The sequence below is a fragment of the Lutjanus erythropterus genome, chromosome 18 (assembly GCF_056507025.1).
Source record: "Lutjanus erythropterus isolate fLutEry1 chromosome 18, fLutEry1.hap2, whole genome shotgun sequence".
Classification (NCBI taxonomy): Eukaryota; Metazoa; Chordata; class Actinopteri; order Lutjaniformes; family Lutjanidae; genus Lutjanus; species Lutjanus erythropterus.
The window spans coordinates 37,330,028-37,474,206 of NC_139334.1; the positions used below are offsets into that span (position 1 = coordinate 37,330,028).

At 40.0% G+C, this 144,179-nt stretch overlaps 4 protein-coding genes, 1 non-coding gene and 1 pseudogene across 10 annotated transcripts; 4 read left to right on the forward strand and 2 right to left on the reverse strand.

Annotated features, from left to right (window-relative positions):
* Positions 1-6,108: 6,108 nt before the first annotated feature.
* On the reverse strand, positions 6,109-46,886 carry setd3 (SET domain containing 3, actin histidine methyltransferase). Of its 2 annotated transcripts, none has more exons than XM_084742249.1 (13): positions 46,723-46,886; positions 42,115-42,233; positions 39,215-39,307; positions 38,895-39,043; positions 36,949-37,021; positions 36,277-36,533; positions 23,338-23,396; positions 20,581-20,695; positions 19,504-19,578; positions 18,886-19,052; positions 12,573-12,658; positions 7,279-7,439; positions 6,109-6,913 (listed from the first exon to the last, which is right to left on the reverse strand). In XM_084742249.1, exons 1-13 carry the CDS (start codon positions 46,884-46,886, stop codon positions 6,428-6,430), a joined length of 2,004 nt encoding a protein of 667 aa, XP_084598375.1. In that variant the 3' UTR covers positions 6,109-6,427. The 2 variants fall into 2 exon arrangements, with proteins under 2 accessions (XP_084598375.1, XP_084598374.1); XM_084742248.1 differs by having other exon boundaries at positions 42,115-42,238; positions 46,729-46,799.
* A 378-nt stretch (positions 46,887-47,264) lies between these two features.
* On the forward strand, positions 47,265-61,279 carry LOC146311418 (cyclin-K-like). 2 transcript variants are annotated; one of them, XM_084742700.1, is made up of 10 exons: positions 47,265-47,591; positions 50,556-50,637; positions 51,218-51,349; positions 53,788-53,893; positions 57,171-57,228; positions 57,700-57,869; positions 57,964-58,136; positions 58,235-58,265; positions 58,377-58,442; positions 60,013-61,279. In XM_084742700.1, the coding sequence occupies exons 2-10, from the start codon at positions 50,605-50,607 to the stop codon at positions 60,456-60,458; spliced, it is 1,215 nt and encodes a 404-aa protein (XP_084598826.1). In that variant the 5' UTR covers positions 47,265-47,591; positions 50,556-50,604; the 3' UTR covers positions 60,459-61,279. The 2 variants fall into 2 exon arrangements, with proteins under 2 accessions (XP_084598826.1, XP_084598825.1); XM_084742699.1 differs by lacking the exon at positions 58,377-58,442 and having other exon boundaries at positions 47,457-47,591.
* Positions 61,280-63,281: 2,002 nt separating this feature from the next.
* Positions 63,282-65,981, forward strand: LOC146311419 (general transcription factor II-I repeat domain-containing protein 2-like; annotated as a pseudogene).
* Positions 65,982-68,717: 2,736 nt separating this feature from the next.
* LOC146311420 (coiled-coil domain-containing protein 85C-A-like) lies at positions 68,718-120,537 on the reverse strand. 4 transcript variants are annotated; one of them, XR_014772336.1, is made up of 7 exons: positions 119,606-120,537; positions 80,917-80,996; positions 75,667-75,759; positions 73,589-73,681; positions 72,403-72,501; positions 70,342-70,432; positions 68,718-69,681 (listed from the first exon to the last, which is right to left on the reverse strand). XR_014772336.1 is itself a non-coding variant. In XM_084743285.1 (6 exons), exons 1-6 carry the CDS (start codon positions 120,276-120,278, stop codon positions 69,592-69,594), a joined length of 1,086 nt encoding a protein of 361 aa, XP_084599411.1. In that variant the 5' UTR covers positions 120,279-120,536; the 3' UTR covers positions 68,718-69,591. The 4 variants fall into 4 exon arrangements, 3 of the variants coding, with proteins under 3 accessions (XP_084599411.1, XP_084599410.1, XP_084599412.1); XM_084743285.1 differs by lacking the exon at positions 70,342-70,432 and having other exon boundaries at positions 80,959-80,996; positions 119,606-120,536; XM_084743284.1 differs by lacking the exon at positions 70,342-70,432 and having other exon boundaries at positions 119,606-120,535.
* Positions 120,538-122,314: 1,777 nt separating this feature from the next.
* On the forward strand, positions 122,315-137,725 carry hhipl1 (HHIP-like 1). Its single transcript, XM_084743283.1, has 9 exons — positions 122,315-122,745; positions 126,230-126,876; positions 127,025-127,168; positions 128,592-128,920; positions 132,354-132,480; positions 135,292-135,437; positions 135,549-135,630; positions 136,218-136,300; positions 136,427-137,725. Exons 1-9 carry the CDS (start codon positions 122,452-122,454, stop codon positions 136,993-136,995), a joined length of 2,421 nt encoding a protein of 806 aa, XP_084599409.1. The 5' UTR covers positions 122,315-122,451; the 3' UTR covers positions 136,996-137,725.
* Positions 137,726-138,101: 376 nt separating this feature from the next.
* Positions 138,102-138,174, forward strand: trnat-ugu (transfer RNA threonine (anticodon UGU)). Its single transcript has one exon. It is a non-coding gene; the product is annotated as a tRNA-Thr (tRNA).
* Positions 138,175-144,179: the final 6,005 nt, after the last annotated feature.

The following is a 144,179-nucleotide window of genomic DNA, read 5'->3' on the forward strand; positions in this document are numbered from 1 at the left end:
TGACAACATTCATTAATGTTCTGTAACCGCTTATTCCGTAAGGGTCGCGGGTTGCTGGAGCCTATCCCAGCTGACATTGGGCGGGAGGTGGGGTTCACCCTGGACAGGTCGCCAGTTCATCGCAGGGCTGATACATAGACAACCACTCACACTCACATTCAGGAAGCCGGAGAACCCGGAGAGAACCCACGCAGACATGAGGAGAACATGCAAACTCCACACAGAAAGGCCCTGCCCCAGCTGGGGAGCCAGGGGATCGAACTTAGGACCTTCTTGCTAACTTCTCTAACCACTGCACCACCGTGCCGCCCGATACTGACAACGACTAAGCAATTTGACTGTCTTATCCGTACACAATGACACAAGGACTTGTCACTGTGATGGCACTGACATGTTCATTGACACAGATATTTACTTTTGAGAGATGAACTAAGGATTCTGAGCAAGAGACTGGTTTTTGCAGGTAATCCATGGTGTTCTGCTATTTGTACGAATTGTTTTGAGAAATACACTTACTGTTTTGCAAACGTTGAGGATGATTCGAGAAATGTACCAAAGTGACTGAGAAAAACTGTAAAACATTTCCAAGTTTATAAATTAGGTCTCAAAATCATGAAAGAATTGTCAGTTTTCTCTGCTCTGAAATATTGGGGGGGGGGTGTCCACTCCACTGTCAAATACCACTATGACCTGAAAACCACTTGCAACATGGACACGCTGTCTGGCAGCTTTATTGGACATGTTCAGACATGTTTGAGTCACCAGAACCAGAAGATGGTAACAGGATGGTATTTTTTTTTCTTCTGTGTCAGGTTGTTGGAACTGAACTGAGCTGAAGTGAACTGCTGGGCTGACTTGGACTGAGAGAGTCGCTGAAGTTACATTTGTATGTCTCATGAAGAATGCTAAGACAACATGTTATGATGAAGAGGCTATAAGCACTGGTGATTCTGCAGTGAATTGAGCAGCTGGCAGAAAGTGTGAAAACAAGTCACTCGTCTGTCCATCACTTTCAGTTCCACGTTCCCTCTCCTAGAATGCTAATGTCTTGACTTTAACCTGACCCCCCCCCCCTCCTCCCACACAGCTGGCCTGGCACTACCAGCATCACCCCAGTAAACACTTGCATGACAATGGTGCCCTGGCCGGGCTGCTGCCATTCTATATTAATATGGAGGCATTTTATAATTCATGGGACAGGATTACTTGGGAGTGCTGGTCCCAGGTCTGCTCCCAGCACTGACACAGCGAGTACTAACAATAGTGGACATGCCTCGCTCTCTGCTGTCCACCCCAATGCCCATTACAATAATATATTCAAGGATTAAAGGGGTTTTATCTTAGACACCCATGAATTATGAATGAAGCATTTCAAAATTTAATTGCCCCGAATTAAATGATTCAAGATAATGTTTCTTTTATAAATTGGTAATAGGGCCAGGGGGCAGAGAAGGGAAGAGACATGAAATAAACCCTTTTTCCCCCCAACAAAAGGAGAGTAGAGAGGAATAATAGACGGATGGTGACCTCGTGTCTCTGCAGGAGGAAATGGTTTGATCCAAAGGTAGAGGGTTAAAAACAACAGTGAACAGAGGAGGTGAGAAATGAGATGAAGTTTAATCTCTGATAGCTTCAGGACAAGTTTCCTCATCAGCTCTACACTCCTGACAGAAACCCACATCTACTGCAGATGGTGACATGGTGAAGAGTGTACCCACAGTACCATCAGTGAACTTGTTGAGTCAATGAGTAAAGCTAGCAGATCACACACTCAAACACACTCACTCACACACACACAGGTACAGAGGTCTTTAGAAAAGCAGCAGACAGACTGAATGTTACCAATAAGGTTGGTAAAAATGTGTAAAAGTACATGATTGCATAAAAATACAGATTTGTGATGGAAAAGTGCTTGAGCCACAGAAAGACAAGTGACACATTGAACGTGATACAAAACAAGAGCATCATGTGGTACAAAGTGGTCATAAACATCTGACCAAAAGTCAACACAAAGCAGGTTTGGACAATTCAATGCAAACTGCTTGGAGAAGAAACCTTATAGCTGTGAGAATTCTCTGCTTTCCCTTCACACCACCATCAAGCCTCCATTAGCTGACTAAATGGAAAAGGTTTGCTAAATCTTCTGAACTCTGTACGTTAACTAGGAGCAATCCCAACTCACATTTAAATCACTGAGCCAAAGCCAAGATTCACTGACAGTCTCAGCAGGTGTTTAGAAGGAGCTTAAGTAGGTTTGTAAAATAAAAAATCTGATCAATCCTGTGGAGCTAATCACATATCTGAGACAACACTCATTTCTGGTAACAAGTACCAAGTAGGGGAGATCAGGGACAGCTGTGTCGAGCACAACTGCTACTGGTCATGTTGAGACTTTAAAGAAACACTTCAACATTTGGTCAATATGCTGATTTACCTTTTTACTGACAATCAGATGAGAAGATTGGTACCACTGTCATGTCTGTGCATTGGAACTGGGAGGTGATGAGCCTGGCTTAGCATGAAGTGTAGAGGTGAAGTGCAGATAGAAAAAGAGAAGAGACTGGCACTGAGACAACTGGTTGATTAAATGGCTGAATGCCATAAAATGAATCAGTTATACTAATAAGTGATTTACCGTTCATGCATTCTTGAATCAAACAAAAAGCCAAAAAACGTTCGCTTGTTTAAAGGGATAGTTCACACAAAAATGAAAATTCAGTCATTATCTACTCATCCTCATGCCAACAGAAGGTCAGTTCAGTGTTTGAGTCCACAAAACGCTGATGGAGTTTCACAGGAAAACAGTGTTGCATAATCTCTCAAACAGTGGAAGTGAATGGTGACCATTTTCAAATACAAAGAACAACAGAATAAAAACATAAAATGCCTCAATACTGCTCATCCGGTGTAATCCAAGTCTCCTAAAGCCCCAGCATGCTGTACATTTGCACACACACATACAGTTCAGAAGGTGAAGTAAAGTGAAGATTCAGGCTAAAAACATGATATAAATGATATCTTTCGAGTCAACTTGGCATGTTAGGACTTAAGGAGCCTTGGATTACACAAGACAAGACAAGACAAGTAGTGTGGAGGCCTTTCATGTTTGTTTGTTTTTTTTTTCTTTTTTGGTTGTTTTTCACGTTTTTCACCATTCACTTGTTCAAACTGTTTAAACTGAGATTCTGCAACAATGTTTTCCTGTGAAAATCCAGCTGTGTTTTGTGGACTAAAATACTAAACCTGATCTTCAATCAGCATGAGGGTTAGTAGATAATGAATGAATTTTCATTTTGGGTGAACTATCCCATAAACTTTCCTAAATATAAATATTTGCTGGCTTTCTTGAATATGAATGTCTTTTGGTTTTGGCTTGGAAAAAAGCAAAAACAAAACTGTAGTATAATAAGTATAATTGTCAAATTATTCAATGATGAAAATAATAATTAGATGCCACCCTAATACATATAGACTCAACAAACAAGTGACAGTGTGTTATTTAGAGAGCTTTATTGTTGCTAGGTCTGTTTCTGAACTTTGGACAGAGCAAAGCCAGCTGTGCCCTCTTCTTTCCTTCTTTATGCTAATATAAACTAGTTCTTACTGCACAGATATGAAATTCATATCAATCAACCTCCCTCAAAGCTAAATGCAACCAATCAATGTAATGTTCTCAAAGTGTTGAACTATTCCTTCAGATATGTCTTCAACTGTAATATTGTATGTAAATATTTCAATTACACATAAACAGTTTACAAAATATGTGTAATAGGAGCATATATACATTTTAAATTATAGCATTTGAACAAAGTGAGTCTCTGCCTCTCATCCTTCTGTTGCACCCTGACACCCTTTGATTGGAGTGTAACAGCAACAATTTTAAATTAAATTATTTCTCCATCTTAAACAAACAGTTTTTAAATTATAATTTTGCTGTAATTCAAGATACATTTAAATTGATTAAATTTGCTTAATCTGCTAAATATGCTTTATTCTTTCCCATTCAGTCTGTAAAGCACAGAAAAATTTACTTGGTAGTAAATATGAAAAGAAGCTGTCAATCATATTTTAAACCAACTCCTTTCACTATTTGATGGCAGCTGTAAACTACTGCGACAATCTAAGAGTATATGTATGCAGAGCTGGTTTCTGATTGGAGGAATACAACTGCCCCCTTTCTTTGGAGAGGCAGAGTTTTTGAACTGACTGTCAGCAGCTCAAGGCAACAACATAGAAACATTTTGAGTGAGATTATTACTTGAGAGGAAGTTTAAAATGACAAAGTGCAGGTGAGGTCAAACTGAATATGTGAGACAGGAGTCTAGTTTTAAACAAATTTCAAATCTGTGTTTATTCATTGCACCACCTTCTTCACACAATACAAAGAGTCCTTCCACTGAATATGATTGTGTTAATGGACAGCAGCAGTGCATGGTTCACTCTGTTCAACAAATCTGAAATGGTGTAGCAGACAGCAGAAGCTTTTATCTTAGAATGACCAAACTGTCAGAGCAAACGAGCAACAAGAACATTAAAGTTCAGTCTCGACTTTGGGAACAGAAGTCTGTCAAAATAAAAGAGCCATCAACCACATGTCACAGTCTTCTTCAGTAATGGTATGATACTTGGATCACATGATAACAGGTGTTTGTATATGAGTGGAGACAGTAACCCATAGATATGACGGATACAGTCCATCGTTATAAAAAGAGACGTGTGTCAAACTGTTGACGTACCACCATACTTCCACTGCTAAACTGCATGCGCAGCTTTATTATTCTTCACAATCTGTACAAGGGTCTATTCAGTGGGTCGCATACCATGGAAGTAAACCCAGACAGTAGAAAACTTTTTTGGTGTGTGCGCCAGGTGAGCAATTTTCATTGGACTGACTAAGCACCATCTTTGAGTCTGATATCCTTTTTAATACAACCAATCTCTGTCTCTGTTCAAGCTGTCATCCTTTATCTTTTGCTGGTCATCTACTGACTTTGACTCTGACTGGGCAGAGGACTGAGAAGGAGTCACAGTCATGGAGTCAGTGGATGTGAGGAGAGACAAGGAACATCTGATGCCAAAGGTGTTTGCATCTTCTCCCTCACATACAACTGGGACTGTACCTTAATCAGCTCATCATCATCATACTCGGACGAACCATGAAATGTGGTCGAAAACTCAAAAAAAGAAAAGTGTGTGGAACTTGACTTGAGATGATTTTGTCAAACTATCAATCATTGCCTCCTCATGATCTCATCCAGTACTGTAAACACTGGGTGAGATCATGAGGTGAGATACGAGATACAGGGGAGGTACACATTTTCTACAGTAAGGTCAAAAATTCCAAATAATAAGAATAATGGTCCAAATTGCAAATTTTTCCTCTACACTGCATCAACTGTCAGGGATTCAGTCAGTTTTGGCTCTTTGTTTCAGTGCACAGTCAGAGTTATTGGGGGCCACCCCCACAGTTAACACACACTGCTTCTGTGTTTTCATACAAAAAGTGTCGCATTGAAATCGCCTCATCTTAAGGCAGTCGAACAAAAATCTTCCAACAGGAGAACTCGCACAAGGCGTCGTCCTTCTGTGTCTCACCGAGTCCTCAGTGTTGTATATGGCTTTCTCAGGGACAATAACAGTGATCACTGGGTCACTCATCACTCCCTTCTGGTGACATCAGCAGACAATTACTGCAACGTAAACTGAGTACATTCATATAGGTACTTTTAAAATCACAAAATAAATCTAAAATCTTTGTTTCTTAACAAGGGCTATGACTAATAAGAAATGTATATTTTGATGGTGAAAGTAAAGTGTTTCATTGAGAAAACAAAAACCATCTTCCACTTTGGCCTGTCGTATTGAGCCGGAGCAATTACCAACAATGTTCTCAGAGGTTGATGAGAACATTGGATGTTTCCTTCACTTATTCTGCTTGAAATAATTTAAACCAGAGAAAAGGGGAATTGTGGGCAGTGATGGTCTTCACTCAGTAGCACACCACAAAATGCACTAGAGAATATGATTGTCAACTCAAAACATACTGGACACATATGGAGACAAACTGCAGTAATAAACCAACCAATTCACAAGATTAGAGAGATTTGCTGGAACCTGTTTGTGGTGTCCCCTCTGCTTTCTTCTAATGCTGTAGGCCTTGAAATGTTTCAATGTCAATCTATGTTTTAAACTTAAAAGCTAATTTTTAACAAATCCTGTTCTGCACAGGAGGCTGAGGGACACACTGGCAGCCATTTTTAAACAAGTTCAGCAGTGGACAACTAAGAAAAGCCACGCTGGATGAACGTACAGTCGGAAAAGTTCTGCAACTTTAAATTCAAATTTTCTGAGCTTCTATATTTCTGAGTCGTTTAAGAGACACAAAAATAAATAAATAGCATGGGCTGTGGCAGTGACTGTATTATACTTATTCACTGTTCTCTTTGGGATCATCCTCAGTTCGACTGGCACTTAGATCGGCCATTTCCCTTTGGCCCTTCTGGGTTGAACTTCCAATCAAGTTCAAACCTGAACTAACATCTTTCCTGACCTGAGTCTCTTCCTGCACCGGCTGTCCATTAGCCTCCATATCCATCTCATACAGACTCTTCTCCCCGTTCAGGAGGAGACTGTGCTCCTCTACTGGGATTTCCTGGACCTCTTCCACCTCCTCTAGCTTGCGCAGGATAATAGGAAGCTTTGCATCTGCATCTGTATTCTCCAGCAAAGCAATATCGCTTTCCTCATAGCGAGGCAACGGAGCGCCCTCCTCCAGCTTCTTCTGGAAGTGCAGACGTTTGGCCCGTCCACTAGCTGATGCCTTCTCCAGGATCTGCTTCTCAGCTAGGCGGAGCTGGATCACCACGCGAGAATGGAGAGACAGATCAGGTTTCTCAAGCATGGAGCGGTCCTCCTACCAGAGACCACCGAGAGTTAAAGGAAAAGAAAAAGGGGAAGAAGAGGGAAGGAAAAATGATTGAAGGTCATTTAGAAAAGGTAGAAAACATTCAACTTCATACATTGAATTTCAAAGTGCTCCTGGGATCATCCTGGGATTGTGAATATGAGAAAACTGCAACCAACAATCATTGTAACTTTCCAGAATCAACAATCATACAATCACACCTTCGACTATCACATTCAGGGGCTTAAGATTTGTTTGGAAGATCCTTTCATATGAACTGGCTTGTTTGAAGCATACTGAACCCTTGACACCTTCTGGAATCAGATGCCCCCAAATTACAACTTTCAACATGGCTTCAATTCCATCTGACTGACCTCTGATGTGGTCTTGTAGGTCTTGAGTAGCAGAGCGGCTCGGGTTTCGAGGAAAGTCCACAACTTTATCTCGTTCTCCCAGCTGACAGGGAACTCACTGTTGCCCAGGGTGAAGATCTTATTGATGGCACGATCTCCGAGCAGGTAGTCCTTCAATTCCTCTGAAATCCAACTAAATGTTAGCATCTCTTCAAAATAAACTAAATTCTAACTGCAGAGGACCATTTGTGAAATGTTGACTGTAAAAGGTAATGGGTTTGTAAGATGTGAACCTACAGGAAGCCAACTAATTTTGTCTTCATAGGTCCAGAGTTTTGGACCTGATCCCCCCAAAAAACATACACCAACTGTACATATTTACTTTTTTTTTTAACAAAAGAGACAAACACCTGAAAGTGAAAGTTCAGACAGAAAGTAGGGTTGTTCCGATACTGATACCAGTAACAGAAAATGCCTCTGATGTTGCCTAAAACGCTGGTATTGGTATCAGCAAGTATGAGAGTCTTTGCACTGATCAATACCACATAATTCATTAACCCCAAAAAGGGACCCTGCTACTTCAAAGCAGTGTCCCCCAGGCCATTTTTCCCTCAGGAAGGTGAAGTTATATTGTATGCTCGGTATCAGCTGCTATGCAAAGTTCAGGCACTAGAAATTGGTATCTAGAAGGAAAAAATGATATCGGAATGTGTCTGACAGAACGTTCTCTTGGATCCCCCTGAGAGCTGAGCAAACCATGTAGGTTTCTCATGAGATGATAAGATTATATTCACAACAGACTGACAGAGAGATCTGATACATGTCAAGTACAACATGCAATTTGGGAGTTGTTGGAAGAGTAATTTTTACATTTTGGCTGGTAGGGTATTAGTTTCTCCTTGCTTCCACTATTTGTGCAAGTTATGCTACACACATCTCAGTATTGTCTCTAGGGTTGGGAATTTATGGTTGGTTAAATTTTGGATCTGGTTCCACCAAGAACTGCTAAACTCTTTTAGCTGCAGTAGGTAGAAAGCCTAAAAACGGTTGATTTTTGAGTCTCATCTGAGTTAGGTTTCGTTTTCAGTGTCCTCAGCCCCTCCTATCTGATGAACAGCATGCCCCTCATGAGCACAAGCAACAGTGCACAGAGGCAATCGTGAGCAAGCACTGACAAACAGACATCAGCTGTCTGTAATGAAACAGACACCAAACAGTGAAAAACAGCAACAGCAGGGAGAAACTATGTTTAAAAACATAAAGATTCAGTGTAAAGATACAGAAATACTGCGAGCAGAACATAAAGACACTTTTAAAAAGTCTCTCTCTGCTCTCCTGCACACACACAAGCTCAGTATCACAACACTCGCTTGTTGGAGGGGGACAAAAAGGAGGCTCACCACCGTTGGACCACCATAAGTCGGCTTTTTCATCTCGAAAGTTTCAAAAACAAACGCTGAGCTCTCGTCTGGCTGGTGCGTGGCTCCATGATTTCTTCATTGTTGTTGCAGAACGTTGAAGCAAGAGTGAAAATAAATCCTCTTTTTAATCCCAAAAGTTTGAAACATACACTCTGGGGTCCTCTCCTGCCAGTAAAGTAGCCTGCATCACAGCAACCACAGTGTTTTTTTCCTCCAGGAGCACTAGTCTGCCACTGACCCTCTCCTGCAGAGCTCCCTGGCTCTGAGCAGCTATTTATCAGCTCTGTGTCTCAGCTCCACCCGGTCTTCTCAGCAGTCGACAAAGCTCCGTGATACACATGAATGAAAACAACTGAAGGTGAACTCAAAAGTAACCGAGTGAGCTGACAAACTTGTGTTGAGCATGTTGCTCATTAGGCTTTTTTCTATTTATTATAGTGCTGTCTCATAGTGACTTTTCCTGCAGTAGTTTCCCCTCATTAAGAGTCAGGATCTCACCGAAGGAACGTAGACGCACAGCTGCACTAGTAGAACAGCTCCCCAGGTGTGAAAAGGCCTGAGATTGGTTTAAGTCTATCATCACGGGCAAGACTCTCTAAATACTAAAAACAGAGCCATAGAGGAGGTGCAGAAATCTAGTTCTCTCTCAGAACACCTGATTTACAATATGCTGAAAGGTTTTTATGAAATCATTTCTCAATGATAGCAAAACAATGTTGCCTACCCTACCTTTAACTAACAAATCTCTTCTCAAACCGCTGCTCTCTCCTCACTCTTTTTCATCAGCAAAGAGCAATCTGGGAAACATTCAGGCAGCAGGCTTTACTGGTGGCTATTGTTTTCACTTCAAACATCAACAGCAGCAGATTAGATCAGCTCTAGCTACATGACATCAATTATGTAATGACTATAATGAAACATTTACCTGCTTTCTGGTTACTATTCTCTCTATTAGGCCATGTCTAACCACAATAAAGATTGTTTGAGGGAAAAGCAGCATTAGTCTATGAAGGTGAGAGTGATTACTTTTCTAAACTAGATAATCCAATCTCTACATTTTTTGAATTTCCCAGTTAAACATGTATGCAAACATGTTAAACATGCTTTCACCATCCCAGCAGCTTGTTTAATGCTCATGGCTTCCTTCAACCATTGTGTAGATTGTAGGATTCAGACGTGCTGCAGATACAATGCTAAGACACAGCCCTCATTTGCACATGCCCATGATGCACTGCTCAGAATTTAAGTTAACCATTTTATGTTCCAAAATACAAATGTTATGTTTTGTTGGTGTTTTTAATGTACAGTTCTGTTCTGTTAGTTTTTGTGACGTATTTTCTCACAAAATGGTGGTTAATGTTGGTCATTTTTGTGCTGGTTTAGAGACGTTTTAGTTGACACCATGAGTGAGGGCTCTTGTACATTTCATGACTTCAGCTGGAGTTTCCCATAAAGAGTTTGAAACTATTGTTCCCAGTACATACCATATGCTGTAAGAAATAAAGGTTGTGTTACATGTCATAAAAAATACACACATTTGAGTGATTTTAGTTGGTGCTCAAATCATAGTGATGCCCATGGATTTGTAATTTTGGAATCAGTTCTAAAGTAGAACTGGGTCTCAATGCCCACCCCTGTTCCAGGTGCTTCAACACACCAGAACCAGAGCTGGGTGAGCTAGCATGAGCCAGCCTTCTAGTGAACACAGACATACTGGGAACTCTAAGATCAGCCGAGGCCAGTTTGATGACAGGGAATACAGCACCAGGTGATTTATAGCAGCTCTGACCAGGACTCTGACACCACAGATGATGAAGTCATGGTAGGCGGGGACAGGAGAAGCATCAAGTTAGATAGGAGCGAATGTGTTGCGAGTCGGTGTGTAACTATTCATCATCCATCATGTTGAGAAGTCCATGAGTATTTGTTTTTGTGAGGATGGAAGTTATTTGTTCCCATGTCTTACACAACAAGTAAATAGAGATCAGAAGTTTTTGTTATTTCTAAATTTGATTTGATTTCTTAAAGGACTTTGATTTTACCGAGCAGATGTGTTGTCAGATTCAGATGTCATGAATGTTTCAGATTTAACAGAGCTAGCCTAAATTCAACCTTCACTAAGCCCCACCCTCCTCAGTTATTGTCACTAAGCCTGCCAAACTTTCCATTCTCACATGCAATTTACAGTGATAACGGTGGCAGATTTAACATTTAAATTGGGAGTAATTGTTGAGATACAGGGTCACTGTGATTCCTTAGAGACCTAAACAAAAGCAGATTCTCAATTTTAGCTGACAATGGTGGATTTTGTCAGCTAAAATGACTCACAAGCAGATTTCAGATTTCATAAGTGTTGCTGGTTGATGTAAGCTACTGCTAACTCCTTAAGTCTCCAGCTGACGTTTTAATGTTTTCATCTAACACATTTCAAAACAAGAACCCTGTGAAAGTGTGTTAGCTAGCAGCTGCATACATGATATAACATTAATGCTACCAGACTGAAGCTAAAGCTAGCTTACATCTCAGCAAACATTAGCTGGATGGTGAAATACATGACAGATGACAGCAATACACTCATTAACGTGGGAAAAAGAAGCACAGTGGACTCTGACCCAGCCAGACTGCGACTGCAGAAGACAGCCAGAATAAGAGCTAAGATAACCCGGCTTAGACCTGAGACAGCAAGCTAGAGAGAGAGATACATCGTCTTCAGCCCACTTTCTTACTTCTGCGTCATCCCACATCTTCCTCCTCAAATCCCCACAGAACAAATGCAGATGCAGTAATATCTAATAAGCTTCACTGGAGGTTAAGTTACTGCAGCTAGAGCAAGTTAAGCGGACATGCTAACATTCATAGCTTATGTTAGAGCAGATGAAGACAGAGTTTAATCCATTCCTCGCATGTGTGCTCTTGTGTTTCATGTATTTGAGAGGCAATAAAAAGACGCCACTGTCCAGACTCATGAAACACTTCACATGAAACACTTCAACAAGGAGAGAAATGGAAAGCTTGTCAGCTCTGGTTATGGTTTCTAACCTGTGATAGGACAGTTGACAGTGGGGCAACTCCTGAATCTGTAATCAAAGTTTGTGTCAAAGCTTTTGCTAAGACAGCTAGTCTGGACCTTCCAGCATAGTTATATCTTCAACATAATTTAGTTGAAGATCAACATTTAAATTTCTGTGTTGAAAACAGTCATATAGAGTCTTCCCTTCCCTCTGATCCTGCAGCCTTTAATCTGAGGACTTCAACATATCTTGGTTACATGGGAAGGTGAAAGAGGCAAACTGCAGTTTCCCAGCTGTGTGCACACACGATTCATGGCAGACACATACACACACACAAAAGAGATGATACCCCCCACACAGACACATCCAAAGACATTGGGGCTGGTTTAAAAATTAACATGCAGCAAAAATGTGAATAATATATCAAGAAGGGTCCTGAAGACAAGTCCTGTGACAGCGGAGGATGTGGCCTTGTGTGGTTGGGGATTTATGACACTGATGCCATTCTGCATACATGCCAATGAATATTGCAAACCCCCGGTGGATTGCTCGTTCCACACATCTGGTGGCCTGCCTTGATCAATTAACCAGCTCAGGAATGGACAGGTCCTGCTCTTCCTCTCTCTTTCTCCTCTCTGTCTCTTCTCTTCTTCCTTGCTGATGTGCGGAGGAAGCGGCCTCTTGACGATGGTCTCGGAGGGCCATGGAAAACTGTGGTGTGTTTTGTTTTAGAGCGTGCTACCAGGTTTGTGGCTTCGAGGTTCCACAGGGAATGTCCTGCTGCAGGTATTTCACTGTTTGTGTGTGTGTGTGTGTGTGTGTGTGTGTGTGTGTGTGTGTGTGTGTGTGTGTGTGTGTGTGTGTGTGTGTGTGTGTATCTTACCCTCAGTCATGCAGAAAACTCTGAGGAAGGCTAGGAGCTGAGCTGAGATGGGGGGTTCATTACAGTGCAGAGCAAAGATACAGGACCTGAAAACACAACATATTCACCAACATATTAACAACAAGCCAATAAACACCTGAGCATGTGCACAGTTTACATGTAAATTATGTCAAGGAGTATTGGAAGAGACTTCTCATACAGCACAATAAGGCTGTCAAAAACATTCTTAAGTGACAACACTCAACTACACACAGACCTTGAAGAACTATACTTCAACATTTAGGGAAATGTGCTACTTGCGTTCTTTTTGACTAGAAAAATGAGAGGACTGATAATAAACCCATGTCAGTGTTCAGTATAGAGCAGGGCTATTCAACATCAATACCAAGTGGGCCAAATAGGAAAATCACTGGGGGTTCGTGGGCCACACAGAATATTTGTCAACTAATGGCTAAAAATAACTCTTATGTTAGTAGATATATACATGAAATAAACTAGTGACACATATTCCTTTTCTTTCACTTTAATGCTTTTACATACGGAGCTTTCTAACCAAGGTCCCTAACCCTCTATAAATATAATGAGCCATGATTTGTTTTGTAGTGCCTCTTCACACTGTATTCTTTCATGACAGATATACATTTGTTGCACAGTAAACAGACCGGTTTATTACTTGTTGCAGCAGGTAAAGTAAATAAATATTTGTCCGTCCACTCGCTCTGGAACTGCCGTTTTTCAAAATCAACTTTCTGTCTCTTGGGTTTTGAGAGCGACATGTTGCAACACGACGTTAGCTTAGCTAACCAGACTTTACCTCTCTCATCTGCGAGCCCTGAGTGCAAGTGCAGAGCGAGCGTGGCAGCCAATTACAGCACACCCCTGTCCAGCATATAGGTGCATGGTGTGATGTAACATTGATGTAGAACTATCCAAGTCGGATCAGAACCGTTGAGCCTGAACAGCTCAGGTAAGATCAGAGATGTATGACACACATGTAATCGTGATTTACCGGCAGTCTTGCGGGCCATAGAAAAATTCAAAAGGGCAGTATCCAGCCCGGGGGCCGCTAGTTGAATAGGCCTGGTATAGAGCTTGGTAGTATTTAGTATTTCTCTAAAGAGCCAGACTGATACATGATACATATGGGGAAAAGACACTAAGAAGAGGTAATTAGAATTAAGTTTACTGTTACAGTGTTACATCGGATAATTATTTCATTATCATTATCAATTTTACGGACAGCTGCCAAATTATTATCCATTATTAGTGGAAGATGATGAGGACAACAAGTCTTGCTGATAATGACGGCACAACCAAGGAAAGAGGGTAAGCATCAGCAAATTCCTTGAACTCTATATCATGTTGGTTCTTTAGATGTTTGCTTGTGTTGAACGGCTATTATTCATGATATGGTATCAGGTGTAGGGTGTCAGAGTAGTTTTGTGAATAGGAGTATGAGTACATGAGCACTGTATCAGACTGATCCCTAATGCCTCGGTGCATACCTAATAATTAGTTAAACATTAAATTTTATTATTAATATTAGCATTAGCCACAATAAATATAACAATAAATTTTGAAAAGTAAGCTTAATTTAAACTCAAATAATCACATGTCCTTTTTATTGTAATTCCTGAAATTGAAGAAGCTGGAACCAGCAAATGTTTTTACTTGAATAATGATGGGAACAGTTCATCAATTATCAAAATATTGGCAACTAATTTTCTTTCAACTGATTAATCAAATAATATTTACTGCTCTAGTAATGACATTTTAAATTACATACAAATCCTGAGTCATCACAATCAATCAATCATCCTCATCCTCCTGTTTACTTGTTTTGATGAATTATGTTTTTTCTTTGCATATATTTCCTGGATGTTTTAAGGGGTTGTAAATGTTTGTCTGTGAAGAATAATATTTTGTTTTTATTTTGTTTTGATTTTTTAAATTTTATTATTCATAATTTAGTAGTTTTTCAACAGCTAACAAAAAAGAAAACATAAAAGGTCAAAAATGCACCCGATTAGATAATATGTTTCTGGTGTGCTCTATACAATTAATTAGAAATTTTTAAAAAAGACCATTATTTTGAGTATGTTACCTGATTTCTATCACATTTAATTCTTGTCTTTCTTGTGTCACTCTAAACATAATATAAATGTTGCAGTTTTGAGTATTTCCCAGTTTGTTGAAAGTTAGCAGCGTGACACAAAATATATGAAACAAGTATGATCAAGGACTCAGCAGAAACCATTCCACATCATAACATTACAAACTGAGGTAATTTGGGAGAGGACAATATTTCCCCCCTATTTCAGCAAAGTGATCGATGTGGCGATCTGTAGCACAGGGTCGACATTATTACACCACACAAACACATTATAGCCACCTCCACGCTCCTCCTATTAAATTACACCTCTGTCCACTGCTGCAGAAATACAGCATCCAGCTCAGGAAAGTTAACTCTTTGCACTTTCGTGCACTGTGTTTTAAGGTTTGGCAGCGTTGGAAAGACAAGCTAATTACAAACTTGTAAATTATTAGTCAAACATGCTCACTTAATTCCACTTATCAGACTGTTAGAGGGATAAAGTGGAAGAAAAAGGAGTGATTTCCACGTTGTACAAAAAGTGTGATGATAGCAGCCGCTCTACATCTCAGCGAGGCCCGACACTGAATCTGATGCTGTTTCCTTTGAAAATGATCTACGAGCATATCTGTCAGTTTAATAGAGCACTGCCGCAACAACGGGGATTGTTTCATTTAATTTCCACTGTTGAGATTTAGACTGTCATCAATAAGAGATTAAAAGGCGTCTGATTAAAAATGCCGAGCAGAGAATGCTGCATAAAATTAAGGGGCTAATGATAAAATGATTAAGCTTCTTGGTGATGAAAGTGTTGGAGCGCATGGTAAATTGATACTTGGTGGGGTGGGAGAGAAAAAAAAGAAAAGAAACCTGCTGCAACATTTATATTATGTGTTTCAATTATGCCAAAGGGGGGCCTAATTGAAATATCTACTGTTGGAAGACAAAAGCACACCACTGCTACATGAAAGGTGCGTGGAGTTAGTCAGGAGCCTGAAGCTCTCCTTGACCCATATTAAAAGCTTCAGAGTTAAATTCCTCAAGCCTAGTTTGCAGATTCAGATTCTTATGAGAGAAGACATTGGGTCTGATGTATGAAGATTTTCTTATTTTTCTTTTATATTTGTACTTATACAAAGCAGTACGAGGAAAATATGACATCCAACATGGGATTCATGTAACATGAGCTGACAGCCAAGTCTGTTCTTACTCATGAGAATGTTAATGACCTGCATTTGATAGTAAATTGTATGCATGGCCAGGTAAGAAACTCACGAATTAATCCATATAAGGGCGCACTGAAGTGCTATATGCACACCACAAAGCAACAAAACATGAAATAAAATGCAAGGGATAGACATCAAAAAACCTCTCTGGGGAACCATCACCTTATCATGGTGGAGAGGTTTGCATGTCCCTATGACCTGGGGAGCTGTGTGGTCTGGAGTCTAGTGCTCCTGGTAGGGACTCCCATGGCAAACTGGTCTCAGGCAAGGGTCCAGACCAAGAATGGTTCCTATGAAAAAACGAGGACGTAGTGCAGTGACCCTGCCCGAATCGAGCGTGGGGCCCCTGTCTGGAGCCAGGCCTGGAAGGGGGGCCCATCAGTGAGCTCTGTGGCGTGCCCCGCCAGGCACAGCCCGAATAAGCAACGTAGCAAACACTCCTCCATCCCGTGGACCCACCATCTCCAGGAGGAACCACTGGAGTTAGGTGTGCTGAACGATGGGTGGCAGTGAAGGTAGGGGGTCCCGACAGACCTAACTCGGGTGGCAGAGGCTGATTCTGGGGACATGGAACGTAACCTCTCTGATGGGGAAGAAGCTGGAGCTTATGTAGGAGGTGGAGCGCTATCCGTTAGATCTGGTGGGGCTTGCCTCTGTGCACAGCCTCTGCTCTGGAACCTTACTCCTGGACAGAGGATGGACTCTTTTCTTCTCCAGAGTTTCCCAGGGCACCAGGCAGGTGTGGAGACACTCACAAGCCTCTGTCTGAGTGCCTCTATGAGTTCACTCCAGTGGATGACAGGGTTGGTTCCCTACACCTAGGGGTTATGGAGGTGGGAACCTCTGACTGTTGTCCATGCTTATGCCTCAAATAGCAGTTCAGAGTATTCGGCCTTCTTAGAGACCCTGAATGGAGTCCTGCATGGGACTCTGTTAGGGGACTCTGTAGTCCTACTGGGTGACTTCAACGCACAGGAGGGGCTGAGATGTCAACTGATCACCATCTGGTGGTGAGTTGGGTCTGATGGTGGGGGAAGCCTCTGGACAGACCTGGCAAGCCCAAACGTGTAGTGCAGGTGAACTGGGAACATTTGGAGGAGGCCTCTGTCTGGGAGACTTTCAACTCCTACCTCCAGCGGAGCTCTCCTGTTCGGAGTGCAGAGAAGCCACGGAGAAGGACTTTCAGTTGGCACCAAAGTGTTTCTGGAAAACCATTTGGCACCTCAGTAGGAGGACATGGGGAACCAACCAAGCTATCTGTAGCAAGGATGGGGCGCTGTTGACTGCTGAATGTGGTGATAATCTGGCAATGGAAGAAGCATTTTGAGGAATTTCGGAACCCATCTAAACCACTCTCTATGGTAGAGGCAGAGCTGGACGATGATGGGGGATCAGCGTCAATTTCCCTTGAGGAAGTCATAGCGGTAGTCAAACAACTCAACAGTGGCAAAGCCCTGTTGATTGATGAAATCTGTCCAGAAATGCTGAAGGCTTTGGGTGTTGAGGGGCTGTCGTGGATGACAAATCTCTTCAACATTGTATGGAAGTCTGGGGCAGTGCCTAAGGAGTGGCAGACTGGGGGGTTGGTTCCCCTTTTCAAAAAGGGGGACCAAAGGGTGTGTGCCAATAATGAAGACATTTCATTACTCTCTGCTTTTTGCAGATGATGTGTTTCTGTTGGCATCATCGTTGTGACCTCCAGCACTCACTAGATTGGTTCACATTCGAATGTGAAGCAGCTGGTATGAGGATCAGTACCTTTAAATCAGAGGCCATGGTTCTCAGCAGGAAACCGGTGGATTGTCTACTCCGAGGAGGGGATGATTCCTTACCCCAAGTGAGGCAGTTCAGGTATCTCAGGGTCTTGTTCTCAAGTGAGGGGACAATAGAGCGTGAAATGGACTGGAGAATCAGTGCAGCAGGAGTGGTATTGTGTTCGCTTTATTGCACTGTGACGAAAAGGGAGCTTAGCCAGAGGGCAAAGCTCTCAATCTACTGGTCAATTTACTCTCACCTATAGTCAAGAAGGATGAGTCATGACCGAAATAATGAGACTGTGGATACAAGCAGCTGAAACGGGTTTTCTCAGAAGGGCGGCTGGAATCTCCCTTTGGAATAGGGTGAGACGCTCAGTCATCTGTGAGTCGCTGCTCCTTTTCATAGAAAGGAGCCAGTTGAGGTGGTTTGGGCATCTCATAAGGATGCCGCTTGGTAGGGAAGTGTTCCGGGCACTCCAGCTGGGAGGAGGCCACAAGTCAAACTGAGGACTAGGTGGAGGGATTATATCTCCACCCTGGCCTGGGAACGCCTCAGGATCCCCCAGTCAGAGCTGGCTAACATATCCAGGGAAAGGGATGTCTAGGGTCCCCTCCGGGAACTGCTACCTCCGCAACCTGATTTTGGATAAGCGGTTGAAGATGGATGGATGGATCACATGAAAAAACAGCAAAGACTTTGAACAGAGCAAAGGTTTCTCTGTCAGGGTGCTGACAGAGGAATAAAAAAAGAGGTTGACAGCGGTTAAATAGTGGACATAAGGGCGCCTGCATAGCTCAGTTGGTAGAGCTTGCACCCCATGTACGGAAGCTGTGAGTCTCCTGCAGCGGCCGTGGGTCTGACTCCCACCTATGGCCCTTTGCTGTGTGTCATTACCCCACTTGCATTTGTAGAATATCTTCCATAGTCCTTTCTTTATTTGGGAACCCATATAAAATCTCCTGGGACCCACCTGTGGGTCACAACCCAGTCTTTGGGAATGACTGGTCTGGGACACTCTTAAATTTCATCTTGCCTTAGAACAACTACAACTACTGATCAATGCCACAAAAGTTCTTAAATTGTTCAAACGCACAATTTAAATCTGTGTGTAACAAACCATTCATACATGAGACCCACTGTGTTTGAGAAGATCTGATCACCATCTGGTGGTGAGAAGTAGAGAGAAGTAGACTGGAAAATAAAAAAGCTTCTGAACACTGAGAAGAGTTGGACGTACGCTGGGATGCCGGCTCGTGCCAGCACTTCGGCCTTCATGGCATAGAGGCGTTCACTCTTACTGACACCCAGCTTGATCTTCACTCGGTCGTGGGCATTGTCTTGGAAGAAAAAGCCATTGTGGATGACAAACTCAGCATTGGATCTTGTGCCATAGAAGATGTAGATCTACAGAAAGAAGAAATAATCGGCATCAACACCACCATCATGACCTGTCTTGATGTATGCATTGAGCCTACCTGTCCAATTTCCTCTTTGACAAAGCTTATAGTTAGGCCTGGCTCAGGTGGGGGACTTCCCATGATGCACTAAACTCTGCTCTCTTCCTCTCCCTTTCTCTATACTTGTACTCTTATTAGATTTGTCAGCCCCAACTAACACTGACTCAAGTAATATCATATTCATCAGTCCTCACACTCTGAGTTGGAAAATATGTGGAGTTCCCCTTTAAATGAAAAGGTTTTCCAGAAGTGAGCCCTCGCCAAGTCCTGCTCCTCTCTCCAGTAGTCCAACACTGGACGCAGGATCACCTTAGCAGAAAGCGAGGCAGTCATGGTTTCTTTCACCTCCCTACTTTTACTGTTAGCTGCTGACCAAAGTATCAGTAGAACAAGTTCACCTGCTCATCCTTCTTGTAGTCCTGCAGTGCCACACACTCACAGCGATCGTCCTCCAAGTTGTAGCCGGTGGTTATCTGCAGACAACAACAACAACTTTTACTAAATCAACCTTTACAAAACCTCAAAAAGTATATTTTTAATCTTCATCAAAACAGCTTAGTTTGACATGCATTGTCATTCAGTGTAAGTGTGTATGTTTCCATCTATGAATATTTTCCCAGCTTTTCATTTTTATTCTTTTTAGTTTTATGAGCAGTGCAAAAAACTAAAACTAAAATACTGAATACATCAGTCAAGGCAAAACCAAAAGTAAAGCTTAGTTATGTTGCTTATAAACAGCAGAAAGAATACTGATTTTCTTTGGCCCCATTTCAGTCGAATGTATTATACATTTTTTTATATTTGTCTTTTTCTTTTGCATATATATGTCATATTTTTGCATATATTTTATCATAGTAGTGTCTGCAGAAAGTGTCTTAAGTTTTCAACTTGCATTCTTTAAGGCTTGTGTCAGAAGTCATAATTCTTAGTCAAACTTTCCTGACAAATACAATACAATATGTATATGTAATGTACGAATTAGAGATGCACAATATATCGTTTGATCATCGTCATCGCAATGTACGTGTGCGCAATAGTCATATTGCAGGTCCTGCGATGTAGGAGGCAAATGAACTAAACGTGTTCTCATCTAATTTCAAGGGTACCTGACACACACTGCGCGCAGCGATCCACCAATCACAATCGTTCTTAATCAGTTTGCCAAAGCAGACCACGCCCCTGCATATGGAGTGAGTTACAAGATCAGTGCAGGTTAATTGTCCATAAGATGGCAGCAGTGCAGCATAACATAAAGTGCTATTCAAGTCATCTGGTGAAAATTCCTGTATTTTTTCATAGCGCAATATATATCGCAGTGTTAAAAAAAATCGCAATGTCAGTTTTTTCCAATATTGTGCAGCCCTAGTACAAATGCATGTCCGTGTGTGTGTGTGTGTGTGTGTGTGTGTGTGTGTGTGTGTGTGTGTGTGTGTGTGTGTGTGTGTCTGTGTGTGTGTGTTAGATAAAGTATTTACCAATCCATTTGTGTGGTTACACATGTCCCAGAGGGGGATGAGGGCCAGAGTGACCCGGCTGCCATCCTCAGTAGGGATCTGATTCTGACGGGTCATCACTGAGGACACCGCCCACCTGTCACACACAATCAACCAATCCCTGTTTGTTTACTCCACTGACATCATGCACAGAAGCTGCTCCTGCTTCTTGAAGAGGAACAAAGTTCATGAGCTCTAACACTGGTGTTGCCAAAGAGAGAGAAGGCTTGCATCAGACAAGGATGGAGAGAGAAGGAGGGAAAATGGAGGGAGGGAGGTGGGGAGAAAAAGGCAGGGAGGAGCAGAGATTGGAGGAATTATTAATAACCAGCCCACTTTCTCTCATCCTTTACTATGCAATAATTTAGCTGAAAGTTATAGTTAGTAGTTGAAATCTGAAAACACTGAGTCACTGCTTCAATGTAGTCAGACCAAGAAACACGAGCAGTCAGGTTGTTAACAGTTATGTAAACTGGGCGTGAAAAGGTGACAGTGAAGATTCTCAGTTATCCAGGTCATGGTATTTGTAGAAAAGGTTGTTGTATGCAACTGGACTTGGTAGAGTTCTTGAAGACATTCCGCCTCTCAAACAAGAGGCTTCTTCAGTTCTGACTGACTGGTTGGGAGTTCAAGGTATCTCTGTGGGGTCATTAACACTTTGAGAGGCATATGAGTCATGTGCCCACCCGGGGTGTGAAAAACAATTCACTCAAGAGTCACAATTCTTAACTGAATCACACATTCCAAAATGTGAGTACTGTACATAATGAATAATTTTATGGTTCCTCTGCATTCTGTTGACTGAAAAAAGAGCACAGCGCAGCACCTGACAGTGTTTTGAAGATGACATATTAGGAAATACTACTACCAATACTAACTTAAACAAAGTGCAGTACCACACTGCACATTACAACATGAAAACTTCCAGCCAACTCTGAGTGTACAGCAGTGTGGATACTGATGGATCTCACTTCCACTAGTGTCGCAGCAGAGGGCTGCGGACACAGTGGGGATGGGTATCATTTAAAAAATGTTGATACTGGTTGCTTGTTCAATATAAAATGACATTACACATTACTGCATGATTTCACACTTCAGAAGAGGAAACTGGAAGACCTGCTGGAGAAACTGTTTTTACCTGCAAACTTTACTCAACCTGATAACTGAACTAAATGAAGACAGTGATTGAATATTTGTACAGTACTTGACTATAAAGATACAAATACATGTCCAAAGGAACATTTAGAATAAACAGTGGTCTGCCTGATCCAATGGTGAATAAGAAGGGTAGAAGTTTGTGATGTTTGTGATGCTGGGAAATAGTGGCAGAGGAAGACGTCTTACTTTCTCTATGCAAACAAGCAGCTAGCTCAGTCTGACAACCGTCCACCATGTTAACTCTCCTTTTACCTGACAGTCTGTAAACAACACCATGTTAGCTATCAGAAATGTTTTATGTCTTAGCTACATGTTATTCACACCCACAGCACTCAGCGCTCAAGAAAGCTCTGGCTCCACACATATACATTCTGCTATAGAGGAAAAAAATGCCCTGGCTTATTTGTATTTCTTTAAACCAATCACAAGTGTCTTGGGCAGAGCTAAGCCCTGGATACATGACAGTGCTACTACAAAATAGTAGTGAGGGAGAACTTGTTTTGGTGTGACATTTGCATGTTGGGACATGGGCTCTGGCATTAAAATGATTACATCACTGCAAAAGAAAAGTGTTTGTTTTGTTGGTTCTGGGCTACTACAGAAACATGGCAGAGCAGCATGGTGGATCCATGGAAGAGGAGCCACTGCTTCTGTACATATAGGGCTTGTTGTAAGGTACCAAATACGCAGTGCTTCTTATTTTCAGGTGATTATTGACCATTAATTTGAATTATTAACAATAAACAATTGTTAATAATATTTAATTTCTGTCATATTCTGACAATAGACCCTCCTAAATCTTACAGACTAGACCTTTAAGTGAAGAAAAGGTTGAGATCCCCGGATTTATTGTATCATGCACATAAATGTTCAGCCTACATGGTGACATGAACATAACCACTTCACTACAACATTACCTAAAACAACATAGTCTTCTGTCATAAGCTTGACTCATAAAATCTTACTCAAAAAGGCAGACTGAAGTCTTTCAGAATCATTAAACCAGAAGAACTTAATCCAGTGTCCAGTTATGGTTCATACTGAAATTCAGTGAACTAAAACCATGAGTAATTGGTGTAACACACAGAGCTCTGAAGTAAGAGCTAGAGGACAGTATGCCCCTTTCTGCTTCCTTATTGGCAATTTATTGTAAATAAAAATTTGTGAAGCTTCTTGTCTGTATTCAACCCTTATTTGGAGGTTAACCTACATGGTGCATTAAGTCAGTTATGGTCCCTCCTCATCACACAAACACAGTCAGTACAGCAGGTCACCACTGAACCAATAAGACAGAATGTAATTTGTTTAATTGACAGTTTGGGTAATAATTTTTACTGTCATCGAAGTCTGTTTACAACCTGTTTGATCATCTGCTCATGTTGCCATGTTCCCTGATATTATCATCCAGCCAAGTTGTAATAAACCAGAGTGCTCCCTTTGCATTTGCTCCAGTTTATGGGAACAACATACCCAAACAACTAGATGATGTGAACAATCTAAAACAGCCCATTTTGCATGCACACGCACACACACACACACACACACACACACACACACACACACACGCACACGCACACTGACCTGTAGTCATCAAATGTGAAGCTGTCCTTCAGGGGCAGTTTGCTGGCTGCTGGATGAGTCTGGGGATGGAGGGAAGGTGGGTGAGAGGAAAAAGAGAGAGAGAAGCAAAAACACAAATCAGAATGAGGAGTTTCATTATGCAGGTATGCTGGAGGGGGGCTGCCTGACAGGGACGCCTAACAAGAAGGACTGGGAGTAGGGGGCCACCACTGGGGCACGCCTGCATGTGTGTGAGTGTGTGTGTGGTCCGTTAGTGCAGTGTGACACTCGCCCCCCCACATACATCACTGTCAACTTAATTTGTTGTGGCCAGCAGCCGTCATAAATCTGCCTCATCAATTTGGGCCTGAAACAGGGTGTGTGTCTGTGTGCGTGTGTGCTGGAGAGAGTGGGTCCGTCGATGCCGTGATCTCCATAAAGCCACAGCAGTCACCTACCAGAGCCATTTACAGACGGTCCTGAGCTCAAGCTGGAGAGAGACAGAGAGGAGTTCAGTGGAATGCATAATGAAGAGAAGGAGGAGATGGAGGGAGATGAAATAGAAGGAGGGGGCAAAGAGTGAGAACTGAGTCAGGAGGGAGAAAAGTGAGAAAGGAAAAGAGGTAGCAGGGGATCTTCAGTCAGAAAAGAGTCTTTGAGGATGAGGAGAAGCTCTCATTCAACTGTAAGAACGTTAAAAGGACCTGACATTATCATTTATCATAGGACTGGGCAATATATATCAATATGATAGTGTATCATGATCTGAGACTATATATCGTGATAGATTTTGGATATCGTTGTAACAGGATATAGCAACATTTTCCTGGTTTTAAGACTGCATTACTGTAAAGTGATATACCTTTCTGAACTTAACAGACTGTTCTAGCTGTTTTATCACTTGCCTTTACCCACTTTGTCAGTATATCCACATTACTGATTATTATTAATCAAAAATTATCTTCGATTTAAAAGCACCAATAGTCATCCCTATAATACTGTCACATTATCTTTATTTGGTCAAAAATATTGTGATATTTACTCATTTTATCAAGTCAGCAGATTCCATCCCATGGAGTGCACAATATGTTGTCCATCACAACCTACATGATCAATAATTATCAGCTATAATACTTATCATTATAATTATCATTATCGTGAGCTGTATCACCCAAGCCTAACTTATAATTTATCAATTATTTTAATTTACTGATCTAACATGACCACACAGGTCCCTCTGCTTGTTAGAGCCACAGACAATATAACAAAAAGTGGATGCCTCTGTAAAGTCACCCGCAGGTTTCTGAAGAGCCACAGACCTTATTTACAGCAGACACTTTGACATGAAATAGTAGCGTAAACTAGCACTTTACTCGTGCCTAACAGTTGAGCCCGTTGAGCCCGTCAAGCCCCGATGCCAACAAAGTTCTGTCCAAAAACAAACCCAAACCCAAACCTCATTAGCATATTTCAGCCTGAACCCGATTACAGCCCGTCATTTTTCTTAACAAGCTTCCCTCTATGCACCAAACAATAGGAGTTTTTACTGACAGGGACAATACATGGGGCAAAATGGAACTGGCAATGACAAAATGAAAATAAATAAATACATAAATAAATATAGTCCAGTGAGAACCCACTGTGAGCCTGCGAGAAATAAGGCCTAACCCAACCCAAACATCGGGTCCCGTCAGGTTCAAGCACAGATTTTAAGCTCTAGAGTAAACACAGGTGTTATCAATGACACTAATTAAGGTTTAGTTCCATTCAGCTCACTGGACAGGCTCTGCTATACTAAATGGATGGCACCTTTATTAGCGTCGTTGGTAACACCCGTGTTTACTCAACTTTTTAGTATCAGTAGGGATGCTGTGAGAAAGTCTCAGCTCAGTGTGGTGGCTCCATTTTGGCAGTGCCCGACTCGGCTAACTTGTGGCTAATCAAAAACTAGGCAAAGAGATGGAGCGTGGGTGGAGCTGAGGCAGCCAAATGAAGTGGCTACCTAACAGTCAAACATCGGATTTTTAGAATAAACGAATAGTTTGATGTTTTGGAACAGGTACTTGCTAGTTTTCTTGCTGAGAGACAAAAGGCTGGGCATTACAATAAATTAATTAGCTTTTGCATGATGTAGATATGTCTAAAACAAAGTTATTACAATGCATACAAAGATTTATTTTCAGTTAAAGGGTAGCATAAATGGTAGCTGTCTTCACTCACAATGGGCCAGTAAGGGCCTGTTGTGACTCCTGGTGGCTTGCCAGCTCTGGAAATGAATTTGAAAAAGACTGTACACACTGTTCTGAGGTCTGGGTCTGTGTTTGTGGACAAGGTATGATCTGTTGTTATGAAAAAGGAAGCCACAGGAGTGGACTGAACAGTGCACATTCTACTTTGCTTGGGCTGCCACCCTAACAGGAGATCACACACACTAACAGCAGGAACAGATGAATCTGTGTGAGCACACTTAACTGTTATCCTGCTGAAACCTCTTACCTGCACTCTGCTTGGTACTTAATGTCCCGTAACCCAGATTTTTTTTTTTTTTTATATACTTGCAGGTGGTGCAGCTCTTTTGTTATTCTTGTTTGACATGAAGTCCTAAAAATATGTTTCAATCATGTTTTATTTTCCTGAATTTGGCAGAAAAAAATGAGGAAAAAATGCAAGTGATAGTGCTTTTATGTCAGTGTGTTTCATACAGAGTTGGAGTGAGGTCATGGTTAGCCTAGCTCAGCATAAAGTGAAAAAATACATCTACCGACATGTGTAAAGCGCAGTGTGGACATCTGTATACCCTCAGTCTCTTGTGACCATTACATATAGACGTGATCTACTGTGTGGAATGCATCCTCCAAGTTGACTCGAAAGAACAGTATAAGCACCTGTATGGGACTATAGTACAGCCTTAACCCGTACCCTAACCTTAACCTCTGACCCAAAAATCAGCCTTTTTGGGTGTCATTCCCACTTAGCTGGTCTTTAGTCTGAAATGTAAAAGTAAAAGTAGGCTAGGTCAGAAATACATACACACCAGCATTGTGTGTGTGTGTATGTGTGCGTGTGTGTGCCGAGCATCCGGCAGTTACACTGATTCATCCCTACAGATGAATGCGGAGGATCATACCCGTCAAGTGAAACAAAGTGACCAGGCTTCTATCTCACACACCTCACACAGAAATGATTCTCTTTGCTCTGTTTGACTCTCTCCTACTGAGGGTAGGGGGGTGGGTAGTGTTTGGAGGTTATCGAGGTCCAGGTCATGATTATCAGACTGGTAAACTGTTTCCTTCATCTCAATTATCATGGTGATTCCTGACCAGGCAGGAACATGAAATGCCATTAAGTTGACATCTACTTATTCATCGACAACAGAGAATGATTCTTACTGTATTTATACAGGAAAAAAAACACAAAGGCAGACAAGTCTATATACAATGACTGGAGCCTGCTGACTGGCCAATTTAAGCTCATTGCAGATTTATCGCCATCACTGTGCAGGTCAGCTGATAATGACAAGAAAGTGAAGCAGAGAAATGCCAAAGGTTCTGAAACAGTGACACCATTCTATAGAAAACTGTGGTCTTGGCAAGACTGAGGAGAAAATCAGACAAGCAGACATACTCAGTTACAGTTTCACTGAGGAGCCTGCAGGAGATGGACACATGGGTGTAAAAAACAGGTGAATGGACTACACACACACACACACACAGACACACACACACACACACAGACACACACACACACACACACACACACACACACACAGCATGCTGAGCTCTTGATGCATTACCATCCAAAGACAAGGGTCATCCATCATGTGCCACCACCGCCAGAGAGAGAGAGAGAGAGAGAGAGAGAGAGAGAGAGAGAGAGAGAGGGAGAGGGAGAGGGAGAGGGAGAGGGAGAGGGAGAGAGACAAAGAGACAAAGAGAAGGAGGGAGAGAGAGAGAGGAGAGAGAGAGAGAGAGAGAGAGAGAGAGAGAGAGAGAGAGAGAGAGAGAGAGAGAGAGAGAGAGAGAGAGAGTTGGAGGACACGGACATGTACACCAGTACAGATAAAGTCTTCTAAATCAATGAATGGACAAGACACCACATATTGTAAAAACTCATGGGTATTTTCCATCAGTGAAGACTGCTAATTGGCTGAGTGTGGGTGGCCAATCAAAGCCAAGATTAGAGACGCGACAAAGAAGAAATAAATGATTTCTGTGCTGTACCACTGTGGATGACCAAGAGATTAAAACAAGAGATGAGGGTACTTAGTGTGGTATTTATAGTTTATCGGAGTGCTATGGAGCAAAGTGCTCATGGGATGCACATACATATGATCACACCCACCAATGGAGTGCTGCAGGGATGACATCTTTTTGTAGGCCAAACCAGAAGTGAACATCTCTCTGGTTTCCCCTGCACAAGCCAAAGGGACTTTGGATTACTGCAGAAAAAAATCTCTGTGGTGAACAAAAGTTTTTTTTCAGTTTTTATTCAGCAAGATAATCTTCACCACTTTTACGATTTTTGAAGCAACATCTAGAAGTAAAAAACACAAGTCACCACTAGTGTTCGACTGTTGTGTCATTCAACAGCTTGTAAGCAACAAACACACATGAAATTCAAGTTAGGGATATTTACTGACATTCTATGTTGTAAAACATAAAAATCTCTTAAGCTTCCTGTTCACCACAGACCTTATTTCAGACATCAAACCAAAAGACCCATTCAGAAGCTCTGAAGCTTCACAACGTTCCACTGATGAATAGCTGGTAGCAGCAGTCATCAACAAAAATGTGCAAGGCAGCTGCTCCTTAGCAAACATGGAGGTAGAAAAAAACAGCATTTAAAATATATAAATCTTAAATATGAAAAATGCGTGCAAATATTTTATTAAGTAGGAAATGCATTCAAAATATTTGTGAGACTTTGAAGATTCACACAATGTCTTTAAGGTCAGAAAGATTGAATGGAAATGGAATGGAATTCACTCACTGGCCACTTCATTAGGTACACCTTGCTAGTACTGGGTTGGATCCCCTTTTGCCTTCAGAACTGCCTTACTTCTTGATGGCATAGATTCAACAAGGCATTGGAAACATTCCTCTGAGACTTTACTCCATATTGACATGACAGCATCACACAGTTCCTGCAGATTTGTCGGCTGCACATCCATGATGGGAATCTCCTGTTCCACAACATCCCAAAGGTGGAGTACAGTGAACTCATTGTCATGTTCAAAAAAACAGTTTGAGATGATTTGAGCTTTGTGACGTGGTGTGTTATGCTGCTGGAAGTAGCTGTCAGAAGAGGTACACTGTGGTCATAAAGGGATGAACATGGTCAGCAACAATACTCAGGCAAGCTGTGGTCTTTAAAGATGCTCAGTTACGGGCCCAAAGTGTACCAAGAAAATACTGCCCACACCATGACACCACCACCAGCAGCCTGAACCGTTGATACAAGGCAGGATGGATCCATGCTTTCATGTTGTTTACACCAAATTCTGTCCCTACCATCTGAATGTTGCAGTAGAAATCAAGATTAATCAGACAAGGCAACGTTTTTCCAATCTTCTATTGTGTGAATTGTAGTCTCAGTTTCCCGTTTTTTGGCTGACAGGAGTGACACCCGATGTGGTCTTCTGCTGCTGTAGACCATCTGCTTTAAGGTTCGACATGTGTGTTCAGAGATGGTCTCCTATACAACCTTGGTTGTAACGAGTGGTTATTTGAGTTACTGTTGCCTTTCTATCATCTCGAACCAGTTTGGCCGTTCTCCTCTGACCTCTGGCATCAACAAGGCATTTTTTTGCCCAGAGAACTGCTGCTCACTGGATATTTTCTCTTTTTCGGACTATGCTCCTCAGAACACCTTTAAGTTATTACTGCACTGAGCTGTGTTTGTCTTAACAGCTACTAAAAAATGTGTAACAAAATGGGTAGAATTAAGTTGGGGTGTGTTAAAAAAAAATAGATTCATCGATATGAATCAATTTTTCTTTTCATGGTCCAATATCGATTCATTAAATCTTAAAATTATTTTTTAATATACGTCTTTTCTCCTGTGGATCTTTGGTACAGCCTGCAGTTTTAACCCTCTTAGTCTTGTGTGACCAGCCTTCGGAGCGAGACCTGCTGCGGGATTTTGCTAATTTAAGTGTGTTGGTCAGATAATGTTTAATAAAAAGTACATGATTAATGTAACTGCTTTGGGCATATGCAAATCATATCAAATCAGGACCTTGTGACTTGAATCAGCTTGATTTGGGAAATCTTAACCGATACCCAGCCCTCTAATCAAGCAAAGCTTACAGTGTCCTGACCAGAGGGGTGTGAATAAAGGAAAAGCCTGGCTTATTTGATAAGTCTGGTTCATTTAAGTGAGACATCTGTTCCATGACTATGGCTTAAAGGAATCCCTGTTCAGCAACCATGGTAACTGATACCACTGAACTAGCCTGCTCCATGGTAGGTTGACTGTCAAGCTTAATTTAGCTGTATGTTAGTAACAGTCCTCTCAAGTCTTTTTGTGCTCACATCACTTCTGTCACTGCAGAAACACAAGTAAGTTCAGACCTTTTTCTATATGAATTTACATGTTGCTTTTTATAGTATAATTTATAGTATAAGAAAACGTGCCAAAGTTGTTTTGAAGTGAAGAAAAGAAGGAATGAGAGAAAGAGGACAACATGTAGGTCAGCCTTGGACTGGAATCGAACCTGCTGCTGAGGCCTCAGTACATGGAGCTGATGCTCTACCAAGTGAGCTATTACGACAAGGCAATGCCCACTGCAATCACACTATGGTGGCATTTACTCATTCATTTTGATGATTGTGTCAACAGAGGCCTTTTTTCATGATTAAACCTTTATATTCTTCATATAGTTTAACCTACAGAGTTTGTTTCATAGCTGAGAAGATAATCACTCGCATATCCTCTTCTTTTTGTTGCATCTTATCCTCTTTGACAATCAGCTGTTCTGGGCAGCTTCTGATCTCTATGCACACTCACAATGCAGCTTGTTTTAATCTGGCCTGAGTTAGAGTTAGTTAATTCAAACCAGGCTTTTTCCCTTAAGCACAGACTTATTTATCAACCTTGATGGAATACTCCTCTGCTCTCTACTAACACACAAACATGACATTTATATCAATCTTGTCATCTCACTCAAGGAAAAAAATCAAATAAACTTCCATTTTACCAAAATATTGAATGAACTGAAAAAAAGAGATAGACATACAGGTAACTGCTGTGATAAAGAAGCAAAGATACCAGACTGAGTGCCAAAGTGATGAAACCAAACATCTGAAATACAGATTATTACCAGTTTTTAACTTAAACGGTCACAAACATCTCCCGTGACTATCCCTGTGATAATAAATGGTTGGTAGACCAATCTGGACATGCTAGAGGCACATCTCTGTGTTTGGGAGAATGTCAGTAATGGCTGTACCTGTCTGTACACATCAGCATATATCAGTCTGTGTGGCTGATCATACATCCAACATATCGGAAAGACAGAAGAGGGGGAGGGGCTCAAAACGAGAGAGAGAGAGGAGTTTTGAGGAAGGTACATTCAGGTCAATTCAATTCAAAGCCAATGTGACAAGCTAATTTTCCAGCCCGGTCATCTGAGGAGGGAGGGGAGGGAGGAGGTGGGACAGAGTGAGGGCCAACACGACAAAGGAAGGCTGTAAGTGTAAGAGTGTGTGTGTGTGTGTGTGTGTGTGTGTGTGTGTGTGTGTGTGTGTGTGTGTGTGTGTGTGTGTGTGTCTGTGAAGAAAGGACATGTATCAAAGATGAGGGGATAGGACACACACACCCTCCTTTCTCAGCCTCCATCTCAAGCCAAGTGCAACACAGAGCTGTGTGTGTATGTGATGAGAAAATCTCCTCTCCTTATAGACAAAGTCAAACTCAGAGGATCATTATTAAATAAAGCACTCATCCATCCAAACCTCACAGTTCAACACTTGATGAGTTGACTGTAAATATATACATATAAGGGTGGAATGATTTTGCAATAATTTGGATTATTTTGACTGATACTGCAATTGTTACATGATTTGCAATATTAGAGGAATCTGTACCAAATGAAGATGCTTTGTTTTTTTAAAAGTCTGTAAAGTCTGATTTGTAGGACAGGACATCTCTGCCTCACCACATTCATTCATTCATTTAAATGTTTTTTTGATACATTTTGCCTTTAATAAATATTGCACCTCATGCAATTTGAAAATTGCAGAAAGCCACATTGCAATTTTGATAAAATTTCAATTAATTGTAAATCGCTAATACACATCTCATGCTATGTAACTATAACACAACAAAACTAGGTTCCGATCCCCCTCTATTACAAAAGACTGAGACACATTACAGGAGAATCATGTAGGATGGTATCGCATGAATTATCAATGATAGTGCAGTTCCCATATAGTTGAATTAACCATCTACAATCTAACCTACATAGCGCACAGAATAGTAACCTCAGGAGCACACACACTGAAAGTCACTTGTGTGATAAACTGTTTTTTTTTTACTATGGCAAAGAAGGCAGAATAACACAGAAGGATGGTCATATACCTTTATCACATCAGCCACAGTCACTACCAAAGTCCACTCCTTAACAGACCAAGTGGTGCAACAACAACTGGCATATCAGATGAATACAGGACAAATTTACACCTGAGCTCTTCTGTACTTAAAGGGATAGTTCACCAAAAAAAGTGGTCATTATCTAGTCACCCTTATGCCAACTGAAGGTTGGGTTTAGTTTTTTTTGTCCATAAAACACTGCTGTTGTTTCATAGAAAAACCAAACAGTGGAAGTGAACCAGTTTTCAAATGTGAAAAAAACAAAAAAGAAACATAAAATCCTCCATACTCTTTGTCTGGTGTAAATTCCTAAAGCCCTGACATGCCAAGTTGACTTGAAAAACATTATTTACACCATGTTTCTAGCCTGAATAAGGTGTATGTGTATGATGTGAGTAAGTGAACAGCATGTCAGGGCTTTAGGAGATGTGGATTACACCAGACGAGCAGTATGAAGGCATTTTATACTTTTATTTGGTCATTTTTTTTACATTTGGTCAGCATTCACTTCCATTGTTAGGGAGATTCTGTGATGCTGTTTTCCTGTGAAACTCAGTGTTTTGAAGACTAAAAACCTAAACCTGACCTTCAATCACCATAAGCATGAGTAGCTTAGCATTTTTGACTTTTCTTTTTTTCTTGTACACCTGCTTCAGGAAAGTCAACCTTTTTTAAATAGGCTGTTTGTACTGTAACTTATCATCTGTTTCTAGACACTTAATGACACACAGACACAATCATAGAACATCACTTAAACATTCTTCCATCAATACTTTCTTTGTTCTAACGTCACTTATAAAACACCATTAATCCTTGAAGCAGGATGTCAGCTGTATATGACACATTTACAACTAACATTCACTGTAACTCATTGGTGGGCTTGAAGAAGTGGAGGAATAACCAGTGCACTTCTCCTTATTTAGCCCTTGTTTTGATATAAAATAAACTATTACAAATGCAAAATAAAGTGAATCTAAATGAAAAAGGCAACAAACTAATCAAACACACCATCTAAGATATTCCGGCAAATTTGTGTCTGAAAGAAAATATTCAGCTAAATCCAGATATCAGGCCTGTTATCTTAACATGCACAACAAAAAACATTTATTCTGCTGCCTGTACATTATTCAATTCAAATAAACACTTGGTTGCTAACAAAAAAGAATGGATTCTTTGAAAAATATTTATTTCAGTGCTTCTTTGATATAGAAGAAATGTGTGACTTCAGAGAGAAGGACTGGTGAGTTGGGATCAAAGCTGAGCTGTCATTTCACCATGCTTCAGATTAATAATGGGACATTATCATATTTTCAGATTACTATCCCACTATCTGTTGTCTGGGCCTGTTAGCCAACATTTCATCATATACCATAATCACTGTCTCCGGATCTTTTAGGCAAATTACACTGGACTGAAAAAGTCTTGTGTGATCACACAAAGAAAAGTTCACAAAATGTAATCTTTTCTCTAATTGAAAAGGGGCACTGTTCATTTTGAGCATGTAAATTATTTTGTGATACATCAAATTATGATTAGAAGAAGTTTATATGCCAAAATCCAAAGAAGGTAAAGTGTCAGTGACCACAATCCTTAGTTCAACTGTAACAATAGATCAGACACTGGCTGCACTTCTGCTTCATACTTAAGGTGTTATTCTATATTCTGGCCCAATCTCTCCCCCTCCTGGTCAGGATGAAACATTTCAGGCTCAAAACTGAACTGCTGCTCACTACAGGAATGTTGGAGACTGAAGCCTCAGACTGAAGTTCGCAAACAGCTGCAAATGTCTGTTGGCCAGGCAGGAGGGAGGACTTTATATCCTTTTTATGGAATACTTTTTGGAGATTCTTTTATTTCTGCCTTTTAGCCTCCACTTGATAGGACAGCCCCAAGCAGCAACAGCACGCAGGCCAGAACCAAACCTATGGCCACTGCTGAAGACTCCCAGCCTCTGCACAAAAGACACGCGCGCCACCAACTGAGCCACCAGGGCACCTCATTTTGATGTGTGACAGTAGGAAAAGTACAGGTTTAAATAATAAAAGGAATGACGTTTGAGTTTCAGGGTTCTGTGTTGCTGCTGCTGACTGGTTTCATTGGGACACATGAATGGTACAGAGCCATCATTAATGCCATTTGTAACACCTGTGCTCTAAAAAAGTCTGTAAAAGAGAAAAAATAAATAAGGACGTCCCTCAATGGGATCACATTTTCTCTTCTTCTCTTGTTGAATATGTAACATTGAGATAACTAACCGTGTTAAAGTATGTTTAAAAAAAACAACTAAAGTTGTTTAATTTAAGTTTATTAAAAAATGTCACTTTTAGGCTCAGATCTCTTTACCTAGCAGAGTTCTGAGATCGTGCTGGTTTGAATTCAGCAAATTAAAAGAAGAAAAAATAGAGCGAACAGATAATATAGACTCGTTTGGAAGTCTTGTTTTAAAGTCTTAAGAGATTCTATAATTAGACTAACCATGTTTTGCATTTACTTGAGCTAAAGTACAAAATGCCGCTGAAATATTCCTAATTCCAAAGCCTACTTTAATAAAACTAACAAAGTATCAACAACTTCAGCAACTTCATGTTCTTCTGAGGCATGGTAGTGCTGATTTCATGGCCCTGTGAACCCACCAACCCAACTCCATCAACCAATAAGAATTATAAAGGTGTATCGTCTCTCATCCAAATAGGTGCACTGGAGCCAAACAGATCTCACACACACACACACACACACACACACACACACACACACACACACACACACACACACACACACACACACACACACACACACACACACAGGTCAGAAATGTATGGATGAACACTGGACCTCAAACAAGATCATTTTTGTATGCTTATCTTAAATTTCTCCTACTTTTTTTTTGTACAGTGGGTTCGTACCAACATGCCACGTCAGATTCGAAGAATGCTCCTAACTTCAGATAAATGTGTGAAAGATCCACCTGTGTGTATTTGAGTACACGTGCATGAGACTTGGAAATGAGCATAATTAATGCTCAAATAATACCATATATGGCCGCGCTTCCTGCTTCACATGTCAGGAAGTGTTCATTCATGGACATCAGAGAGAAAAAGAAGAACACACACTTCCAAACTTAGTTTGGAGTTTGACGTCCTGCTTTCAAAGATCCGTAAAGGAAAATCTGTCATTTAAACAGCATCAGCAGTGGAATTAAAAGACTAGCTAAAGCAAAGAAGTGGGAAAAAAAGGAATGCTATAATGCCATCCAACAGGATCACTGTCACTGAAATAAAGAAGAAATGTCTCAATATGAAAATGACTTCAAAGGAAAAAAAAAACGACTCGTCACAGCCATAGTAAGGGTCGATCAATAACTGCAGCAGGAGGAGAGGGTCAGAGGAAGTCAGCATCATGGAGACAAAGTACAGAATAAGTGATTCTCACTTTAACTTTGTTTAGCTTTCCTAAAGAGGCAAGCACCAGGCAGAAGTGGATAGAGTTGCTTTTTCCCGGCCAGCAAAAGAAAAATACCTCAGTGTTTGTCTGTCTATGGCACTTCACAGGGGACTGTTTTGTCAACACGGGCCAGTACAAAGCTGAATTAGCTGGTAGCCGGGCTCGGCAGCGCTCGCCAGCCTTTCGGAAGTCCTCGGGAGTGTGACCAATCACAGCGGAGTGGGCTCGGCGGGAGGCATACATGGAGGAGGGCCGGGGGGTGGAGTAAATTACACAGACCGTTTTCGCGGGATGCAGAAAATACAAGGAAGAGATTCAGCGAGAGGCACAGCGTCCTGAACATCTACAAAGCGTTCTGTGCGGGCGATGGTGTGTAGCCGCTCTATAGGAGTCCAAAATCAAATACAAAGGCCCGAAAATGAGTATAATAGGTCCCCTTTAAGTTCATTGCTGACGCCGTTGAAATGACAAATTTTCCTTTATGGATCTCTGCAAGCTGAATCAGACATGGCATGTTCATAAAAGCTCACCTTACAAAGAAAAGTGAGTGAAATTTAAGATAAGAATATGAAAATGTTTTTCGATGAGGCCCAATATTTGTAAGACTGCCCTGTTTGCAACATTAAGGTCCTCTGACAGTCACGGACTGTTTAAGTGGAGGATTTTGGAAGCAGTAACAGAAGTTTCATTCACATTTCAGGCCAATTTGAGTGGCCTACTACAAATCTTTCTACCTCTGTAGTACCAGTGTTATGTACAAAAAGAGGTAACATACAGACCTGCTAATTCACAACAAACATTTTTACCTGTCAGCAGGTGTAATGAATCACATTTAATAATGGCTTCATTCCATTTAGAACACCACTTGTCATGGCTAAATGTAAAAAATATCTCCAGTGTGTGTGTGTTTACAGAGTGTGTGCCTACCTGTACCAGTTTGTAGAAGTAAGCGTACTGGCGTGCAGTGTTTTTGTACTGGTTCATAACGTCCTGCATCGCCTGTGTGCCCAGCAGCAGCTGCACCTCGTCCTGCTGGTAGTACAGCGGTGTGTCATACTCCTGAGGAAGACTGCGGACGTACGGCTGCCAGAATGAAGCAGGGTTAGCCCGTTCACACAGCAGGTGGAAGGCCAGCGTCACGTTGCCCATGGCCTGTAGGATCCTGTCCTGGCTGTACAGAGGACCTGAGACATGGAGTATACAGTCAGTTACAGCAGAACAGAGAGCTACTTTATGCTGACTGAACCTCTTGTTTTATTGCTGTTGTATACACTGGAATTTAGACACAGTGAAAGTGAACAAATGTTCTACTAATCTGTGCTGGCAGAGACTGGACAAACAACAGCCCTCTGGGTACTGATTTGATGACTTGCAGTTTGTACATCTGGATGAGCAGGTTCAAACTTACAGCTACAGTATTTTTCCATATTAGGACAGTCTTCACATTGACATATTCATGTGAATGCTATTAACGGTCAATTCTTCACGTGAAGTTGAATCAAACATAGATGTTGTTTTTCCTGTTTGCTCCTGTAATGACACCGTATCCTCATGGAGTCCAGATAGTTTGATGTCCTACACTTCATGTGAAGTCCTTACCCAGTAAAGAGTTCTGAGCTGACTCCACTGTCATCAGCATCTTCCTGGGAATCCACAGGAACAGTTCTTCTGCCTGCACACATGCGCGCGCGCACACACACAGACACACAGACACACAGACACACACACACATACACACACACACACACACACACACACACACACACACACACACACACACACACACACACAGTCAGTGTAAGTATTATTTGACCCAGTTGTGACAGCTTTGTGTGTGTTTATTTTTATTTTGTTTAGTGATTTTATTATTATTATTTGTTATTAAGATCATTTTTTGGAGTGCCAGCCCGGTAAAAAACAAAAACTGTTCAGTCACACACATGCAAAATCAACCAACACAAGGGGATTGCATGTGAGCAGAAATCCTCATACAACCTTGACATAAATAAACATTTTCAGCAGAAGACTCAAACACACCACTTTGCTTTTCAAAAAGTAACAAATGCAGTAATCCAAGAACAGTGGCACTGATTTTCCAATAGATAAAACCATAAGAAGGTGAATTTAAGAGTCTATTACTCAGTCCTTCTTGAGAAAAATAAAATATATATAGTGAAAAAACCAATTTAGAAAAAGAAAAAGCCCACTGGTTGTGGGCTATAAACACCAAGGACAACTGTTGTTTCTAACTGCTCCAGACTGCACTGCAAGGAAGACGCCACGTGTGACGCTGTGTGACATCAGATTAATGTGATCCAGCAGCAGATACTGAGCCAAACGACACACGAAGAGGCTGGCTGAACAGCTCATCACTTTGGCAGCTTGGTACACAGTGCAGCTAACTTGCTCAGCCTCCGTCAAGTTACTACAAGTGGCGGGAGGGTACTGTGCTGTGTAGCCAAAACTCCCCTTCTTTAACAGTCACTAGAAACAAATTTATGGCCTCTTGTAAAAGTTTATGTGTGGCAGGTTAGCTGTGTTATAGCTGGGCAAACTGTTAGCGGCTCAGAGAGGCTGAGAGGCTCTCTGGTGCACGTGTCTGTGGCCATCTCTGATTCAAGGCAGTTAACATCCTTTTTTTAAATATAAATCTCATGATGTAGATAGTCCCAAACAGTCAACTCTATGTCAGCACTGGCCTTGCAAAGTTTAGGATGATTTAAATCAGTAGATGGTGTTTTGAGTCAAGAAATGTTAATATTAAAACCAGCACTGATGTCTTTCATCACACCAAAGTCATATAGTTTACAGCTCAAAAAACTCGTAACATTTTATGATTGATTTTGCATTGTGCAGTGATTAAGTGTTTGTCCTCTGCATTTAAAACTGCACCCTGTGTTTGGATTGTGTCGGGCAGCACTCGTGCAATACCTGGGGCACCAGCATGCCGCCTTGGTCAGTGGCAGTGACAGAAGTATTAAGCTCACATACATGTTTCTGATGGCAGGGGAAACTGCATATGCAAAATACATACAGAAAGGCCCTGACCCTGGACTATCCAGAGTTGAAGAAGAAATTAAATGTCCTGTCCTGGAAATCACTGAGGGTCCCAGCAGAATGCTCTTAGCACTCTTAGAGGGTCAACTAAGAAATTCTATATTACACACCAGCCTGCCCTTTCATATTGTGATTAACTATTTAGTTAAGAAATGCACTTTCTCATCAGTCTACATCCAGCTGTACGTTTACTGAAGCTTCATGTACTTGAACTCTCTATGATGCTGAACATGTCTAATCATGTATGCAAGCTGCATACATGGTAATTAACTGTATACTGTATACATATTTGTGTTGCTGTTTCAGCTACAAGTAAGATTTGAACATCCCAATAAAAAAAAAAAAAACATGAGAGAAGCAAGGCCCCAACCCTGACCCAGCCAGGACCCAAAGCCTGGTTCTTCTTGGTTTGCTAACCACTGAGCCACCGTGCTGCCTTGAGTCTATAAATTACGTAACAAGAGTGAGCACCTGTGGGTTGAGCTCACCTTGATGTCTCTGGTGGCCCGCAGGCCGTAGCCCTCCGATCCAAAGTTGGTCACTGTGAAGCCGTCACAGGACGCCCCGTTTTCCTGAGCCCAGGTCATCAGGTCTGGGAAGTAATCCTCTCTGCTTCCCTCAAACACTATCGACATACCTGTACACACACACACACACACATACAAAATAAAAACTGTAATAATGTCTGTGTCTTAAATTGATCATACTTTAATTGCATGAAAGTTAATACTTCTCATCACTTCATAATTCTTAAATCTTTAAATTTTTAATTCTTCTAAAAAATATTATGTCTATCCAAATTATTTACCCTTCTGTTTCTTGCGGATCTTCTCCACCAAACCTCTGATCTGGATGTACTCCTCCCACTCTTTACCAGCAGAGGGTGCTGCACTGCTGCATTCTGGGGAAACACATGTTGACCATAAACACCTCAACTCTATCACTGTGTAGATGAACCATACAGCCAAACACACCTTAACCACCAAAATTCAGCAAAACATAATGGTAAGTGGCTGCTTTTATGCTTTACCATTTTGCTTCACATCCAGGTGCTGCCCCGACCACCAGGAGCTATTTTGAGTTCAGTTTCTATCTTAAGGACTAGTGTAGTGACAACACTGACATTTCTAATTCTGACACAATGCGGTCTAACTTCTGTGATTTATACATCAATTCAGTGTCAGAGAGAAGAGAGAGCGAGGAAGTGCAGCTCATACTGAAGTATTAGCAAATTACAGATGTGGTTTGACTCAAACACTATCATTAAATTTGACAAAACCAAAATCATGTTGCTTGGAAAGTGAAAAATAAATACATTTCTTATGATAGATAATTTTATTATTGAAAGAATGTATGAAAATAAATTTTGTTGGTGTGATAATAGGCCACAGAATCTGATGGACACCACATATAACATGTACAAACAAAGCTGGTGAGGAGTGTTCTGAGCAAAGCCAGACACTTTTACTTGGCTGGGAATGAATAACTCCTCAAATGCGCTCTTATGGGAGCTGCAACAGCGGACAGGCCAGGTTGAGGAAAACATACCCAGGCTCAACACCCTTAACAGTTTCTGTTAGTTAAGGGGTCAGCAACATGCAGCTCTGGAACTGCAAGTGGCCCCTCTACAGAGGTTCCCTGTGGCTTCTAAAAAATATTAAATGAAAATGAAGAGTAGCTCTTATTTTAACATTTTCATCATCATCAGTCATCATTATTCTGGGCCTTAAGTGATTCTGACATTCTCCAACTGTAAAATGTGTAGACAATACACCAAATTAAAAAAAAAAAGTTTTAATATTCCTTACATTAAAATGTGCGTCATAGCCTACATCTGCGGTTCAGCGTCTTTTCCACTAAACTTAGCCAATGACTACTCTTGAGTCTCTCTAGCCCAGCTATGGATGCCAAATTTAAAAAAAATAAAGGTTTCCAAGGAAAATAGAGAATATTTGTGGCTCAAGACAAGTTCTTTTTTTTGGACAAAAATGGCTGTTTTGAGAGTAAAGATAGCTAACCCCTGTGTTAGTTCATTGGGATGGATGACAAAAAAAACGCTGCTTCATCCCTTTGAGCCAGATTTCACTTCCCTGAACATCAGATGTCACAATAGTCTTAAATCATGATCTCTTGTTACTTGTCCACAGAAATCTCAACATGCAGTCATTTTCTTCTGCCGTTTGTTGGTTCTCATACAGTCAGCTGTTACAGACTGTGTGTTTTTGTGGTGACTTGAATAGTTGCATTGCAGATTTGAGAGATTATGTTGATATACAAGACATTTATCAGAGAAATGTTCTCTATATCTTGGCAAGTTGGCCATCCAGTGCTAAATAGCACCATAACACTGTAAGCTGATTTGCCTATAACCCCTTTAATGCAGTTCATAAAGCACATATGGTATTGATGACAGACAACAGTACTAATATGTGCAGTAAAGAAAGCTTATAAAAAACATAGTCATTCAGTTAACTTTGTAAAAACAAATTTTCCCAGAACAACTGACAAATTGGTCTTTCCATTACTTTCCATATATATGCTAAATCTTCTGGGTCTCAACATATTAATACAAAAGACCATTCACTAAGCCCCTTCGTTACAGTTGCTAAGCCTGCCAAACTTTCAATTCCCACACTTCATTTATGCAGTTTATGGTGATAACCATGACAGACTTAACATTGAAATTGGGATAGTTGTTGAAACACAAGGTCTGTGACTCCTAAGAGACGTAAACAAAAGCAGCTTTTCATTTCTAGCTGACAATGGTGAATTTTGTCACCTAAAATAATGACTCACAAGCAGATTTTGTAAGTGTAGCTGGCTGATGTGAGCTAATACTAACTTGACTTGAGTCAGCTGAGAAGTCTCCAACTGATGTTTTAATGTTTCCATCTGACACATTTTGAAATAAGAACCATGTGAAAGTGTTTATGTAAAGTTACCTGACAGCTGTGTAGATTATATAATATTCATGCTAAAAAACTGAGGCTAAAGCTAGCTTACATCTCAGCACAACACTGGTTGGATGGTGAAATACAGCAGGTATATCTACATAAAAGATGACAGAAATACAGTCATTAACGTGGGAAAAGGAAACACAAGGACTCGATTAGTGCAGTGGATCCTGAGACAGGTCATGCAGCCAGGCCGTGAATGTAGAAAAGAGCCAGGATAAAAGCTAAGCTAACCTGGCTTAGACCTGAGACAGCGAGTCAGAAAGAGATGCATCGTCATCGACCCACTTTGATTCTGCATCAGTCTACATTCTCCTCCACAAACCCCAACAGAACAAATGCAGATGCAATGGGATCTGACAAGTTTGTCAGGCAGTAAAGTTACTGCAGCTAGTATGCTAGCATGAGTTAGCCTGTCATGCTAATGTTCACAGCTTATGTGAGAGCAGATGAAGACAGAATTTAATCCATTCACCACACGTGCTACTGTGTTTCATGGTTTTGAGAGACTATAAAAAAGATGCCACCATCCAGACTCATGCATCGCAGAGCATGGAGAGAGATGGAAAGCTTGACAGCCGTTTCATTGCTATCCTAGGATGGACAGTTGCTGTTTGGAGGCGGGGGCTTAGTGAAGGGTCAAGTATTGCATATCCCTTCATTTATGTGAGTTAGCATCCAGACAGCTATCTCACTACTCTGTTGTTGTTTGGCTCCAGGGTGGACTGGGTGTAGAAGTTGGAGGTAAACGTACTCTGCAGCAGTTCAGAGATGAGGTTCATCATCTCCTTAGGGGAAACCACAGCGCTGGCTCCTGAGCCCGACTTTTGAGTCTTCACTCGACTCTTCTTTCCCATGGTGGTGGATGGACAACTGGGCTGAGAAGACACACCATTTAAATATTAGCATTTCATATGAGGACTTACTGCACGCATATTGTATGAGGCTCTCTGAAATTCAACAAGTCACATTCAAAGGTAGATTTGACACTGTGTATTTCTCAATTTTTCTTAACAGAATTAAGATTGTGACAGCATTAATTTTTCACCATTTCCTGACAATTTATAGACCAAACAACTGAATGATTATTCAATAAAATAATTAACAGATTAATCTGCAATGACAATAAACCTTATGTCAACCTGACAAGAGTGAAGGAGTGGGCCAAAGACCTAAGAGAAACAACAAAGCAACTGTGTTGCGGAAAATGGGGATAAAAGCTGAGAAGAACTAAACATGTGCATGTGCACATGTACACTGTTCAAGCAGAATAAAGTAAGCAAGTAAATCCAGCATCTTTTGAACAGAATAAATTGACACTTCAATTATTGATTGGCACTCAATGCAGAGGACGTGTGCTGCTGTTAATGGCATTACAGATAAGGTGCGCCTCGAAAACGCTGACATTTATTGTCCGTTTATTGCTGTTAGTATGGACATTTCTCCAGTCAAATAATAACTGCATTCAATCCTTTATCTGCACAAATCTAGAAAGACATGACAACTTGTATAATTTTGCTCACAGTCAATCACAGCAAGCATTGTTGAATCGAATGCAACATGTGATCAGCCCACTGCTGCAGCAACTTCAACTCAGCACGAGCAGGCAGTTCACAGCTACCAAAAGATTTGAAAGAGTATACTGTTGCTTCTGACAAAAAATAAATGTGTTAAATGTAGAAGGTTCATTTCAAGAATTAGTTTATATTATGGGTATCACTGCATTTACTCAATAATGTTTTAGTATGTTTTTGGAGGGTTTCTTAAATTCAACTTAAGATTTAAGTTTATCTAAGTAAGAACATAGTACAAGTACATTATCTCAACAAAAAATTAGAAGTTGGTAAAACTTTCAAAACTTAAGAATCTGAGTTGGGCTCAGAACTCAAAAATCTATATGTTGCCTTGAAATTTTGATTTCTACAATGTTTTTCATTTGTACTGTGTACATCTACAACAATGAGACATAATAAATAACCGTTACTCATGTAGTAACCCTAAGCTGCAGGTTGCAGAACCCCAGCGCAAATGGACTTTGTGATGGGCAAACACATCGTTTGGTTGACTGAAAACTGTGCAGTGTGCACTGATAAAATCAAAGAGACTCAAATTCTACCAATGTACAGGTTATATGATAAAAGTTTTCCTATATTTTGAAACAGCCAAATGGTGAGAGAATTTACCTGATGTTTACTTACTAAAGCATGCATTCCAGGTCTATCTGGCTCCTGCAAGTGTTCTCAGGCCAAAGAAACATCAGTATCGCAGTAAAAAGTTTCATTTGAGAACACACATCTCTGCACCATTCAAGTGGCAGTCTGATATTTCATTATGAAGAACAAGCTGCAGTGTTAGGCCTGTGGCTTTCACGCCAGCAAAATAACACCTTTAAATAGACCAAGTGTCAATGTCCAGTTTACATGGACCAATTCAATTTCCTACAGGCCTTAGCACGACTAATATGAATTCCTCCTCCCTGTGCAGCTGCTCAGCCCTCTTGGCTCTCACTAACTCACACATACACAGACATTCACACACGCACACACCATTTTACAAGCCAGACAGTTTACCAAAGCAAAGGAAGTGGCTCAGGCCATTTTTGGTAGTTAGGGTCTTTTACTATGTAACAGAAAAGCCCATCCACCACACAGCCCATCTGTTTTGACTCCCTCCCTCACCAACACTCATGCACAAGACAGCTGCTCAGTGACATTCAGTAGCAGTTGTCTCTGTGGTCCAAAACCAATCTCTAAAAACAATTGTTTAAACTGTCTAATTGCCGATCTACATTCTACTCCCTGCTGCTGCCAGAAATGAAATGGATGAGAGCAGAGATTTGGGGCAAAACGACGAGCTACAACAGGTTCCACAAAGCTGAGGGGAACTGCCCTCAAATAACGAATCAATCAGTTAATGAGAGCCTTACTACACCCAGTTTCCATTTATCAATCAATCACAGAAAGAGACCAAAACCAAAACCTCCCTCTCCATTCGAAAATTGAACCTGGTCAGGAAGGCCACAACTAAAATATTGGGGAGGGTTGCAATGCAGACTTTTTCTCCTGTAACACGGAACTCACTAGCAATATGTGGCACTTGCGCTAATCACTATCCCAGACTGGGGAAGAAGGACCCAGCAAGAAATCCTGGGGGCTAGGAACATTGCCGAAATGAGCAACAGATCTGCAGCCAGGCAGGCTTCTAGTGAACAGACTAGGACAGAGCACAATCTCTGAGATGAACGCAGGCTATTTTGACGGCTGGGACTACAGTACTGGTGTGATTTACAGCTGCTCTGACCAGGACTCTGACTCCAGAGACAACAAGGACATGCTGGCAGGCAGGAGAGACATGAAGTCGAAGAGGAAATGTAGTATCATCATTCATCATGGTTATATGTCTGCGAGTATTTGTTCTTGTGAAAGTTTATTCCTGGTTTTTGAATGAAACTTGTTCAATCTTATACTGTTAGCATTGTTGTTAACAGCCAGTTTTTTAAAGGCTTAAAATTATATTTTTGTATTTCTCTGTAATGCAGCACAATGTTATGGTAAATAAACTCCATTTATAGAAATGGACTGCATTTATAGGGCACTTTTTCTAGTCTTTTTAGATCACTCAAAGCATTTTACAACATATGTCACATTCACCCATTCATACACTAAAGGGACAGTTCACCCAGAAATGAAATTTCAGTCATTATCTACACACCCTCATGCCAATTGAAAGTCGAGTTTCATTTGTTAGTTCATAAAACACTGCTGGAATTTCACAGGGATACAGTGTTGAAGAATCTCCCAGACAATGGAAGTGAATGTTGACCAGTTTTCAAATGTGAAAAAACAGCTGGAAAAAAAAACATAAAATACCACCATACTGCTTGTCTGGCACAAGTCAAGTCTCCTAAAGTCCCAACATGCTGTTCACACACCATCACACCACAGACACACAGTGTGCATGCACATGTCAATGTGTCTCTTAGCTAAGGATCTACAGTGATGATTCAAGCTAAAAACATGGTGTTAATAACTTGGCATGTTGGGGCTTTAGGAGTTTTGGATTGCATTGGATGAACAGTATAGGGGCATTTTATGTTTTTATTCTGTTGTTTTTAATGTTTGACCATTCACTTTTGTTGTCTGTGAGATTCTGCAACACTCAAGCAGTTTTTTTGGACTAAAAAACCTGACCTTCAATTGACATGAGGGTGAGGAGATAATGACTGAATTTTCCTTTTTGGCTGAACTATTCCTTAATGGTACTAACCATCAGCCCTTCCTTAATTCTGGAACTCTTTTTTTGATGTTCCAAAAATATATACTTTTCACTAATTAAATTAATATCATAAACATGAAGATCGGCTGATTAGAATAATCTCAGCCCTAATATATTAATGCAAGTTCTGTAGCTTTAATCTCTTTTCATGCATGTGGGCTGATGCTCTGTTTAAAAAATAACTTGAAAAACATGTAAATAGTCTGGTGGTCAGATGCACTTTAAAAGGATTGTAGGCTGGATCAGTGATGAGAATTAAATTACACCAACTTAACCTTGGAGCCAATTCTACTGTTGTGAACCCTGAAAAAAAGTGAGACATGTACAAAGTAGAGACACCATTTCTTAAAAATGCATGGATCTCTAATGAAGTCAAGCAGACAAAACTTTTAGGTTTCTGTCCAGTCCTAACTGAACACAATTCAATTCAAGTGAGATAGCTAAACCTGCAGGACTGACCAGGGCACTAAAATAAAACATTTTGCTGCTCCCACCCTCTAGGCTGATGACACAGCGGGGTTTGTCACGAATGCCCCCCTAATGCCAATTTCAGCTCCTGTCTGGCAGGTCCTCCGTGCAGCCGCATGTCAGCAAACTGAACAGTGAAATGACTCAGTTTGGACAGTGAACACTTCCTATGTTTTTAATCACACCAAGGCAGCCACGGGGCTTCATTAAAATAGTCCACAAGTGATGTATTAGCGCTGTTTTATCCTCCAACCAACTACAAGCTGACACCCCACGAACAGTAAGCCCCTAAGGTTATTTGTAGGCCACCAGCTAGTTTACTAGCACTGAGGAATCACGCCCATCCGCGCTGCGACGTAATTGGAGTGAACAGAGCTCATTCATGTCTACTGGCTGCAGCTACCAAGCTAGCTGTTAGCTGTTAGCTGCTAAGCTGTCAAGTGATAATGGATCAGCCTGAGTTTTAGAAGGGGCTAATCTGCAGGGTTGGCTGGCTAGCTAGCCCTGCCTGCTAAAATACAACTGCCTCTACATCACTTTCACACACTCATACAGAATAACAGTGAACACCAAGTCACAACTTTACTAAACCAAACTAGAAGCATTTTCTCCGATTTACTCATACCTTTTCCAAAGTGACAGCAGCAGTTCCTCTCTTCCTGCACTGAAACCAACCTTGACTGAGTGGCGCGTGTGATTGGGGTAGTCGTGAAAAACGCCCACAAAAAAAACACTGGATTCTGGCATTCTGATTGGTTGTTGGGAAGCACGCTCGCGGAACATGACAGCGACTTGTTACCCTACTGCTTAAACAATTCCCCTCCCACCGCGCTTTGCAATTGGACGCTTACTTTTAGATGGCTTAAATAACCATAAATGGTCACGTTTGAGCTACAATGGTTGGTTGAAGGACAAGTCAATTATGAATGTGTCTCCTGCGGTGTACGGTGCTCTTTGTTTGGATGGAGTGGCTCGCTTGCAAGTGGAGTAAACGGCTGCAATCACAGCAGATTCACAATATTTAACTCTTTCTACATCCCTAGCGGTCCTCTCGTAGATATTTCTCTTGTGTTAAAGGCCGTCCGTGCTGTGTGGGAGCGGCACTAGGCAGATTGAACACACAGTGACACGGTTTGGAGTACCTTAACTGTTCGTCTAGAACAGCAGCATCTCTGACTGGAACAGTCGCTCGCAGGTTAAATGCCGCTTTCTTCATCACAGCGGAACAAGGACATTCACCTCCAGCCTCCAGTCCTGCTGCTGGTGGGACAAACAACACCTGTCCACCCTGGACCTCATCAAACCCCTCTTACTGTGGGACAAGAAGGAACCGGCCGCCCTGGACCTCATCAAACCATGCTGGTACTGGGACAAAAAGGACCTGGCCCACACTCCATCCCAGTCAGAGGGACTGGACCCTGCCACTGAGGCCCGGTACCGCAGAGAGGGGGCCCGCTTCATCTTTGATGTGGGCACACGGCTCGGCCTGTATCCTTTTGTGGGAAACGTATGGCTAACCCACAAAGAACCTTGTAGCTATAGCATCTGTATGATTGATACTTAAATCCATAACCACCACCTTACACTGTGAGTAAGAGTGCTTGGATGGTTCATGTGTGTGGCTGCTGGATATTTTGTGCACATGGAGCCTTCAGTACCTACAGAAGAAGAAATTAACTCAAAGAATCAAATAATAAATCATTTGGGAAAACGGGACGAGGCAGTAACGTGTATTCAAGTTAAATATTGCAGCTTCCAATCATGAGCTGTAAATGCCTCATTTAAATTCTGACCAGAGACAAAAAGTATTAGGATAATCTTCCTATAAAGCCTACTAAATCCACTGATTTGTCCAGACATGTCCAAACATGTGAAAACATTCCACCTGCTTTCATTGGTTTTATTTCCTTTAATCAGGAAAATGATGTAGAACATTTTAGACTACTGAATTGTAAGAATATAATTAAGATACTACTAAATGTCTTCTATAGTATAATTGTTTGGCGACCCAAATTTCATGTGACCCACCTGTAGGTCCCAACCCAGTGTTTGGGAATGACTGAGCTAGACAGTGTTATATGTATAAACCATCATGACCCAATTCACAGCAGGTCTTCTCAATAAATCTTGGGAAGAGTTCATTTGTGCATAAATGAATGTTCCTGTCCATTTTTACTGCCACTTTCACATCATCTTATATTATTTGACACATGCATGGACATGTTAAATACTTTTGAGAAATTAATTGAGAATTGAGAAATAAATGAGTTTAGACTGAGTTGCCAGGACATCTCATTGTTTTTTCTCTCATCGAGAAAACAAACCTTTAAGAAAAAGAGACAACTCAAAATTTCAAGGCAACTCACTGAATAGATATTTGAGCTTTGAATCAAATTCAAACTCTTAAGCTTTGAAATTAACTTAAAAAAGTTTTGCCATCCTATAATCTTTAGTTGATATAATTTGTTTTTCTTCTTTAGATAAACTTGAATTATTTTCCCAAAAAAATGTATGTCAGAAATTGTTCACAGTGAGCTGTGAACCTGGTTTTTCATTATTTGGGTGTTGAAATGAAATGGTTTTAAATGAAAATCTTCAAATATTTAACCTTTCTTTATTTTCACTTTGAGTTTATTAAGTATTTTTTTAATGTAAGAGTTTGAATTGGACTGAAAACTCAAAAATATTTCAAAGTAAGTTACATTGAAATTTTGAGTTTGCAAACTTTTTTTTCATCTTACAGTGATGGATATTTTCACCAACTTAATAAATGAGACAAAATAAGATGTCCTGCAGATATAAATCTTAAATTTTTAGAATTTCTTTCAGTATTTTCTTTGATTGGTGACCCTAATAAAATCTTCTGTGCCACAGAATAACAGAATAGTAGTATAAACTACATTAAGAAATGTAAACTGTATGTGCTTATCATACTTTATGTCATTATATGCAGCTAGTACTGATCAGCATGTGGTCTATTTGCCAGCATGTTAAAACTCATGTTTTGATTTCCAAAGAAACAGTGGGCCTCATGCAAGAACCACTCGTACAAACAGATTTAAGTGATGCATATGAGTGATTTAAGAGAACTTGTCGCATTCACCAGTTTTCTCGTATTTTGAATTTTCTTTCAGATGCAAACACAGTTTACGACGTCCATACCTGTAACAGAATCATGTGCAGTCAGTGTGCTGGTATCCAAACCAAAGCATTTCACTAATGACTGTATATTTCTTTAGTTTGAAGACATTTTGACTTTGAAAACTGAATTATAAATTACTCCTCATAATTATGTTGACATTCAGTTTGACTGAATTTCAAATTATAATATAATTATAAATTTACATATAAGGCTTCTCATCCTTTATTCAATGATGTATTATAACCTGCTGTCAGGTGTATTGGTCATATATCTGTACATGAAGGTTCATGACGTGTCTGTCCTCATTTATTCTGTCCTCTGTCTCCGTGATGGAAACTTCAACTTTACTTCCTCCTGCTGCTGTAGTCATGATTACTGTGTTTTTACTGTGTTTTTTTTCTTAAATAATTTTCATATTGAGACATGCCCTCTTTTTTCAGTGACAGTCTGACCCTCTGGTAACAGGCATTAACAGTATTCACTTTTCCCGTTTCTTTGCTTCAGCAGCTCTTTTAGTTCCACTGCTGACGCTGTTAAAATGACAGATTTTCCTTTATAGATCTCTGAAAGCAGGACGTCAAACTCCAAACTTGTAAAGTTCTTCTTTTTTCTCTTTGATGCCATTTTCATGCATGAACACTTCCTGGCATGTGGAGCAGGAAGTGCAGCCATATATGGTGTTATTGGGGCATTAATTATGCTAATTTACAAGTCCTGCGCATGTGCACTCAAATACGCACAGATGGATCATTTACAGGGTTTTTTGAATTTTTGAACATTTGTTGAATCTGACGTGGTGTGTTCGTACAAGCCCTTTGTACACAAAAAAGTAAGAGAAATTTAAGATAAGAATACAAAAATATTCGTGCATTAGGCCCAATATCTCTAATTAAAGTAATATTTTAACATATGACTCATTGAAATGCTAATCTCTAAGACTTTGACTTAACAAAAACAGGAGTCAAAATACTCAAAAAATGTTTTTTTGAGGGTGTCAGATCACCAAAGCTTTTTTTCTCCAACTTCTTCTGGACCAGCAGGCTCACGTCACTCAATATCTATAAATCTGACTGGCTTACAAGAAATGCTGTATTTGACTTAACAAACAGTTTCATTTGAGGTAACATAACACAGCAAAAAGTGCTGCTTGATTCAGAAACTGCATGTGAGCTTTGACTGAAGAGTTGTGGTGCTTGCAGACTGTAATAATAAAGCATTAATCACTCACACTGTAGCAGGCTAACATGCTGTAGAGGAGTTTGAGGCTGTTGATGTCCCTCTGTCAGTTTTCTTAACCTCTGTGGGTTCAGACACTATGACACACTGGCTACTGGAATCGTTTACTTTCACCGCTTCTACATGTTTCACTCCTTTAAGCAGTTTCCCAGATATGTAAGTATGGAGGTCTTTATCCACATGAGTGCACAATGGTCCAGAACCCAAAGGGGGTCCTTAGAGTTACTGAGGGGCCTCCAAATTATCCCTCAATAAATTCCTTTTTAAAATACATATATGTTAAAAAATGTGAGAACATATTACCATGGATTCAACATATTGGTAGCAAAATTAATTGACAATGCTATCGATGCAATTATGTGATTGGCCAATTGGCCACATAGTGTACAAACACTCTTGTAAGCCACAATGGCTCATAACTTCACGAGGAGGAACCAGCACCCTCTGTGAAAGTGCAGAGGGTGATGCTAACAGTGTAAAATGTGTACTGTAGTGCGGGGTCCCCGTGCCATCTCACTATCAGCTAAGCTGACAGACATTGATGACCCCCTGCATTAGGACAAATAAGCGAATCAGAGCTACATACACTACGTCAAATGATTTCTCTAATCTGTTTCATGTTTATCAGTCTTCCTTAGCACCATTTATACATCTGTCAAATGGTGCAGCAACAGCAGACTTTCTGGTAGAATCTGAAGAGATTCGTTTTGTTCTAACCTGGTGCCTGTGTTTGTAGGTCACAGGAGGATGCTGCCTGTTCCTTGCGGGCAAAGTGGAGGAAACTCCAAAGAAGTGCAAAGACATCATCAAGACAGCTCGCAGCCTGCTCAATGACATTCAGTTTGCACAGTTTGGAGATGATCCCAAGGTCTGTAGCAAGAAATCCTTTGACCACAACATGAATAGGACTGTCTTGTCGGAAGTACTGGTGTGGCAAACTGAAACAGAAAAGTCAGAGAATAATGCATACATATGCTTACCTGAAATTTGTGTATCAACCGATATTAAGTAACCATCGATGCCAGTGTGGTAAATATTTATTCAGTGTGCCTGATGTGCAACGCACAAAGGCACACTATATATAATCCGCCATACTTATTCCTCTTTTTTATTATTTTTCATCCTCTTGATATTCAGTGTGTATGTAGTCCCGCATCGCTGGGAGCATGTATGCAAAAAGCACATCAGGACGTGCAGAAAATTCGGGACAAGTGTGCTATGACTTTTGTTAACAATTTGCTAAACTGTTTCCACAAAAATTGCAAAAAAACAAACAAGAACTTTCCCATTCAAAGAAAATTGACAAGGCTGATTGTGAATGGCTTAATCGAATGTCTAGCTCCAAGTCTAATATTCATGGCTGCCTACTGACATTTTTAATGTCAGCCATATTGTTCTTCTGTCCTGCTTACTCACACACCTTCTCATACACACACACACACACTCACACACAAACTGTTCTTTCTATCTGTAGGGGGACTTTTACTGACATACACTCTCATCTATATATATACAAACACGCATGATGGCGCATGCACATACAGAGACACACACACTCACAAACATACACACAATGATAGAGCTATTGCTAATTGTACTTACTTAGTAGTGGCATTATGGTGGGGATACTAGTTGGCAGCGAGCATCAGGCGCACTCAAAATTTGGTGCGAACCTTTCTTGTTAATGACACTGTCCATGGTGCTGGAAAACTTAAATTGGAGCAATTTGGTCATTTACTGCCTGCAGGACTGTTGACAAGTTTGGAATCACTTGTTATATTGCTGTTACTACTTTCCTTTAATAATTTAATGTAGATAAAGCAGTATAATTCATACACCAAATGTATATTAACTTGTATATTAACTATTGAAAAAGTTTTTGCCTCAAAAAAGTAACAATTAAATGATTGAAAGTTGTTTAATCCCAGTAGTGTTGCATGACTACAAGAATACTGTTTATAACCCAAATACCAGTCCAGAAAAGTGTAAGTGACCAGAGATCATTGTTGAATCACAACGGTGTAATCAGGCTTTAATTATTTTGAGAACCTATTTTTCTTTAGTCCTCTGCAGTCTACTCAGTTGTGAGACGGAATAGATTTAAACTGTGATTTGTTGAGGCTGATTTATAGTTGTACACAGGCTGTACGCAGAACTTGATGCCGTAGCTTACTCAAGTGGCCTACACAAAACAACAAGCATTTTATTTGCTTAAATGGTAATAAATGAAACCAGTAAAGCTATCCTCACATGTAGCAGCTCATCACTGATGCTGCTGTTGACACTTTTCATGAAGCAAACAACCCTGCACAAGACTTCTGTTGACAGCAAAACTCCACAAACAAACACAACATAAAAGGAAAAAAAACTTGTTCTCAATATTCAAGGGTACACTGACAAATAAGAGATAGAAAGTGGAGCACATGAACAAGTTATTGGGAAGTCTCTTCTCTTTTTCTGTTTTGTTTATTGAGCATTGGCAGGACCATTTGTAATCATGAAGTCAATAATTTAAGGATAATTCATTTACTCTGTTGGCTGCTTCTTCTAAAGATATTGTGGTTCATTAATCTACAAATGTTTCTAAAGGTTTCTTTAGGTTAAATTCTTTGTGAAAACAGGCAACCCTTCAGATGGAAGATCTGTATTGATGATCTTCTTACCTTAGCAGTGCTTTAGAAAAATTTGCGTTTCTGCAGACAGACAAACAATTAGCAGACTGTAACTTCATCTATCTATGACAGTGTTTCCCACCTTTTTTCTGGGGACCCACTTTTTAAAATGACAAAATATTGTGACCAGATTCAGAATAGGCCTTCATAAATCTTTGGAAGAAAATGAAATGAAGATTCTTGACCATGTTTACTATATTTCCACATCACTGTTAAATACTGTATAGTCAAGTAATCTGTCAATTATTTTCTCGATTAATTGATTATTAGTTGTTTGGTCCATGCACTCCACTCCACCTGCACTCCATATTGATCAGTGTTTCCCAAAGTCAAAGATGACATCTTTAAATGTCTTGTTTTGTCTACAACTCAAAGATATTCAGTCAACTGTCAGAGAGGAGCATGAATCCAGAAAATATACTTTATGAAAGGTGAACTGCAGATATAAGTCTTACATTTGCATAATTTCTTCAATAATCTTTTATTTATTTGGCGACCCAGATAAAAGCTCCTGTAGCCACCTGTAGTCAACCCATTGTTTGGGAATGACTGATCTATGGGTATCTAAAGGGTGCATCCAGTATCTGTAGTCTGACACTGTCACTGTTTACTAGAAGAATCCTTTTCCTAACAGGAGGAGGTGATGGTGTTGGAGCGCATCCTGTTGCAGACCATCAAGTTTGACCTGCAGGTGGAGCACCCCTACCAGTTCCTGCTCTGCTATGCCAAGCAACTCAAAGGTATCTCTGTCTGTGTCCAAAAATATTCTGTGGCAAATTCATTGTTGACGCACAATATTTTAATCTGAGACAGATGGTGAGTAAATAAATCAGGGTTCTTAAGGTTCTTGGAAATCCTTGAAAATGCTCGAATTTCAATGTAGTATTTTCAAGGTTTGGAACTGCTTGACATTGTAATCACATTACTTTCATAATAATATATTACTATCTGACTGAATAGTTTGCTTTTTAGATGAAGAAATTAAAAAAAAGTCAGAGCCTAACTGCTCTTGCGTTTCACACACAACAAAGAAGACTGTTTGAGCCCTGCTTGCCATTCTTAATGTGTCACATACAGTAGTGTGACCTGTCAGTCTTTATTGATGTGTCCCCTCTGATGGAACAGTGAGTGGCAGGCTAAGAGACAACAGCAGGCTGGGAAGTTGCTGTTTTAATGAGCGTTGGTTTGGAAACTAAAAAAAAAAAAAGGAAAGGGTTTGATTGGAACAATTTGTCCACTAATTGCTTGGCTGTTTTTTTTATATCAGCTCAGCCAAGTCTACTTACAGATCGGGGTGGCTGTTTAGCTCAGTTGGTAGAATGTCCGCCCCATGTATGGAGGCTGTCAGTCCTCTGCAGTGGCTGCTGGTTCAACTCCTGCCTATGGCCCTTTGCTGCATGTCATCCCCTCTCTCTACACCCCCCTTTCCTGTCTACTCTTCAGCTATCCTATCAAATAAAGGCAAGAAAACCAAAATACATAACTTAAAAAAAAGTCTACTTACAGATGGGTGACAGGTTTTGAAACATGGAACTTTGTAGTGCCTTTCTTTATTTTTTCACCTTTCTATCACGAAACATAATTTTTATTTATAGCACAAAAACAACTGATTTAATGTTATGAAGAAATGATATAAGGACTTAACATTTTGAGCATATAGAACATATAACATGTACAGTACTGTGCAAAAGTTTTAGGCAAGTGTGAAGAAATGCTGTAAGAATGCTTTCAGAAATATAAGATATAATTGTTTATTTTTATCAATTTACAAAATGCTAAGTGAGTGAACAGAAGAAAAATCTAAATCAAATCAATATTTGGTGTGACCACCCTTTTCCTTCAAAACAGCATCAGTTCTTCTTGGTGCACTTGCACAAAGTCAGGCATTTTGTAGGATCATAGTCAGGTGTTTGATTAACCACTTATACCAAACAGTTGTTAATGATCATCAATTTCATATGTAGGTTGAAACACAGTCATTAACTGAAACAGAAACAGCTGTGTAGGAGGCTTAAAACTGGGTGAGGAACAGACAAACTCTGCTACCAAGGTGAGGTTGTAGAAGACCGTTTCATATCACAGGTCAGACACTATGAGAAGACTGAGCACAGTAACAAGACACAAGGTAGTTCTACTGCATCAGCAAGGTCTGTCCCAGGCAAAGATTTCACAGCAGACTGGGGTTTCAAGATGTGCTGTTCAAGCTCTTCTGAAGAAGCACAAAGCACAGGCAATGTTGAGGACTATAGACACAGTGGTCAGCCAAGGAAACTTGCGTGCAGCAGATGAAAGACACATTATGCTTACTTCACTTCAAAATCGGAAGATGTCCAGCATTGCCAGAAGTAGCAGAAACCAGGAGGACCCAGGTACTCCCATCTACTGTTTGGAAAAGTCTGGCCTGAAGTGGCCTACATGGAAGAATTGTGGCCAAAAAGCCATAACGAGGCCAAGTGACTCAGCTATGCATGAAACAAAGGAACTGGGGTGCAAAAAATGGCAGCAGGTGCTCTGGACTGATGAGTCAAACTCTGAAATATTTGTCTGTAGCAGAAGGCAGTTTGTTCGCCGAAGGGCTGGAGAGCGGTACAATAATGAGTGTCTGCAGGCAACAGTGAAACATGGTGGAGGTTCCTTGCAAGTTTGGGGATGCATTTCTGCAAATGGAGTTGGGCATTTGGTCAAGATTAATGGTGTCCTCGATGCTGAGACATACAGGCAGATACTTATCCATCATGCAATACCATCAGGGTGGTGTCTGATAGGCCCCAAATTTATTCTGCAGCAGGACAACGACCCCAAACATGCAGCCAATGTCATCAAGAACTATCTTCAGTGTAAAGAAGAACAAGGAGTCCTGGAAGTGATGGACCCCCACTTAACATCAAGTCTGTCTGGGATTACATGAAGAGAGAGATGGATTTGAGGCAGCCTACATCCACAGGAGATCTGTGGTTAGTTCTCCAAGATGTTTGGAACAACCTACCTGCCGAGTTCCTTCAAAAACTGTGTGTAAGTGTACCTAGAAGAATTGATGCTGTTTTGAAGGCAAAGGGTGGTCGCACCAAATATTGATTTAGATTTTTCTTCTGTTCACTCACTCAATAAACAACTGCATTTTATATTTTTGAAAGCATTCTTACTTTACAGCATTTCTTCACACCTGCCTAAAACTTTTGCACAGTACTGTATAAGTATGTCACTGACCACAGCTGAAAGGTGCTGGAAAATACTGCTTGAAAAGTGCTTGAATTTGACTTTGGAAAAGGAGTAGGACCCTGATAAATATACATGAGACCTTGAATTGTGCTGGGATTAAAGGGATAGTTCACCCAAAACTGAAAATGTAATCATTATCTCCTCACTCTCATGCTGCTTGAAGGTCAGGTTTAGTTTTTTAGCCCACAAAACACTGCTGAAGTTTCACAAGAAAACAGCAGTGCAGAATCTCCCAAACAATGGAAGTGAATGGTGACGAGTTTTCAAATGAAAAGGAAAAAAAAAAAACAATAAAAACATAAAATGCCTCCATACTGCTCATCTGGTGTAATCCAAGTTTCCTGAAGCCCCAACATGACAAGTTGACTTTAAAAAAAAAGTTATTTCCAGAACGTTTTTAGAATCTAGATTTCATCTGAATCTTCATTATAGAGCCTTAGCTTGGAGCAGCGTTGACATGCACAGGCACACTGTCTGAACTGTGTGCGTGTAGTGTGACGATGTGCAAACGGCTTGTCAGGATTTTAGGAGACTTGGATTTTGCCAGATAAGCAGTATGAAGGCATTTTGTTTGTGTTTTTTTGTTTGTTTTTTTCCAGTTGTCTGTGTTTTGCAGACCATTCGACCTTCAGTCGGCATGAGGGTGAGTAGATAATGACTGAATTTTCAGTTTTGGGTGAACTATGCCTTAACTACTGAGCCTACATTTGTGTCAGGATCCCCCCAATTACATTTTATAGAAACATTAGTTCAGAACAAAGAATGCGGAGCTGATGGAGAAACTACTTTGATTTTCAGGTGACAAGAACAAGGTGCAGAAGCTGGTTCAGATGGCCTGGACCTTTGTGAATGACAGGTGAGCTTCAAAGGTGGGGGTCATTTATTCATAGTTTCAGTGTATCGATGTAGTGATGGGCGATACCAAACTTCAATACAGAAAATAATTTTTTTAAATAATTTAACAAAAATGTTAAATATGTCATTTTTAGAGGAAAAACACATACACATCCTGGAAACTAATGACAAATTTATTACAAAAGCAAATATGAGCAGTAATTAAACTGCTATTAAGTGTGTCATTGGTATCCACAGTCATGTGACACGTAAATAAACACCAGAGCTGTTCATTGGCACAAACATTAATTGGAAGAGATGCAGCCACCCTCATTTTGTGTTTGTATAAATGAAGTTTTTAAAGTAACTGACACCAAATCAGTAGCTTGGGAGAAATGATGCATCGATTGTGCAGAATTCACCTGCCCGTCCCCGTTTTGTTTTTAGATGTTAGCTAATTTAGAATAATACCATGCCTTGTGCTCCTGCTTAGCCTGTGCACCATGGTGGCCCTGCAGTGGGAGCCACAGATCATAGCGGTGGCTGTCATGTATCTGGCTGGACGTCTCTGTAAGTTCGACATCCAGGAATGGACCTCTAAGCAGTCGTCCCGGCGCTGGTGGGAGCAGTTTGTCCATGATGTGCCTGTGGAGGTGTTGGAAGGTAATGATAATACTGCCACACTAGTCATAGTTGATTTAGTATATAAACTATTCTAACTGTTTTCTTTGCTGCTCCTTCTCTCTCCATCACAAAGACATCTGCCACCAGATCCTGGACTTGTATTCTCAGGCTAAGCAGCAGATGCCTGATGGCGCAATAGGGACTGGGGAAAATCCCCCAACTCCTTCCATCCTGTCCCCTTCAGCCCCACCACCGACAAAGAAGGCCTCCCCTCAGAACAGCCCTAGACCACACAGACCAGCCCAGGTGAGAGGACTGTGTACATGTCCACCTGTACGAGCTTGTTTGATCCCATCTCGTGCCTTCAATTGATACCAGTTGTCTTTTTTTTTCTTTTTTTTTAGCCCTCTCCCAAAGATGACAACAAGGCTGCTAGTAAGTAAAAATCTCATTCGAAAGACTCATTCATTAATGTAGACTCGTTCATTAATTTTACGTAGTGTCTTTTTATCAGTGCTCCCTTTGTCTTGTGTTTTTGTTTTCCAGAGCTCACAGAACCCCCTCCACCTCCTCCTCCACCACCTCCTCCTCCTCCAGTCTCCATAAACCCAGGTCAGTCTTTTCTGTACTTGACTCCATCAGTTGTCCTCACACTGTTACTAAACTACCTTCAAACTGAAATTGAGTGAATAAAGAGATGGAATGCCAATATTCTATTTACTTTTCAAATATTTCATTGATAAAATAGCATGAAATAGCTCATTAACTTATAAAACATGACAACAACTCTAAATGCTTCACCTTTTCAGACTGACATGGATCACAGTCTGTGGGCAAATGACATCATTCACCAAGAGTATACATTAGCTGCCACACAGTGTGGCTAACTTTAGCAGTGCTAGCAGCAACCTGCTTCGCTTGCAGGTTAATGTCTGTCTGTGCTGAATGTGGTCACATTTTGCTCCAGTCAAGTGGTTTTCTATCAGTTTATTCTGTTGCAGCCTACATTCAACCGTATTTCCATTGTCTCTATTAAAACACTGCATTGGTTGCACAAGTTGTCATGCATGTCTTTCAGGGGCCATGGGGGGTATACCTGCTGGGTGAGAGTGGCTGCTGTCTGATGGGGCCACAGCCCCAACTAGTGGCGGGCAGCTGAATAACAACTTGGAGACAACAGTGAACTGGCATTGTGCTGAATAATATTTTGATAAATAGCGAGGGTGGTGACATTTAATTGTGTAGTCCCCTAATTGCGCACATCCCTAATAGACACTGAAATAATTTCACCAAGTTTTATAATGAAAACCTCTGTGATTTGAAATGGCATTCATTTGTCAAGGTGTTCATTGATGCAAAATAAATCTTGGTTATGTCTGTGTCTGGGAAACTTTTGCTGACTTTGGTTGATACTGGACGCTAGTGACATGAGTTTTGTCAAAGAATGGTAATGAAACGGTGATGAAAATAATAAAAATTTGAAATAATACTAATTGGCAGGAATTTTATCTCAGTTTATCATGAAACCTGATTATGCCACTATTCTTTTGATAACATTTCCATTTTTTCACACTAATGAAATGAGCAGTTTGATTTCTATTCCACAACATCTGTTAAAGGCATAATATGCAGCATTTTACTTAAATAATAATAAAGACTCACATTAACATAATCCCTTCAATCATCACTTCTGACTCATTGTCAGTGTGTGGTGTCTGCTGGCTGGATTGGCAGTGGATCATCTCTGGCAGCAGCAACAGAGCTGAAGCCTGATGCAGCTACATCCACTAGATATAAGGTGTCAGATAAGAAATGAATGCCAGCCATGTTTATCTAAATTTCTTAATAATAAAGGCAGTATTTCACATGCCAGGAAAAATTGCCAAGTCAACTCACAGCCTTTGCAACAATGCCCTTCTTTTTCAAGACAAAATGCAAGCCCCCAGAACATGGATCATTCATTTTTAGGGTGAAAACTTGGTTTAAAGTTAGTGTGTGATTGCGCAGCAGATTATCTCAAGTCTAAAATCATTCTTGTATTTTCAGACATGCTGATCTCTAACCTCCACTGTCTCACTGTAGCACTTTGGTTCCTTCTTGTTTTTCTTCTTACTGGAGCGTCACAGGGAACGTCTCTCCACACTGTGGATAAACATTTTCTGCACTTTCTTTTCTCCCACAGAACACAAACCCCCTTCCTCCTACCCACCAGCCCCAGATCTCCCTTCTAAACCACCCCCACCACCTTTACCCCACTGCCCACCTCCACCACCTCCTCTGCCCAAGGACCTTCCCAGCTCTAGCTCCCTGGTGTCCAGCGAAGGCTACCAGAAGCTGCAGTCCATGATGAAGACAGAAGGCTCCTGTTACACCACTGTACCCCCAGCCTGCACCCCACTGGGCTACCACCACCACTACCCCACAGGCACTGCTTCGTACCACACGCCCCCTCTCTCAGCCTATAGCTACCTGCTTGCACCTCCACCTCCCTCAGTCATGGGCCTGGCACCTAGTTTGGGTGGTGGGTACCCACAACCATCAACTGGTGGACACAATCAGTTACCCCCGCCACTGCCCCCTGGGATGCCCCCAGTCAGTGGGCTTAGTCGGGGTACATGGATGAGATGAGTAGCAAGAAGCCAGCACAAAATTCAGAAATGTTCAGGTGAAAGCTTTTTAAATAGTTCCAACTGATGTCAGATCACTGCATGTACAGTACGAAACTTTAATGGGTCTGACCATTTTCACCTTTGAACAGAAAGGAAGAAACTTCAGTGTTCACAGGTCTTCAGAAAGTCTTACCTAATGATGTGGAACAAATAATGAAAATGCAGCTACTTTGTGCCAATTTCTGCACTTGTTCCAATTCTGAAAACATGTACTTTACACAAATCTGAAAAGTTGATAGAAGTTTTACTTGACAAAAGAGACAAGGTGTTTGTTGAATGACTGTCTTTTTGTACAATATACTGTCATACTTTCCACAGTATTCACATATATTGTATTATCTATGTGGGAAACTTTTGTGTTATGTCCTATTTAAGTATTGATGGGAAGACTGTTTCGTTGTTTTGCCCTGTGGGTGCATTGGACCCTCTCATGTCATTTGATTTATAATGAGACATTTTTAGGTGTGTAGGCACATGAAGTTTCATACTGTATTAATTGGGTTATTAAAGAAAACACAGCAGAGTAAAAGGCAGCTTTTTCTCTATTTTTACATTGTTCAGGCTGTTATGTTTTTTCATTAGACAGAAACAGAAACATGTTTCCTTTGTTCACTTTCATTTAACTGGTTTCAGATGGCATTTTAAATATGTCTGTTTTTATTTGCAAAATAAGCCCTTTCAGGAACTTTGGCTGGTGCCAACCAAAGTCAGTCCCCTCGAAATGCTTTGGATGTTTACTTTTTTTTACTGTCAGAATGTAATAAACCACCAAGAATAAAAGTGTGAGTGGTCAAATTATTTCAATAATAATAAAATAATAAGATCTATGGGGATCTGTATCTGTATCCAAAATATGGAAGAAAAGGAAAATAAATATTCATATGTTTTCATTAGTGTATGATCACCTGAAAACGGAAAATAGAATCGTGTTTTTTTTATCGACAGAGGAAGCGGGTCATCTTCCGCAGAGGCTGTCATTTTGAACTGCCATATTTGTACAGTAGTATTGTGTCATTTGTAAATGTTTTGTTTGAAGAACAGAACCTTTAGGTGAATACACTGATATGGGTCACTTAGTGAAACATGTTCAGCTGAGCTTTCAGTCAGTCACAAGCAAACGTGCAGGGAATGACTCACTGCACTAAGATGAGTTCTGTCATTATAGTAGGCTCTTATCACACTGTTTTAAATGCTCATTTTGCTCATCAGTTTGGTTTTAATCACTTATTTGATTCTACAAAAAGCAACTTTCATGACATGATTGACAGCTAAGTTCTTAGACAGCTGGCAGTGATTTTCCTTTCACATGCTTACTCTTCCATGGAGGTACTGAGTGTGCCATGTGTTTGCCACTTATGTTTTTTTCAATGCTGTTTATAAGATTATCGTTTTAATATTTATTTATTCATTTTATTTCAGAGAGAGGAAGCAGATCTCTCCATGAAGGCAAGGGGCCTCTATCCATCATATCTCGAGAACCGCTCCTCTGATCTACTCCAGGTTTGACAAGTGTGACACTGGGGACCCAAGTAAATGCAGTGTTGAATTTCTTTTGCTTCTGCAGATGCTTGATAATGAGCTGATCATTTGTGGTATGGACAGACCACAAAAACCTCTCCTACATCCATACAGCTAAACAATTGAACTCCCAACAAGCCAGGTGGGCTCTGTATTTTGGCAGATTCACCTTCACCTTAATTATCCCCCAGGTACCCGTAACATCAAGCCTGATGCTCTGTCTCACCAGTTCTCTGCAGAAGAGATTAGTTCTGACCCTGAATCCATCCTGCCACCCACCTCCGTCGCAGCAGTCACCTGGGAGATTGAATCGCTGGTCAGACAGACCCAGAGCCAACAGGCAGACCCAGGTAATGGCCCCACTAATCATCTGTTTGTCCCCGACTCTGTCCACTCTCAGGTCCTCCAGTGGGCCCACTCCTCCCAACTCACCTGTCATCCTGGACTTAACCGGACTCTGGCCTTATGTTGGCAGTTTTGGTGGCCAACCATGGAGGCTGATACTCATTCATTCGTCTCTGCCTGTCCCGTGTGTGCCCAGAGTAAGACATCCACCAAACCCAGTTCTGGTCTCCTGCATCCCTTATCAGTACCAAGTTGCCATGGTCATATTGTCATATTGCTGTGGATTTCGTGATAGGTATTCCCCCACTCTAACAGTAAAACTGCCATTCTTACCATCAGGCCGTTTTTCTAAATCAGCTCACTCTCTCGCCTTACCCAAACTTCCCTCAACAAACATACCGTTCAAAAAAAGAAAAAACATGCACACCTATAAGTTGATTATCCTGCATATGCCATGGTCATCTGCCAACAATGTGGCATAAAAACATTCACATTGGTGAAAGTTTTGCACTTCAAAAGTTATGAAGCAAGAGCTTACTGTTGTCATGACAGGGACTAATTTTATTCCCTTTTACAACCAAGCAGGTAGTCACAGTATAAATTACACAAAGGTTCTGCCTCCTTCACAATAATTTGTTTCAAAGTATTAAAATTAACCTTGATTTTGAGTCAACACAGTCTCACAGAATGTTTGCTGTGATGGTTATTGTGCAGAGACGACTGACAGGTTACCAGGCAATGACAAAATTGCTGAGCCATGTTGCCAAGCTGTATGTAATTGAGTAGCAGTTCTACTTCATTGCTAAATGGATTCAGCTAAACAGCAACACACCAAACAGGTGCTCATTCATTGGTGAGTTAGTTTGATTACCATTTACATTGGTTCATTTTTATTTCAATTAACCTATAGCAGTCTGAACAACAGTGGTATGTCTGATATGCCAGGAAACTGTTGCAGTTTTTAAAGAGTACAACATCAGCCGTCACTTTGCAACGAAGCATGCTAACTATCCTAGCCAGCAGTCGGCGCAAGAGCGGGAGACTACTGCAGAGAGGTTGCTGGCGAATTTACAGACTCAGCAAATTTTTTTTCACTGACAAACCGTGATTCAAGAGTCCAATACCAAGGCAAGTTTTTTGCTGGCATTCAAACTGGCAACGGCTAGCAAGCCTTTCTCAGAAGGCGAGTTTTTGAAAGACCGCATGATGGACACAGCAGGTCTCTTATGTCCGGAGAGCAAAGGCAAGTTTGAAAAGATCAGTTTATCACAAAGGACAGTGACTCGCCGTGTGGAACTGATTGATGAAAATATTGCCAGTGAGTTAAACAAAAAGGCAGAGTCCTTTACATTATATTCATTAGCACTGGATGAAAGTAGCGACATAAAAGACACTGCCCAGCTCCTAATTTTTATCCGGGGGATTAACAAAGGTTTTGAGATAATGGAGGAGTTTTTCACCATGGAGTCCCTGAAAGGAAAGACACGGGGAGAGGACGTGTATGACAGGGTGTCTGCTGTCATCGAGAGAATGAAGCTACCTTGGAGTAAACCTGTCAATATCACCACGGATGGATCGCCAAATTTAACTGGAAAAAACATCGGGCTGCTGAAAAGAATCCAGGATAAAGTGAAAGAGGGAAACCCTGACCAGGATGTTGTTTTCCTTCACTGCATTATTCATCAGGAATCTCTGTATAAGTCTATACTGCAGCTTAATCATGTGGTGAATCCAGTGGTAAAACTTATGAACTTTATATGAGCAAGGGGACTACAGCACAGTTCATTGCGTTCCTAGAGGAAACCGATGCAGATCACCAGGACTTGCTTAACCACTAAGTTTAAGTTTGGGAAAAGTTTTTCAAAGAGTGTGGGAGCTCAAAGAGGAGATTTGCACGTTTTTTGGAGTTAGTGGGGAAATCCGACGAACTTCCTGAGTTGAGTGACAAGAACTGGCTTTGTGACTTTGCATTTGCTGTGGACATATTTTCCCACATGAATGAGCTGAACGTGAAGCTACAGGGAAAAGATCAGTTTGTGCACGACATGTACACAAATGTGAGAGCCTTCAAAACCAAGCTGACTTTATTCTCCAGACAAATTTCAACAAATCTTTCTCTCATTTTCCCACACTAGCCACGCAGAAAGAGGCCACCCGAAACACAAAGAAGTACAGCAAATCACTGGATGACCTGCACAGAGAATTCTGCCGTCGGTTCTCTGATTTTGAAAGAATCGATAAGTCACTTCAGCTGGTGTCCTGTCCCCTGTCACAGGACCCTGAAACAGCACCACAGGACCTGCAATTGGAACTGATCGATCTTCAGTCTGACTCCACCTTAAGGAAGAAGTTTAACTCTCTTAAACTGAATGACTTTTATGCTTCACTCAACAAAGCCACATTTCCAAACCTCCGGAGAATGGCACAGAAGATGCTGGTGTTCTTTGGCTCGACCTACTTGTGTGAACAGACATTCAGCGTCATGAACAAAAACAAATCCTGTCACAGATCCAAGTTAACTGACCAGCACCTCAGATCTATCCTGAGAATCGCCACAACAAAACTAACCCCAGACTTTGATGCACTGGCAAAAATGGGAGACCAGCAGCACTGTTCCCACTGAATTGTACGTGAGTAAATCTACTGTTATTAAATAAATGCAGTTGTAAAATAATTTTTACAATAAGCCTTGCATATGTATGCTTTGCTGCCTGTTAAAGGCCAAAACCTTTTATATAATGGTTTTACATGTCATTTACATTAGTACAAATAAACACTCCATCCATCTGCTCCTCAACTGGCCTGCCTGTCAAATTTTAGAACTCTGTCTGGCCCACCAGCCAAAAAGTTTGCCCACCCCTGCTATAGCAGATATCAAAATAGTCAATATTAACAATTTACAAGAGGTCTAGCCTCCAACCATCAAAAATAAAGTCGGCTACATTTATATTTTCTTGCCATGAAGCCATAAATGAGCCTATTATTAACAATTAACAGTTCTTAACAGGCTTCAACCATTGAAAATTTAACTTGATGTTTCCATTAATGGAGCAATTTGTCAGTGAGACAGGCAAGTCTGGCTTGCTGGACTGATGATGGGCATCATTGCTTGTTGCAGCTGGGCAAGACAAGATCTGGCTCCATGTCTGCCTCCCCAATACGGTTGAAACTCAGTATGATTTTTCAACCTGGGCTCTATTTCCACGTGTATGTGTGTGTGATTAATGGGGACACCTCATTTTGAAGTTTGTCTGGTACTGAGGGAGACTGATGCAGCCAAGAAATGAGCTGTAACATGATTTTGGGGGGCAAATGCGCTTCATCTAAGTTTATCCACTTTAAGTGCTTGTTTTTGCCACTGACAGACTCAGATTGACAGTGTAAATCTCTGGCAATAGCATGAAAAGCACCTCTCCTACACTTCACTTGTTCCAGGCTGTGTATAACCAAATCTCATTTAATGCAAAGCGTTGCAGGATACTACGTGTTGCAAAAAGACAACAGAGGAGATGTGAGTGTGAGCGATCAGGAGCAGAGTGAGTTAAGTCAGAGCACTGAAACATAATTTAGTGTTATTAAATCAATAAAAGCTCTGCAAAATTGTAAATAAAAATGAACTGGAAACAAAAATTAGATGAACTCTTGACTGACAAAGCGGCAGGGGCACTTAGATTTACCAGTCTGACTTACTATGAGATGGGAAACAGGCCAAGCAAACTGTTGGAATTCCAGTTTTGCAAAACACAATCAAGTCGGATTGTCCCAAATATTAAGCATCCAATTACAAATTCAGTGTTCAAACACAAGAAATGTTTGCTGTAGTGTTACATATATGCCACTTGGAGGCAGTCTACTCAAATATAAACTAAAGTATATGTAGCTTTTACATTCACTTTCACACCTCCACAAACATCCTGCATTGCAGACATTTCCACATCATGTCTAACTCAGTATGGCTGAACTCTCCTGCTGCTCTGTCTGTAGTTGTTGTTAATCATTTATGAAATGAATCACATTCTAGTGATCATCAGTCATTCTAAGGTGAACTCAGTATATAGATATGAAATATAAAAAATGAACTAAAATGCCTAGCAAACATTTAGCACCACTGTTGTTTTATCAGTAATGTAATTCTGTAATTCAGAACCAGTTTGTGTTAAACATATTGAGCCATAAGCCAAACAATGAAGCTCCAACTTTTCACACATTCTGCATTAAATGCCACAAATCCACTGACAACACACATTGACAATGAATATGTACTTCATTTTTATTTCAAAATCATCTAAAAGTGGCATTTTCATTTTTTCATATTATCATGTAGTCCTAAAATACATTTTCAGCTATATTCATTTAGTTAAAAAATATAAAGGCATGCTACTCCATGGTAACCTATGGGGGGGAAGTATTTATTACAGCACTGGTCTTTCTCTAAAATATGCTGTCATAGAGGAATATTTCATCACTAGGTCTAATGACAAAATAAGCTGTGTATTTGAATTTAAGAAAATATTTTGCTTTTTAAGATACTGTTAACTTTGTGCTCTTCACAAATAAAAAAAAGTCAGCAGTTTGGTGTACGAGGGAGGAACAATTCTCAAGAAAGGTCACTTTGCACTCTAATGATTCTATTGACTGATGTATTTTCTCTGGACCTGATAAAAAAAAATGAATATATAACAGAAATAGCTTCAATAGAAATATCCTGACATAAAACATTGTTTTGTATGAATTTACAGTAGACAGATTAAAGTTTTGATGTTGAGCTCTGCCTAAGTCATTGACTCAATCAAAGGAAATATCAAAGCAGAGAAAAAACTCTCAGCTTTGTCTTTTTCATCAGAAACAGAGGCTCCTGACACGGCTGACTGCTGACTGTGGACACACCATTGTTGGAGCACACACCTTTAAAGGGTTAGTTCACCCAAAAATGAAAATCCAGTCATTGTCTTTGGATGTTGTAGGGCTGTCTTGCTTGACACGCCTCTGCAATGTCGCGTGGCAGTTGGGGACAGTGCCTCTGGACTGGCAGACCAGGTGGTGGTCCCTCTATTTAAGAAGGGGGACCGGAGGGTGTGCTCCAACTATAGGGGGATCACACTCCTCAGCCTCCCTGGTAAAGTCTATTCCAGGGTACTAGAGAGGAGAATTCGGCCGATAGTCGAACCTCAGATCCAGGAGGAACAATGCGGTTTTCGTCCTGGTCGTGGAACACTGGACCAGCTCTATACCCTCCGCAGGGTGCTTGAGGGTTCATGGGAGTTTGTCCAACCAGTCCACATATGTTTTGTGGACTTGGAGAAGGCATTCGACCATGTCCCTCGTGGCATTCTGTGGGAGGTGCTTCGGGAGTATGGAGTTCGGGGCCCTCTGCTAAGGGCTGTACGGTCTCTGTATGACCGGAGCAGGAGCTTGGTTTGCATTGCCGGCAGTAAGTCAGACCTGTTCCTGGTGCATGTTGGACTCAGGCAGGGCTGCCCTTTGTCACCGGTTCTGTTCATTATTTTTATGGACAGAATTTCTAGGCGCAGCCAGGGGCCAGAGGGAGTCCGGTTCGGGGACCACAGGATTTCATCTCTGCTTTTTTCAGATGATGTTGTTCTGTTGGCTCCTTCGAACCAAGACCTTCAGCTTGTACTGGGGCGGTTTGCAGCCGAGTGCGAAGTGGCTGGGATGAGAATCAGCACCTCCAAGTCCGAGGCCATGGTTCTCGACCGGAAAAAGGTAGCTTGTTCCCTCCGGATCGGAGGAGAGTCCCTGCCTCAAGTGAAGGAGTTTAAGTATCTTGGGGTCTTGTTTACGATTGAGGGGAGGATGGAGCACGAGATTGACAGATGGACTGGTGCGGCGGCAGCAGTAATGCAGTCTTTGTGCCGGTCTGTTGTGGGAAAGAATCTACGTTCCTACCCTCACCTATGGTCATGAACTTTGGGTCATGACTGAAAGAACAAGATCTCGGATACAAGCAGCTGAAATGAGTTTCCTCTGCAGGGTGGCGGGGCGCTCCCTTAGGGATAGGGTGAGGAGCTCTGTCACCCGGGAGGAGCTCGGAGTAGAGACGCTGCTCCTCCACGTCGAGAGGAGTCAGCTGAGGTGGCTTGGGCATCTATATAGGATGCCTCCTGGGCGCCTCCCTGGGGAGGTGTTCCGGGCATGCCCCACTGGGAGGAGGCCCCGGGGAAGACCCAGGACACGCTGGAGTGACTATGTCACTCAGCTGGCCTGGGAACGCCTTGGGCTCCCTCCGGAACACCTGGAGGAAGTGTCCAGGGAGAGGGAAGTCTGGGTGTCCCTGCTCAGACTGCTGCCCCCGCGACCCAGCCCCGGATAAGCGAAAGATAATGGATGGATGGAGTCATTGTCTACTCACCCTCATGCTGATTGATGGTTGGGTTTATTTTTTTAGCCCACAAAACACTGCTGGAGTTTCACAGGAAAACAGTGTTGCACAATCTCCCAAAACAATGGAAGTGAATGGTGACCAGTTTTCAACCAAAAAAAAAAACAAAAAAAAAGATAAAATACCTTCACACCGCCCGTCAGGTGTAATCTATGTCTCCTAAACCCGACCTTCAATCAGAATGAAGTTGAGTAGATAATGACTGAATTTTCATTTTTGGGTGAACTATCCCTTTAAGACAATGCACTGCTGTCCTCTGTCCCCAAAGTGGCATAGCTGAGTGGAGAACTGATGCAGAAGTGTTGAGCTACAATTCTTCTAACAACCCCCTAAACATATTCAACTGAACAGAATATGGAAAGCCTCCAACATCTCTCTTCAAGCACAATATCAACACAAATGTATATTTACAAGTTGCATTCCTTAGGAGTGTGTGTAGTAACAGATATTAGGGCCTATAGTGAGTGTTTCTGCTTGTGTTTGTTTGATCACATTAAGCCGGGGTGACTGCTGCTTGTGTTGGAGCTCCAGGCTTCAGTCATTCTCACATGTGGATTTTCCATTTCCACACCCAAATCCAGCCGTTAAATACTTCCATACAGTCTGAGTCTGTGACCCAGATTATTGCCTGTTGTGTGTCTGTTTGTACCAGAGCTGTGACTGCCAGAGTCCTCCAGTGTTGGCATGTCAGTACATCCATTATCACTCAGTTTAGTTCAGGCTGGGGAGGCTGCAGTGTGACAGCCACAGAGAGCTGACATTGTGCTGAAAAGCGTCCAATCCAAACTAGTTGTGTAAGTTTACCACTATAGACCACTGGTGGTTCCATCTATAAAGGCCCTTTAAACTGGTTCCCTGAAAGCTGCTGTCGGACGGAAGGCTTAGAGTTGGCTGCATCACCCAGCTTCCTCCAAACCACCTGAGAGGAAGAAAGAGTGCAGTGTCAGACAACAACATCAGAGGAAAACAAAGTGTCAGAATCCTCAGAAAGTCTGCTGATATTCTATGTTGCATGCCAGATTAGTCTTAAAACTTTAAGTTTATTTGTCCTCTCTTGTCAATGTGAAGATAAATGTGAGACGAAAACGACATGAAAATGTGTGTGTGTGTGTGTGTGTGAGAGAGAGAGAGAGAGAGAGAGAGAGAGAGAGAGAGAGAGAGAGAGAGAGAGAGAGAGAGAGAGAAAGAGAAAGAGAAAAAGAGAGAGAGAGAGGTCAGGGTGTCTGTGTTATGATTAGTCTTTTATTTCTCACTTCATTAGGGTAGAATGCACTAGACCATCACAAGTGGAGACCCCAAGGCCACAACATACACACACACACACACACACACACACACACACACACACACACATTTTATAATGTTTTGCAGATGATAATTGTATCATTTTATATTACTCTATATCTATATTCATATCAACTGCCAATTTATCAAGCATAAATACAGTATTAATAATAAAAAATGAAAACTACTTCTAATTCTGTGGGAAAACTTTGTTCAGATCCAGAGAACTTCATTCTAATATCTTGTTGAAGGGATAGTTAACGCAAAAATGAAAATTCAGTCATTATCTACTCACCCTCATGCTGATTGAAGGGTGGGTTTAGTTCTATAGTCCACAAAACACTGCTGGAGTTTCACAGGAAAACAGCATTGCAGAATCTCCCAAACTACAGAAGTGAATGGTGACCAGTTTTCACACAAAACAAAACAAAACAAAACAACAAGAAAATAACAACATAATAGCCTCCACAGTGCTCGTAGAGTGTAAGTCAAGTCTCTTCAAGCCCCAACAGTTTCACAGGAAAACAGTGTTGTAGAATCTCCCAAACAATGGAAGTGAATGGTGACCAGTTTTCAAATGGGGGGGAAAAAAAAACAACTGGAGAAAACATAAAATGCCTCCATACTGCTCATCTTGTGTAATCCAGAGGGGTGTACTACGAAGCGAGATTAATGGGTTAGCAAGCTATGTTGAGTCTAAAGCCAGGATTTTCAGTGTCACAAAGGTGGCTCTCTTTTAACCTGGCTAGATCACCATGGTAACTTATGCTAAACTCATAACCTGGTCGGGAGCAGGTTATGTTCAGAGTTTATGATTAAATCGTCTGTAAAACGCGCCGTTCTTTAACTAATTATTGTCCTAACAAGGTTGTTTATGAGTGATATAACTTTTAAACTGAGGGAGGAGGTTAACAATGAAAAGTTGTTGAGCTGTATGTTCGTAATATCACCGAACAAATCCATATAATGTAAAAATGTAACAGCAGCACAAACGGTATACATCGCGCTGTCATGATGGTAACCTTCGTTTGGTGATGCAGAGTCATTTTCCCCGTTTGCTCCAGATCATATTAACACTTTAAATTTTCATTGTATATAATCCACACAGTAAAATAATGATGAAGCAACTACAGACACTTTGAATACTTCTTACTGTTATCTGTTTTGTCTTTGTGATATTGCAGCTCAGATCACTGATTAGAAAATTCATCATCATTTATCACGGACAATCTTTAATCATTTACACTCATTTTACGTTGGTTTGGTCAAAAACTTAAGTGATCTCCACGTCTCTGTCATCATAGGACAGTGTCAGACAGACTTCATCATGTTTAAATCTGCTGTATGGAGTTTTATTGTTTAATGTGCAGTTTTCATGTTAGAATAAACAGCAGCATTAAGACCACATTTAGTCCAGCAGTCATTTTCTGACATCATTCTTCTTCTCCTGCTTTATTTGCAACAGCAATGTTGCTTTTTGCCATAATGTATTTTGTATATTTTCCACAGCTCATAATTATAACAACTTGATGATTTTGACTTAAGTGGCTCGCGATCGCTTCATTTCATGCGGAAGAAGAGTCAAATGATGCAACAAACGCCCCTTTTATGTGAGCGCGCACAGAGTCTGAAGACGAAAGCCTGGATTAACAAAATGAGTTGATAACCACCATCGTGATACCCGTTATCTCTGACTGAGGTTTTAGGATTTGTCGATCCAGATCATGCAAAGAACGCCTGGCTGTGTTGAGCTTGCTTCGTAGTATACCCCTCAAGTCTCCTAAAGCCCCAACACACCAAATTGACTTGAAAGGCGTCATTTCCACCAGCCAGAATCTTTGCTGTACATCCTTAGCTTGGAGTCACTTTCACGTGTGCATGCACACTGGCTGAACTGAGTGTGTGTGGTGTGATGGTGTGTACACACAAGTGACTGGCATGTCAGGACTTTAGGAGCTTTGGATTACACCAGAAGAGCAGTATGGAGGCATTTTATTTATTTATTTATTTTTTCAATTGTTTTTTCCCTCTTTGTAAACTGGTCACCATTCACTTCTATTGTTTGGGAGATTCTGCAATGCTGTTTTCCTGTGAAACTCCAGCAGCCTTTTGTGGACTGAATTTTCAGGTTAACTATCCTTTTAAATTACAAATTTTCTAAAGGTCTCAACAACATCAGGCTGAGATTTTGGAAAAGTGATATGTGATTATAGTATTTCCATTTGCTTTAATAGTACAGCCGCAAACAAACATCTTAGGTTTGAATATTTCATTAAATATAATTATACTTCATCTACTGATTTATAGATTGTTATTTTATTCTGACAGAGAGAAAGAAAGAAAGGAATAAACCTACGTTGCACATCTCTCTGACGATGGCCTTCTCTTTCTCACTAAGATCTTCATCATATTCCTGTGAACTCTGCCTGTCTAGCTTCTCATGGACCTCCAGCACCTACACACACAAATACACACATATTCACAGAGCAAAACAATATTATAATGACCAACACAAATATATGTCAGTATATTCACAAGCTCAGGCTTCTCAATAAAGCCTTTATGCTGTGCCGTTTGCATATACTGTTGCATCAGTCCTCTCTAAGCATCTCAATCAAAACTGCAATTAAACCCAGAATGGACTATGTTAACTGACTGAGGAGGAAGAATAATAATTTTATGTCAATGACAGCAGAAAACAATTGAAGCGATGTTTATTTACCCATAATTAGCCTCAGCATATACCTGGTTTTCTTTTGCACAAGTACATATTTTTCCTCTAGCCTGCAGCACCATTAATCCATCCATGTTTTGGTGTGAACTGCTGAGGTCTGGAGATATCTGCTGTAGAGATTCTGCTTTTTCTCAACCTTATTGTGAGCAGTTTCATGTGAGAGCTACATTCTTTCTATGGTAGTATTAAAATAGTTCCTACATGAAAAGGCTCATCACACCAGTGAAAAAAGACACTGCCATTGAGTTCTTAAAATTTTTCTTTTCGTCACAAGAGAAGCCAGTATCTACCAAACTCTGCAACTCACACCAAAACTAGCCATTTCCAAACTTACAAATGCCATGACCCAATATGAAAATTGAAAATCCTCTGAGGCCCACCCAAGCCTTTAAACACAACTCATGAGACAAATTGTACCAATGACAAGATTTGAGGTACTTTCAGGTGTTAATGTGACAAGTCACCAAATACAGTTAAATTAGGTCAGATAAATGAAGAAAAACAGCTACTTTAAATACCATGGATGTGATTAATTCGTTGTGATTATTATTTTAATACCATGTATTTTGTACAAAGTTGAAACTTAAAATGTTATTTTCAATGTATTTTTCATGATCTCTTAAGGCCCACCTGCAGGGCCTTCATGGCCCACCAGTGGGCCACCACCCATACTTTGGAAATCACTGATCTAGATGCATAAATAGCACTGCAGGTAAGGTACGTAGTTTTGATTTTAATTTAACTGTCCCTTTAACTAGCAAACTCTACATGCGCTTAGACTGTTCCCACAGGCTGGCTTTTGGCCTACCTTCATTGCGTGGACTACAGCTTCTGGTTTCTGCCCTTGGGGGAGGTAGAGCCCTGTTGGGGAGGGTTCATTGCTAGGGGTTTGAGCAGCACCCTGGGGAAGCAGGTAGCACCCTCTGATCACAATCATTGTAAACAACAAGTGACCAGACAGCAAAAAATGTAGAGGTATACAGCAGAAATAGCCAGCAGTGACAGAAAAGAAAAAAAAAGAGAAAAGTAACTCTGGAGAAAAGAAGAAGAGGAGCAGCCAGCAGCACTCCTGAGGTGGTGTGTGAGCGTTCCCATGGCGACAGGAGGCGCAGTAGACCTGCTGTGTTTACAGTAAAATAGGAGAGGATAACTCAGACTTATCAATAGGTGAGGTAGGATGTCCTGCATCTGCTACAGGGAGAGACAGTCAGCAGTGATACAGAATCCACCTCTCTGCCACAGTCCTCTCTTTTATAATCATTTCAATGATGCAACCAAATGATCTGCGTTGACACAAGATATTTTTTCTTCCTACGACTCATTAACCGTTTCCACAAGCATTTACACATAAATTCAATGATCTGATTAGATGTCCTGTTTATGTGAGCCACTGTGAGGAAGCACAAAGAATCACTGACACTATTATTGAATCAGTGCTGTGGTGTCCACTGAAGCAACAGTTTAATTAGAGGGTGGCTTAACACGGCTCAGAAAAAGTCAGCATCATTTAAAGGATAAGAAATTTAGATAAGAAAATGAATAACTCAGTAACTCACTTTATTCAGTAGTCAGTTAGCGTAGTTTAGCATAAAGACTAAAAAACCAGGGGAGACAACTAGAATGACCTATCAGTCCCTCTAAAGCTCACTGATTAACACGTTAAATCTGGTTTGTTTAATCTGTACAGAAACTTGAAGAGATAGTTCGTGCAAAAATGAAAATTCAGTCATTATCTACTCACCGTCATGCTGATTGAGGGTCGGGTTTATTTTGTTAGTCCGCAAAACACTGCTGAAGTTTCACAAGAAAGCAGCATTGCAGAATCTCCCAAACTACAGAAATTAATGGTGACAGTTTTCAAACGAAAAGAAAAAACAAACAAACAAGAAAATAACAACATAAACACCTCTATACTGCTCATAGAGTGTAAGTCAAGTCTCCTAAAGCCCCAACATGCCAAGTTGACTAAAAAATATTATTTTAACCATGTCTTTAACCTGAATCTTCACTGTAGATCCTTAGCTTGGAGCCACGTTCACATGCACATGCACACTGTCTGAACTGGGTGTGTGTGGTGTGATGGTGTGCAAACGGCATGTCAGGACTTAAGGAGACTTGAATTACTCCAAACAAGCAGTATGGAGGCTTTTTTTTTTCAGTTGTTTTTTATGTTTGAAAACTGGCCATCCTTTACTTCTATTGTTTGGGAATTGTTTCTGGACTGCATTTGATTTTTAATGAATTATACAAAGGAAAGATTAAAAGAATTTTTAAAATATCACTTTTTTTTTTTTTTTTTTTACAGAATTTTCATTTATTTTAGAAAAACTCCTGTAAAATCAGGCATTTAGGCTGCAACAATTCCCCAAAATGATGTGAAATGAAATTGATTTGACAGAGGTGGTTATATGAGGTTATGAGTGACACACAGCCTTTGTGTAAACACAGCTACTGTAGATGGCAACAATCTGACCTGGAGGCGCGTTAATAAACGCCTGAAATAAACAATAACAATGAACAACAATTTTCAAATTCCCTCTTTATACAAGCAGAGGCCATATTTCATTTTAGCTGGGACTAGTAAGATTGTCATTACTCAGGGGAATGAGAGCAATATTAAATCTGTTCTCATCAGATTATTGTCACTGTTTTGCAGGAGACATAATTCCTCTGTGCTGGTGTTATTCAAATGAAGCACAAACTGAATCCAACTGAAGTTAATCAAAGTGAAAGATAGAGGGAGTGCAGGAGGAAAAGAGAGTAAAGTAAAGCTAGATAAACAAGAGCAGATATGAACTCTTAATATTCTGAGACTGACCTCTTATTGCTTCTATGTTATTGGTATGAGTCACCCACACACACACACACACACAATAGTGGACATACGTTGTACATGCTGTCCTGGTACTGTGAGAGCTGAGTCTCTGAATGATAAAGAGCCAAACCCGTCCTCAGTGTCTTTACGGCCTCTCCATTTGTCTGGTAGAAAGACAAAAACAGACAGAGAGAGACAGGCTATTAAAACATGATGGAAAAACGATCATTCCAATAAACAGAAGTCATCTTCGATTTACTGCAGATAAATATGATAATGAATGATGAAAATTCTTTTAAAAAAAATGGGTCATGCAACTAAGAGTTATTTTCATCATCAATTAATCAGTTGATTATTTTCTTCACATCAGAAAATGGAAAAAAATGTTGATCAAAGTCCAAGATAACATCCTCAAATGTCTTGTTTTGTCCACAACGATATTATAGTTGTCTGTTTTTCACACTTACCTGTCCTGCTAATGAGCTTATTATCGGTGGAGACATGAATCTTGTTTTGGAGTCAAAAGATCGATCATCCACTATTCCCCAAATTCTAACTCAAGCAGCTAAAGTATTAATGAAAGAAATGGTAGACTTCAAGCTTGTGGAGGTCTGGAGGGAAAGACATAAACTACTACGTGAGTACTCTTTCTACTCACATGCTCATAAAAGCTATTCCAGGATAAATATGTTTCTTGCTCATGCTGTAAAGATCCACCTATCACCGATGACCCACTCAGATCATGCTCCTCTCATGCTTGTGCTAACTCTGAAGAACATTGGAAGTACTGACAGACTATGGTGATTTCCACTACATCTGCTAAATGATGCAAATTATATTAAACTTATCAATAACAACATAAACAGTTTCCTAAGCATAAATAAAGGGACTGCCTCATCATCCATGGTCTAGGAATCCTTAAAAGCTTATTTGAGAGGGGAGACCATAAGTTATGCCTCATGGAAAAAAAGCAGCACCAGTTAAAAATCAAAACACTTGAATTAGAGATTTGGAATCTCAAAAAAGAACATTTTCGAATACAAAAGGAAACTACTTTTGACTTGTTAAACAATAAAAGACTTGAATGCGACATGCTAACCACTATGACGGTTGAGAATGCCATGGCTATGGCCATGGCCATGGCTGCCATGGGAATAAAAGTGGTAAATTACTCGCGTGGCAGATCCGAAAGGAGGACAGCTTGAAATGTATCCCTTCAGTCAAGGCCAGAGATTGTACCGCTGTAGTCCATGATCCTAAACTCATAAAAGACGCTTTTAAGAACTTTTATCAGAATTAGTGATGGGAATTCCGGCTCTTTTTAGCGAGCTGGTTCTTTTGGCTCGGCTCCCTAAAAAGAGCCGGCTCTTTCAGCTCCCAAGTGGCTCCTCAGATTTTTGGTTGCTCAAATTAATTTATTACCCAAAATAATGTAAAATGAATTACTAATGTAAAAAACATACATTATATCAAATGTTTATTATTTATATGGCTTTATTTATACACTCAACATACTCAACATGGAGGAGAGTACTACAATATTAAGCAGAGTGCTTAATTTTGACAACAAACACCACATATTATATTAATTACTAATTTTCTGTGTAATTGTAATATTTGACACTGGATATATCAGTCTTCTGTTGTGCAATGAAGTTTTAAACTGTCAACAAGCAGATATTTTGTCTGATAATAATAAAGATTATATATATGACTTATATATGACTTGGTTTTACAAGGCAGATAAAAGAACAGATGTTACATGTATCAGAAGGGGGTTCTCTTCTATTTTAACCTCAATCAGCGATCAAGAACGCACTTTATTTCTTCAGCTGTGATCATGGTATGCAGACTACAGGTAACCTACAGGTGGTCTCTTCTTCTATTCTCTCTTAACTCTGTTGAAAACTGTCCAACTTGACTGTATTTTCGTCTCCACTTCCTGCTGCGGCCGCCTGATCTCGTCTACTTTCCAGGCGAGGCACAGTTCATCTCAAACGAGTGTATTTTCTCACCTTTCAAGCGTGTTGTCTCTGTCTGTAGCGCATGTTCTCTCTCGTCTCCCTCCCACTTGCTTATGTGCTTACTGTATTGTGTGTCTATAACCCCTCCCCTCCCCCTTCTACTCAGTGTGGACACACACACACGGCACCAATCATGTGCAACTTTAACAGAAAAAAAGAGGAGAAAAAAACAAATCGGCTCCCAATCAATAGCCGGTTCCCGTCATTCACTTCAAAGAGCCGGCTCTAAGATCCGGATCGTTCGCGACCGACACATCACTAACCAGAATCTATACTGCTCACAGGATGTAGACACTCATAACATGAATGACTTCCTGGGGGGTCTTGCCATTCCGGGGGTGGCGCAGGAGACACGGGACAATCTGGAGGCTGATATCACCAAGAAAAAAGTTCTAATGCCATAGGAAAGCTTACAGGAGGAAAATCACCAGGGCCAGATGGGTTCCCCATGGACTTTTATAAAGTTTTTGCATCTAGTTTGATTACACTGTTAATGGATATGTTTAAGTATGCAATTGGAGTAAATCAGTTACCTAACACTTTGGAACAGGCTCTGATTACAGTTCTACTAAAGCCAGGTAAAGATCCAAATCTCTGTGGGTCCTATAGGTCCATTGCCCTCCTCTCAACAGAATACAAATTGTTTACCAAGGTAATAGCTACGAGATTACAGAATATGATTCCTAGCCTCATAAATAAAGATCAGACTGGCTTCATCCAAAACTGCTTTTCCTCCGATAATATTCGAAGATTCCTGAATATAATTCACTGTGCCAAGAAATTTGATTCCCCTGTAATTGCCCTTTTGCTTCATACTGAAAAAGCATTTGATCGCTTAGAATGGCCCTTTCTTTTTGCAGTTCTGCAAAAAATGAATTTTGGTCCAAATTTGATACAATTGATACGGGTACTATATCTAAACCCATCAGCTATGATTCGAATAAATGCTAATATCTCTTTTTTCTTTCCCCCTGCATCGTGGCACACGCCAGGGTTGTCCCTTGTTTCCGTTTCTCTTTTCAGTGGCAGTTGAACCTCTTACAATTGCAATAAGAGAACACTGTGTTATAGAGGGCATAACAGTGGGTCAGGAAAAGCATGTCATTTCGCTATATGCTGATGACATTACGTTATACTTAACCAAAGTGGGGTCATCACTCCCAGCCCTTTTCACTTTATTAAATGATTATAACTGCATCTCTAGGTACAAAATAAACATGCATAAAAGTGTGACAATGCCTCTAAATTCAGCTGCCCAAGAATTATCAAGGGAAAACATTCCCTTTCATTGGAAACCTTATAAGCTCTTTTATCTTGGTTTGCAAATACCGAACCAATTATACCAAAATTTCTCCCTCAACGATGACCTCCCATTTAAAAAAGTGAAAACTGATTTGGAATGATGGAAGTCTCTACCAATATCCCTAATTGGAAGAATAAACTGTATAAAAATGAATATCCTACCCAAATTCCTCTATCTTTTCCAAGCGCTCCCAACACCACTCCCCAAAGCCGTTTTTAAAAACATGGATAGACAGTTCTCCAGATTCCTGTGGAATGACAAAGTTCCTAGAGTCAAGCTCAGAACTCTTTGCGGATTGACTGAACAGGGAGGGCTTAACCTACCCGATTTTCAGTTATACTATTTGGCTGCTCAATCAAAAGCTATCTGGACATGGATTAAAGACTTAGAACATACTCCGGCATGGAAACAGATTGAACAGTCTCATACAGCAGAGGCCTTATCAACTGTTCCGTTTATTTACTCCTACCACTGCCAGAAAGACATAGCTCAAAACCCAATGATAAAACACACATCTAAAATATGGCAAGAGATTAGAGGAAAATTTCAAAGCGTCAAGAAAATATATAGATCCACCCCATTTCATTTTAATCCTGTTTTACCTGGGGCATTGAGGGATGGTATCACACAAGATTGGTATGACAGAGGTGTACATACATTTGGACATTTATATGAACACAACAATTTGAAAACCTTTCAACAATTGAGATCCTCCTTTGGGCTTCAAGTGACACATTGCTTTAAGTATCTACAGGTTAGAGATTATATCAGAGTACAACAGGGTGGGAAACTTACTCCACTAGAGGACTTCCAAATAGATATTATGATGCAAGAAAAACATAACCCTAAAGGCTTTTTATCCTATACCTACAACAAACTCATGAAGCTTACAGAAAGTAGAGTTCTCAATGCAAAGGTTAAATGGGAAGTGGACACTGGTCATACATTTGAGGACTCTGATCAGAAGTTGATCTGTGATAGCTCTCAGTCATTCTCCAGTCGACACAGAATCTTACAGTTTAACCTAATACACAGGGTTTACTTTACGCCATATCACCTCCACAAAATAAGTAGTAGCTATACAGAGTATACTGTCCTAGATGTAAGACTGAAATAGGGACTCTTGTACACATGTTCTGGACATGTAGATGTCTGAAACAGTACTGGAGATCTATCTGGGATATTATAAAGAGTATTGTCGGGGTGGAGATCTCAACCAACCCAAGATTGACATTACTGGGGGACATATCTGTTTTGCCAGTTATATGAGAGGCAATATCCGCTTTGTCAGACTAGCCCTAATTGCATCTAACAAATGTATTGCCATCCACTGGAGGAGTGAGGAGCCCCCCCAGTGCACTATAAACAACCAAAATTGTGTTGTGATGGAATTCTATAGAAGGGAGACAAATTAAAGGAAAACAAAGTTTCATCTTTCAAAATGTGTCACCTGTCTGCAGTAGTTTTTTTTAAGAAAAAGATTTAAAAATTCTCTGATTTCAGCTTCTTAAATATGAATCATTTTTGGTTTCCTTACTCCTCTCTGACAGTGAACTGAATATCTTCGGGTTGTGGACAAATCAAGACAACATTTGAGGACAACATTTTGTTCTTTGGAAAACGCTGATTGATATTTTTCAACATTTTTTATGGACCAAAAACTCATTGAGAAAACTCATAATTGTTACAGGAAAGACTTGATTTTTTCAAGTGACAAGATTGTGACAGGATTAACTGATTTGATTTTGAGTCCAAAAAGTCCAGGGAGTTTCAAACACTTTGTCCAAATTCCAAACACTTTTCATATCTTGAAAACACTACATTTAAATTCAAGCAATTTCCAGGCTTTACCAGCACCTATAAGAACCCTGACACAGTTAAATGACCATATCCATGTTATAGCTTTTTCCAACACATGACATAGAGATGTGTTGCTCCACTTCTTTGCTGTGTGAAGTCATATGAGAGCATCAGCTGATCATGGCAGTAGTTACCTGTGATAGCAGCTGCTTGTTTTCATCTTCCAGCATCCTCACCTTGTTCTCCAGCTGTCTGATGTAGCTGGCTGATGCATCTGAATGAGAAAAGTAAAACCAAAGCATAAATGTGACTTCTGAACCAACACCTAACAATAATCAGATCCAAGCACAACTTCAGTAGTACTAGTAGTAGTAGTAAATATGATTAAAGAAAAGTATCTCTGTTTCCTGGTTGGCTGTGCTTCTGCTCTCACCCTCATGTGCTCAGTTTTGATATACACTCACCACCCACTTTATGATGCACACCTGTTCAATTGCTCGTTAACACAAATATATAATCAACCAATCACATGGCAGCAACTCAGTGCATTTAGGCATGTAGACATGGTCAAGACGATCTGCTGAAGTTCAAACTGAGCATCAGAATGTAGAAGAAAGGTGATTTAAGTGACTTTAAATGTGGCATAGTTGTTGGTGCCAGACAGGCTGGTCTGAGTATTTCAGAAACTGCTGATCTACTGGGATTTTCACTCACAACCATCTCTAAGGTTTACAGAGAACGGTCTGCAAGAGAGAAAATATCCAGTGAGTAGCAGTTCACTGGGCAAAAAGGGCTTGTTGATCCCAGAGGTCAGAGGAGAATGGTGAGAGTGATTCAGGATGATAGAGAGGCAACAGTAACTTAAATAACCACTCGTTATAACCAAGATATGCAGAAGACCATCTCTGAACACACAACACATCAAATCTTAAAGCAGATGGTCTACAGCAGCAGAAGACCACACTGGGTGTCACTCCTGTCAGCTAAAAACAGGAAACTGAGGCTACAGTTCACACAGACTCACCAAAACTGGACAACACAAGATTGGAAAAATGTTGTCTGGTCTGATGAGTCTTGATTTCTACTGCAACATTCAGATGGTAGGGACAGAATTTGGTGTAAACAACATGAAAGCATGGATCCATCCTGCCTTGTATCAACAGTTCAGTCAGTGGTGGTTTTCTTGGCATACTTTGGGCCCCTTAGTACCAAATGAGCATCACAGCCTACCTGAGTATTGTTGCTGACCATGTCCATCCCTTTATGACCACAGTGTACCCATCCTCTGATGACTACTTCCCGCAGGATAATGTGACATGTCACAAAGCTCAAATCATCTCAAACTAGTTTCTTGAACATGACAGTGAGTTCACTGTACTCCAGTCACAAGATCCCAAGCCAATATAGCAACTTCAGGATTCATGAACAAGAGATTCACATCATGCATCTGCCAAATTTGCAGAAACTCTGATGCTATCATGTCAATAAAGACCTAAATCTCTGAGGAATGTTTCCAGCACCTTGTTGCATCTATGCCATGAAAAATTAAGGCAGTTAACAGTTAACACACACAGTTAATGTGCTAACACAGTTAGCACATTAACTGTTAAACTGCACAGTGTGTGAAACATGTTCAACATGGACATCAACAGTATCTGATGCTGCTGTAAAGTGAAACCTGCACTGTGTGTCATGCATTGTGTTTTTGGCATGTTTTTCACACCTTTAGCTGCCCCCTTGATCTTAATCTCCACATACAGCATACATACAACTTTGATTTTTCTAGTCAAGATGAATCCTAAAATGGCACGTTGTAGTCATTCATTCCCAGACAGATGTGTGAATGTACCAGTTACTTTTTGGGGCAACTACAGAGAAGTATCAGCAGTGTTGGGTAGTTACTCAAAAAATGTAATTAGTTACTAGTTACTCATTACTTCTGTAAATGTAATGAGATTACTTTACTAGTTACTGCATTTGAAAAGTGAAAAAAAACTTCACTACTTATTACTTTACTTTCCCGTTTCTTAATTTATCGTGTAGATACATGAACAAACATCATAGCCATGTCATATAAGTTTGGTACTGCCATGCTGTGCTGACAAATGCTTAGACACGTTGCTCATTGACTTGGCACCACTTAAACAGATCAGAACTTTACACACAGGCAAACACGGCTTGGGTAATGCAGGAAAGTGCGTTCCTATAGCCTGGTAAAGTAGTTTCGTTACCGATATTTTAAGTGTAATGCGTTGCTTTACTTCGTTACCCGTTACTGTAATCCATTTCCGTTTTGTAACTCGTTACCCCCAACAGTGAGTATCAGGCACATTAAAGGGCTTGAATTTGTCTCTGGATAAAGCCACACCCCTTCTGGTGTGCCCCAGGGACCTAAATTCAGAAAAAATATGAACAATGGTTGATGGCGAGAGACAAATTATTTTTTGATTTGATTTGAACTGTGCCACAAATTACACATATGTTGTTTGTCAATGTGAAGCAGTATTTTAAAAGTCAAGAAAGTCCCACTTTGAGGTAGTTTTGTTGTAATTTAGTTTAGTTTAGTGTGAAACTGTTCAATGAACTACATCTCGCGTCTTGCACAATATACATCATCACACCAATCTCACTGCCTCTTGTAAAGTAGTTTTATCTGAAGTGTTTTATCCAACCACTCCTGGTGCTTTTATCAGCTGTGAAGCCAAAAGCTGCAAAAGGATTCCCACACACAGCCTAACTTGCAATATAACATTTACATAACATTTTTGCAATGTTTCAGTACTAGACCATCAGGCAAACCATGAAGCAAAAGTTTTGGGGGTTTTTTTTCCTTTTTTAATTTTTCTCCCCAGTTAGTCTTTGCCAATTCAAACTACATCCCGGTATGAAAATACACTGGCATCATAGCTTCAGCGGGTAAAGTTAGCTTTTGGAGGGAGAAAGTCATAATGTAATTTAGGCGACTTCTGGGTGTGTAGTCCTTTTTATATGTATCTTCACAGTCTGATACTTCAACAGTTGTATGACTGTGACTGTCTTGAAAAAAATATCTTTAAAATTGACATCATATGTGTGATTTCTGGCACAATTCAAACAGGATCAAAGAATAATTTGTCTCTCGCCGTTGACTACAGTTGATATTTTTTCTGTAGTTAGGTCCCATGGTGGGACATTGGAAGGGGCATGTCTTTGGCACTCTATACAGACTTGGTGTGGAATTAAAATAAGTAAACAAGCACACTTGTAAGAATTAAGTTCTACGTGTTGTACACACTTTATTGTTACTCATATAACACCTATTCTATTCTCCACCCTCAACTCCTAGTGTAACGTGAGCTTCACCAGCAGAATGACAAAACCACTGCTGCAGTATTGAAGTGTTTACAGACAGAGTCTAACAGGCTGCACAACATGCACTCAGTATATAGAAAAGATGCTGGTGTACCAGGGTCTAGCACTGAGAAGATACATAAATTGTCACCAGGCACATCTGAAACAGACTTTGGTTACCTCCAGATGAATCCCTAGGATGTGGCCAACACATGTGACTTACAGGCTGCACATTTCTATGATATGTAGCAGCTGCTGCCTCATGCAACCTTCAGTCAGCAATAAAGCCAAGGAGGCAGAGAAAACCAGGAAAAGATCTCCATTAGTAGCTTACTAAACAAAGCCTTATATTTCATGAAAAGAAAATATCTCAAGGTAGGAGATTACCCCAGAAATCATTAAATATTTGAAAATGCTTCAGCATAAAAATTCAAATTTTTTAAATATTCTTAATTAATTGTCTGACACGAAATATTTAAGTTTTACAGCAGTGTCAAAAAATTTGATCAATCAAATTCAGTCCATCATTAAACAATGATGCTGCTGCCCATCTGTTATCATTCTATAGTGGGCAAACAAAATTCAGAAGATTAAACATAATAATTCTGCAAAATCTTACAGGCACTACTGTAGGACACAGGTAATATAATTAGCTAATAACCTACAATTTTATTTAAATATGAGCATATTCAGGCGTCATAACTGTAACACCCCTGACTCAATTCCTGCTGGGTGACCTGTCCGACCCCTCTGTCTCTGCTATGTCTTGTGCATGTGTCTACGTGGTCAACTATCACATACACACAAAAATATCAAAAAAGCAAATCTTTCAGACTGTGCACGTATTATATATGCTCTGTTTGTTCTCTGTAACTCAGCAGGGGCCGCATGGAGCTTGGACATGTTGCAGTTTGGTTGAACTCAAACCTCCAACACATTATCAAACTGAGTTGTTGTACAATTATCATATGGGAAAGCATGGTGCAGTTATCTAACTGTATGCAAATCTGGCAAAGTCCAGTATACAGATACTGTCCTGACAACTTGCAAACTGTGGGTGATACTGTAAACTATTAATGCCTCTCTATTTCAGAATGCCTGCCATTTTCTAAAAAGAGATTTCGTCTTTAAAATTATAAGTGGTCCAACTGATGCTTTGCCAAGCCCCTCCTTCCAACAATTACTGTCCAATCCTAGATTAGCAACTGTAACTAGGCACTGCAGACCTGTAAAGCTTTGCATTTCACTTCATGTTGAAGTGGTCTGCATGGAGCTCTAAGAAGAGCATGACTCTGTGTCTCATGAGTTTGGACAGTGGTGCCTTTTTTGTGGTTTCTAAAAACCAAAAACACGTGAACATGTGAGGAATGGATTAAACTTTGCCTTCATCTGCTCTAACATTAGCTGCAGATGTTAGCATGTACTAGCTAACTAGCTTACTACTATTAGATACCACTGCATTTTACAAACCATTCTACTTCCTTTTCCCACATTCATCGGTGTTGTCTATTATATCTGTGTCATATTTCACTGTTCACCCAATGTTTGCTGGGATGTAAGCTAGCTTAAGCCTCAGTCTGTTAGCATTAACCTTATATCATGTATGCAGCTGTTACACTTTTACAAGGTTCTCGTTTTAAAATGTTTCAGATGGAGACAGTCAGCTGGAGACAGACTTCTTAGCTGACTCAAGGAGTTTAGCATTGGCATTAGCTTACATCAGCTAGCTACACCTATGAAATCTGCTAGCAGTCAAAATGTCTGTATCAGACAAAATCCACCGTCATCAGCCAGACACAAAGTTCTGCCAATTTAAATCTTAACTCTGTATTTGTGCAGCGCAAGAATGGAAAGCTTGACAGACCTAGTCAGTAAGGAGGGTGGGGCTTAGTCAACAGTAAATTACTTTTTCTCAGAGCTAGCGTAACATTGTTTTTTTCTTGTTTGATAATTATGTTTATTAGAAATTGGCAAAACAGTCAACAGAAATAATTGCCTCTCTCTGTTTTTCCCCCTTTTCCTTCCTATACAAAAGTAACTCCACCAAAAAATTCATTATGATAATAATAATAAATACACTCAATTCACTTATTTTTGACTGTGGTATATGGGAGGACAAAATAAAACAAGGGGTTTAAAAAAACACACACAAAAAAACAAAAAAAAATCAAAACAAATAAATCAAATTACAATGGAAGGACATGAGTTCACCAGTCACCACATTAGCTTAACTGTCAGTGACTAGTGACAGCGCTGTGACTGCAGCATTTCCAACTCTACTGATATGAAGTAAATAATCTTGAGACAAGGTGCTACTGTAGCTCAGTTGGTAGAACATGCGCCCATGTCTTGAGGCTGTCAGTCCTTTGCAGCAGCCACCGGTTTGACTTCCACTTGCACCCATTTACTGTGGGTCATTCCCTTTCTCTGCCCCCTTTCCTGTCATATCTTCAGCTGCCCCCCCCCCCCCCCAGGATTAGGATTCATTGACTTGACCTTGAGAAAGATGAAAGATGAAGATATTTAGATAACTGACCCTCTCTTTCCTCTTACAGTGCTTCATGAGCACATGCTCTGGCTCACAGCCATGTATCAAGCCAGTCCTCCAACAGGAAAGCCCAGGAATGATTTCAATTACACTGAACACACACACACACACACACACACACAGACGTTTTTTGCTCATTTTGCTGATGCTGAGCTGCAGAAGGTTAGTGGAGCTGCTAAAGCAAACAGAGGACACATTATTCCACACCCGTCCCCACTCTCTCAGTCTGTCATTGTGGAGTAATTTGAAGCTCCCACGCTGATTCTTGCTGTATGAACAGTTATTCTGTGTTTTTAGACTTGCATGAGAGGATCAAAGAGTGAAACAAAGTGATGAATGAGGAGAAGACGCATTGGAATCCAGCCACTGCACTCTTGTATACAACATCCAGAATATAATGCAGTATTTAACCAGACAACTAGATTAATAGTACTCACACTTAGTTACATTACAGTATTTAGATTAAAGTGCAATACAATACTGTTGTAGTACTCAGGGTTGGGAGGGTTATTTTAAAAATGAACTGATTACCTGGTACAATATGTAGTCAGTAACCAAGTATCACAATATTAAAGTATCGTAACTTTCCATTACTTTTGTGAAGTAAAAAGTGACTTCACCTCTTGCTACCAATTACAATATTTAAACTCAGATACAAGGTACACAGTTCATTTATTTATCATTCTACAACACAGGGTTCTACAGTGAAATACAACTTGTAGTCCCAAAATATAATAACAAAAAGTATACAAATGGATGAATAAATAATACGTCATAAATATAAATGATTATTTATAGAGGAGTGCTGAGGAGTGCTTCTGCTACTTCTGTATCTCTTGCCAGTTGGCAGCAGGGTGAACAGGCACCTCACCTCACCAGTGCACTTGTGATTTTACTTTGTCAGTTCTACTTTGTCCAGGAGTGAAACTGATAGTCAGTGATCTGCTGGTATAAAAACACTTTTCCAGAGAGGTGGCAGACCATTATCATATTCTGATATGATCCTGTGAACACAGCCATGGCAAAGGTCACCATGGTGATGCAGACCAGAGTGGGGTGTATGAGCTGCCTCTAGGGGTGTACAAGAGGGCAGTTGTAATGGTGGTGTAGTGATGTAATTTTGATACTGTTATTATTTCTACAAAATTGTTGAGTCATCTCATGTTTTTGTCTCTATCTCTCCATCTCTTCTGTTATTTTTTCAGGAATATGTGTGACAGTGATGATGGCAAAAAAAAAACCCATTAAAACAGAAATGTAGTGATGTTTGAAAAGAGATACAAGGCACAGAATGATAAATTGTTTGTTTGTTTTTTTTTTTTTTTTTTTTTTGAAGGTGTGGGGGATTGGAGTTGCATCAACCAGGTGGGGTTTGTAGATGGGGGCATGGCCTAAAAAGTTTGGGAACTATTGCTGTAGCGTTATTACAGCAGCCATAAGGTAATAATATGGTTGATGCCGTTTAAGTCAATGGTACAGACAGTGCTGACCTCAGGACTCTCTCTCTATCTATCTAGCTATCTAGCACACACACACTCACAAGATGAGAAAAAATCAAAGCAGAGGACACAGGACATTCTTGAATTACAGTGGGTCAGCATGCATCCAGGACTTCCTCTTTGTGTCCTTCCATCTACAAGTTCAGGAAGGAATCACCTAGAGCTTATTAGGCATCATTTTATCATTTTAACTTGGTTTACGTGGAGGAATTTGATCAATATCAGCAACAGCCTACTGCAGCCACAGCCTTGTGCTGTTCATCTCTAAGAAGCCCCACTAAGGTACACCTTGAAACTAGTTATTGAGGGGGGGCAGAATTGAGGGAGGGGCTGTAGCTGAACTTTCCTTCCTCACATTTTTCCAGCTGCTCCTGGGACTCCAGCCAACAGCGCTTTGATTACAGGCCAGTTTTTAACCTCTACATGACCAAGTTTCCTCAAGTCTGTTACTCATTATTCAAAATGTGCCATTATGCTCAGATTTTTTCCAATCTATCTCAATACAATACTCAAATACTTTATGCAGATTGACTTTTTATGGGTCACAATAGTCAGTCGACCTGCCCCTCATTTGCTGCAGTCTAGTTGCTCTATGCAGCTGCCAGTTTGAAAAGGAGAAAAGATTACAGTGGCCAATAATTCTTTCAATATCAATGTGAGTACCGTATTGGGACAGACATGAAAAATTATATTAAACCTTACTTAAATTTAGTGAGAACAACTGGAACAGCCAAAGTTAGGCCAAACCTACAAAATTCAAGAGTCAACATAAAAACAAAGTGGAAATAGGCTAAACTGTACCATATGCTGTGACTCTGAATCACTTGAAACTTAAAAAATGATTAATGCTATTTAACAAGACAAAGGTCTACAGACATGCTAGCAGCCCTGTGAGGCTACTTTGGCACTGTGTTACTTTGGGCTAAAAGCTAACATCAGCATGCCAGCATACTCACAATGACAATGCTAACATGCTGATGTTTAGCAGATATAATGTTTACCAAATTCCCCATATTAGTTCAGCATGTTAGCATGTTTACATTTGCAGTGGGCCAACACATGATGGTAATGTGATTACTTTGCAGGTATTTGGTCATAAAGCAAAGTACAAGCTGAAGCTATTTAAAATTAAACTGTTTAAAGCTATTTAAAACTTTGAAAATTAATTCTGGTGCATATATTAAAATAGAAAAAAACTGAGTCAATGACTACATTAAAGTAACTGATAGTAGAAACCCTGAATTTTATCATGACACTGACAGAGAAACATGTCACATCTGGTCAATACCTAATCCTCTTAATAAAGACATACCACAGCCTCCCTTATCCTAAGTAGTTTATTCTGATGGGACATCAGGCTCTACACAAATAATATTTCCTCAATCTTCAATCATTCTGAAACATGCCTTTCTGTACCCCAAAGCAACATTCATAATATAAGAAAAAGTGGTTCTGATTTGCCAACTTACAGTAAACAAGGAAGAAGAAGAACAGCAACAACAAGTATTTTCGTCTGATAATTTTAAACATACCCACAACAATACTAGTGTTTTTTAAATCTTTAAAGATTTCCTAACAGAAGACTTGTGCCCACTACTGACTAGTTCTGTTTTGTTACTCGTTCATGACAGGTCACCTACCCCACACGGGGGAGACATGAGCAAGAAGAATAGATTTATTCCAACCAGAGAAAAACAATCAGAAAAGGTGTTTACATGGTTATATTTTTCTTTTGAACAAAATAGTAAAGGTTTGCACCAGTCCTTAACATTCTGATCCAGCTGGCTCAGATCAGTCTCTTCTGATTGAGTGTTTACATGAGGTATTTTTATTCTGAATGGGTTCTTATTCTGATTATTTGTATAATATTAAAGTCCCTGTAAATACAATGTTTAGGAATCCAGTGTTTGTTGAGGCAATGGTGATATTTCACAGACAAATATGTCAACCTGCTGGGGTGCTAGAAGAGAAGTCAGAACATCACCAAAGTCATTACGATTCATACTTGTGGGAACATTAATCTCTGTACAAAATTTCATGGTATCTGACTCTTATTTGAGTTTGGACCAAATACTGCCATCCCCAGAGCCATGCCACTAAACCAGCCAAAACTGAATCCTAGCCCCCAAAGAGCAACAGTGGACAACCAAACTATGAAGCCTATGTAGACATAAACTGACAGCTGTTTCAGACTAATTTCATAATAAGAAGTCACATAAAAAGGTACAGTCAACTGTTAACTATGTCCACAGCAGTCAGTGTAGCAGTCAGTCTATGTAAAGCATGAGTTCTCTGTCTGGAAACCTGGATCAGATGCTGGCTGATGACTGTTTGGCTTGGAGCCCAGTTAACTTCACCCTGGCATCTGGCTGGAGTAGAGCACCAAGTAATGTTTCTGCTCTGTTGCTGGTTTGAATTGTGGTCAGTGGAACTGGTGATGCTTAAGGTTTGTTCATGTGAACCCAGCTCCACAGACCATTCCTCCACTACATCTGGAGGTATTAGGGAGTTCCAGAGGTTGCCTGTGTGGGGGAAAGTGAAATATGTGCTTCAATAAAGTCATTGCAGCAGGGGGTAAACACGTATTACATGAGGGATATGAGAAAACGTCAGATTAGTTTGACCAGAGGGGAGGTTTCTGTATTTCCTCTGAACTTTGGCCACATTATGTTTGCCTTTGGTGGGTTAGCCTCATAGAATGATCATTTATATTCTGTTGGGTAAGAAATGGAGCAGGCTTTTTAAAAATGCCACAGATGTGAGCTATTTGTCTGCCAATGGAAAAGTACCAGGGTTCAAAGCTTGTGGGGAGGGCAAAAACGTTAAGTAGAAATGCAGATGTGTGGACAAAAAGTTCTTTATTGTCATACGAGCATCAGTTAGACTGGAGCAGTCATTGGTAATAAAATTCTTAGATCTCAGGCTCCTTCCATCAGCCCTATCTCATAGATATGTAGAAAAAATATGTATGTACAGTACCGTGCCAGTAGTTTACGTATGGCAGTGGTATAAAGTAGCATAAAGTGTATAGTGACATCTATTAGGGGTGGGGGAAATATTCAATTCTTACCTGCATTGCAATGTGAACATGAGATTCTGAATCAATTCAGAAAAGTCAAAAAGTGATTTTCTAAATGTTAATTAACATGATGTTGACGGCATGAAATAGGTGGAATTTAGTTGTGAGGGCACTGCTGTACCCGCACCATCTACAGCGTGCACTGGTGAGAGTTATCAGCAGTTAACAGGGAGATGTATTTCATCTTCTTAATGGGCACCGGATGCAATCATGTTTTGATTTAGTGTCTAAATAATTGTGGTTGCGAGATGGACATGAAGTGTATTGTGAAACTTTTTGCCATCGCCCAGAGACATTAAGACAAGAGGAGCAGGGCAGCAATCAGCTGTAACAAACAAGAGCAGCTGAGTGATGCACACTGCAGCATTACACAACTTAAAACACTGCTGTGGTGAAGAAAAACACTCTTTGCTCAGTCTGTTCACCTCTAAAACTCTGTGCCAAAAGCGAGTACAGTAGAGTCGAGTTGAGCCATACTATGTAGTCGAAATGCAGCTATAATGACAAGCTCAAGAGTTCAACAGTCTTATTTACTGTGGGATGAAGCTGTTTCTGAGCCTGGTGGCACAGAACGGATGCTTTGGTACTGTCTGCCAAATGGCATAGGCATAACAGTTTGTGTCCACAGTCTTCCTGCACCACTGGGTGACGTGCTGAGCAGTTTTCACTATGCTCTGTAGAGCCTTATTGTTCAGGGCGTAGTCCCATTCCTCCAGAGTCCCAGTGATGATGATGGCGGCGTGTCCTTCTTCCTTTCACTTCCTGTAGTCCACAAACAGCTGAGGTTATGATGTTGAGGTTATGGCACCAACATGTCATGGCTCTGACCTCCTCTCTGTAGGCCGACTCATCGTCAGATGACGGTTGTGTCATCAGCAAACTTCATGGTGGTGTTGGAGCTGTGGCCATGCAGTCGCTTGACTGAGGGATGGTATTGTTGAGAATCAGGGTGGGGGATGTGGTGATGCCTTTCTACACGGCCTGCCCATCATGAAGTTCAGGACCCAGCTACACAGCTCAGTGATGAGTCCCAGATCCGGGCTTCATGAGCTTGGAGGGCACAATTGTGCTCAATGCTGAACTATAGTCAGTCTCGCATATAGTATGTCACAAAAGTGAGTACACCCCTCACGTTTCAGCAACCATTTTATTATACCTTCTCAAGGGACAATACTATAGAAATGAAACCTAGATATACTTTAGAGTAGTCAGTGTACAGCTTATATAGCAGTATAGATTTTCTATCCACTGAAAATTACTCAACACACAGCCATAATTGTCTAAATAGCTGGCAACAGAAGTGAGTACACCCTTAGTGATACCTGTACATGTCGTTCAAACATGCAAAGCCACCTGTCCTATTCATCATGTTCATGTTTTTGCCTGCTCAACTGAACCATACAAAATTTGTGTGTCATGTCTGTATATGCCTCTGGTCCCGGTGGGAGTGTGAGGGGAGTGTGGAGGGCAAGGGCAATGACATCATCTGTTCTACAAATGAGCAGAGAGTCAGGAAGAGAGCAGGTGATGAAGGTTCTGACAAACCACTCAAAGCGTGTTATGGTAGAGGTGAGGGCTGCTGGGTCTCTTTTCAATTGTTGTTCCAAATATATCCAAAAGATATATCTGATGTGTCATCTACACAACTGTGCAGAGTTTTGGAGATATCAGCCATAGCAATGTCTACCTTCTCTCCAACATAATGAGACTAAATGGCACTTGGGTTGTGGTGCTCAAAACACCAGAAAAATACATTAAAAAAATTCAAAACCAATGTGTCTTTCCAAAAGTCATGACCTGGTTACTCAAGATAATCTACACACCTTGTTGTGAGCAGTTTAGTACACATGTTGACATTTTTTTAACCAATATATTTATTGGGTTTCAACTTTTACAAAAAATGAAATAGAATATAAATACACCTGGTCAACAAGTCAGGGATATTGATATTAAATGTATTGAGTTTTTCTGGTGTAATATACATTAGCCTCATTGTATTGCAGAAGTTTGAAACATGTATTACCTGGCTACTCTACATGCACTACTCCACTATTCCAGTGTTATTTCCTCCTGTAAATCAGTTTTGCTTGCATTAAGTTTAGAAACAGAGGATTCCGAGGAAAATGCTATCAATAAATTGTATACTTTTTCTGAAGGGTTTTTTGGTAAATATTTTCTCCAATGGAGAAGCCATTGTGGATTGCCCTCAGTAAGCTCCGATAAAGCTTCTGAACTGTACATAAAAAAAAAAAAAAAAAAAAAAAAAAGTGTTTGCAAGGGATATTATATCTAATGATCAGCTCCTCAAATGTTAGAAGATTCTCATCATTTCCAAAAATATCTTTCATCTGACTTGCCCCTCTATCAGCCCATATTTTAAACCCCTGCTTTACCTGGTACAAAGTACTTATTGCCCCAAATTGGGCTAAGGCAAGAAGGAAAGAAGTTTCTTTCTGATATTTTTTAACTTCATACCAAACCTGAATCATATTTTTGGCTATAGGCGTAGATGTAATCTTTTTGCGGTTTGGGTTTTTTTTCTGAGTAAATATAGATGGGTAGAGAGAGCTTAAAAGAATATGACTCAATAGCCCTCCATGCTGGAGCTTTGTCTGTGATGAAGTAAAACATCAATGCTCTTAATTGAGCTGCCCAGTAATACCACAACATGTTGGGACACTGTAACCCTCCCCCATCATAAGGCGGATATAAAAGCAACAGTCAGAGCCTGGGGCATCTGTTATTCCAAAGAAAATCCTGGAATTTCTTTATTCTTGCAAAGAAATCTGGCGGAGGTGGTAGAGGGATATTCTGGAATATATATAGTAGCCTGGGAAGAATATTCATTTTGAGTACGTTGATTCTGCCAATGGGTCTTCATAAATCAGATTATTCATGGAATGATCTGAGATCAAAATGCTGTCATAATTACATTTTCTAACATATTAGGCTTTTGGAGACTAGAAAGTAATCAGTTCGGGAAAGTAATCAGTTCGGGAGTATGAATTATGCATGTGTCTTTGTGTCAGTGGAATGAGCCCTATAGAAGACCTATTTATAACAAAGTTTGTCCTTATGAAAGTAAAAGTACAAATGAATCATAATGATACATAAATCTACATTTATAATTATACACTTCTACAAAAGTATTATCAAGAGTCCCATAAAAAGAGTTCAATTCCAGCTAACTATGCTCATGCCCTATTTGGCCGTATTGTCCGACTTTCAGAATGACCCGGACCTGGAAACATAAGCAAACTCTAGCACCAATTGCATCATGGGATATTTAGTCTCGGGTAGTAACCCAACATAAATCCGTCTTTTTACTAACTTAATACTATTCTATTTATTCAAACATTTATAAAATGAATAACAATTGCGTAAGCCTTTGCCTTAAGAACAGTAATCAACTCTGCCTGAGTAGTACCAATTTATGCCAGGGAGAGATAACAAAGCAAAATAAGTATTGACTAAATTAGCTGCCAGTTAAAGGAATCCCTCAAACTGGGAGTTCTGCTGGTCTCATTTCCCAACCAAGAAAGTTCTTGTCATGCACATTTAGAGTCATAGGCTTATGGAATAGTGTGTCTATCAAATATGGCAAACCTTGCACACCTGTACCCCAAACATAAATTCAAATACAAGAATATGCCAGCTGGCCGTAGCTCAGTTCAGTGAAGCCCCATCTACTAATGGTAACTTAGCTGTTAGGCTGCCAGCTAACCAGTTTATCAGTCTCATATCGCTGCTCATCCGGACTTGTCCTTCTCTCTAATCTGCCTGGAGAAAGCCTTTACGTCTGCTGATTTATCAAAAGTTTGTGTTTTATCCTTGTAGGTCACCAACAGCCTGGCAGGAAGAAGTATGCCATAATGAATCTCCATGTTATGGAGCTGCTGTCTCACAGAGTCGAATTCTTGTTTCTTGTGTACCTGTGCCACCAGATCAGAGTAGAACTGCACCGGCTTGTGCTTGTAGAATATTCGCTTTTTGGCTCTGATAGCTTTCAACACCATCATCTTGTCCCTGTCGTTCAAAATTTTCACACACGTCCACCTCACGGGCCACCATACCAGTTTAGATGGGCTAAGTTATCCATCAACCTAATCTCCTCAGAAGGGGGGATCTGTATTCAAATATCAATGTAGGCCCACAAAGCCTCAAAGGCACTCTTTCAATCTATACAGGTGGGAAACTAAATAATTCATCTTTATTCATGAATCTGTAAATCTTCATACTTGACAATGTTATTGTATTCCAAGATCTCAGTAATTTTCGAGGCAAGGCAAGGCAATTTTATTTATTTAGCTCCATTCATACACAAGGCAATTCAAGGTGCTTTACAGAACTTGAAAATGCATTAAAATAGAAACATTAAAAGAACATTAAAATTGCATTTTAGATAATTAAAAACAAAAGCTAAAAGCAGGACAATAAATAGTTTAAAATATTACAGAAAATGCATTTACAGAAAGAAGCAAACATAAAACAAAAGCAACAGCAGACAAATATAAAAACAATAGCTACAGATTATCCTAAAAATATGTAACATATCCACTTCACTGGTAAACTGCAGTAAACAGTAATGTTTTAAGCCCTGATTTAAATGAGCCGACAGTTTCAGCTGACCTCAGGTATTCTGGAAGTTTGTGTAACATTCTGGTCATGTCATTTCCTGTTTTATTTTGTAACTCTACCTCTTGTGTCTTTTCAGTTTCCTGTGTTTTCCCGCCTCTCATCAACCACACCTGAGGCCACTTACTCACCTGCCCCTGATTACCCTCCTTGCCTTCCCTGTGTATTTATACCCATAGACATATATACATAGACGCCGCATTGAGCGCTGAATCATACGTCGACGTCGCCGCCATATTGGATGTGGCAAGAGCGAACTGAGAAGATGCCTCATTCATTCATGCAGAGTGGCAACAGATGGGAAAAGCTGTGCAATACCATTCTTTTCCAAGGTTTTTAGCTTACAAACACACACACACACACACACACACACACACACACACACACACACACAGAGAGACTGTAGTTGTATAGTTGTATAGATATATGTATGTATATATGTTAGGGGTGCAACGGATCAAAAAACTCACGGTTCAGATCGTATCACAGTTTGAGTCACGGATCGGATCATTTTTCGGATCAGCAAAAAAGAAAAAAGTGGTAGGATTAGAGTTAAATTATTTTAAAAATGCACTTGTCTTTGATCTTTGTCTGTCTGTAATTATCACCATAGTTATGTGATGTAATAATAATGATAATAGTAATGATAATGGTAATAATATTAAAAACTTCAAACTTATACAGTGCTGTACTATGTATATACTATACATATATTAGATCATTATACACTGTATAGTATAATACACAACTACGCTCTGTAGTCTGGCTCAATGTCCCGCCTTCAGCAGCACATCTGATTGGTCAGAAGTCATGATCAATCAGCAGACACACTGTGTCACAGACAGGGTGACACAGAGCTGCACCAGTGAGCAGAGAGGAGCTGTGTAGAAGTTAAGACAGCTGATATCACCAAAGTTTCAATGAACATCACAGTTTTATGATCTGTTTCTTTGGTGATAGCATAGTTACATCAGTGAAAAAAGTTAAGGTCTGGATTTCACTCAAGTCGATGTGACGGCTTTTAAATCAGTCACTCTTCACAGAGATGCGCTGCACACAGCAGCATCTGTCCTGTCTGTTCACTGCAACTCTGCATTGAGATTTCAGGTTTTATAACTTATACAAAAGTAGCAGTGACAGTAAAACTATGATGCTCACATGTAGTCCGTGGATCACATGCGTGCCGAACCGTAGAGGGCAATCCGTACGGGACACGGGTCAACTGCGATCCGTTGCAGCCCCCCCCCCCCCACAGATATATGTATGTATATATGTTCATCAATCGCTGAATATTAAAATGATTAATCAAAATCAGTTAAATGTAAACATTCGTGCTCTTTATTCAGAAAATCTACCTGTCACATCTACGTTTCAGGATCTGATTATTATAAACACAGATGTTTAATATTAATATTTCAATATTTATCATCACAATAACATTGTTACATACATTGATAGCTGTAAAAACTCATAAAAACATTAGAAAAATACATATGTTGGTTTGGTGCTTACCTATGTCCTAAACATATAAGGAGTAAACATTTGTAATCATCACATTAAAAGTTACATACGTTGTTTTTGATGCCTATTTGTTTCCCAGATATATTAGTGTGTGTGTGAATGGGTGAATAAAGGGCATTAATTTAAATCACTTTGTAGAAAGGCGCTTTATGAAGTTCGGTCCTTTTCCTTGCATTAGTTCACGAGGCAGTTTTGCCACATCCAGTATGTCGGACGCGCTGATGTATCGCAGCAACGGGCCAACCCGCTCTATGCGGCGTCTATGTATATATGTCTATGTTTATACCCCCACCAGCTCCACATGTCTTTGCCAGATTGTCTTTGTTGTCAGTGGTGCTGCTTCTTGCTTTGCTGTGTTTGGCTCCATGACTTTGTTCAGATTTCGCCTATTTATGGGATTTTTGTTTTGTGCCTTTTTTCCTGTCTGTTTTGGTTTGCCTTTTGGACTCTAGTAAAGACAGTGATTTTTATTTGAACCTCATTCTGCCTCCTGTGTGTTCTCTGCACCTAAGTCTCATGCTTCCAGAGTTGTTACAGTTTGTTCCACAGGTGGGGAGCAGAGAAACTAAAGGCTGCTTCATCTTGTTTGGTTCTGATCCTGGGAACACTGAGTAAACCTGTTCCACATGATCTGAGGGGTCATGGTGCTTCATAACGTATAAGCAAATCAGAGATATATTTAGGCCCGAAACCATTTAGTGCTTTGTAGACAAGTAACAAGATTTTAAAGTCTATCCTTTGACACACAGGAAGCCAGTGCAGTGATTTAAGCACTGGTGTAATGTGCTCCACTCTCTTGGTGTTGGTGACTCTGGCAGCAGCGTTGTGGACGAGCTGCAGTTGTCTTATTTATTTTTTACTCAGACCTGTGAAGACACCGTTACAATAGTCCAGCCTGCTGAAAATGAAAGCATGAACAAGTTTTTCTGTATCTTTTCTGTTGCCCCACTCACTATCAGGAAACCTAAATACAAATCCCAACCCTGGCTCAACAATGTCACCTGCTCTCTTAGGAAACTATGCAGGAAAGCTGAGAGGAAATGGAAAAAAGACAGGCTTCAAGTCTCGTATGACATAATGAGAAGCTCTCTTTGCAAATACCAAAAATCTATTAAAGCAGCTAGGGAAAAATATTTTTCTGACATAAAGTACTTTTTGACACAATTAATACAGTCCTTAACCATGCTGCTACTGCCTGCGCTAACCACAGTTACTTGTGACGAATTTCTAAATTTTTTCACTAGTAAAATTGGTAACATTCGTTCTGCCATTTCAGCTCCTGCCTACGAACCTTCTGTCCCCCCTCTGTGCTCTGCTATCCTGAACAACTTTGCACCCGTTTGTTTTGGTTATATTAAAGACATCGTCTTGCACACCAAGTCCACCACCTGTCCCCTAGACATTATTCCTACAAGCCTGTTGAAAGAAGTGCTTGACATTGTTGGTCCCACGATTTCTCTCATTTTCACAGTAGTCTTGCCAATGGATCTGTTCCCTCCTATTTCAAACATGCAGTAGTAGACCCTATTATTAAAAAAAACAATCTTGATGTAACTGTTTTAAATAACTACCAGCCCATTTCCAAGCTGCCTTTCTTATTAAAAGTCATGGAAAAAATATATATATATTTTCAGCTCTTATCCTTTCTGGAGACTAACAATATTATGGACAAATTCCAGTCAGGTTTCAGGGCACATCATAGCACTGAATCAGCTCTTCTTAAAGTCTCAAATGACCTACTGATATCCCTTGATTCTGGTAAATGTGCCTTACTTATTTTACTTGACCCCTGTTCTGCTTTTGACACAGTTGACCATGCTATTCTTCTCGACCGTCTCGAGAACCAAGTTGGTATCCGAGGTTGTGCCCTCCAGTGGTTTGCCTCCTACTTGACAGACAGGTCTTTTTCTGTGAAGATTGGAAAACAGTTTTCCTCGTCTGCTCCCATCACCTGTGGTGTCCCCCAAGGTTCTGTCTTAGGCCCCATATTATTTGCCCTCTACTTGCTCCCGTTGGGTTCAATATTTCAAAAATACAATATCTCATACCATTGCTACGCAGATGATACACAGCTATACCTTCCATTAGAACCTTGTAATAACAATAACAACACACTTAGGTCCCTCCTTGATTGCCTCCAGGACATCAAACAATGGATGGATAAAAAATAGCCTTCAGTTAAATGACAGTAAGACAAAAGTGGTCCTACTTGGTCCTCCCAACTCCACCAGGGGGATAGCTGACCACTTAGGACCTCTGGTTCCCAATCTCCATCCTCATGCCAGGAATCTTGGTTTCATTTTTGATTCGGCTTTAAAATCTGACAAACAGATAAACTCTGTTGTGAAGGGTTCTTTTTTCCAGCTCTGAAATATTGCCAAAATCAAGCCATTTCTCTCCTTCAATAAACTCACGATAGTCACAAATTCCTTAATTTTGTCTCGACTGGACTACTGTAACTCCCTCTACTTGGGAATCAACCAGTCTTCTCTGGCTCGCCTACAACTGGTGCAGAATGCCACCGCCAGATTGCTGACTGGTACCAAGAAAAATGACAGTATTACACCGGTTCTAGCATCCTTGCACTGGCTTCCTGTAAAATACAGAATAGATTATAAGGTTCTCCTATTTGTGTTTAGAGCTCTGCACGATCTGGCACCCCTTTACTTGTCCAACCTCCTCTGCCCTCTTTCCAACCCCAGATCACTCAGATCCTCGGACCAGCTGCTTCTAGCTGTCCCACATTCTAGACTGAAGGAGAAAGGTGATCGGGCTTTTGCTGTAGCTGCCCCTAAGCTCTGGAACAGCCTACCCTTTTCAATAAAGTGTTCCCCCTCTGTTGATATTTTCAAAGCAAAACTTAAGACTCATATGTTCTCTCAGGCTTTTGAGTGTCCTTAGAGTTGTACTCTTCTTTTATTTATGCATTTTTATTTTTATTTTTTATTATTTCTATTTATTATTATTATTATTATTTTCTGTTTTATTTGTGTTCATATTTTATCTGTTCCTCTATTTATCTACCTGTGTCTGGAGTGGCATTTTTATGTCAATTCTGCTGCTCGTTTTTACCTTTTTGTATTTCTTATGTTCCTTATTTCATTGTACAGCACATTGGTCAGCCTCAGTTGTTTTTAATGTGCTTTATAAATAAACTTGACTTGACTTGACTTGACTTGATTTGACTTCTCCAGACAGAAATCCTTTAATTCTTGCTATGTTTTTCGAGAGGGGAGTTCATGTCAAAACTGATGGCAATGGCAATCAAAAATAAGAGTCTGTTTGAAATAAATCTGAATTATTGTTTAAAAGTTGGGGGCTATTATGAAAAGGTTAGCCTAGTATTAAAGCCTTTGTAAAATAAGCCTAAACAATTTAAATTCAAGTGTAATCCATTAGGTCTACACAAACTTCCATCAAATTTAATTTTTTTTCCCATGCTTTCATCCCCAAACATGGTGTAAATTGTATCAGCTATGGCTGTCAAGTGAACAAAGCAGTGAGTCCAGCTCTACAGAGCTGCATGAGATATGGCCACTATAAAATCAAAGGATAGATGGAGGTAGATGCCCTTTAGCCCTGACTGGTCCCAGTCAGGGCTAAAGGGAATGGGATAGGACGCTCCCATTCTGCACACTTGCACACTGAATCTTTGAAGACTCTGCACCCCATTGTCAGGCAGACAATACTGTTGGACAGATGGTCAGGGCAAGGAGAGCTGAGGCTGTAAACATAAGGAACTGGTGCATGATGCTGATGTTGTGGCATTTAAAACCTCAGAGTCAATCCCTCAGGATTTCACGGGCTGTTTTTGGGATTGTTGCAGCCCAAAATGCCTGATTTCACTGTACCTTTTCTAAAAAAAATTGCTATGCATGTTGCAATGCTTTTAGCCTTTTTCTGCAGTGAAATTGCTGGAGAAAGTGAAAATTGCAAAAGAAAGTTAGTTAGTTTTATAGAATTCATTACAAACAAAGGCAACTTGTCCGAGAGAGAGAACAAAGCCACACTCTGAGTGTTCTAAGTAACATCACCAATAAGGCTCAGAATTAGCTTCCCAAAAGTGAACAAATGAAACATTCATTTGCTTTTTGGATTATCTTTCAGTTTTGGACTATATGTATCACCACAGGCTCTGACAAACCGTGATTCAGTTTTTTCCACTATTCTTATATTTCATAGGTCAAATCAACAATGTTTTAATTAATAAAATAATCATCATAATTTTAATTAAGAAAGAGAAAAATATTAGCAAGCTAATTCAAGGAATCACTCAGCCTATGTATTCTCATGTTATTGTTGTCATGCCCCACTCCAGGCTGTGCTATGCTTTGTGTTTGTTGGTAGTGATGAGTTCACGCTCAGAGCTTAAACACCAAATATCAACACTCTACATATTCTATATTTCCCTAATGCTATTTTCCTTTTGAGAAGAGTGAAATGAAAATAATCTGTAGTTGTAACAGTTTCAACTCTTTGTAACTATAAATCATTCAGGGCGGTGTTTGCCAGTTTTGAAATTCTTAAGCATTCAGTGAAGGTTTCTAAGGTATACCTTAGCAAAGGAACTTCTTTTCCTGTGATTATTTTCCAAACTGTCCCTTAGCAGGTGCCCTTAAGGAAGAGCTGTTAAGGTACATTGTAAGCTGAAGATGTCTTTCACATATAAATTGATCATTTGTAAAGGTTGCCAAAATTATTTTACTTCAATCTAATATTACAACAAAGGAAGCTATGACTACTAACAATCATCTGCTTAATCTAGAGTCCAGACATAAATACAAAGCCTATAGCTTAATATAAAACAGAGTATAAATGGAGACATATAAGACACAGTCTAGGATTTCTTGAAAGACCAGAGTAAATCATATACCTAAATGGGTGAATGATTTTGTTCTCATCAAAACAAAAGGTCTAATACAAATTGTCCTCCTCTGCTGGCAGTGTTCAACACTCAGGGTGGGGTTCGGGCTACTACAGCCTAATCACACAGTCAGAAAAGCTATATTTCCAGTGATTACATAAAAAAATATAATAAAATTCCACAATTTTTCACAAATTGGATTAGTGTTATGGATAGCTTCTATATTTTATCTGGCTACCATCATGATAAGAATACCCAGGTGAAATGACAACATTCTCATGTTATGTTCTGCACAGAAATGTTGTTTTCATAATTAATTTTCATGTAATTTGCTTAGGTAGCCTTGATGAACTATACTGCAACTGTCCATTTGACAGCAAGTTCAAACTGTGACTGGATGAACAGAGCACATCACTAAAGGACAGCTTACGAGTGGGTCAGACTGCCGCTCTTCTAAAGGTAAACCTTTCAGAAGGTATACCTTAGCTGAGGAGACTCTGGGAAACAGCTTGTAAGCTTAAGGGAGACCTTTAGGTACACTTACGATGCACATAGCACTAAGGAGGCTCTGGGAACTGAGGCCGAGTGTGTTTTGGCTGTTGGATTGCATTTGAGTGCCTGTATAGAACAGTGTCAGCATTTCTGTCGTTGAATTGCAGCAAGATAAATACCCACGATGTTGTTTGATTTCATGTGATGTAAAAGACGTAAAGCCAGAGAGAGTGTGCTGCTGAGCTGTGGTGTGACTGCAGTCCGTCATATCAAACCTTTCGCATGCTCTTTGTAAGTGTGTGCTGCACTGTGAGAACCAAAGACAAAGCTCAGGAAACTGAACAGGCAGGACAAACAGCACAGCTGGCAGCAGAGAGAAAACACTTGGCCTCAGCACAAACACTTTCTCACTCACATATGTGCAAACCATAGCTTGTATAACATAAACACACTCACACACAATGATTTATTTGTTCTTTATTCTGAAGCTGCAGTAAGATGCTTCATTCTGGTTTAAGCATTCCCTCACTGAAGCCGTCCCAGCAGGTGACAAGGGCTCTTCCAGTGACGGACAAAACAATACACTATTATTGTTTCCCCAACACGCCTTTTTTTTCCCACAGTAGTTTGAGTCCATTATTTGTGCTGGAATGTGGGAATTCCAGTCCATGCAGCTTTTCTCAACAAATCCCTGTGATGTCAGGTCATGGCTAATTTTACAGCTAAAGTGACCTCATTCTCTTTAACAGGAGTGATGCTTTTATTTGGGTGCTCGCCTGATGCTTTGTAATATATGTAAATCACTGCAGCCATATTCCACTAGGACAGATTTCATTTAAACCTAATTTCATATTAAGGAAGCGACATCAGCATCATCAGTGATACTTACATTAAATCCAGAAGATAAAATGTTATTACTTTCAGCAAGTGGCAAATCAAACCTTTATAGTTATGACTTACTGAAGGAATATTTGAATAGTTTTTCAGATTTGTTAAAGTCTGTCTTGGTACAAAACATGCTGTACATTGTATGTTAAAAGTTATTAAAGATATCCCACTTCTTCTCTCATGCAGTGCCTTCATAGTCTGATGACACTGTAAGAAATGGGGACAGACTACATTGTCCATTGTTCTACAAACAAAGTTGCATTTTACTGTTTAATGGATTTTTTTTTTATCTTGTATGCATGAATTAAATCTATTAAATCTGCATCTAGTTTTGTTGCTTTACAAATGTATAAACACCTGCATGTGTGCAACTGCCACAACAAAGACACTCGATATCACTTAACCTGACTGTTAATGAAGCTAACTCATGATGTTAAATCCTCATACTGGCTTCAGCTGAACTAAAAATTGTCTCTGTCTTACAGTTTAGTCACTGTACAAAAGTACTGCTTCACCGCGAGGATGTCTGGTCACAGTAACCAAGAAGTCTTTCAGCCACCATCCTTGAGACCCCCAAAAAACTATAGCAAGATTTGAAAATGAAAAATCTGAGTTTCATAAATGTTTTTCCTGCATTTTGGAGATTTTTAAAGAAACAACAAACTTGCAAATAGATGCCTGCAGATGACTTATTAGTGATAATTATTAGCTAGAAAACACAACAGCATTTTACCTTACATAATAGCCTCATTTTGAATTTGATTACAATAATCAGGGGTGGAAGTAACTACTTACAAATACTCAAATTACTGTAATCAAGTAGTTTTTTGGGTACTTGTACTTTTATGAGCATAGTGGTGGCCCAAAGTTTAGAGAAGCGAGCTTGTGACTGGAAGGTTGCCAGTTCAATCCCCCGACTGGCAGGATAAAATCTGTGTAGGGAAAGTGAAAGGCAGCACTTGCCCCTCCCTCATTACCACCACTGAGGTGCCCTTGAGCAAGGCTCTTAATCCCAACAGCTCCAGTGGAGCTTCTCAGTGGCAGATAAGACTGTGGTTGTACTGGGAAGCTTCCGGGTGTGATTGAGTAACTGTGTGAATGTGATCAGGGCGTTTCTGCAAAAGAGAGCATAACTCTCAGTGTACCTGCCCTGAATAAATAAAGGTTAAAAAAACGAGTAGATTCTCAAGTCTGTACTTTTACTCATACTTATGTATTATGTATGCATTGCAATATGTAATCTACTTAGTTACTTTTAAAATCATGGTTGAGTACTGAGTACAATTTGATTTAATATCCAAACCTTTCATCTGCATTTTAGTAGCCAATCAGGTGATCTGATCACAATCAGACCAATGAAAACAATGATATACACAAGTTTAACTAATGAAAAAAGTATTCATGGATATTTAATCAGTCATCATGGCAGTAATTGTTCCTCATTTGACATTGTTTTGTCTGATGGAGTCAGAATTAAAATTACAAAAAGAAAAGACCAGAGAAATTGAAAATGAGGAAATCTAACAGGTAAAAGTAACTAATACTCTTTTAGTTAAGTATATTTCTAACACCAGTACTTTTATTTATAATTGAGTAATATTTTAGCAATGTAACAGTACTTGAACTTGAGTACAACTTTTCAGTCACTCAGTTCACTTTTCAGGGTATATTAATTAGACTGTTCTTAGAAAAACGTGCACATTTCTGTTTAAAATTTCTGTTAAAAAGCCTTCCCTGAAGAGACTTCCCTGGAGTCTCCCGGGAAAATCGAGGGGATTGGCAAGTACACTTGATATGATATGTGAATACTGATAAAAAAGGAATAGTTAAAAATTTGGGGAAATATGTTTATTCACTTACAGTTAGATAACAAGACTGACACCACACCACCTCTAACTTTGTACTTTCTACAGACGTGAGAGTGGTATGATTCTCCTCCTCTAACTCTTGGACAGATGATATTAAAATGTATTTCTTGAACCAAACTTATCTTTAAATATAAAAGAGGGTTAATACAAAGAGAGAAAAAAGTGAACAATAATAATAATAATAATAATAATAATAATAATAATAATAATAATAATAATAATAATAATACAGGAAGCTGAAGAGGGGATATTTTGGGTATATGGGTAATATAACAGAATTCCCTAGAAACACTGACACAGTCAGTCAGATTCATGCATTAATGGCCACACAGTTCTTTGCTCTGCCTTTGCAGCAGCAGACCTAACCCTAACCCTAACCCTGCTGTATAGAAACAGGCTCATTCTCCCATGGTGTGTTCAAACCTTTTCATAGCTCCACACACAGAGACAAAAACCTTCTCAAGCTACCTCATTATCATAACAACAGTCTCTCTCTCCATCACACACTGTAAATCTGTCACACACACACACACACACACACACACACACACACACACACACACACACACACACAATCTCTCTCTCTCAAAGAGATGCCCTGCACAGATACAACCAAGAGACACTCCTGTCTTTCTAACCAGGGGAGAAAAAGTCAAGCGTCATTCAACCTTTCACTCAGCTCAACTAGTAAACCTCCTACAACAAATATGCACAGCTCCCACATAACTTATGAATAGAGTTCATAAAAATGTCATAAAAAAAGACAGAACTGGTTGTATCACAGTGAATGTGGAACAATTTGAATTTGCACACACAAAGTTGTGTCTCATGGCAAAAAAGCTACAGTTGGTTTTATCTAACTTGATGATTAAGATGCAGTTTTGTCTCAAGAAGCACATTTCCCAGTCCTCCCACATGGCTCTTACCCTCCTTTGCACCATGCAGCAACATTAAGTTGTGGGCCCCCAGAGGACCACTGAGAGGCTGTCAATGAGCTAGTTATGGGAAGCCCCAGTTACAGGCTCCTTAAGGAGTTAAAAGCAGCAATGCTGAACCGGGGGAAAGACAACTGTGGCTTTTATGAGCTGCAGGAGTGGAGGAAAAATAAAACATATGATCATTTAGCAGAAAAAAAAACTTTCCTGCATTCAAACACTTGAAACAAAGATTCTGAGGAGGCTCTGACGAATTCTAATGTTGTTTTTTAATGATCCATTTTACATGAACGGGTAATAGAGGAGGAAAAACAATAAGACAAGAGGACATGTCTATCCACTGTGTTTTTCTGGAACTTTTAGTTTGGAGTTATGTCTCTGGTTTGGACTAGTTCATCCAAAAATTTAAATTCAGTAATTATCTACTCACTGCTGATTGTATGAAAAAAAAAACAACAACAACAGAAAAAAACCCCACAATGCCTCCATAGTGCTCGTCTGGTGTAATCCAGGTCTCTTATAGCCCTGACATGCCATGCGCACACCGTCACACACCCAGCTCAGATGGTGTGCATGCACTCATGAACATGGTTCCAAGCTAAAAAACTAAACCCAACCTTCAAGTGGCATAAGGATGGGTAGATAATGACTGAATTTTCATTTTTGGGTGATATATCCCTTTAATTATACAGCATACTGATATCTTAGAAAAGTGGTTCTTAATCGGGTGGGTCGGGACCGCAGTAAAGGATGACACCATAAATACGATGAATCATGACATGATCAATAGTCTGGCAAAGAGAAAAAAACATACTGCCCTCAAATCCCTGTGTCTTTCTTTCAGATGTGGAAAGTAACTAATAGTATACTAACTAACTAGTAAACTAGTTGCACATACTGATGATATCAGACAGAACCTCTGTAGTAAGGGTGGGCGATACCACAAAATTTGCTTTCGATACGATACCAAGTAATTTAAGGCCACAATCACCAATATCAATTCCGATTATGATACTTTTTATTATCAAAAGAAGCTTATGTATTATTTAGCTTATGTGCCATTATTTATGAGCTGAATGCATGAATATGCTAAATATGCCTAAATGTAGGTATCCTTTCACTATTATACAAAAAGTTTAAGTTACTTTTTGAAAACAATGTCATGACAATTAGGGTATTTATTTAGACAATATATTTCAGTGGGCTGAATATTTATTTTAATGTCAGATATTTAACTGGTCCACTAAATAACAGCTATTGATTGGCAGTTACAGTTTGAAAATGTAACATTAATCAATGCTGAAGATCTGATTTGGCTAAAATATTAATTTAACAACTGTATACCTGGATATTCCTGCCTGAACCTCTCTGACAAAGACTGTCTATCAACTCTGTCTCTGTGTCAAGGGTCTGGATGTGCAGGCATTCCCTCTTCTCCCTCCTCTTCTCTGTTCCAGCTTCAAGTTCTTTCTTGTGATCTTTTGCTCTGTGTCTGAAGAAAGTTATAGCGAACATCCTTCCTACTCCACATTTTCATTCACAGCAGTAAAATATCTCCAAATGAAGCTCCTCTTTCATTCACCTGTCACTGTGTGTCAGATCAGTCTGGTCAGAGTTTGCACCACAGTGCGCTGTGCGGGCATGATACACATGTTGCTTGAGTGCACACAGACAGCAGTGGAGGAGCAAAGAACACATTGACTACACAACTCAACCTTGTTTGCATATGAAGTTCTGCTCTTCCCTGGAATTAAAACAGTATTTTACTGTTTTAAGAAGAAGAAACTGAAATGGATCCCTATTTTGGGATTGATCCTGTTGATGCCAGAATAAATCATCAAAAACAAGATGTAGTATCGGAAGTATCGATAATTTGGGATTGATCTGCCCATTGATCTGCAGTATTTGAAGTCAATGAACATTAAGCCAAACAGTTTTGTAAAGGTAATGGTGTTCCCTCCAGCACAGATTAAAACCCCAGAGGTCTGTTCTGGAACGATTTAGAAGACCATTTAAACTGTTATTTATGCTGACCTAACGTTATAAGACATGTTCTCCAATTCTCTTGACGGATTGTTGTATGTGGGTTTTGGGAGTCGTGCTTATTTATAGTTACTACAGAATAAGCTTGGCATGGATGCAAACAACTGTGAGGCACTAATCTGCCAGTGATCAACAACTGCTTCAGACTGAAATCTTGTTGATGACTTTGCAAATCTCTGGTGGTTGTCTTCGTCAGTTGTGGTGACAACTGACAAACGTGAGCATGGGACTCAGGATGTGAACTCTGCAGAAGGATTCTAATCAGGCCTGAAAAGCTGAGCCTGAAAGGCCCAAGCAACAAAATTCTGCTTGAACCCCACTGGAACCCATCCCTCATTAGCATATTTCAGCATTTTTCTACATTTTTCTTAACAAGCTTCCCTTTATGTACCAAACAGTAGGGGTTTTCAGTGACAGGGACAATACATGTAGGGAACTGGAACTGTCAACAACTAAATTGGGAAGAAAAATTAAAATGAATTAATTAATAAATTAATAAATATAGCACAGCCCAAACCTGATGTGAAATATGCAAGAAGTAAGGCCCAACCTGACCTGAACCTTACAGGCATAGATCTCAAGTTGTACTCTGTAGGACCTTGGGAGTTCTGTCATTGACTCAAAAAAATCATTTTGTGTGGACATAATTCAGTCAACGATTGCATTTCCCATCACATTCAACTGAGGAAACAGATGAGTATCTTATTAAAACAGTTTGCATGAGACAGGATAGTGACTGTTAAAAGGTCAAAGAACAGAGACTGATACTGGAGGTTTACACCAAGTATTAAATACAACTCTTCTGCAAAATAAACACCTTGTTCACACTACATGCATGTACTTGAGCGTGATGGCTGCCTCACTGATCTGATGCGGCTCACATGCCATACAGACAGCGTTTCTGTTGTGGGGCTGCTGCTGAAAAGCCCTGTCTTTCCACATCGAGTTTTTAGGAGACTTTGTCGGAGTAGTTTTGCAGACAAGTACTTTGTACTTTTACTTAAATATTTTTCACACCAGTACTTTTACTTATAATTGAGTAATATTTTAGTAATGTAACAGTACTTGTGCTTGAGTACAGATTTTCAGTACTCTTTCCACCACTGCTTCACACAGTATTTACTTGAAATACTTTACACAATACAGTGGCAAATCAGACTTGAGGTGGAACATTAAGCACCATTTATGTAATAAAAACACAATAAACCAGGATAATGTCAGTGTCAATATTATGAGAATTTAGTAAGTAACATCTGCATTATTTTCTCCTTTCCCTTTAAAGGCAAATGAACAACAGCTTTTGTTTTTATTATTGCAGATTTCCAGTGCCTTTGGAGGTCTGACAGATTATGGTTAGCTCAGCTTCAGGATCATTTAAAGACAGACAGAGTTGGGGTTAAAATGTTATGAATGAAAGGAGAACATGAAACTGAGCTGACTCAAGGCTAAGATATCAATCTTCTCACCTAACTCTCTGCAAAAAGTAAGTATGCATATTTTCTAAAATGTGAAACCATTCCTTTGGATACCCTGGCTATTTATTATATAATTAGAGATTTTCCCCTTACACTTTCATTCTGGTTCTGTTAGAGTTAGGGGAAACAACTTCATGCACCATCTATTGGAAATATTCTAGATGGCTTGTGCAATGTTTTATACACATGTCCCCAAAATCCAGATATGAGGTATCTTTGGAAACTCTGGGAGGCACGCTAACACATCAAGCTCTGAGGAGTTATTTTGACTCTTTAGCATTTATACTTGATTTATGGTTCGAGGTGTTAAAAATGTAAAGTAAAATATGACATATTGCAATGGAACAGGTAAAAACAAAAGTTAAAATCCATGTTAAGTCTCTACAGGTGTGGGAAGCAGGACTGAAATGTTATCTCCTGGCTGAAACAAGAGCCAAATGATAACAGTGTGAGAAAAAGAACTGGTTCTGGAGGACAATTTTCTGGATTTCATCACAGAGGTCAGCAAAACACAATCGGACTCTTATCTCCATGGTGGCTGTCAACGCTGCACAGTTGGTGTCTTCCAAGAATCACACTCAGAGAACAAAACAGAACAAAACACTGAAATGTTTTGTTCTCCGAGTGTGATTAGTTAGATTAGTTATTTAGTACAGTGTGCAGCATCTTCACTCACACACACACACAAACATGAACAAGAGCCACAGCTGTTGGTGTGACCTGTGCAGGTCAGACACTGTGACACACTTCACAGCTTTGTCACAGAATGTGGACTTTCTCATCAGGACTGATAACTGTAGGGTCATAGTGATTTATAGCAGGCATTCCCAAAGACTGGGTTGTGACCCACAGGTGGGAGGGATTTTTGAGCTTTTTTATAAATTCTTGAGTTGACAAAAATTATTAAATTTCACATCAAATCAGTGTAATAAACCCTGCAACAATTAACTGCAATTAATAGAACGTTAAGGGTTATCATATACTTCCATCATAATGTTCTAAGCCTTTATGCATTCTAAACTTCCATTATTTGAATAGGTGCCTAACAAAATCACAAAGTTATTATTACAGATTTCTGACTACAAAAACAGTACTGAAAGGCATTTAAATTAATCTTCAAGTTCCAGCTTTCAGAAGATGTATACCACTTCTGTGACATACTGAGACCTGCTATCTCCCTCCCCTAAAGCAGTCATTCCCAAAGACCGGGACTCCAGTTTTATAAAGCATGTATATCGTTTTACTGATTAGAGGAAAAATACGAGAGCATGTTAATTCTGCCTTAATATGGTTATTTTTTCTCATTTATGAAGTAGGCAAAAATGTCAGATGTTGTTTTAGCATGTCTATATGTTTTCAATAACGTGTCAAGATAATATAAGGTGATGCAGAAATGGCAGTAAATATAGCGTGGAACATTCATTTATGCATGAAGGAGCTTTTCCTAGAATTTCTTGATATGGCCTGTTGTGAATTGGGTTGCGATGGTTTGTTAGTTTTAAAAAGTGGGTCCCCAGAAAAAAAGTTTGGAAAGCACTGACCTAAAGACCTGTTAGCTAGCATGCTAACAACAACAATCAAGGTCATTTAATATCATCGTTTGTCAAAAATAATGTTAACTTTGTTCACCATCTTAGTTTAGCATGCTAACATTTGTTATTCATCCTGAGGGGAACATGAATTTCTTGAACTAGCATCCCATAGGTGTTTGTAATTCACTGCAAAGCACTACAAATGTCACCCTCACGGTGGTACTAGAGGAAAAGTCAGGGGATCCACAAAGTCAAAGGTTCATCCAATAGTTGTTGAGTAAGAGCATTTTCACACCTGTTGCTCAGTTCATTTGGTCCGGACCAAAAGAAAAAAAAAAGACATATAGTTGCATTTTAGTCCTGGTGCGGTTCATGCTCACATTGACATTTTACAAATGAACCAAGAGGAGGAAACATGCAGTTTTACAGACTGACGGTAACTCATTGATTGGACAATTTTGGTGACTGTCATCCTGCATCATCACATGGGAAAATCAAATTCCTGTGACTGACAGAGATTTACGCAGCACTTTAATGCTTCAGATTTGGTTATTTAAGATCACAAAATAAAAACAATTGTAAGTATTATTTAGTCAATTGTGGCTCATGACTGACAGATAGAAACAAGATGAAAGGGAGGCATCTTGTAGCTTACAGGACACTGTGCATCTGTGTGCACCTCGCTGACCTGTAATGGCTGGTATGTGTGTAATGTCCACACAGAGACAGCTCGCTGCTGCGTTGCATCTGCTGGCCCGACTGTAGATGTTTAGATATTGAGTTTACAAAATGTTGGAAGGAGAGGAAAAGAATAAGGAGAAAGCACCAGGATTTTTGTTTTCCCTCATTTAGAGAGAGACAGAGAGATAGAGTGAGTGACAAAAGCAGTGAATCGCCCTTCATTCAACTCTTTCTGTGTGTGTGACATACAGCTGGTATTACTGTGGGAGTGCTATCACACTTTTTAGTCTGGCAGTAGGATAAAAGCACAGCAGTTTTAACAGCTTTTGGCCTGTTAATCGGGAAAAATACTTGCGCTATACTTACCTGCTACTAAATGAATTTAATAAATAGACTATACATGTCAATCATACGATCCTCTCCTGAACAGATTTCACAATCAGTAGATGGATTTATTAGCAGCTTAGCTTTTGAAATCGCGCTACAATTACATTTGCAATTATAAAATCCTGTGGTTGGTTTATTTGCTTTCACACCACAAACTGCAGAGACCCACCTTTTCAGGAGGATTTGGTCTAGTTATTTGGTTGGCACCAGGGTTCAATAGGCAAACGGATCACAGTCCATTTTAACCAGACCAAACAAGGCAGGTGTGGAAACACCTTTAGTGTGTTTCAGTCTGGACCAAAAATAGAGGTGGACCAACCAAATTTCAGACTAACATTTCCATCCCCAGAGCCCTCCTGCTAACATGGCTAAAAAAAAGTATTCTGAACACATTCCTACTATTTCAGTAAGCTCCAGCATTGTTATCTTCTATCAGTCTTATTTAATCATGTGCATTTGGTGGTTTTGTCTCCATTATAGACACAAGTCATGTGATGCTGACCTGTCATGTAAGGTCACAGCACCACCTGAGGTTGAGGTGGAGACACATGCAAAGATGTGAAAACATACCAGAGGCCAGTCCACAGGGAAGCTCAGAGGAGTCACCAAGCAGCTCCACTGCATTTAGTTCCACATTTGTCATGGCCTATAAATATCCCCAGTCTGGCTTCTGTCAAGCTGGGGTCAAGATTTTCTTAGTGTGAGGTTAACTGTCAACAAGTCTGACAGCTGAGTCTTGTTCAGCAGCTTGAACTGGTACTGAAATATGCAGAGATCCATATCAAAATAGTCTTCAAATGTTTCTTATTGGACTGTAAAAGGACAGCTGCTTCTTTTCTTCAGGGTGTAAACAAAGTTCCTCATGCAAGAACTTTTTCGTATTTTTCTCAACCCTTACTTTTTTCATATGTTGGGCTTGTACAACTACAAATGATCTGCTTGTGTGTTTGAGTGCATGTTTGAGATTTATAAATTGGCATAATTAATGCCCCCTGTAATACCATATAAGGATACAGTTCCTGACCCATTTGTCAGGATGTGTTTATTCATGAAAATAGCATCAAACAGTAAAAAGAAGAACTTACTGAGTTTGGAGATTGAAGTTCTGCTCTCAGAGTTCCATATAAACAAAGTAATGGCAATGGTGATTCTACAGGAATGATTAGAAGGCCAATACAAGCATCAGGATTCATCTGGAAATCATTAATATCCACTGCACACAGTTATTGGGTTTCACTATATTTTGTCGTCATGGACAACACTGGTCAAAGGAAACTTTAGGGGGGTTTCACAGTCTGATACTGTGAGTGTTTTGTCAGTGCTTTCTCATCATGCCTCTGGTCTTTGGAGACCTGTCTACTATCCTTCTACTAATCTCCTACTCTACTCTGTGCTGGACTGTTGCATTGCGTAACCATCGTCTCTGTTTCTCACAGCAGGTTTTATGTTGTTTTCCAGTTTTGTTCTCTCATTATGAATATCAACTGTCTGCAGCACCTGTACACATATGATGTACTGTGATGTCCTACTACTTTGCCTAGCTACAATACTGCAGTCATGATCACTGGAAAGTCTGGGCGTGACACAATGCTGCAGATTTCATCCTTTGTGGCTGCTTTGAGAGTTACATGGTTTCTTTTTGCCTTATTTGCTGAGATTTATCTGCAGCAAAACCCATGTAACCTTGTGTGAATTCACTTGGAAATGTGCTAAAGTACCCTAACCACTGTGTCACGGCTGCAGCTCGACTTACTGACCGTATTGATCAACAGTCAAATCAGCAGCCACACTACAATAACCATGTTGCTATGAGATCACACCAGCCATGATGCCTGAGTACTGGGGCGCATAGTGGGGGTGCAATGGACCCTACTTCTGGCCCCATTGCTTCTGTGGTAGTACCCAATCATTTTGCCACAATTACACACACAGACTCACATAGAGTTTGAGATCTGTGTCCAAATCCGGACCCAACAGGTTAAAGTACAATTAAAGTAGTCTCAAGGTGAAAACAATACCAGCCCCTTCCTTCCACTGCAGCACCATCACCAGCCACTAAACATGTCTTCAGACCACCACACATCTTCATAATAACTTATGAAACCTTGCATTAGAATATTCTTGAGCCATGGAATAGCACAGTACTCAAACAAACAAGCATCCATAAAACACTGAAATTTAGGGGCATTTATGGTTGTTTCCATAGGTGGAATTGGTGGCATCAACCAAGCCTGTATTAACATTGAAAAAAACAACACACTGCCCAATAAGAAAAGTATATAAAAAAAAAGAGTATATATAGTAGAAGCAACATCATTTGTTTAAACAACCAAATTTTCTACATGGCACAGTACTACTTCCATGATGGTTGGCATGTGATTCTCAGCATAATAATTCAGTCAGTATTTGTCAGCCAAAATCAATGTAAATCTCTACATAACCTAAATAAATATGCAACCCAGTTCGTGGAATATAAAACATCAGTCCTTTTTTCCATTGCAGGAGCTTAAAGGTCCAGTGTGTAAGATTTACAGGGATTTATTGGCAGAATATAGCAGAGATGAAGTATAATATTCACAATATTCACTGCTAACTGCAGTTAACTGTAGCCACTGTTAGCTGTGCAACTAGTGGTCCGCAAGGTCACAGCACCAGAGGAGTTTAACTAGCACAGGAGCTTTGAAGCACCAGGAATGGGAAGTTTTATAAAGTTATTAATGCTAATAAAGCTTTATTTAAGCTTTAGGCTATTGTTGTCAGAATAACTGTTACTTTAGCAGCAAGTAAAGCTATCTGTGCATCTTTGTATATTCTGCAAGTCGGGGCAGAGCAGTCAGAGCATATCAGAGGGAAAGCCAGAAAATACTGAAATATGAAATATGCTCCAACTTCAGTAAATTCCACTCTAATGTTGTGTTTCTATAGAGTAATCAGTGAGTCCCCACCCCCAGGAACACTCAGCTCCTGCAGCATCTATTGTTTCCAGCCTGATTCTTGTCTCATTTGTGGACAGTAAATTCAACAAATTCAGGTTAAAAATAATAACAGCATTTGGCAAAAGGATGATGTACAGAAGTATTTGTCACTTGAGACACAATCTAAAGCCAGGTGTAAAGTGATGCTCTCAGAATTGTCCACAGGTGATCTGATCACCCATGATGCATGTTAATAATACCAGATGTAAACAGGCTATATGATACCGGAATATTACTGAGAAATCTAATGTAAGAAGTACCATACTCCAAACTGAATCTGAATCTGAATATTGAATGTGTATTAGAACACACTCTCCTGTAGTGCTTGGCTAGTATCCACTAGGGCTGCACAATTAATCACAATCAAAAAGAAAATAACAACAACAAAAAAAAAATCACAATATGGCCACATGCAGCATCCAAATCGCAGAACCAGAACCACACCACAATTATTTGACAAGGAAAAAAACATTTAAAAAGCAAATTTAATAATAATGATGTGCTGCAGAGATGCAGAGATGACCTGGGCTCCAAATCTTATTCTTCAGATGAAAGAAAACATGTTTGTTTAGTAAAGACCTCTATAAATATCACATCATCATAATCTGATTTTTTTTTTTCAGGGAACATAAAAATTTTAATGCAAAGTCATTTCCACTAATCATATCGCAATTGCAATTGTAATTTCAGTCAAAATGATTACAATATGAAATTTTTACCAAATCGAGCAGCCCTGGTACCCACAGCCTCTTCACGAAATATGTACACACAAATTATTTATCAGTTGTTGCAAATACTGCAAACTACATAGGCCAGAGCGATATAGTTGCAAAACCTATCACTATAATGAAGTTTGATATTGGTCAACACTGATAATTATTTATCATGTAGGTTGTGACATGTGTTCTTCAGGGTTGCAACTGACGATTATTTTCTCAAGACATCAGTTAATAGTTGTTTATTTTAAAATGTCAAAAATGTCAATTTGTGTTTTCCAAAGTTCAAGATGACGTCCTCAAATGTCTTGTTTTATCCCCAACCCAAAGATATTCAGTTTACTGTCAGATGAAAACCAAAAAATATTCACATTAAAGAAGGTGAAATCAGTGAATGTAAAGTTTTTTTAATTACTCAAACAGATTAATTGATAATCAAAATAGTTGGCAATTGATTTAATAACAATTAACAATTGATAAATTGTTGCAGCTCTAGTGTACTCCAAGGGGTGGAAGCATATTTTTGACCAAATACCTAGAAATAGTCACAATATTGTAGGGGTAACTTTCAGAAAACATTAACCCAATGAGATTTTTTTTGACAGATAATCATCAGAAATGTGGATATAATGACTAAGTGGGTAAAGGCAGATAATAGAACAGCTAGAACAGTCTGGTAAGTTCAGCAAATGACATCACCTTACTGTAATGCAGCCTTTAAAACCAGGAAAAAACACTTAAGATACCATATAGCAATATCCAAAATCTATCGCAATATCTAGTCTTATATCAAGATATGATATAATATTGATTTATTGCCCAGAACATGGCTGAAATTTATCTCTGTGACTACACCCTAAATAACAACGGAAACAAAAGACATTAACTACACATTAAGTTCCTACCGTGGAAACATTGCCAATACAGACTGAATACAGTGAGGTCATGTGAAATCATCCAGTCAGTCTAATACAAATAGACAAACTGAAAATGAAAAAACAGTCTGACTCACAATCCTGTCTGAAGACTTGAAGGCAAAACAGCCAAATACTGGAACGACATTGTGTCGCAGTGTTATCCTTTATCAGGGGCAGTAACTACACACTACACTACACAAAGTACTTGCAGTGATAGGTGATATCAGCTGCTGAATGCTTATCTATGGAAGATATATAAGTGTTTTGGAGCAGCAGTTAAGTGCCTTGTCTGTCAACTCAAGCAGAATGTAGTGTTTACATCTCAGTCTATGTCATTCTGTTTTTAGTCTAATATTCTACTTAGAAAATAAGTAACATCCACTAAGTATGAAACTAAGTCTGATAACTAAGTCTATAGGTCTGATATAAGTCTTAACTATGTCTAATATAGCTCAGCTTGTTTGTTTGCTCTTACTGTGTGAAATATTATCAGTTTTGTTTCCTCAGAACTAGAAGAATGTGAGATATACAGAAAGCCAGACTTTTCAGACAACAAGCTGATTGGATAATGAGATAATTACATTTTTTAGGCCTTCATCTTTTGTACTGCTAAGGAGTCAGTTGGCAGGTTTTGGCTTCAGATGGTCAAACCTGCTAAACAAGTGTGTCTACCAGTAGCATGTGATCCCAGTTGAGCTGTGAATTGCAGACTTAATCCCAATCTAATCTTTTCCTCTCATTCATCTCATCATAAAACAGACTGAGAGCTGCTGGAATGTGTCAAAGAGCTGCCACCCAGTTCCAGCTGTGCCTTCAGCTCAGTGGCTTGCTAATGCAGCTTACAGTGTCGTCCTGCTGGCAGTGCCAAGCTGCTAAATCCTCATTAGATCTGACTTCATTGCTAATGAGCTGAGGTAATTAGGCTGGGGCCATCTGTGCCAGGCCGAACGGGGCCAGACGGTGTCACTCAGTCTGAGCATGAGCAAACAGCAAGGTGACTAGAATACATCAGCTCAGTCTGTGAGAAGAAAGTGTGTGTTTCAGGTATCATGAAGCTAAAACTATTAATTGCGATCTGAAGTGGCTTTAAAGGGATAGTACACTCAGAAATGAAAATTCAGTGATCATCTACTCACCTTCATGCCAATTGAAGGCCAGGTTTTATTTTGTCAGTCCACAAAACACTGCTTGAGTTTCACAGAGAAACAGTGTTGCAGAATCCTCCAAGCAATGGAAGTCAAAGGGAAAAACAAACCCCCAAAAAACATAAAATGCCTCCATACTGCTCATCTGGCTCCAAGTCTTCCAGAGTCTCGAGACAAACATGCTGTTTGCACACCGTCACACCACACACAGCCAGTTCAGACAGAGTGCATGTACACATGAATGTGGCTCCATGCTAAGGATCTACAGTGAAGACCGTCAACCAGCATGAAGATGAGTAGATAATGACTGAATTTTCATTTTAGGGTAAAATATCCCTATAATTAAAACACTGTTGCTGCATGGGCCTCCTGGCATTTGCTATGAGGTTAGGGGGTCATGGGTTAAGTCAAGCATTGCTGCCTTTCCCAGAATGCACTGGACACGAGGGCAGTGATACAGTCAGGGTAACAGCTACAATATGTAGCTCTATTCTATTCTTATGCTTTAAACCTAAAAGTCAATATGTATGTCATAAAGCACAGGCCCTTTCTTACTTCATAACAGGCACTCAGTCATCAGTCCTTTATCTCATTGATGTGGCTACAGTAGATTCTCAAATAATAATTCCTTACAGTTCAGGACAGACTAGTACATTGCTCAGCTTAAAGCAGCCCAAACAAGCACGCACACACACACATAATACTGTCCACACTTCAAGAAAAACAGCTTTGTGACAATACTAGGGCTATAAATGACAAGTTTCATCATGATACAATATTAAATAAACAATAGGACACAATGTTTCCTGATATCACTAAGTCTGCCATGTTAAGATGTCAAGTTGATTCAATTCAGAGGCCCGTGATTGATATCCGACAATATCACTTGTCTATTTAACTCAATCAGTTCCATTTATGTCAACTCACAAAAGGCAACTAAATTGTGATTTAACAATTTTATTATTGAACTCTTCTAGATATTTGTGACATGTCATAGTAAATTTTAAAATAAAGGTGTATCTTAAAGTTGATGATATAGATCAATATTTTCACTTTGCATTGATAATATTGGATCATTGAACACTGAATCAATATATCAATCCATTTTGATGTATTGTTAACCACAAGACAATTTTCAAGTGGCCTAAAGTGGCTTACATTATGCAGTCTGTGTAAGAAATTAGTTTTTGTCATCCCATTAAGGATCCTTCAGTTTATCTAAAATATTTAATTAAATTATTCTTCTTCAATTTTCTTTTGCTATTCTATTCTTTTCTCTTTGCCAATTCAACTTTTCAGGTCCGATTAAACTAAACTCTTGCAGGAGCACCATGAGCTCAGAGCATCACTTACCGCTGAGTCCAGGTCCTCTGTGGAGGACAGAGGCGGACAGGTCGTCCATAGACCTCCTCAGACCTGCGGTCTTCCCCTCACATGCTTTGTGGAGGCCGTGGTGGTGGTCTGGACTCCCGACGCTACCGGTGCTGGATGTGCTGCTCCCATCACCGACGTCCCGGACCGGTACCGAGCCGTTCAGGTCTCTCAGGCTGGACTGGCTGTCGATGGAGCTCCGGGATCCGGCTCCGCTCCTCTCCTCGTCCAGCATCAGGACGATCTCCTTCAGCTCCAGGTTCTCCATCCTCAGCGCGTCCTGACTGGCTTCTAGGTCCTGGAGCTTGTGCTGGTACAGCCCCACGTCCCTGCATAGGACGGCGGCGGTGTAGCGGCCGAAGCGCTGCCACTCCCGGGCCAGCCGCCGGCCCTTCTGCCGGTCATCGTCCAGGAAGCAGCACAGCTCCCGGAGCTCCTGGTTGTCTTCCTGCAGCTTCTGGTTCACCTCCTTCAGAGTGCGGATCTCGTGGAGGTGGACCTGCAGGCTCCGGTTCACGTCCTTCATCATTTTCCCGTGCTCTAGCATCAGGTCCATGTTGCGGTTCTCCAGCCTCCTGAGCGTCCGGATCAGATCCTCCTTCCCAAGCAGCAGCAGCTCGTCGTCGGACAGCTGGCTAACCTCCGCCCCTTCCATGTCCCTGCTAATTCTAATGTCGTCCTGAGAGACAGCGGGTCCTCTAACCGGTCTGAGACGGCGAGGTTACTCTGGAGACCAGATCCATGATGGAGTTCACACCGGGCTGCAGAGGCAGGTCCACATCAGACACACTTGCTGTCTCTGACATGGACATTAAACGTTGCAAGTTCAGTATGGAGACAGAGTGAGACAATTTCTGAAGATTGGAGACCAGAGACAGACAAACAGACAGAGAGAGAGAGAGAGAGAGAGAGAGAGAGAGAGAGAGAGAGAGAGAGACTCTCTACTGACTGACAGGAACACAGCGGCCTCTACAGGCAGCACCACGGACCTGAAGGGTCTGTTACTCGGCCAAAGCCTAGCTCAGATTCTGTGACTGGAGGACTGCATCATGACTGGTTTCAGCAGGCAGGGGAGACTAGGGATGGTTGCAACACTTTTCTCTGTTACTCTGACATTTCGGACCAGGACAACCAAATCCTGATTATATTATACTTACATCTGTCTGATAACATTTAAAGATAATTATATGTAACATATCATTTACAATATTTATCTGAAAGGAAAAAGTCAGATGTTGAAACTGACCCCAACCGTGGGGACAGTTGCAACATATTAAAAATACATTAAATTTCACAAAATAACTCTTTTTGCATCTGCAAGCATAGTGGGCCTAAACTATGTCTTGTTTTACAGTATTATTATGGTAGTATTATTTATTTATGTAGAAATATTTATCAAATAACACTCATTCTTCATTTATGCACAGGACACAGGCATACCTTGAGGCAGTGGTTCCCAAACTTGACTTGACTTGTGATTTCTTTAATTTTTATTTAACTGTTGCTATCTACAGCTTTAAAGCATCATCATGATCATTCAAAATACAGAGCAGTCCTCTGACAGCCATCTGCCTGTACAGAATCAAGCATTACCTCTTGCTCGAAATTTCATTAAAATTAAATATGAAATCAGTTATGTTTTCATGATTGACCCTATTTAATGTTTTTTTTTTTCCTGGCTCACTCACACCTTCACTGGAACACAGAAAATTCTGGACAAAACAGGTCCAAAAGCATAAATGTAGAAATTACACACTCACCCTTTGTTAGGAAACATTTTGAACAGTGGGTCTCCACACACTGTTTCTTTCAAATGTATGTATATTTATTAATTTCAAATTGGCTACAAGAATGCATTTACTAAAATAAAGGTGTAAATGTGTCAGTGTAAACACTGAAGTTATCTCTTATTCCCACTTAAAGGGATAGTTCACCCAAAAATTAAAATTAAGTAATTATCTGCTCACACTTATGCCAATTGAGGGTCAGGTTTATTTTGTCGGTCTGCAAAACACTGCTGGAGTTTCACAGGAAAACAGTGTTGCAGAATCTTCCAAAAAAAAAAAAAAATTCACCACAAATGAGAGAAAAATTAATAATAATGCTTTCTACTACTACTATTAATAATAATGATGATTATAATACCGTTTTCCCCCAGGAATCACATGATTAAGACTGAGTAAGGTCGCCATCTACTGGGGAGCAGGAGTTGACATGATTATTTAACATGTTGCAGAAGATAACAGTATAACTCAAGAAACTAGCAGAAGAACCCCAGACCCACAATGCATTGCGTGCTGTAATTCAGAGTACGCTCTATGAAAATAATGGTAAATAAATGCTATGTAGTTTACAGGGTGAAGTAGCTGTTGAGTAATAGATTAGTATGTTATATTTACACTAACGTTACAGTTGATGACGCTGTGATCACTATAGTCTGTACTAAGCACAGACAGCAGCGTCGGGACTCTCCGTGAGCTCTGTAGCTGAAGCCACTTTGCCGGTGCTGTCCTCCCATTTTGTGTGCAGATGGACCTGTCCGGGACTCCAGGACAGCAGATGGTCTCAGCCTGTCGTACGGTCGGTAAGGCTCCCGTCGCTGCAGCAGGCTGACCTGACGGCAGACAGACAGAACGAGCTGACAGACAGACAGACAGACAGACAGACAGGCCGGGTTGACAGAGGACAGAACGGGTCAGCAGCACGTCAGAGGGCGACAGGAGGCGGATGACTGGAGTCAGAGCAAAGTGCAGACAGACAGACAGACAGACAGACAGACAGGAAGCACAACTTTCTCTTCATGGTCTCCACTGCTCCTGCTCGCCATCATGCAGCGCGTTCCTGGCACGGTCCCGACTCGGCCGTGGTTCTCGCAGATTGGATTCTTATGTTTTTTTGCGTTGGGCGTCTCACCTGTAATGTTACACCCGCAGTGTCTGGACTTTAAACCGCCCTTCAGACCGCTCCGGGAGCTCGAGTTCTGTGTCATGTACAAGGAGTTCGGCTGCTGTGACTATCAGAAGGACCAGGAACTGATGGCAAAGTTCTACAGGATTATGGATAACTTTGATTATTATGGATATGCCAGCTGTGCTGGCTTCGTCCTGGAGCTGCTCTGCCAGGTAGGCATGCATGGACAAAGGTCACTTGGCCGAGTCCAAAGCGTCCCATCATGCGCCAGCGGGCTGACAAACAAGCACAACACTGAGGCTGAAACAAGCAGGAGGTGTAAGAAGACTGAACACTGAAGCAGGTCATCCCATAATACGATCCTGCAGCAACATGACCAAACAGCCTAAGTACACTCATCAAGGATGTTATAAAACTAAACTAAAACAAGGTGTGAAAAATGATTTTAGTTAACTGAAATAAAAACCAGAACTAAGAAAAAAACAAAATCTTACTGAAACAATACTGTAGTCCACTACAAAGTTACCTAAAGTAAAATAGCCCAAATAAAATATTCTTCAGTTTTATTCTGTCGACAGGGTCAAATTTGTCAACACAACAGGCATGGCAGGCATCACCACCTACTCATTCTACAGTAAAATATGAACAGCAAACATTTGTCACTACAACGGTTTGAAGACAAAAATATATAATTTTTTATCATAAATTAAAATTATTTCTCAAACAAACAAATCAAAAGACTGAGTACAGTGTTCAGTTTTACCAGCTATTTTACCTGTTTTTAAAGAGGATGTGTGCTTGATGGTGTTTGACCTGCAAGCTGTGTTTCATTGGAGGTAGCAACAGTAAACAATAACAGCAACACTAATAATAACAATAATGATGATGATGATGATGATGATTACATAATGAACAATTCTAATAATAAAAATAATAGTAACATTTAAGAAAAATGCTTAGGAATTCCAATTAACTGCTTTTACAATCTGTCAGGGTACTGATACCCTAACAACCCTAACCCTGTACAAGAAACAGCATTTTAATGTAAGATGATTTATTCCTGTATTGAACTGTTTTCCTCCTCCTCATGTCTCTGTTTTCTTCCTTGCAAACATTTAGGCTTGGACTGTTTCATTATTTAATAACTGTGAAAATACTCCTCTCAATGTTGCCACAATACTGGAATTCTGATTTTGATACAATATCTTGAAAAATATAGATGTCATTGTTAATAGAATTTTGATACCACCAGGAAAAAAATTAGTAAATATTGACGTCAGAAAATTGTAGACTGTTATATAATACATGACAATGCATATAGCAAATGAGGCGAATGATGAAGAGAAGACAGCACTCTGGACAAGTGAGAGGAGGGCAGCTATGTGACCACTGCAGGGATGTTTGTTAATTCACTGTTGGAGAGAAAAGATATATTGATATTTTTGATTACATTAACCACAACACCTGGGACTTTTACACAAGACAATCACAAAACAAGTGGGTTTTTACAACAGGTAATCAGAACAGAGGGAAATTTTACAACAGCCAATCACAGCATAGGTGATTTAGAAAAGCCAGTCACAAAACAGGGGTTTTTCACCCATCGGCAAATGTTTAATTTATTTTTTGTCCATCTGAAGTTGTTGCCATAGGCAACCATTCATATGGCCTCTGCCCTTAGCTGGATCTGACAACAAGCTTCAGAAGGCAGTGGTGCAGATTGCTGAGACTGGGATGTCATTTGCCATCACAAAGTGTTGTGTTTGTATTGCAGTGTCTCTGACAAGTGTCCACAGTATGTCCTGAAAGCAAAAATCAATACATATTAGTTATTTACTAAATGTAAATAACTAATAAGAAATGCAACGCCATGATGACTCTGACACTAATAAGCTGAATTAAGGTAAAACTTGACCCTCCTTATCCAGTATTACTCATACAGTATGCATTTAGTATGTATTCCCTCCGTTTACATTTGAATTTGGATTTTAGTTGAAAATTTAGGACAGGGCTATACAACCTCAATAGCAAGTGGGCCAAGTTGGAAAATCAGTAGTGGTTCGTAGGCCACTCAGAATAATTTCTCTATTAATGGCTACAAATAGGTCCTACAGGATAAAAAAATATACTAATTAGTCACCTGCATCCCTTTTCTTTTACCGCAATGGTATCATTATAATCAATTCCAGACAGCAGCCTGTCCATTCAAAAGGCTTTCATACAGAAATGCACAAAGTTACATCTAAATAAACAACTCTATATCCATACATGTAAAAAACAAAGATTAATATAATAAAACAGTATCCATTTATAATATTCTCAACACATGAGGACAGTTTGTTAAAGGTGAAACATTATCCCCACTAACATTAATTGAGAGGCTGTTTGATTCATCATAAACCACATTTGTAGTCTTTGCCTTTTTGCTATGATTGCATGGTGCACCTGAACCTGACAGAACAATTACACTGCCTTTCATTTTGCAAAATACTGATAGATTCATTCAATTCAAATGCAGTTTTTAATTAAATGCATCTTCACACCTGGGATCAGAGTCTGAGGTGAGTCTGAGAGTTATGACTCTGTGCTCTTATTTTGGTATTTTTCTATCCTGTTGTTGTAAATAATAGTATAATTCACATAGATGACATATTTCGTCATTTTCTTGCAGATATTCTATGTTAGAATACAGTAACTGAAGTTATGGTGGTTTGCTGTGGTTTTTCCTTTGACTTTTTGCAGTTACTGTAATTTCAACCTCCTATTTTCTCCAAAATTAAATAAAACACATTTGAGAGAAGATATTTGTCCACATGACAAAGTATGTCTTTAATTTGACAAAAATTATTAGAACTAGTTCTTGACAAAAATAATTGCATTTTTCCTTTATAGGGCAGCGCTGTAATCTATATGCTAACAACTGATATAAAAAAAGCTTTGAATAATGTGAAAGGGGTTGGTTATTGTGATAAACCCACAAATACTGATCTCCTGCAGTTCCCTTCAAGTCATCAGAGCAGTTCAGTTCATATGGCCTCATAGCCCACCTCCCACCACAGCTTGTGCTGGTGAAATAGCAGTGAGCATCAAGATGACTAGCGTTAGAGGAAACATGGAGAAATTCAGCCATATATGTTTGAGCCTCAGTCAGACCCACTCTCATCTGAGGAGTCTGTTGTGCACCAGAAATGGCTACTAGCTGACATGGCAGACAGTGACTTACTCAGCTAATGCTGACTCAATATTATTAACTCATTAATCATTAAATGGATTATATGGATTGGCTTTTGAATTTTTATTTTGGACTCCAGGAAGACTAACTGTCACGGGCATTAGCTAATGGGGATCATTTAAATAAATAAATAAATTTGTTGCGCACCAAATCTAGCAAGCCTTGGTCTATATTTGAATCATAGATTTTAGGGAAGTGCACAGACATCTCTCCCTTCATCAGAGGAATGTGTAAACATGCCTCTAATGAAAAAGTTTACCCAGATACAAGTCAGTATGGTCATAGTCAGAGATTTTATGCAACATAAACATAAGAGAAACACATTTTTAAGTGAAGGGAATCTTGAATATTGCTCTTACATTCATCAGGTGGACAGACTTAAAATAAATCCCTCGCTTCATCACTTCTCTGAATAAAATATGTCTTCTCTTTCTTCTTTTTCTTATTCTGTCTTGTTTGTCCAGGAATGTTCTCCCTATGCAGCTCATCTCTTTGATGCTGAAGACCCAAGCACCCCAGTCAGGACCATCCCAGGCCTTTGTCCAGACTACTGCTCCCAGTTTTGGAAGAAGTGTAGTTCCACACTCCCTCTCCTGTCTGACCACCCATACATAGCCAAAGTCAAAGAAGATGAAGCACAGCTGTGTCAGTACCTGGAGCTGGAGGACATGGACTATTGCTACCCACACCTCCTCAGCAACCAGAAACTCACCCAGAACCTGGGCCGGGTTCAGTCAGACTCAGATGGCTGTCTGCAGCTGTGCCTGGAAGAGGTTGGGAATGGGCTGCGGAATCCACTAGCCATGGTGCATGCCAATGATGGCACACATCGGTTCTTTGTGGCAGAACAGGTGGGCTTGGTGTGGACATACCTTCCTGACCGGTCCAAACTGGAGAGACCATTTTTGAACATTACCAAGGCAGTGTTAACATCATCATGGGAAGGTGACGAGAGAGGCTTTCTGGGACTTGCTTTTCATCCCAAGTACAAGTACAATGGGAAGCTGTATGTGTATTACTCAGTGGAGGTGGGTTTTGATGAGAGGATCAGGATCAGTGAGTTCCATGTGTCGGCCAGTGACATGAATGTGGTGGATCATGCCTCTGAGCGGTAGGTATGGACTGTACATCCAGGTTAGCAAACAGTTTTTAGCAATCTGAAATATTTCAGACTCTGCATGCAGAGAAATGACCTCACAAATAGGGAATTACACCTGGTCCTTATCTGGTCTTATTTCTTGTGTACACTTTCCTTCCAGGGTTATTTTGGAGATAGATGAACCAGCATCAAATCACAATGGAGGTCAACTTCTCTTTGCAGATGATGGCTACATGTACATTTTCACAGGAGATGGTGGAATGGCAGGAGATCCATTTGGGAAATATGGAAATGCCCAAAACAAGTAAGACACCTGCTTAAGATGTCTGAAACAACTGAGACAGTTTCAAATAATATGTATAACAAAGGACGTATCCAACTTTGGACAAATTAGCAAAGGCCCTCTTATAGAGTTACTGTTAAAATCAGGTTTCAGGTTTAATATACACCAATCAGGCATAACATTATGACTACCTGCCTAATATGGTGTTGGTCCCCCTTTTGCTGTCAAAACAGTCCTGACCCGTTGAGGCATGGACTCCACTAGACCCCTGAAGGTGTGCTGTGGTATCTGACACCAAGATGTTAGCAGCAGATCCTTTAAGTGCTGAAAGTTACGCAGTAGGGCCTCCATGGATCAGACCTGTTTGTCCAGCACATCCCACAGATGCTTGATTGGATTGAGATCTGGGGAATCTGGAGGCCAAGTCAACACCCCAAACTTGTTGTTGTGCTCCTCAAACCATTCTTGAACCATTTTTGCTTTGTGGCACGGAGCATTATCCTGCTGAAAGAGGTCACAGCCATCAGGGAATACCATTTCCATGAAAGGGTGTACATGGTCTGCAGCAATGCTTAGGTAGGTGGTACGTGTCAAAGTAACATCCACATGGATGGCAGGACCCAAGGTTTCCCAGCAGAACATTGCCCAAGCATCACACTGCCTCCGCTGGCTTGCCTTTTTCCCATAGTGCAGTGTTTCCCAATCCTGGTCCTCAGGGCCCACTGTCCTGCATGTTTTAGATGTTTCTCTGCTCCAACACACCTGATTCAAATGATCAGGTTGTTATCAGGCTTCTGCTCCATGGTCCAGTTCTGATGCTCATGTGCCCATTGTTGGTGCTTTTCTGTGGTGTACAGGGGTCAGTATGGACACCCTGACTGGTCTGCAGTTATGCAGCCCCATACACAACAAACTGCGATGCACTGTGTTCTCACACCTTTCTATCAGAACCAACATTAACAACAGTAGTTCGTCTGTTGGATCGGACCACATGGGCCAGCCTTCGCTCCCCACTTGCATCAATGAGCCTTGGCCGTCCATGTTGCCTTTTCACCACTGTTCCTTCCTTGGACCCCTTTTGATAGATACTGACTACTGCAGACCAGGAACACCCCACAAGAGCTGCAGTTTTGGAGATGCTCTGACCCAGTTTTCTAGCCATCACAATTGCTAGGCCCTTGTCAAACTCACTCAAATCCTTATGCTTGCCCATTTTTCCTGTTTCTAACTCATCGACTCTGAGGACAAAATGTTCACTTGCTGCCTAATATATCCCACCCACTAACGGGTGCCATGATAAAGAGATAATAGTGTTATTCACTTCACCTGTCAGTGGTCATAATGTTATGCCTGATCGGTGTAAGTTAGTTTTAATAGATGTAATTAAATGATCCTGTGCATTTCAGATAAAACATGATTTATTCCATGTTGCCCTCTGCTATAGGTCAGCTCTGTTGGGTAAAGTTCTCCGCATTGATGTAGATGACAATGAGAGAGGACCACTGTACAGAATTCCTCCAGATAACCCCTTCATACAGGAGCGGGGGGCAAGACCTGAGATTTATGCTTATGGTGTCCGCAACATGTGGAGATGTTCTGTGGACCGTGGTGACCCTCGGACCAAAGAGGGTAAAGGACGCATCTTCTGTGGGGATGTGGGCCAGAATAAGTTTGAAGAGATTGACATCATCGAGAAAGGTCGCAACTATGGCTGGAGAGCCAAAGAGGGCTTCTCCTGCTACGATAAGAAGCTATGTGCAAACAGCTCACTAGGTAGGCATCCTCTGGTCATCCATTAACATGAATTCATAATTACCACAGGGAGCATATAACCCTGATTGCAACCATTGGGATGCTGTGTAAAATGTAAAAAAACAGAGTGCAATGATTTGTGAATCTTTTCAACCTATATTCAATTGAATAAAGTACAAAGACAAGCTATTTAATTTTTTGTAAGTATATAGTCATTCTCACTTTGATGCCAGGAACACATTCCAAAAAAGTTGGGACAGGGCAAACAAAAGGCTGGGAAAATTGCAGAATGCTCAAAAAATACCAATTTGAAACATTCCACAGATAAACAGGTTAACTGGTAACAGGTGATAGTATTATATGAAAGGGGTATCCTTGAAAGACTCAGGCATTCACAAGCATTCATGGGGTGTGGCATGCTGCTTTGGGAAAAATGCATGGGCAAATAGTCCAACGGTTAAGAGTAGTGTTTCTCAATGCACAACTGCAAGGAATTTAGGGATTTCACCACTGGCAATCATTGGAAAAGACTCAGAGAATCCAGAGAAATCTTTGTACATAGAGAGCAATGCTGAAAGCCAGTACCCAATTTGACCCCTCAGGTAGCACTGCAATAAACACTGACATGATTAGGCTTGTTTGAGATGAGCCAGGCCTGCGTAGCATTGATCACAGGCAATCACAGCACAATGCATACCATTTGGATTTGAGTCCAACTTGATCCTGACTTGCTCTGATGCCACACGTGGGCAAGGATGACCTCATAAGATCAAGGTGGCTACAGATTTAAAAGCCAGGTGCTGCAGCTGCTGTCCACCAACTGCAAACATCTGGCTCTCACAGATTGGGTTTGACAGTAAACATGCTTTGTAAAAAACATTACAATTTTATGTGGAAATGTAATATTTAAAACTAGATGTAATAGATGGTTTAATCTGTCAACAAGCATCTTGTATTGTTATACATTAATAATAATAATAAATATTTATATAGGACAGAGATCTTTGTGTTTCAACTTCATCATCAGTCAAGAATGTGTGCTTTATTTCTCGAGTTATAACTATCTGAGCGTGGTCTGCGGACTACAGGTAGCCTACAGATGACCTAACAGGATGTAAATATTTCTGTCACTTCTTGTATATTCTTTGAAGGCTGCTGGAAGCTGTCTGACGTGACTGCAGCTTTTTGTCACATGTGGCCACCTGATCTTGACTACTTTCCAGGCGAGGTGCAGTTCATCTCGAACAAGCCTCTTCTATAAATAACTTTACTATATGGGCTCAGGAACACTTTGTAAAACTGCTGTCACATTTCTACGCATCTGTGAGGCAGCATTAATACTGAAAGGTACATACAGGTCTTGGAGCAACAAATGCTGCTATCCAGACAACATCTTTTTCAGAAATGTCCTTTTTTATTTTAGCAAGACAATGCCAAGACCCATTCTACGTGTATACAGCTCGGCATCGTAGGAAAAGAGTTCAGTTCAGACTGGCCTGTCGCAGTCCAGATCTGTCTCCCACTGAAAATGTGTGATGGATTATTAAGCAAAAAAGACAATAATAGAGACCCTGGACTGTTGAGCACCTGATGTCGTGTATCAAGCAAGCATGAAAAGAATTTCACTTTGTGTAGAAACAGGTTCCATTTTCAGTTCCCAAATGCTTATTGAGTGCTGTTCAAAGAATCAGTGAGTTAAATATCTTGTCTTTGTACTGTATTCAATTGAATGTAGGTCAAAAAAATGTGTAAATCATTACATTCTGTTTTTATTCACATTTTAGGTCATCTTCATGCAATGCATGACTGTGGATCATCCTGTTGTCACACCGTAGACAGATAGATAATCAGTTACCATAAGCTATTAACTGATTTACTTGTCCACATGTAACTCATTCAATAGATTACATGTCTCACACTCTTCATAAAATTGCATCACCACTCACTTGAAAATGTGTCTTGTTAGTTGGAAGGCTTTGTTTATCCATGTGCACTCTCCTGATTCTAGTGAGACTGCTATGCTAGTTTCCAATAACATTTGCTAAAAATGAATTACAACAAGAAAATAAAGTGAGGTTATATTGCCTTGTTTAAATAAGTAGAATAATTACAATCTCTTTTCAATTTGACAGCACAGACCAACTTCACCATACACCACATATCTTTCATGAAGACACCAGTTGACCCTTCCTTAGTTCCACTTTGAACCTTGGTCAATTTTATCCTTCCCTGTTTCCTGTACTTAGAAATGCTATCTGTTAGGTTCATTTATGGTAAAAAGAAACCCAAATTTTGAAAATGGTTAAAAGATCTTGCTGGGGGGCTATAAAAGCCTCACATATGTGTGGCAAAACGCTAGATGACAACTTTGCTAATCTTCATTAGCTAGCTGGTTTCTTAGTGTTAAATGCTAGCTAACTTGATAGCTAATCTATAGTCATTGCCTAGTGAGTTAAATTTGATACTTAATGTTAGCAATATGCTAGCTAACTAATTAAGTCCCCCAGCAACATTTTTTTACAATCTTCAAAATTTGGTTCTCTTTTCAAAATAGATGGGCCAAATACACAGTGAACCTACATACAGAAAATTAAAGAGAAGGTTGACCAAGGTTCCACTGGGTACCAGGCTTGTTCATCTCTTATTGGAGCCCAGAGCAAAAAGGAAGTAGGAGGGGTCAGTTATGCGTAAAATTACAGAATAGATAACACTGGGTATCATGTCTTCTTCTGGAATAGCTATATAAAAAAGTGACTTTAAAGGTGATGATGTCCTGGGACAAGATGTGGCCCACTGAAAGGTTTTATGTGGCCTGCAAGGTCATCATGGAAACATCAAAAATGCTTAACATTAAACTGTTATCAGACCTTTATTCTGAAAGGGGTCAGTGCTGTGTTCATTGGTAATGATGATGAACTATGTCTTTCATATTAAACTGTAACTTTATTCACTCAATACTGTACATTCAATTTGCTCCTGCTATCATTGCAACCTGTGTGTGACCTGCATGGAAAACTGTAAAACATCAACTTTTGAACATTCAGAGAGAATGACCAACAGTAGGAGTGTCTTATATAGAACACTTCTGACCATTCCATTATTAGAGATTTGACCATTATTAGGACCTTATATCATTATGCCTGACAGCAGCCTGATCAGTTTCTCATGTGGCCTCCCATGAAAAACAATTGCCCACCCCTGTGTTAGGCACAAAAGCTAGATGAAACACTGAATACAGAGCTAAACAGAGAAACGAATGTATAGCATACATATAGATGTGATTCACATTTCACTTGAGCATATAATCATTAGTCATTATCACATGGATGTTAAAAAATTTGACTTATCCTTTAAAAATATATTTATTCAGCTTTTAAATCTACTTTAAGAAGAGAAGAAGAAGAAGAGAAACTCAGTAATACATACAATCACTTATGGATTATTTTTTTCACAGATGATGTCCTGCCTATTTATGCATACCCTCACAAAGTGGGAAAATCAGTGACTGGTGGTTATGTGTACCGAGGCTGCGAGTACCCCAACCTGAACGGCATGTACATATTTGGAGACTTCATGAGTGGGTAAGGTTTTTTATTCTTTATGCAAAATAATACCAATCTCTGAAGCTTATTTTGGTGAATGGATTTTGAGGAATGGCAACAATGTGATGTCAGACCTTAAGATAACTGCTGAAGGCTGCCTGCAGTACCTGCATCTGAGGATTTCAGAGATGACATGAAGTCTGTGCACTAGCTGGGACATGCAACTCAAGTAGCGCTTCAATGGCCTTCTGGTGAAGGTCCTTATCAACCAGAAAACACATATTTTTAAGAAAGGCCTTTTTCTACTGGTCCTCTACCACTGTGCTGTGCTCTCCACCAACTTGTAGCTTCAGTAAAACAGAATGTTGTGTAGAAAAAGAAACAGTGTTTTCAGTGATTATTCTGTGAATTATTTTTACTAATCGACAAAAGGTTTAGTTTTTAAAATCACACAATAGTGAAAAATGCCCTTTACAATTTGCAGAGTCCAAGGTCATATCTTCAAACCAACAATATTAATTCACAGTAGGGCTCGGCTTTATGGGTGTTTCTTCAACTACAGGCACCTTCAAATCCCAGCAATAAAATTTTGGACTCATGTTAAAATTTCTCAAATTATTCTTGATAAATATTTACACAGCATCATTAAATGTTTTAACAAAAAATAATTATTGAATTGTGTAATTTAATAAAATTTATAAAGCATTTTATGGGTCCAAACACTGTTATTCATGTCCCACACATGTGGTCTCAGTGTTCAGATATGTGAAACAAGTTAATAAACTTACATTCTGACATTATTCATTCATTCATTTTCTGTAACCGCTTATTCCATAAGGGTCGTGGGCTGCTGGAGCCTATCCCAGCTGACACTGGGTGAGAGTACAAGTTGCCAGTTCATCGCAGGGCTGACACATAGAGACAGACAACCACACCTACGGGCAATTTAGTGTCACCAGTTAACCTAGCATGCATGTCTTTGGACTGTGGGAGGAAGCCGGAGAACCCGGAGAGAAGCCACGCAGACATGAGGAGAACATGCAAACTCCACACAGAAAGGCCCTGCCCCAGCGAGCTGGGGGATCAAACTCAGGACCTTCTTGCTGTGAGGTGGCAGTGCTAACCACTGCACCACCGTGCCGCACATTCTGACATTATATCAAATAAAATTGTTTCATATAAACATTACACCATGACAACAATCTTGTTTTTTGTTTACTCATCGTTTACAGGATTTTTTAATCTTAATTCACTTGTTCCACACTTTCGTGTCCTTACTGCCATACTGTACAAAATACATAGTTTGCTTTTGTTTTTAAATCCAAATAAATCTGCTCCCTTTGGAAACATAAGCTATCAAGTGACCACATGGCTGACATGCCGGGCCACCCGCACTAGCTGACGCAGAAAAGAGGCAAAGAACATCTTTTCTTCTGGAGTATTTATAGTGTGACCTCACAAACAGCTTTTAATTTGAGTAGTTTGAACTTAATTTTAAAACTAACTTTAGTATTGTTGAATTCATGGATATTAGATGCTATATGTCAAAGCTAACATAGCAGACCTTGCTAGCCTCCATTTATCTGCAAAATTAGCAAAAATGTCTTTACCTCAACAGTTTTAGGTGTTGTGGTAAAGACCTTGTGTTGTGGTAGAGACAATTTCAATTTTCTTCATCATTCAATTTCAGCAACATATTCTATTTTGTGTGCATGACAACAATTGACTTCTAAAGATACTGTCTAATGTTTCTATTGAGTAGAAAAGAATCATGAACTCCTTTTTTTTCTTTCTTTTATTTCAATATTTACAATGATGTACAAAGCTTGGTGAAAATTGGTAACATTTAAATGTGTTAAAATTGTATATAAATAAATAAATGAAATATATTGAATAAGCATTTAACCCTACCTAATTTTGGAGAGTCAAAACTGCCCATAGATGTTAATTGATTAACAAGCACAAAGTGCCATGAATTAAAACACTTCTGATCATTTTTATGTTTAATACAGTAATAATAATAATAATATAGTAACTTATGTCTCTATCTGAATGAGACACACAACATGTCTGTGTGGAAATACTTAAAAATATTAACCAATGAATTGTGCGCTGCACTGGAGGGATAAAATGCTCTGGACTGCTGCCACATTGGAATCAAAGTTTCAGGTGAAGCTCAAAGCTTCAAGAACACTGAATTCATACTTCATTCTATGTGAAATACTGCAGCATGTGATGGATTTACCTTCAGCAGTTGGCTGTGGTGAAAAGCACCTCACTGTAGAAAGACAGTAGACAAAATCTCCCAAATAATGCATCCAAAGCCTCACACAAAGTGAGTGAGGGCTTCTTCTTTTTTCTTTTTTTTTTTTTGGAGAATTTTGCTTTTTAACTTTGAGTGATCATTAACTTTATTAAGTCAACTATACTGACTATGGTAGCATGCATGGTGCGATCTCTCTTTTGGGTTTAGTAGCAATCTCTGAATGCAAATAGAATTTGAAATATGTTTCAGCTCGATGTCATGACTTTTAAAACACCAAATAACTTGTTTTAACAAATTTCATTAGTTTAAGGTATGAAGAATGGTAAAATTTCACTTTCATGAGGCTATTCAGTCAAACAGTGACAGCTCACAGGCCGAACCTTCGTCCTCACGTGCAGCTGCAGCAAAGGTCAAGCTGCACACAGCATGCACAGTTAATGTTAATGTTGATTAATGTTGAAATGATGTTCTCCTGCCACAATAGTAATTATTAATACCAGCAGATAAAACACTAAAGTTCTCTGGTTTGGAACCCACACACATTGGGATAGTGAGCTTTTGCTCTGCATTTGATTCTTTTTCAGGCGTTTAATGAGTCTCCAGGAGGACACAAACACAAGACAATGGAAATACAATGAGATCTGTATGGGTATGGGCCTGACCTGCACCTTTCCTGGACTTATCAACAACTACCACCAGTACATCATCTCCTTTGCAGAGGATGAAGCTGGTAATGCATAAACACATGCACAGCACAAACTCAGCTGGAATTTGGAAATGTGTTTTCTTGTGTAATGCCCTCATGATGTACGTTGTAATGTTTTGTTTTTCTTTCTGTCAGGTGAGCTGTACTTCATGTCGACTGGAATACCAAGCGCTACATCACCTTCTGGAGTCATTTATAAAGTGGTGGATCCTTCAAGGTGAATAATATAATCATTACTTTGCACAGTGAGTGGTTACTATTTTCTTTGTGTAATGATGATGAAGTAAGGAAGAAGCAGTGTACAGTTCTGTTTTCTTGAAGAGACACATCTGTTCATAATTAAAAAACACAAGCATGTCATTCTTCTCTTGAAGTCTGAGGAATGTGCAGTATCATGATCATACTTGGCTTGGATGTAAGCTTAGGTCTGTGTTTTTTCAGCTGAATGTGGAGATTATTCTGGCTGTCTCTGTTTTGGTAAAGAAGGGAAATGAAGCTTTGTTTGCAGGAGTGTGAAATGCCTGCCATCCTAAATCTCCGTTCTCTGACATTGCTACAGACAGCTCTTGGCTCTCTGCATTTCTCTCAGCAATAGGTGGTCATGTCACCTAATTTGTTTCCCAGCCATCAAGCTCTTTAAACTGATCCTCACCACTGTTTGACTTGAGCTGGAAGTTGAATACATATCCAAAGACTGTAAATGTTTGAGAAAGATTATATTTTTTATGTTTCTGCCTGCTTGTACTCTGCCCTCTTTTAAATGCAACAGTATATCATTCTGTTTGGTTATTTGTTGTTTTTCAGACGCGCTCCACCGAGACAATGTCACTATGACCCTCTTCCTGTCCGAGTGAAAAGTAACCTCATCAAGTTTGTTCCCCAGGAAAGTGAGTCCACGTCCACTTCTACAACACTTGGAACTCACTACTGACTAGTTATGTGAATAAATCTGTGACATTCATTTGTTTATATTCATATTTGGTCTCATGTTTTTTTCCTCATTCTTCCATTAGCATTAATCGGCATTGAGGAACCAACCCAAAACAAGCCTGTGCCAGAATCCACCGAGTCCTACGACTGGCTGCAAGAGCTTATTGACCGTCTAGGTGAAATAGGACCAGACCCAACCACCCCTTTGCCAACTACAACTACCACCAAAGCATCTAGACATTCGAGACGGAAAGGCAGGCGCAAGAAGGGCAAATCCAGAGTGCAGAGTGCACCTGAGCTCCAGGACGGAGCAGTGAGGCTCGTTGGGGATGAACAAGGACGCAGCAACCACGGACGGGTGGAGATCTACATTAATGGCGAGTGGGGCACTGTGTGTGACGACCTATGGACCACCAAGAATGCTGCAGTGGTTTGCCAGCAGCTAGGCTTCCGGTACGCTCTGAAGGCAGCCAAAAACTCTGAGTTTGGGGAGGGGAAGGATCTGCGAATTCTTTTGGATGATGTTCAGTGTGAAGGGACCGAGTCCAGCCTGCTGGACTGCAAACACGCTGGTGTGGGAACACATAACTGTGCCCATTACGAAGATGCCGGGGTGATTTGTGGTAACTCTGACTACATTGTAGAAGTCTAAATGTTGACTACTACGAGGTCCAAGCTAATTATCATTAACTAAATCCAGCCTTAATTTAACATTGCTAAAAACAGGTCTCATCAATATATTCTTGGTGGAGAAATATCACAGTCCTATGAATGAGCATACCAAACATAGATCACTTAACCTTGTGTCATGATATTTTAAATGGAAGTTAAATAGGATAAATATAATATAAAAATGTTTTGTGGGCAGTCCATCATATTCATATAAAATACATTCCAATTACAATGTATTGTGCTATGAATAAGGGGCATGGGACTAATTCTTTCCATAGAACTCTCAGGTGAATACATAAAGTTTAGGAAATGACAATCTAAAGCAGGGTGTAATGTAGGCTGAAAGCAACACAAAGACAATCTTTTCATCAAAGCATTCCAGAGGTTATTTATGAGATATCCTAACAGCTGGAATGCATTGATGCTATCTAACACTGTAACCATATCCAAGGGTGAGATTTTCTTACAGTAATGTCTCCTGCTTTCCTGTATGGTGATTTCTTTTCTTCAAAGTTTATTTTTAATTGTTGACTTGCAGACTTGAATGTTTAATTTGAATGTAGGTTTGGCACCACTGAGTCCTCTCAAAAATTCAAATGTCTGAATGTCACATTTTCTAACTTGTTGAATTTTCAGTACCCACTGAATGATTGTATGGTTGTAAAGTGTTTATATTGGTAATGATTTTAATAAAAGCTTTCTAGCCTCTACTGGCCTCCGAATCACACACTCAGACTAAACAGGTAAGTCTGACATTAGATCACTGTGTTTTGAAAGGTGTATTGAAATTAAACCAAGCTATCTTCAAGTATTCTAAACGCTGTACATTTTTTAAGATCTCATATTACTGAAATATTGTGTCATGTTTCCGAAACTTGGGGAGGTGGTGGTGTTTACACGTTCCACTTAACGCTAACAACAGCGCACCGTAAACCTTGATAATGTAAAGCAACATTTTATCTTGCAACCTCGCATGTTTCGTAACATTGCGTAGTTGTACAGTGCAACAAAGCATACGCCATACTGACCCAGGTTTTCTTCTTTCATTGTGTATCTTTTTAAGAGATTAGACATTCCAGCACCGTCGGCTCCATAGCTCAGTGGTTAGAGCACTGGTCTTGTAAACCAGGGGTCGCGAGTTCGATCCTCGCTGGGGCCTCAAGGTTATTTTTTACCCTGCCCCCTGCTGAAGTTGCTGTTTAGTATCATATTAGAAATCTTGAATTGCACTACGTAAATGCTAAAGGTTAGCACGCACGTCCATATATAGTTCTGACCAAACAAAAGCAGCTCTATACTGGCATCTTGTGGTCTTTGGCAGAAAGTAATCTAAGCACAGCACAGTACAGTACTACACATACAAACAACAACACAATTCAAAATGGATAGTCTACTGTTGGGGGAAAAACATTTTACTTTTTCTTTAAATTTTAAGTTAAATGTAGTTTAAGTTGAGTTTAAATTTGCATGATAATTGAACATAACCTTTGAAATAAGACTTGCCCTGATTGCAGCATGTGGAGTAAATACCAAGACAAACAAAGTCTAAATGACAGGCCTTTTATTCTAACTAGTCAGTGCTTGTTTAAGGGATCTTTCCTCTGTGTTGTGAAGGTCATTGATATGCTGAACGGTAGATCTCAGAACCTGAAGCCAGGCTCGACCACCCTACAGCCTGCCAATGTGCGGCCCTTGGCTCTACATTTCAGTTTGTTCTCAGCATTCAATTTTATATAAGCCCCAAATCTCATCAGTCTAGAGTCAGTTGCATAATGTTATCCTAAAGATCATAATTAAACCAGTGTAGTTGTGTAGTTGTGTACACTTTACACAATTATTCCCTCTCTTCCCAGGTTTCCTTTTCTCCCACTGTGTGTCACCATGTTAATACTTTCATTTATTCAACATTACAAGACGAAGGGAATTAAAACACATACAGAGCAACCAAAATGTTAAGAGTTGTTGCACTTGTGTTCTGGACATGAAGACAACAAAGATACAAAAGTCAGGTGACTAGTAACATCATGCTTCCAATAATACTGAGACAATTAATTCCCATATCATCAGCAATAAATTCACTCCTATTCACACATTTGAAAACATGACATACATTGCGTACAATGTTTAACTATGATACCCTTAACTCTCTGCCTTTATAGTGGCATAACTTATCAAAGCAGATTCTTGGTACAGGTTGGAGCCCCAACATAGTAAACCAATTAATATGCAAGAGTAATGTTACCAAATCAATCTCTGCCATTCCACCAAAAAGACAAAGCAGGCTGATAACAGTGAATCACAGTCATATGAGAGCACTTCCTGATGTTTGCTACAGTAGGTGCAACATGCCATCAGGTGGCAGTGTTGTTTCACTCTCAGCTACATCTCAGTCTTGAAACTGCAGCCCAGTGTGACATGCAGGTAGCTTAATTCTGATTAATTGAAGGCAGCACAGTTATAGTAGAGTTTGCCTGAACTCCAACAGAGCACAAAAGGAGTAACATATGATATTAAGAGTTTTTTGGATAAATAATTTAAGTGAAGTTTCCATGTCAGTCTGGTCACCCAGATGGTCCACTGGTCATCTCAAAAGGGAAAAAGGGCATGAAACCTTAATGAAACCTGAATTCAGTGTATGCTTAAAATCAGTCTCTCAACCAGTGCTGAAATACAAGTCTGGCAGATGTTGCTTTCAAGTACAACCCTTGTCTCTGCAAGATGTAAGCTCTCCAGGAGCTAAGAAAAACAGCCTTGTTTTCAGCGGGACTACCAAACCTTTCTCAGTTTGGCCTGTGCTGTTTGACATGGTTTAAGTATCTTTTAAACCCACTGACAACCCTCTAATCCTTTAATTGAAGTCAAAACATGAAGATCACCAAAAGTTGATTTAAGAGGTTTTCACTTTACAACATTTAACATTTGATGGTCTGTGGCTTGTGGTGTAGAACCTCAGCATCACTGCTCGCCACTGTTTCTGAGGCCCTGAAAGGCCTCCTGTCAGCAGAACATGATCCTGATTCATCTCTTACATCAGTCAGGAACTCTGGAGCAGATAACAGCGTTACTCTGACTGTTGTTTTGTTTGTTTGTTTTGTGTTTTTGGTCACTATTGATTGAAATCTTCCTAACAAGATCTACACTTTTCAGCTTGTTTTAAGTGTTAAGTATAGAACAAAACTATCTCCGCTTTTCTTCTAACATGTCTGCCTTAGCTTTGTCTTCTCCATCTTGACTACCTTCAGACTTAAATTTAGTAATCTTTTGATTTTATACTTAACATTTCTGACTGTTTAAATGTCTGTGTTCCATACTGAACATGGATTATGAAATTCAATTAATTTGAAAACTAAAAGAAATGAGCACAAATGCTGCTCTCGGTAATGTAAAGGTCATGTAAAGGTTATATTAAAATTATTTCAATTATTTACTTAATTACATTAATCACAAACTGTTTTGACAATATCATATACACACATATATGTGTATACATACATATATATCTATATCTATATATGTACATATATTCATGGTTCAGATTGTATCACAGAGTCACAGAACGGATCATTTTTTCGGATCAGCAAAAAAAGGAAAAACAAGAAGTATTAGGATTAATTTTTTTTTTTTTTAAATGCATGTGGCTCTGATCTCTCTGTCTGTTATCTGTTGTCTATTATAATATAATGTAATAATGAAGCTCAGCGTAAGTTCAATCAGGAAGACCTTCTATTACGCTGCCTTCATTCACAACTTTCCTGTACTCCGTCTCTCTCTCTTCCTATTCCCTCTAATCAGCTGTTTGTGGGTGTACACCTTCGTATTTACTATCCAGTCAGATTTTGCCATGGTCGCGGTAGCCAGTCAATTTGCTGCTGCCAAGCTTTAAATCACCTCTGTCTTTGCTCCATCAGTTGTCATTCAGTCAGTCGCACGACCCTCCTCCACCTCTCTCTCCTCCAGTCATTGGACCCAGGTAGCCAGAAGATGTTCACCTCGATCCTCCTCCTCCTCCCCTCTCTCCTCCAGTCTTCAGGTCCAGGCAGCAGGAGTCCGGAGCCACAAGATGTTCACCTCGATCCTCCTCCTCCTCCCCCTCTCCTCCAGTCTTCAGGTCCAGGCAGCAGGAGTCCGGAGCCACAAGATGTTCACCTCGATCCTCCTCCTCCTCCCCCTCTCCTCCAGACTTCAGGTCCAGGCAGCAGGAGTCCAGAACCACAAGATGTTCACCTCGATCCTCCTCCTCCTCCCCCTCTCCTCCAGTCTTCAGGTCCAGGCAGCAGGAGTCCGGAGCCACAAGATGTTCACCTCGATCCTCCTCCTCCTCCCCCTCTCCTCCAGACTTCAGGTCCAGGCAGCAGGAGTCCGGAGCCACTTCACCTCACCAGTCTCTGCTTTGCACCTCTTCACCACCACCAGGGTCTAGACCCCGGGGGGTTCTCTTCACTACAGCTTCATCACCCCCATTTATATATACATATTGTTTCACCTCAATGGGGTCTAACCGCCAAAGACTCATGTTTCATATCTCATGCATGTGTCAATAAACCATTTTCTTTTACTCTTAGTCTCTCCTGATTGAAATAATATTGATAATATTGTGAGAGGCAATCCATACCAACAAGTCTGTGTGTGTACTTCATCTCAGCATGCATATTACAAAACATACTGTCACATTTCTTGTTTTTAACATACCTTTCTATATGAAAATAATCAACACAAAATAATATATATGTTGTTAAATTTACTTTATATGAACAAACGTGTTTTGCTTTGCATGATAACGGCAACTTTCCTACAGATTTCAGACAATGTTGCAATGGACCTACAGAATGTGTAATCTATGTAGTAGTTGACTTATCTATATATGCCACTGACACATGTATATCATATGTAAAATGTATGATTATATGGGGCACCCCTATAGCTCAGTTGGTAGAGCATGCACATCATGAATTGAGGCTGTCAGTCCTCTGCAGCAGCTGCTGGTTTGATTCCCACCTGCAGCCCACTTGTCATCCCCTCTCTCTACCACCTTTCCTGTCATATCTTCAGCTGTCTTATCATAATAAAGGCAAAAAAGGCCAAAACAAAATCTTTAACTGAATGAACTTGGTACAGACATAAATCATGGGGGGAAATTACACATTTCATATTTTAAAGGTATATGGATGTGGCAGAATGGGTCAATAGTGCCCCCCACCAAATTTTAACAAAGTAGCCCTGCCGAAACGTGTCATCTACATGTACAAAAATCTGCAGGCACATTAATCATGTCTAGCAGGTGATCCAAAAAATTGCTGTGTATCAGGTAAAAAATATATTTCTATGAATTTACAGTGCAAGCACAGATGAAAATGATCTAATGGCATATCACACATATAATACAATAATGCTTTTTTTCCTCTGGAGAAATCAAAAATGAAAATGAGTGCAGTATTTTAAAAAATTATATCCACTAACAGAGCCGGCTGGCCCCTTAGGCAATATAGGCAAATGCTAAGAGCGCCGTGGCCTCCAGGGGGTGCCACAAAATCAGGAAAAAATTCACCTTCAATATAATTATATTAAAAATAGTTATTACTATTAACTCTTAAAATGGAAAAGCTAACATAGATTCAAATGTAAAGCAATGCCCAATTAATATTACTACATACCAAATAAGCCCCCCCGCTCCGGCTGATCGGTACCTGCTTGCTCTCTGATGGGGGCAAATTTATTGATGTGACCCCAGAGAACTTTGTAAACATGTCAAAACAAACTAAACTGTCTGGAGCACAGGAAAGAAAAAAAAGAAAAGAAGAGGAGGAAAAACAGGAGAAAGAAAGAGGTAAAGTAAAGATACAGTAATGAAATGAAGCATCAGTTGTACTGTGTCAGTTATTTAGCACAGTGTACTGTTAAGTTGATAACTTCTGAGCGATTAGCCTCAACATGGTATGCTAATCAGTAAATAACCAGTTTTATATTTCTGTAGCTGGGTGACATGGAGGGGTCTTAAAGACTATGGTAAAAAAAAACAATGCTATTCAATTTCTTTTGTAAGTGCATGTAAATCGCCGATGGAGGAGGGCGCCATATAAAATCTCGCCTAAGGCGCCACATTGGGTAGGGCCAGTGTTGTCCACTAATACAGTAATATCAAGCCTAATCAGCCAGCAGGCTTTTATTGTTAAAGTTTTTGACACAACCAGACAATGTTACTGGATGTTCGCAAACGATTCAGATCGTCCTTACCCTAACTCCTGAGGAAAATATCTGTCTCTCTATCTTCTAAATAGTTCTGTCTGCTCTTTGGTGCTGACCAGAATGTGTACAGTCAGATTTGATCCATCATTGGTCTAAAAATATTTATATTGGCCAGTGGTTCCCAAACTTTTTCTGGCATGCCCCCCTTTTGGAAGCTGATAAAAGTTCAAGCCCCTCCCACCCCCAAATTGTTAATCAACCATTAACAGAAATTGGGGTTGGAACTGATATTAAAAAAAAGAAAAAATCAAAAAATGTATTTTACTGAAACAAATGTCTGCAGGATAGAGTCAGCAAACTCTTGTTTATTTCCCCTATATAGATCATATTCATTCAACTTTGTTTCATTCTGTATGCTGTAGTAGAACCAGTGTTGTAAGTCAAAAAGGTAAAGGTACCTACTTACTTCACAAAATAATTCAATAAAGGATACGATGAAAAAAGTGAGTGTTTTCTGACTTCCCTACCCTGTGTGCAAATGAGATTTGATAACAAGACCTTAAAGAAGCTATGCTTTAATAGTATGTATGTATGTATGTATGTATGTATTATTCTTCTTCTTCTTATTATTATTATTATTATTATTATAAATTATTATAAATTGTACTTGGAAAAAGTAGAAACAGTAAAAGTAAAGTTACTTTACTGAGTAATTTTACTTTAGCAATTTATAGTTGTTCATTTAATAGACCTGTCTTATCTACTCTTTTATATATTACCATTGTTCTTAAATAAAGCAAAAGTTGGGGCCCCCCTATAGGTCAGTAGTAGGGCGTGCATACCATGTATTGATGCTGTCAGTTCTCTGCAGCAGCAGCGGGTTCGATTCCCGCCTGCAGCCCATTTGCTGAGTGTCATCTCGTCTCTCTCTACCCCCTTTCCTGTCATATCTTCAACTGTCCTATCTCAATAAAGGCAAAA

Coding starts and splice junctions, on each gene's coding strand:
- setd3 (XM_084742249.1), bottom strand. CDS start 46,886: ATGTTCCGCGAGCGTGCTTCCCAACAACCAATCAGAATGCCAGAATCC. Junction 42,234..46,722: donor TCACTTTGGAAAAGGTATGA/GTAAATCGGAGA, acceptor TTCTCAGCCCAG/TTGTCCATCCACCACCATGG. Junction 36,534..36,948: donor AGCTCAGAACTCTTTACTGG/GTAAGGACTTCA, acceptor TCCATGTCTCAG/GTCCTCTGTACAGCCAGGAC.
- LOC146311418 (XM_084742700.1), top strand. CDS start 50,605: ATGTTTCACTCCTTTAAGCAGTTTCCCAGATAT. Junction 51,350..53,787: donor AGTTTGGAGATGATCCCAAG/GTCTGTAGCAAG, acceptor TTTTCCTAACAG/GAGGAGGTGATGGTGTTGGA. Junction 58,137..58,234: donor GACCACACAGACCAGCCCAG/GTGAGAGGACTG, acceptor CTTTTTTTTTAG/CCCTCTCCCAAAGATGACAA.
- LOC146311420 (XM_084743284.1), bottom strand. CDS start 120,278: ATGGAAGGGGCGGAGGTTAGCCAGCTGTCCGACGACGAGCTGCTGCTG. Junction 72,502..73,588: donor CTGTAGTCCACGCAATGAAG/GTAGGCCAAAAG, acceptor TTGTGTGTGTAG/GTGCTGGAGGTCCATGAGAA. Junction 69,682..72,402: donor TCGTCAGAGAGATGTGCAAC/GTAGGTTTATTC, acceptor TCTTCCTCTCAG/GTGGTTTGGAGGAAGCTGGG.
- hhipl1 (XM_084743283.1), top strand. CDS start 122,452: ATGCAGCGCGTTCCTGGCACGGTCCCGACTCGGCCGTGGTTCTCGCAG. Junction 122,746..126,229: donor TCCTGGAGCTGCTCTGCCAG/GTAGGCATGCAT, acceptor TTGTTTGTCCAG/GAATGTTCTCCCTATGCAGC. Junction 127,169..128,591: donor TATGGAAATGCCCAAAACAA/GTAAGACACCTG, acceptor CCTCTGCTATAG/GTCAGCTCTGTTGGGTAAAG.